Genomic DNA, 121,896 nt, shown 5'->3' with positions numbered 1-121,896 from the left:
GAAGAGACGTATTGGACGTAACTTCCGCTAATAGAAATAGGAACTGGTAGGTTGTCGTAATGTTGTTTAGTGTAAGTGTATACCTAACCTACCTATAATACTTTTATCACAAGCTAAAGATATCGGTTCTTATCTGTCTAGTCTCTAGTGTCTAATGTCTTGTAATTTGTACTACAGTTTAGTAGATCTCTGAGAGTAATAAATAAAAAAATAATTGACAAATTTGCATTACTCAAAGACAGAAGAATAGATTCCTTTAATTTATAAAACATAATATACAATTAATTTTTTTATTGTTTTAGTAAATGAGATTTATGTAATAAGTATTTTTTTTTTTTTAAGTTGACTTTATTCTGATATTTCAGATAATATTAAGTATATGGTTTATTATTTATATATTTTCAAAGGTTAATATTAAATATTAAATTGAAATATTTTAAAAGTTAATTTAAAACTCATTTTTATATAACCCCCCCCCCCCCCCAAAAAAAAAAAATAATAATAATAATAATAATAATAATAATATTTAAAACTGTGTAGTAAATAGCTAAATAGAGATTTAATAATAATAATAAATATATATATATATATAATTATCTGTGTTTAGTGATATATTGACATTTGTTTTGACGCACTCTACCGATGAATTTATTATTATAACAGAACCTTCAGGATTTTAATTTTTTTGGTGGGAAATATTATTTCCCATTGCCCTAAGGTGTGTTTACATTTTGAAAATAGCTGCCTCACCCATCATACGGTTCACGAGCCGCCACTGGGTAGACCGCTACTACATGAATACCCATAAAAAAAAAAAATATATATATATATATATATATAAATAAATAATATATAGTTTATTGTTTAATTTTGTTGAAATATTATCAACAGAATTAATAATAGCAAACAAATTCATAGAATACGGAATCGCGGTGAGGTACGTTATAATGTGTAACGTACACAAACTAATGACGTTCATTTACAATCACACACATACCCAGCTGTACTTGCAACATAATTTGCCTAGTTCCTACTCCTTAGAAAATGACCGACCGAGACTACCTTGAATGAGGTTAGTCTGTGTAAAATATATTAAAATTATTTATTTATTTAATCAATAATTAAAAACCAAAGTAAAAATATTTATACAACTGGTGTTCAGACTAGCATTGGTAGGATAGCTTTTGCCACAAATATGGCACAAATAATGTTTATATTTATGGTGGCTAATATTTTATACATCAATACACAAATAAAAATAAATATTAAGTAATGTTTTAACATAATATACAATATTTGAGTTTTTTTTATTAGATAAACATATTTGATATGTAGGGTAAAATAATCCTTAAATAAAAATGATTTACTGTGTACAAATTACAGACATTATAATAGTTTTTGTTATGTGCCAAATGTTAATTTATACTAATAGGTCATATTGTACTAGACATAATGAATTTTCTATACAACTCTCAAAATAATATAAACCACTAGAAGCAGCCTTAAAATATATTTAACATTTAAGCATATACCTAATAATAAATAAATAAATAATTGTAGTGCTTATATTCAGATATCTATTATCATTAGTAGTAGTAGTTAAAGTAAATTCTAAAAAAATTTCAGGTTGATTAATGAGTAAAAGATCAATTTAAACTTTAATAATAAATAAAATAGTTGTTAATAAGTTAATAGTTGATCACTTTCGGGTTATTATGAAGCATGCATTAAAAATAAAAGGTCTGATGCAAAACTCTCAGTCACATTTGTTTCAATTTTCAATCAATAGTAACAATTATAAATTAAGCCTTCTTTTTGTAACTTAATTTGATGTGACATAGAATAATGACTGAAGAGAAAGGCATAAATGAAAACAAAATGTATTTTTTTTACAAATTAAAAAAAAATATTATATATTGACGTAAGTAATTTCAATTTTAATATAATATATAAAACAAATTTTTAAACAAATAAAAGATGAATAATTAATTTTAGAATAAGAATTATTAATATTTGTTTCCAATTAAAAACAAAATAACAACACCTAATTAATCTTAAATATTAATAAGGTTAAGTTTACAAGTTTAGTATTTTTACCATAATATATCTTTAAACCAAGATAGTGGAGTGGTTGATTCTTCTAAAAAAAAAAAAAACATTAAAATGAAAAGTTAGGATTTTGTAATTCTAAATACATTACTAAAAATAAAGCACATGATAAGCATACACACTACACAGGTCTTTCAAAAATGTCATATACAATATGATAAAATGTTGATTTCGTTAAAAAAAATTACTTATAAAAGCAAAATGAAATGTGTGGTATGATACAATTTTATAACACTCTGCTGTTAATTACTACTAATTAATACTATATTAGTCACTGTAAAAGAAGTGTAAAATTTGAATTCAATTTATAAAGTTTTGGTATAAGAAATACGATTCTAGACAATATGATATTACTAATTATGAATAATGTTTTAATGCTGAAGAACAAAATCAGGCATTTATATTGCTTCAAAAGATGGCGACAGATAAAAAAAGGCGGGTAATTCGTGGATGTCGCTCTGCTGTACAGTAGGTTACAAGTGGGTTACTGTAATGGATGGAATTAAATTTGAATCCAATGATATTATATCATTGTATACGAAAAACGATTCTGATCGAAGACGGTTTATCTGTCTAGGATATATTATAGATTATTAAAAATTTTCAAATCTTAGATTTAAAAAGAAAATTTTTTATGAATTTCTAGTTAGAAATAATTTGCGAATTATCGTTATTTTCGTGATTTTTACATATGTTGTCAAAATATAAACTTTGAATGCTTGCAAATAAAAACTGTGACTACGCATTTCTTTTATTTTTCAATTGCTATTATAAAAATATTGTAGGATCTATGTATTAAATTTTCAAATCTTAGATATAAAACGAAAAATTTTTATGGATTTCTAGCATAAAATAATTTATGAATTTTCGTGATTTTTACGTATGTTGTCAAAATTCAAACTTTGAATCCTTGTAAAAAAAAATTGTGACCATGAATTTATTTTATTTTTCAACTGCTATTGTTAAAATGTGTTAGAAGCCTTATACTAAATTTTCAAGCTTTTCTACCGAACAAATAAATTTTTATCGATATTTATAGACAAAAAAAGTTGAAAAATTAAAATGTCATTAAACAGCTCAAAACAAATCCAAATATTTTGAAAATGTTATCAAATATAGTAAATGTCTATATAAACATTCAGTGAAAATTTCAAGTATCTGCGGTCATTTGTTTTAGACTTTTAGAGTTACACCAAAATAAGAAAATCACTAAATGTGAAATCCAGTGGAAATCCAATATTGTAAAAATTTAAATTCCAAATGCTCATAAAAATTTAATTTTAATTTCCGGTGGACTTTTTATTTTTGATAAAGATTGAAAAACTTGTAAGGAATCTTGTATTAAATTTTCAAATCTTAGATATAAAAGGAAAATTATTTATGAATTTCTAGCATAAAATAATTTACGAATTTTCGTGATTTTTACATAATATGTTGTCAAAATTCAAACTTTGAATGCTTATAAAAAAAAATTGTGACGATGTATTTCTTTTATTTTTCAACTGCAATTGTAAAAATATGTTAGGAGCTTTGTATTAAATTTTTAAACCTTAGACTTAAAAAGAAAATTTTTTATGAATTTCTAGCTTAAAATAATTTGTGAATTTTTGTGATTTTTACTTATTTTGTCAAAATTCAAACTTTGAATGCTTATAAAAAGAATTGTGATTATGAATTTATTTTATTTTTCATCTGCTATTGTAACAATATGTTAAGAGCCTTGTATTAAATTTTCAAGCTTTTCTGCCTAACAAATAAATTTTTAAAAAACTAATAATGATCGAAAATTTCAAATGCCTTTGAATAGTTCAACTTAAGTCAAAATTTTTTGAAAATTGCATGGTTAGAATATATATATAATATTATATAAACATTCGGTGAAAATTTCATGTATCTATGGTCATTCGTTTTAAAGTTACATCAAAAACCAAAATTGATTTTGTCGAATAATCAGCGTGCGTAAAATTTCCCTTTTTTCCCTTAATTTTTAGTTTGTTTTTCTCGATTATTTAGAAAAGTATTTAGAATTTTTCTTTTGACCCCCCCAAAGTACCAACTAGATTCACTTTCTGATCGAACGAGGTACTGAAGTCAAAAATCGAAGCATTTTTACTGCCCCAAAACGTGATGACAGACACAAAAAAAAAAAAAACACATCATGGTAAAATCAATACATTCATCGCTCCGCTCAGAATCTAAAATAATACATTAATCATAGTGAAATCAATACACTCATAGCTTTGCTCAAAATCCAAAGAAAAAAGTAAAGCTATGATGATATCATAAAATGTTAAGCAATGAAATAATAGTAAAATATAAACATTTTTTTATTATTATATTATATATTTATTAGTTTTATTACCAGTAGTATTAAGTGAATTTGCTCCTGGGGTTATTGAATTATCTTGACGATTTTGATGGAGTTGCATTTGAGACATATGTCTCTGTTCTTGATCACTAAACAATTCAGCATCTCTTCTATACTCTAAACTATGCAATTCTTCTAGTCTATAATTAACATTTGTAAGTAAATGATACAGTCCATAAAAAGAGAACAAGTAGGTGACCACTACTCTCCTGAACAGGCACACAGTAAGTGTTGTGTTTAGATACTTTGTTATCGAGGTATGTCTTAAATTTTAATAGAATAATAAATCATTGCTTAAGAATAAATGATTCTGAATGGTCTAGCTGCCTCTATTACTAAGATTATTGCAGTTGTTCAGTTGAGGCATAGACTTTAATGGGTTTTACCATAGATTATGATTACTAAAGTTAACTTTAATCAATTATTTATAAATAGGTATATTTCTACAATTAAATTTACTTATATCACTAAATATGGTTAATTCAAATAGTCATAAATGTTACATTTTATTTTTCAAACTTAATACTCTATTTAAATGTGTTAGCTACAACCTTTTGACTTATGAACTGAAACGTTTTACTTTGAAAAATCGTTTTTTAAAATAATTTGTGATATGTGTTATTTTGGGTTATTAGTAAGAAAAGTATTTTTTGGGCATTTAAATCTGTGTCCTAAACATATAAGTTATAATAATTTACAGGATATTATTGCATTGAGTATAAAGTATATAAATTATATTTAAAAAATCTAAAATACAGATAAAATAAATACAAATGTCTTTAAATTTTCCAGCAATATATAAAAAATGAAATTATTATTATATATATTATATATAACAAATAAAACTAACTGTTACATTTTAACATAAAAGTTAAGAATTGAATTTTCAGAGGAAAAGGTAAATTTATTAATTATAAATGGAGATTTTTTATAAGCTCTATTGATTATCACTAAATTTTAAAATAATTGAGAACTTTTAATAATTTTCTTATAAAAAACTTACTTGTCATTCATGGGTTTTAAATCAAATTTTTCCTCTATCAAATTTGATTCACCCAATGGTGGCTTATTATCAGACAAGAATTGAATTTGTCTGATAGAGTTCGATAGTTTCAGTTGCAGCATATCACGTTCTTCTAATAACTACAAAGTTATACATACACATTAAATAAAAATATAGAATTGGTACATGAATTAACTTTTAAATCATTTACCCGGGTTAATTCTAAAGTTAGTTCGTTACATCGAACATCTCTTTCGTGAACAGCTGTTAATGCTCTGTCAAGTTTCTCTTGTACTAATCTTATATCATCAACATTTCGATTTAAATTATCTAATTTTGATATTTTGACAGAAAGAAATTCAATTAATCGATCACGCTCAGCAATGGACCTCTGTAGTTGTTCATTTTCTACATTTTTTAATAAGGAAGATTGTATTGCTTCTTCACTTGAATTTACAGACTCATTTATTGATGATTTTTCAGGGGAAAATGAATTAGTATCTTGAACTGCATGATCTTGAGATAATTCTGTATGCATTTCATTGGTGGATTTATTATTTTTAAGAGATATTAATTCTAATAATGTTTCTGAGCACGATTTTAAGTCTGATATTAAATCAATTAGTACATTACTTGAAGAAACTTCAACACTGGATGCATTAGTTAAAATAGATGAAACTAATTCATGAATAGTTTGAACATAAGTTTGTAATTGTTTATCTTCCAAATCTCCTAACTTATAACCATCAATACTGTTACAAGACCTAGCATCAACTATTTGATCTAATTTTTTTGATTGAACAACTACCCAATCAGAATCATTTTCAATAGGTGGCCATTCAGAAAACACCCTTGAATAAGCTGAATCAATTAAACGTTGGATTTCATTCAATTTTCCTTTTAAAACTGTATTTTGTTCATTAATGTGAACATAAGTTGTATCTGTATCATTCAAAGGATTCTGGTCATCCAAATTACTTTTAAGTTGATCATAATCATTTTGCAATATTTCATGTTTTTCCTTAAGTGCTGTCAATTGACGGTAGGCTTCAAGTTTTTCACTCATGAGATTTTCAATTTCTGACTGACAATGGATTATATCTGCTTCATGAATTTCATTTTCATTGGAATATTGATCATTTAATTGCTTGAATTTGGAATTTGCACATTCCAAATCATTTGTCAAGTTGCAAATTGTTTTTTCTAAGTCAATGGTTTTAGCACGGCATTCTTTGAACCGAGTTTTCAAATTTTTATAGCGAACTTGTAATATCTTTGAATCACCATTTTCTGTGGAAGTGGACATTTTAAAATTATTCTTTAAACATATATCTTCAGACGCTTTTTTCTTATTTTCATCAGTTTGTTCAAAATTTTCTACAGTTTGAACCAATGCATTTTGTGTGCTTATATTTGAATATTTATTAGACTGCCAATCAGTAGATTGTTCCAAAGTTTTCAATGAAAGCAATCTTTGATTTTCATTTAACTGATTTTTTAACAGATTATTTTCATTTTTTATTTCCTGTACATGGAACTCAAGTGAATTTAAAATCTTAATTATCTCTCCATTATCTCTCTCATCAGTAATAACTAAACCCAAATCTTTTTGGATGTTTTTTAAAAATTGTTTAAATGTATCATTTTCATTTTTTATACTTTTTGCATCTATATATTCAAGAGATAGTAGACTGCTTACAGCAGGACCATTTAAATCTGTTAATACTTCTTTATTTTCTAAAGTACCAGAAGACATATTTAATTTTAATGCATAATTATCATTTTGTAAGTTTTCAATTACTTTTAGTAGTTCATTATTTTTTTTATGATATTCATGTTGTGTGGATAATTTAACTTTTTCTACAGCTTCAGATACAAATTTTTCAACTTCATTGCGGTCAATTAATTGTGCCTTTGAACGCTTATGAGAATCATTTAAATTTACAATATATTCTAAAATATAAATAGAACCAAAAACTATTTTTTTAATACAAATTTGCAGTTCATTATCATCTAAAATGGAATTATTGCAAATTGAATCGACTGCTTCAATTAAGTCAACATCAACCTCAAAACTAAAATTGTCAAAAGAAAATAATGATGCCAGACCAATCAAAACACAACGTAATATATGTATGTTGTGAGTTTGTAAATTTGATTTGACTACAATTGTATTTAATAATTCATAGCAGTTTTGAAGTTCTTCATCACAGTTTCGTATAATAGTACTTATTTGTTTGTTACTTTGAATAACATATGCTAATCTCTGATTCAAAACATTTATTTCTTTATTTAAGGAAGCTACTTGCTGCTGTAAAAGAGAACAATTACTTTCAGATTCTTTTAAAGCTTTGATTTTTACTTTTAGTAGTTGTTTTTGTTTTTGGTATCGATCTGATAATAATTTATTATCTTCCATTGTTACATTGGTTCCCTTTAATTTATCTGAAAGCATACTATTCTCTTTTTTAACAAATTCCAACTCATTAGTTAATTGAGTAGACAGAGTATGAAATTCTGTAATAGTATTTTTCAGTTTAAATAACTCTATATCTTTTTTACTAACACAATCACTAAACTCTAAACGTTCACATTTAAATAAATCATTTTCTTTTAAAACAATGTTTAATTGATTGGTTAATTCATTTACCGACGTAATACTCTCTTTAAGTTTGTTATTACAACTTGTAATTAAAACTTGATCATCTTCATGTTGTCGAATAAATTGTTTTTTATTTTGTTCATACTCATCTGAAGATTCTTTCATAGCTTTTTCGAATGTTTCACGCATATTTTCTATAACTGCCATCAAGTCAGAGATTTGTTCTTGGTACGAGTCATTTTCAGCTTTTAATAACTTAACATTTTCTACAGATTTTTCAATTTGCTCAGTTAATTTAACATTAGTCTCATTCAACTCATTGTTATTCATTTTTAATTCATCTATAACTTTTTCCAAAAGAGCCATGCGTTCTTTATCGTTGAGATATGCATCTTTTAACTGAATCCAACGATTTTCTGTCTGCTGAGCATCTGTTATTTGATTTTGAAGTTGTTGGTTTAATTTTTCGTTTTCAAGATTCAAACGTTGAATCTCTAATTCTTTTTCTACAAAAAACCAAAACAATTAGTTAAACAATTTTTTTAAATCTAAATTTCAATGAATATAATACTATATAAAATAAATAATATAACTCTGGGGAAGAGAAATAAATTATATACATGTAATTATGTAATAGAAATAAGTATGGTAAATCTATTTCATGGGAAGTTGGCTAGTTTTTATACATTAATTGTAAGGCTTATTGCTCTTATAGCAATAAAAATTTAATAAAATACTGGAAAACATATTCAAAAATTATAAGAATAGAGATTATTTTGCTAAAATAATTTTAAATTTGTATGTATGTAAATATGTATTCTTTTGTAATTGAAATATGTTCTTAGAAATTTCAAAATAATAAAACTCAGTAAAATATCATATGTAAATAAAGATAAAGAAAAAATTGTTCAGGTAGTAGTTTAGTTGTATACTTAAAAAATAAATATAATACTTACTGTCAAGTTCCATTAATAAATTATCATTCTCTTGCAAATGTACTGATTTGCTTTCCGTCATAGCTATTTGGTTAGATAATAAATCATTTTCTTGTTGTAAGCTCAGCAATTCTTTTTCCATATCTAACACATATATTTTATTTTTACAAACAACATGATTAATTAATAATTATAACACTACATCAAAATACAACTCACCACCGATAAGATGTTTTGAAGTTTCTTGATTGTGTTTAAGAATTAATTTTTTCTAAAAAAAGATTTTTTATTAGGTTAATAATTATTAATATTTTGTGATCTTTAAAATTTTTTTTTAACATATTAAGGTTTTTTTTTTAAATATTAAACTGTTATTTGATACTTAATAATAATATTTGATATGTTTAATTTTCTCTCTAGATAGAACTAAAAAATACCATACTTTTAATATACAGTGTCTCTAAATACCGAAGACTCTCGGTTAAAGGCTATTTCTTAAGTATAACATGACACTACTTTTCATATAATTTATGAATAAAAAAATATTAAATTAATAAAAATTTCATATATTTTTACTATCTTTATCACAAAATATTTTATCTTATCAAAAACGGAAGAAAATATTTAAGTTTCATAAAAGATGTATTCATTCTAATTTTTTAAGCTAACGGAGTAAAATTTGAACTGCTGAGCATAAAATTGTTATGTTACGTGTTTGTAAAACTGAGACAACAATACATATTTACTCACCTCGTTTTCATAACTTGTATGTAATTCTTCTATTTCCGATTTTAAACTTATTACCTTTTTTTTTAGTTCAGAATTTTCTTTATCAATTTTAATGTTTTTTTTTTTTAATTTATCACAAAGTCGGTGAACATCTTCTAAGCTAAATAAAAAATAAATGTAGTACGTAGTATGTAAATCAACTAATTAATTCTAAAGTTAATTTTTATTTTGTACTAACTTATTTTTTAATTCTTCTGATTCTTCTGCAATATGATTGACTTTTTGAGTACATCTTAAACGTTCTTCATTGATGACTTCAATGTTTTTTTTTTTTAATGCTTCCACAGTTTCTAAATGTGATTTTTTGGTTTGTGCTATAGCTTTGTTTAATGACTCAATTTTCTCAATTTTTAATTGCAATAACATATCTTTTTCAGTAATATTATTCTATTTTGATAAAAAAAAATTAAAAAGTAAGAAATAATTAACATTTTATAGTTATTAATTTACAGCAATACAACTTACACGGCAATTTTCAAGTTTTTCATTTAATTCAACAATTTGACTTTTTAAAGACTGTAGATTTTGTTCATGAAATTGTGCAGATATAATATCTTCCTGCAATATAAAAATGTTCTGTATTAAAATATTATATAATAATGAATGGAACACCATAAATTTGATATCTAGACACTATAAATTATGTAAGATTGCTAAGATCACTAGGTTTGTGTAAATCAACATGTTATTTTTTTGACTTTCTAAATAAGCTTTAGTTAGTTGAATTTATAATTTATATAGGTATATAAATGTAAATAGTACGACTTTTACTTTGAATATTCTACTAAAACAGCAGAACATTTATGTAATTAGCAATTGTAATAATTTAAATAAATAACTTTGATTATTTTGTTTATTGGTCAAAAGTTGATTAACATCAAAGTTGAAACACAGATAAATACTACTTTTAATATTTTTGTATTTGATTTTCACAAGATTAAAATAAGAATGTTGAATTTTTGATGTCCCTGTTGTTATATTCAACTATACTGTCATTTCTATGAAAGAAATTATTTCAATCAGAATAATGGCTTCATCGAAACAAAATTATAATCAAAAATATGTTGTTGTTTATTTAAAACAATTATTGTATTTATTGTACTTAAATTACCATCAAATATGACTAAGAATAATAATTTTAAAAAAAATGCTTATTTAACATGTTCTCATTGCATTCAAATTTAAATTACTAATTGATTATTGATTTAACATAATACAGGCAATTTAAACATAATTCATTATCAATTAGACATATTATAATAAGTAAAGAAAAATAGAGGAAAACCAGAAAAGCTTAATGAATTACTAGTTCTAATTATTACTTGAGTTTCTACTAAAACACTTAATTTAAATACTTTAAAATGGAACTTTAAATTCTAATTAATTAAAAATAAAACTAAAACTACTAAAATATATAGAAAACTTACATAATATGTATTGGGTTTTTCTTTTTCATTTAATAAATTACCAGCATTGACTAGATCATCAATATTATGTTTTTGCTCATCTATTTTACTACTCTCAACTAACTTTCTGCAATGAAAATTAATAAATGTTACTAAAGTATAATACTCATACATTTAAAAATCAAAATAAAGGAGGTCATTCTATTGTATAACAAATATTGTGTGTACAATGTATGTTGTATATTGAATTACATTTTGCAAATCTATCACATTTATTAAATTATAATATAATAAGTAGTTATTATAGTATTATATCATTTATTATTGATATTAACTTATAAGTCAATACAAACATAATGTAGAGTAGTATGAATAAATTAATTGTATAAATAGCTTAAATTATTCTTAATATTTTGAATAATTTATAGTATAAAAAATAAAAATCACAGATAATAATATATCAAATGGAAAAAATTGTCAAGACAAAATTATCCCGTCCCAAACAATCAACTCTAACATACAATTTGTATTTGACACTTTTTCTTATCATTATCAGGTTGATTTGATTAATTTGGATTTCTCAAGTCTTTAATAGAGTTAAATCATTAAGTATTACTAAACGTTGTATTACACACTGGCTTTTGTGACTATTATTAAGCTTTTACTTATCTATTAGAAATTAATTTGTAAAAAAATATGGAATTAAGATTTTGGGTCACAGAGTCCCTTTTGGACGTTAAGGGTGGGGGGGGGATCTCTTTCTCATGATCTTCTTATTATTTATCAACATCATAAAAGATATTAAAAATGAAATCAAATTTCTATTATTTCGTTGATGACTACATAAAAATTAACTTTATTGATGTTTTCAGTTGAATGATAACATTAATGCATTAGTACAATGAACTATTTGATTTGTCATTTAATATCAAAAAATGCAGATCTATGTGATTTATTTACTGTGCAAAGCTCAGAACCTTTTTTTTTTAATGGAAGATTTATAAAGCTTTACAATTAAATATTAATGTAAAATTCTAATTTAAAAAAATTAAAAGTTGAATATTGTGCATATTATATTATTTTTTGTAAATAACTTTTCTAACAATAGGGTGTTATACGCAATAACTATACAATGAAACACATTTACTTGAGATTATAATAATCCTGCCTATACTTTTTTCTTGTTTAATTAAATTTGTATTTATATGAAATAATTTAAATCTGTAATTAAATTAAATTAAGTATAATATTAAATAATTATTAATCATACCTGTCATTTTCTAAAAATTGTCGGAATAACAAAATTTTTTCACTCGTATCAGAAATAACACTGTTACTTTGTATAGACTCTATACTCTCTGCTGAAGTGAGTGGCAGAGGTGTATTACATCGACTAGAAGATGTATATCTACCGTGATATTTTTCGATGCGTTTAGCGATTTCCTAAAATTTAAACAATAATTTATTAGTTTAAGTACCTATGATAAACTACAATTATAAATAAAAATGTAAAATCATAAAATGTTGGATACAAACATAATTTTCATCTCATCACTGCTCCGCTGCACTATTACCTCCAAAACATTCACACCAATCATTTCTTTAGACTTACTAAGACATTTCTGTATTTCATAATATTAACATTTCCCAGTAACCGTACAACTTGCCCCATATTATTTTAAACATATATAATATTAGATTATACAGATATTAAAATTAAAATTTGAAAACAAAATAAAAATATTTTATTTTTGTAGCATACACAGGTTGCGGCTTAAATCACATACGATAGATATACCCGTTATGTTGTGTATTTGATTTGATGTCAAAATGAGTGAAAAGCTAGAGCCTTGGTTCTTACTGTGTAAGTGTAAATGATTGATAACCCAGGATATTACTAGAATAAACAATTTGAATAAATAGGGCAGCAAATTTTTTTACTTAAAATAAACAATGGTTTTAATATTAAATTTGCTATATTATGTACTTTTGAATGAGGATAAGAACATTTATTTTGCGTTATCTGAAATTTTGTAGCTTTTAAAGTTATAAATATAAACAATTTTTATGATATTTCAGATTTATTGGAGCATTTTTGAGTTTTTAGAAACAAAATATGAATTTGAAAATTCGTTAAAAGATTTTTATACAGGCTGATTCTTTTATCAAACAACACACATTATTTCAAAAACTATTGACTTCTTTCAATTTTTTTTTTTTCAACATTTAAGATCCATCTTGTTCTAGAACTATATATTTTTTTAAATATTTTCACCCTTATATTTATCAGGTAAACCATTATCAACTTTTGATTTTCAAATGACAACCTATACTTAAAATGTCATAAACTAAAAAGGCTATTTTTTCAATGAATTTTCACGTTTAAATTTTAAATTTTCGTTAATCCATTTACGAGATATAGCCTCCCAAAATTGGGTAGTTTTGGGTGGTGTTAGTGTGTTATAGGTGTATGTTAGGTGGTATTACACACGAACACCATATAAGTGTTGTTTGATAAAAGATTCACTCTGTATACCGACAAGGATTTTATATAAATGGATAAATAACAGATTATAAAGTAACTAGGTATTTATAATTTTATTATATTAATAGAAAATACTTAAAATGTCAAAATCTAAGGCATGAATAAGGTAAAATAAGTCCATGAAATCTAGCTATCTTAAAATGTATATTTATTATTTTAATTTATACTAATACTTCTAATACATATTAAAAAAAAAATACAAAAATACACTTGTTATAAATATATATTTTTTAAATAAATGTAGTTATATCTAAAGATTTTTAGGGAACTAAAATTCAAGCTCTATTTATAACTTACAATCTGAAGAACAAAAATAAATATGTAAGATGTTCAATGTAATCTTTAATCACCTATAATTAACTTTTTTTTCCCATGAATTTACCTCATAAAATTAAAAGGCAAGAATATTATCCAAGGCACCTTGGACTTATTATTATCTTTAAATAAGTTATTGTCGTTGTCAAATTAAATTTTTTAAAGTTAAAAAATGACAATGTTTTCAGAAATTTATAAAAAATGCATTTCGCATTCAAATCCATCCCCTATTCATGATCATAATCTATTAATTGATTGTATATATTGTTAAGTACCTTGATTAAGATTATTAAACGTGATTTAGCTTACTGTTACTTTATTAATAATTGTTATATTATTTCTGTATTTGAAATTGGATAATTTGTATGTAGATAAAATAAAATAATTATTTCAACCTTTTCTTATTATAATTAATAGAAAAATGTGGCAGACTGTATAATATGTTGTATAGAAACGTGCAGTAGACCACATACAAAAAGAATACAGCTAATATTTACTAATTTTTATTATATTGCCACCACCCGTTGAGTTCAATAAACGTAAACTATAACATTTATTAATTATATAACAATATAAGTAATGAAAAGTATTTTTACAATTTTTGAATTTTGTTTTAAAATTTGTTATTTCTATTTCAAATTATAAGGATCTGTAAAAGCCTAAAAGGAAATGGAAAAAAAATAACAAGAGACTGTAAAAAATAGAAATTGAGGAACTTTGAGAGAACATAAATCAAATAAAAATTATAAGAGAGCAAACAATAAATCCAAATTTTTGGAAATAAAATGTAAAGTTTACCTATAAGAATTAAAAATGGTGTAATGGTTAACATAATTACTTTTTATATTTTATGTTATGAAGTATTAATTAAGTATTAAGTATTAATTAAGTAAATACAATTGAACCATATAAATTTCTTTTAAATATTAAAAATACTGAAAAGAATATAAAAAACTATCAAGATTATTTTGTTTTTAACATAGAAACTCCATTTTTTTTTTTAGGAAACAGATTACAGTAAGTAACATACATTTAACATCCTATTGTATGAACAATGAGTAACAATGTCTACATATTTAATCCTAGTATTGAGAGAAGTGAGTTTTGGTAATACTACGACTTTCTGAAGGGATAATAACCTATTGTTATAACAATTTATGGAATAATTTAAATATTATGTATTTACTATATATATTATTAAATTATTATATTCAGTAGGTTAGTTTAGGTTATTCAAACCCAATTCTATTAATAGCTTGAAAATATTGGTTAGCATTATGTACAATACAAAAACTAGATTTTTATGATGAAACCTTGAAAAAATCTTCTAGTTCAAAAATAATGACTAAAGTAGATTTTTCTACTTGTAAATGTAATTACTCTTGTACATAACTATTAAGATTCCATTAAAAAAACCTTGATATTTAACGAATAATGTTAGGTTTTAAGAAAGGGTTGTATTAAACTGATGATTTTAATAACCAGGGGTTAATTTAGTTAATAAATGGCGTTGTGTTCATAATATACATGGACAATATTAAGATAATTAAATAAAACTAACTTGAGCCTTAAGTTTTATCTGCTTTGTTGTTAACTCCCCTTCATTATCATCACTATTATCTGAGCTTTTCTGATCCATATTGGTAAGGCTTCTTGATGTGTTGGTTTTCTGTTTCGTAATTTATTTCAAAATAAAATTTACTCTAAGACAGCTAAATGTAAAAAAACTACTACACTAAAACAAAAATGTAACAAATTGCTGTCAAAACTATAATGAAATTTTAATGGTAACAATTTGTGTGAATATAATGCAACAAAAAATGAAAAACGCCATGTTTTCAGAACATTACGACAATAAATGGGTAGGTAAAAGGTAACATAATTTATAAATTATAAGCTTAATTAATGATAGAGGCACGTCATAACACAACACAAGTACGAACTACGAATAACATGATTGTAAAAATGATAAGCCTCATAACACCACGAGATCATTTTTTTAAAATCGTTATTGATAACAATAAAATGATAATACACGGTAATCTACAACACGATAATGTTTATGATTGGTTGTTAATTATTTAATATTTACCAGTTCATATTTTCATAATATTATCGGTAAAATTGAAAAATATTGCGTAACAGCGTAACTTATTAACTAATTATTTTGAATCATTAGAAATCAGAATCATATTTGCTTCTTAGTACTTAGTCATGGTTTTCCCTGCACCTATAATAGCTACAGTTAACCTTAATCGAGTTAGTTTAGAGACACTCATTTACAAATGCTGAATAATAAAATTAAATAAAAGAGGTGCCTATATTGTAGTTGTCATCAAAATACGTATTACGATTACGTAATCTATGTTATTGATCTAATAATCTCAGGACAAACCGTTTTTTTTTTGTGATTTTTGTATAAAGATACATAATTAAATTTGTATTCGGTTAATAACATTCTACTGGATAAAATGGAAGAAATTGATGCGATAATATATTGTACTCTAAAAGATATTGGCTGGTGAGTTTATTTACCTAACTTAAATTTTAGACATGTTAAAATGAATTATATATTTATTATTGCTAATATATGGATAATATATATAGTATCATACATTACATTCTATATGGTGGAATACAAATTTAGTAGGTACTTGTTAGTGTTTAACACTGGTTGCAAGTCAACATTGTTTTCCATCAACTTTTTATTGTGAGTACCTATTCCTTAAGATGGCACAATATGTATTGTTCTCAAGTTTTACAAATGTATAACATAGCAAGTTGTATGTTCTAAATAATTCAATCAACTTTGTTGTGTCTAATATTAGAGTGAATTGACGTATTGTCAAATTCAGAAATTAGATTATCAACTAATTGATGGCATTATGATTTTTTTTATTAATTTCAGAGCAATTTAACATAAGTAATTAGAGTTAAATGAACTATAACATACAATTAAACAATTTGGTATGTTATGAATTTTTAGGGCAGACATAATATACTGGATATGACAAACTCGTAAAAAGTGAGGAAGTTGACATACTATTTTGTAGATATTAAATTTATTATTTTTATTAAAATATTTTTTTGAATGTAGTCACTAATTTTTACCTGACTAAAACTTAATTTTAACAAACTCAGTGTTAAGAATATTATATTTGGATGGCATCAATCATTTTGATTTTAATTTTATGGGCAAAAATGCACCTGTCCTACCCCCTCACGTTTTAAATTTTTTTCTGAAATGACTTATTTTTTTATGCTTGAAATGATGACACAACAAATTTTTACGGAAAATATTATTTTATAAGTTATAGTTTTGAAGTTTGTGATTTTACAACACTTGTTTGATTTAAGCCATAATGCTATATTAAGTTGTTTTGTAATTATGTTCAAGTAAACAACAGACTAATGATTACATTGTAACCCTTGCCTGTTAAATATAATGTAAGTATATTATGGTGGCTCCCTTCGTCTACTGACTCCTGTCGCCGAAAGACTTCAAGTGGAATATTGGCTCGGCTCCCCCCCCCCCCAGTGCTAAAATAGCAAACTACTCTTTTGGGGTCGCGGCTGAAAGAGTATTCTTGCTCTTTCAGGCAGGCGTAAAACCTCTTAACTTTGTTGGTTAAGGTAACAATTAAAATGGCTCCGTTTACCAAAATCGAAGGGACCAGATTTTACCTACAGGCCCGGTCATCATACTCAAGGTCCTCCAGACCTCTCGATAGATGTGTTCCACAAACCACTCCCCGTGGAAAAATATTGAATGAATAAGCCTACCTAAGCTTAATATACGGGTTACTACTCTGGCCGGCTTCAAATACATTATAAAAAAAAAAATTATTGTTTACACAGTTGTGTTGAGCCCATGGTTATAAACGTAAAATCGCGAACTTTGGAAAGCTATAACTTCTAAAATAATAAGTTCCAGTAGAAATTTATTGTTTACACCATTGTTTTAAGCAAAAAAAAAAAATTGGCATTTTAGCCAATTCCTGTCCAAATGAATATTTTATTTTTACATCATCAATTATTAGTTACAAATTTCAGTATTTTGATTAATTAACCTCTATAAGTAAAGCTTGTGGTGAGGTAAAATCTTAGTGGCAACTAAAACTTTAAAACTAAAACAAAAATGAATTTGAGTAGAGGTACCTAGGTATGCTATGTTTATGTATTTTAGTACCTACCTAATAAATATGTTTATTAAAAATACTATAAATTATTAAGAAAGTTATAGTAGGTTCATCTTTAAATCATTTTCTTTGTAAATTGATAGTGGTTAATTTGTCACTTGTTGAATATTTTTAATTTTTATTATTTTCAATGCAACTTAATCTACCATAACACTTTACTAATTTATCCACACATAAAAGGAAATAATGTTATTTTTGTAAGATTTAAAAAATGTAAGAACAATTTGATAATTTTATTATATTGTATTGCATTAAGAATATTTGTTTTTGACAACATTTTAACTTTTTGAGATTAGTAGTTATAAACTATCAAAATTATGTGGTTTATTAGAGATTGTAGGGATCTCAGTGTATAATATAGATATTATATTTTTAAGTACCTAATTTTAGGTTCTGAGGGGAGCGATGAATGTATTGATTTTACCATGATGTGTGTGTGTTTTTTTTTTTTTTTTTTTTTGTGTCTGTCATCACGTTTTGGGGTAGTAAAAGTGCTTCGATTTTTGACTTCAGTACCTCGTTCGATCAGAAAGTGAATCTTGTTGGTACTTTGGGGGGTCAAAAGTAAAAAATTCTTAATACTTTCCTGAATAATCGATAAAAATAAACTAAAAATTAAGGGAAAAACGGGAAATTTTACGCACACTCATTTTTCGACAAAATCGATTTTGGTTTTTGATGGAATTTTAAAACAAATGACCATAGATACATGCAATTTTCACCGAATGTTTATATAAGTATATTCTATCCACCATGCAATTTTCAAAAATTTTCGACTGAAGTTGAACTATTCATAGGCATTTGAAATTTTCGATCATTATTAGTTTATTTTAAATTAATATTGATAAAAATTTATTAGTTAAGCAGAAAAGCTTGAAAATTTAATACAAGGCTCTTAACATATTGTTACAATAGCAGTTGAAAAATAAAAGAAATTCACTGTCACAATTCTTTTTTATAAGCATTCAAAGTTTGAATTTTAACAAAATACGTAAAAATCACGAAAATTCACAAATTATTTTAAGCTAGAAATTCATAAAAAATTTTTTTTTTAAATCTAAGATTTAAAAATTTAATACAAGATTCCTTACAAGTTTTACAATCTTTATCACAAATAAAAATTCCACCGGAAATTCAAATTAAATTTTTATGAGCATTTGAAATTTAAATTTTTACAACATTGGATTTTCACTTTTAGCGATTTCCTTATTTTAGTGTAACTCTAAAAAAAATGACAGCAAATACTTGAAATTTTGACTGAATGTTTATATAGGCATTTATATATATTTGATAAAATTTTCAAAATATTTAGATTTGTTTTGAGCTGTTTACTGACATTTTAATTTTTCAACTTTTTTAGTTTTTTTTTCTATAAATATAGATAAAAATGTATTTGTTCGGTAGAAAAGCATGAAAATTTAATACAAGGCTTCTAACACATTTTAACAATAGCAGTTGAAAAATAAAAAAATTCATGGTCACAATTTTTTTTTTCACAAGGATTCAAAGTTTGAATTTTGACAACATATGTAAAAATTCGCAAATTATTTCAAACTAGAAATTCATAAAAAATTTTCTTTTTAAATCTAAGGTTTGAAAATTTTTAATAATCTATTATATATCCTAGACAGATAAACCGTCCTCAGAATCGTTTTTGGTAGACAATGATATAATATCATTGGATTCAAATTTAATTCCACCCATTACAGTAACCTACTTGTAACCTACTGTATAGCAGAGCGACATCCACGACTTACCCGCCTTTTTTTTTTTTTTTAGTGAATTCTCAGAAAGTGAAAATGCTTTTACAAATATAGCTCAAGAAAATTTAATAAAAGCTATAATAATGTGCTTACAAAAAATTCAGCCAACAATAAACTTATCTTTTACAATTCCTCGATCTATGTCTGCTAGATACCAATATGGTATCACTGTAGCAGAGGCTTGTAAGGTAAGAATACAATTTTTTTTAAATAAATATTTGTAAATCAATAGATATGCCTTTAATTGTGTGTTGTTTATTGTATACACTGTATACAGTATATCTGTAATATGCTGTATACACTACTTAACAGACTTTCTAAAATGTTGTATATATTTAAACTTGAACCACAAAGCTTCAGCATGACATTTATTTTATTTATTATTAATTAAATCAAATTTCTAACAACATCTGTATTATTCTCTTTTACATTTATTTTTTATGTGCATATTAAATTCACTAGTAAAAATATCATGATTGACAAACATTATCAATTAATAAACGATTGAGAGTAAAAATATATTATAATGCATGACGTCCAAAATAATTTGCTGGAAAATATTTGATAATTGGTAATGTTCACGGAAATTAATGTGTCCATCAATTCCATTATAATGTAGGTTGCGCGTTTTGACATGTTTTAATTTTTACACTATAAAAATATGTTCAGCGATTGTGTGTATTACTGCACTATTATACATACCAATACCATTCCGGTATGGACAACCATTCGGTCGTTTGGCTTTCAAAATAACCAATGCAATTATTATATTATATTCTGAATTTTTATACTTCCATTTCACACTTTTTGACCACTTGGGCATAATTTACAAGTTATACAATTTTGATTAAACAAACTATAACAATTTCAATTTTTTATTGCATCCATTTCTTCCAAATTCATTGTTCTAGACCTATAATCCTTAGCATCCAAAGTTAAATACCTCAAAAACTATTAAATTTTTATTTAAAAACATCAATACTTTGGAATCATGTTGTAATTGTATAATAGGCTATATTCAATGACAGAAATTCTATTTATTTTCAGCCATTTAAAACTACTTTTATCTAAATAATATATTTTTCCTCTATTTTAATGTGTCCAATGTTTTGAAATATGTCACTCAAACTGAATGTTATAGGTTATCCAAATAATAACAAAAATTGAAAGTATAATGTGTACCTAAATCCTAATTTTTTTATACGCTCTACTTAATCTGCTAATTATGTTAAATGTATATTTATTGTTTTAGAAAGTTGGTTACAAGTTTGACATTGGATATCAAACAATTTTATATGGAAATATAGTAGATATGAGAAGAATATTAATGTTTTTAATTGAAAAATTACCCAAAGAAATTGAAAATACCATAGAATTAAAAAGTATGTAATGTGTATTTATACTTAGTTGATTTTATTGTTTATTTATTTTTATTTTTTCATATATTTCTCTTTAATTCAAGGTTTTAAAAGTTTTGGAAATTACAACTACAGTAAAAAATTCATGTTAGAATTATTGATTAGTATTTTGGTTTTTTTCAATTTTTAATATTGCTCGAATGATAAAAAAATTGCATTTAATTATTTATTAATACAACAGCATGCTTCGTACAGTATTATTGAATTGAATCCTTAGATTTTGATTTAAAATATATTTATCTAGTTTTGAAAGACACTATACCTAGATATCTCATTAATACATTTTAAGTTTTACACTTTATAAACTATAAAGCTTTTATAATTTACTCAGTTATTTTAAAATTATATTTTATTGATATAACTGAAATAACTACTGATAAACATAGACATTATTATTTTAATAACCTTGTCTATATACATAGTTAATAAACTCATATTATATGGAAAGATTTTAGAATATAAAATAATTATTAAAAATTCTAAATTTTTTTAATAGTTACAAAATCAATATATATACGTATATAGTAAGGTAGGCAATAATTATATTATATTTACTATGTCATCAATTACTAGGTATATATATTTGTATGTATCACCCTAATTATATTCAATATTAATGATTTTATTTATATTATTTAGGTAAACGATGTACAATATCAAAAAAACTCAAAAAAAGCTTATCAACTAAAAGAAAATCATTAAACTTTTCATTATTTCCGAACTATTCATATGTCTCTGTACCATTAGAAACTGGTATAACTGTACCAGGACATAAAAGAAACTGTACTCCTGCTGGTAAGGTTGATAATTTGTAAATCATATTATGGTTTAAGATGTAAATTTATGAAGTTATAATTTTGTTACCCCAAAATATATAAAATTTTAAAATTAGACTGTGCAGAAGATTTATTTATTTTGTTAATAAATAAACAAAATGTTAATAGTTACTACTTATTATACTAATATTATTAGTTTTTTGTTCAGAGGCATGTATGAATAACTTAATTTCTGAGCTAATACAGAAGCATACAATATTCCATTAGTAAACAAGGGTCTTTGTTGTTGATTCCTGCTACTTTCATTGTCTATCCTTGTGCTTTAATGGCAAAACAAAGTTTGTTATAGAATTTTACCTGTTTGAACTTAAAAGGTTATTCATTTGTAATCATTGGTATTCTTGAAATGAACACAGTTTGACGACACTCTACACTAGTGAGAATTTTGGTTTCAATTATATTTTTAAAAATAAAACTCAATCTGGTTTCATCATACAATTTGGGAGCCTTTAAATTCTGTATAACAAAAAATAGTTGCACCAATTTTCAAATCAAGTTTATGTGGTGGTAGACCTGACAGATTTAAATAATTTAGTAATTCAGTAGAAATATCTACAGTTTGATATTGATCAGTAAGGGTATCAATAGAAATAAGGAATTTTCTAATAGCTTCTAACATAGAAATAATTTTTTCTTTCGTGATATTGACAGTGTCGTTTTTTTGAAGCTAGAATTGCATGTTCACAAAGCCATTCATTGGATTTATTAGAAATTAGAAGATTTTGGCTTATAAATTTATAACTTATGCCACTGCTACTAATCTGATTACGCTATTTGTTGATTTCAAGCACATTGTTCATTATTATACCATAATTTTTGATGAATTATTTAATTGTTAATCTACTTATAAAATTGAAATCAAGCTTAAAACCTGCTCCAAAATGTACTCTTTCATTTTAAAAAAGAATCAAGATAAACGGATAAGTGGTTTTCTGATAATATGCGTGGAAAAAATTTCCATTTTCCATTTATATATAATATATGTAGATGAGCATTTTATATTTAATGTATTATAATCATAAAATTAAGAAATTTGGTTCCAAGAGCAATAATTTATTATTTGGTTAAATATGTTTTTATGTTCATTGTCCAATGTCCAATAAAAAAATCAAGTTTTTGAGTAACTGAGACAGAATTATTTTAAATTACTTTTATTAATTGAAATTACAAATACATTTACTTCCACATGATCATTTTAATTTTATTTATACACAATTTTACTTATATTTACTCATTTTTTAATGTTGTTGATAAATGTAATATGTATGTATACTATTAGTATTAATTATTATTTGTAAACAATAAGAACATTGTTTAATTAATTATTTTTTGTTTTATAGAATGGCGAAATTTCTGTATTAATAGTTTAAAATATATTACTGAACAACCATTGGATTTGAAATATTTAATTCCTTCATTAATCACACATAACACTAAAAGATTGCTGAATATTTATGAGTTCGAACTGAGAACATCAGATGATTTATCAAAGGTATTTGTAATATAAATAAAATTTAGTTTTTAGGTGTATTATATAAATTCCATTGTAAAATATTATTGTATCCAATTACATTTTAAATAGTTTAAAAAAGTAGTTATTCTCAATTATTCTCTAAATAATAAATATTGAAAATTCATAGTAAAAACTATTAATGATGAATGTTGACCTCTATAAGTTTTTATTCTTGCCTTTTTTGTTATAAATATTTATTTTAATATTATTTTAAATCAAGGTTTTTGTTTTATAGTATCTTTATAAGTTTTTTAAATTATGTGTCAAACAAACATGATTTAATTATGAAATATCTGTCTCAATGTTACGGACAAAAGTCGAAATCTGGCAAACCTCAGAAATGTGGGGTCAAAACGTGAACTAATTTTTGGGCGAAATGTCATATTTCAGCTTTTGACCGGGCAAATCTAGTTATGACCAACCTCATTGGGGCAAAACTGTATACTGATTTTTATCGTAAGGGCAAAACCAAATAATCACAAATAATACAAATAATCATAAAATAAATATTATTGTACAAAATATATAATTGAATACACTTAAATAATAATAAAAAAATAATAATTTTGTTTATTTGTTGCTACACATAATAGACACATTTATAATCATAATAAAATCGTACAATAAAAATTACTATTTGTATTTAATATTAGCGAACGTATATTACTTATATAAAACACTACAGTTTTGCCCTTACGACAAAAGTCAGTATACAGTTTTACCCAAATGAGGTTGGTCATAACTAGGTTTGCGCGGTCGAAAACTGAAATATGACATTTGCCCAAGGATTGTGGGCAGTTCGCATTTTGACCGGACATTTCTGAGGTTTGCCAGATTTCGACTTTTGTCCGTAACATCAATATTCCAAATAAAAATGTTATCGATATATGTGACTTAGTAATCAAGAATAGGCATGTATCTTATAATTATTCATATTTTATATCTTAATACATTTGGTGTATCTTAAAAAAAATTTTCTGCATAAACTAAATAAAAATTAGGATACATTAATTTTTAAGGATTATAGTTTATTTAAATAAGATTTTAAATTTGACTTAAACCATTTCTATAAGTACCAGATGGTATCACAAAATTAGTTGCAATGATAAATAGAATACTTTGATGTTTCAGTAGTAAATATAGGTATAGATTAATATACAATTTAGTTATATGTAAATGTTCATGTTTTTAATATCTTTAAATAAAAAGCCTACACCTGAAACAAGTTGTTTAATTAATATACTTCATTATATTGTTTTGTTTCTTATTTTACAGAGTGTATCTTATGTCATTGCACTTATGATTTTTTATGATTAAGTCATGATAATATGGAATTTCAGAGAACTGAAAAAAGTAGCTTTATTTTTGACTGGCAATTTTTCATCAAAATTTCAAATTTGTTATGCATGCCAGTTGTATCAATATCGCTATATTTTCTATGACTATTTTTTCTGAATATTTTATTAAGATAAAAATAATAAACTACATTTGCCAACTATTTTGTTTACATTCGTCCCAAAATTGAAAACATTTTTTAGGCGGAGTTTCATTAGATAACTGATTTCAGTGTATCAAAGTTACAAAATTAAATTAAAAGATAATTTGATAAAATAAAGTACCTTTTGTAAATACAATTTACACCAATTATTTCAATTATAAGTATAAGGAATTCACTAAACTTTAGAGGATGTAGTTAATAAACTAGCAAACCAAAATTAATATTATTTGACTGAACATTTTCAGAAAAAAGATCAAAAATCCATTAAAAATATAGATGATAGTATTATTTGATAAAATAAAGCTGTTTTTGATGCAAACTTATACATTTTGAAATTGTAGTAGAAAAAAAGTGACAGTTTTAAATAAAAAAATATCTTTTTTTTTGAAATCCCATATTTTTGATCCATCATATTAAAAAAAACAACCTCAAATTTAACAACATAAGATACACTTTATAAATAATTAATAAGTAATAAACTATACTGAATTAGGTAAATAATATTGATGTACATGGTTACATGCTTTATATGTTTTTAAAAATGTATCTTGGTTTTTTTTTTTTAATGTCGACTGTATGTTGTACCTTGTATTTATAGTTAAAGCTAATATATTATTCAAGTTTATGCCCGTCCCTATAATTATATGTATTTATAAATATAATAATATATTTAATGTATATACATATTTGTTTGGCCTGTCTGGTATTAGATGTACTATATTGATAAATTTTATCATATACATAGGGTAATATTAGTTAAGTATTATTTCAAATGTAATTAGGTAAATCCTGTAGGTCAGCAGGTTCTCAAACCTTTTTTGTTTGTAGAGCCTTATTGTTTTACTCGAAAAATTCTACTGAGCCCCAACAATTAGGAATGCTTATAAAATTACATACCTCATGAAAAATTATGTGTGAATGATTTGCTTATTATTTTTTTTGCCCTTGGTTTATAATGTATCTAATCATAAACAATGAATACAATTTTTCATTCAACAAACTCTCATCTCATGTATGAAACAAAAAATTATACTGGTTATTATTAATAAAATTTAAGATAAACTGTTATTTTATTTTGATTCAATTCAGATATTATAGTCACAAAGCCTCAACATTACTCGTGGAGCCCTGAGGCTCCATGGAGCATAGTATAATAACTAGTGGCTTCAGGTATATAATTAATAAATAAATCTGTTTTAGAGTAGAACATTCCAAGGAGAAATCAAAAAAATCAATTTAAAACAAGCAAGTTACCTTAATACTGAGGTTAAAAAGGTATCTAAAGATCAAATTGAAAAAATATCAAAGGAATCTGAATCAACATATATTGAAGATCTAGTTTCCAAAAATAATGAACTTAAAAGTTTAACCCTAAATGTAAGTAATTTCTTTGTTTATAGTTAAAAATGTATTGTAAATATGTATCCTATGTGTATGTAGCAACATTCCACCAAAATAAATCTCATGTTGAAATTAGAAAAATTAGAAAAAGAAATAGCAGTTCAAGAAAAAAGTTTAAATATTATTGATAATCCTGAGGTTATTACTAAACTGAAAAATAAAGTTGATGCAGCACCAGATAAAATAAAAAGAATGGACAAGAAATGGAGTAAATATGAAACTGAACAGAATTTAATTTTATCAGAGCTAAATGATGAACTAAATAAAAAACGAGTGAGTAGTATTTCTGTAGTTTCTATTATTTATTTCATAGGTACATAAGTCATAAGTAGGGCTGTGATTTTAATGCCTAAAAAACCCCCAAAAAATACCTTTAAAAAAATGCTTTTATGACCTAAAAACTCTAAATAATACTTTAAAAACCCCAAAAAAATGTACTTAAAAAATTAACTAGAATAATAAAACGGACCACAAAACTCGTACTGAACGTCAAACGATATCATTGAACATCGATTTTACCAATTTAAGATTATTTAACAGGAAATGCGGGTAGTGGTTACTCAAACCTTGTCCAATAATATAATACGAATTACGAGTACCTACCTATTTATAATCAGTTATATTTATATAAAAACCATGTTGGTATAAAAATCTTAAAATTAAATTTCAAATTCTACTAAATTTCCAAAAACTCAAAAAATGCCCCAAAAACTCTAAAATGCCCTAAAAAACTATGAAAATTACCTAAAAACTAAAAAATTCCAAAATATGCAAAATAAACTTTCTTATTCTCATTCATAAGTATATAAAACAAATTTGTGACCAGACGAGCATCGCACAGTAAGCTTTGGAAAACAATGCAAAGTGCATCGAAATCCAAGCCTTAGTTATAAGTCATAAATTTTGAATTTGAATGTTTGTCAAGAGAAACTAATAGGAGATACATACTTAATGGTATATTATAAACAATAATTAATCAAATTAATTATTTTTATTGATTTCCTCAAATTATTGTTTATATTATATACTGCTAGTTAATATTATTTTACACAACTACTATATTTTTGTTAATTATTTATTTGTTATGTTTATTGTTTTTGACTGTAGGTACATAATGAAACATTTATTTTATTGTTATATGTTAAATATCATGTTTTACTAAAATAAATGTATGCAGTTATTATTTATGACAAGAAAAAATTTAACTAAATGTAGGTATTTTAATATATTATACTGTTTGATCACAACAAAAACACTCCGTGTAAAAAACAGCTAAGTAAAAAGTAAAACAGATTTTTAAGCACTATACAGATGTGATATCATAAACAAATGCTAAGTAAATTGAATTAAAGTAGGCTTAATTTGTTTCAATAAATTATTTACTCAATGAAAAATTAAATACTTTTTATGGTATAGCAAAAAAAATAGCGTGAACAAAATTAATGAAAGGCATTATAAGTTCATTATTATTTAAATATCATAATTTATAATTTTTAACAAAATAAATTCTCGCTAAGTAAATTAATAATTGAAACAACATAAGTGTACATTGATTTGATTTACTCAGCATTTATTTACTCGTTTTTTGTTGTGATGTCAGTTTATAACCAATTATTTTATTTTCTGTTTGCACACTTAAGTTGGCATATTATTTATAATTTAATATTACCAATGTAATATGGTACGCGAGGTGAGAACATAGTCATTAACTAATAACACACTAATACGCTAATACTAGAAATAATTACAATTCTACAAATTATTTAACTAATTATGGTGAAGTAGCATAATGAAATGTATCATAATATTCTTCCAAAGCCAAGTAATGGGTACACGGAATGAATTAGTGGACTCGGTCAACTTGACAACTTTGAGATATGGTTAGCGTGATTCCGGATTGTATTATAATATTTTATAATATTTCACTTTTCCCTTAAGAGGACGCTACACCCGCATATATTGTCTCCGTCTTACAAGTGCGTAACATAGCAAATTTTATGCTCAGCAGATCACGTTTAGCTCCGTTAGTTTAAAATTTAAAGTAAATTGACCTCTTACAATAATTAAAGGTAACATTATTATCGAGGGCATAACGTAGGCTTTTTATTATATTTTGATTTTAAAGTGAGTTATGTGTATTTTAAAATTGTAAATTGTTTGTAAATCTTAAAATACACATAACTCACTTTAAAATCAAAATATAATAAAAAGCTTACGTTATGCCCTCGATAATAATGTTACCTTTAATTATTGTAAGAGGTCAATTTACTCTAAATTTTAAACTAACGGAGCTAAACGTGATCTTCTGAGCATAAAATTTGCTATGTTACGCACTTGTAAGACGGAGACAACGTATGCGGGTGTAGCATCCTCTTAATAACTTAATTTCTAACTGTACGATTTCTATGATCAAAAAGATCATATCTGCATGATTTTTCTTATTTTAAATGATTAATTAGGTATTTATTGATTTAGTAGATAAATAATTAGGTTCGGTTAATAACACCAAAATCTACACAATGTGTAAGCGACGTTAGAAAGACGTAATTCAATCTTTATCATTATTCAGTAGAGCAATTAAAAGTTTTCTATGTTTAATTCTTATTCTACATTACAATTATTTAATATTTTTAGTTTTTAGTGTTGGATAGGAAATTTTATTTGTTTAAATATATAATATATATATCTTTTGGTAACTTACCTTAACAGGGGGCGTTTTACCCACATGTGATGTCTCCGCCTAACAAGTGCATAACAGTAACATAACAAATTTTACGCTCAGCAGATCACGTTTAGCTCCATGAGTTTAGTGAATTTAGTGAATTGACCTCTTATAAAAATTAAAGATAACTTTATTATCGAGGGCTTCTCGTAGACTTTTTATTATATTTTAATTTTAAAGCGAGTAATGAGTTTTTAAAATTTTAAATTGTTTGTATATCTTGAAATATTCATAACAAACTTTAAAATTAAAACATAATAAAAAGTCTATGAAAATCCCTCGATAATAACGTTACCTTAATTTTTATAAGAGGTCAATTCACTCTAAATTTTAAGTTCACGGAGCTAAACGTGATCTGCTCAGCGTAAAATTTTTTATGCTACGCATTTGTAAGTCGGAAACAACATTCAGTGATTGATTTATCAAACAATACTCATTATTTAAAAAAGTATTGACTTTTAAAAAAAAATTTTTTTACATAGTTTCAAGTTATTAAAAAACCAACCTTTTTATTAAAAAATTATATTTTTAAATACTTTTTATCCTTATCATTTTTTTAAGTTTTTTACTTTTTTGAATGACGACATAGAGTTTTAATTTCATATTCTAAAGCAGAATATTTTTCAAAGTATTTTAATTCATAAAAATTGAATTTAGGACGATTAGTTTATGAGTTATAAGTATTTAAAGTTTAGATTGGCAGAGTATAGTGGTACGGGGTTACCCCTAAAAATGATTGTCCACTACTCCGCTTGTCTAAACTTTAAATACTTATAACTCATAAACTACTCGTCCTAAATTCCATTTTTATGAATTAAAATACTTTAAAAAATATTCTGCTTTAGAATATGAAATTAAAACTCTATGTCGTCATTCTAAAAAGGAAAAAACTTAAAAAATTATAAGGATAAAAAGTATTTAAAAATATAATTTTTTAATAAAAACGTTGGTTTTTTAATAACTTGAAACTATGTAAAAAAATATTTTGAAAAAGTCGATATTTTTTTAAATAATGAGTTTTGTTTGATAAATCAATCACTCTGTATACTAGCATAACGTTCTCTTAAGCCATATTTTACTGTTTTATTTGACTAACGACTTTTTTTGACGAAAAAAAAATTAATTCTAGGGAAAGAAAAAATGTATAATTTTATAAACTAACCAGTTTTTTATTCATAATCTAAATCACATTGTGAAATTAATAAAAATAAATAAATCTTTTTCTATGACAAATAAAGAAACAAAATTCAAGTATTAATATTATAACCAGGGTTCAGGACTTATAACACTAAAAAGCACTAAAATATGACCCGATAAACTTAAGAATATGCACCAAAAATGAAAAAATAAGCACTTAAAAAATCATTAAAAACAAGATTAACTCATACAATTATTAAATATATAAAAAGGATTTGAATTTAAATTTAATCATTGATTAATACATTTAAAAAATTTAAAGCAAAATCTTTAAAAATTGGGTTTAAATGTTCCGGTTAGGTGAGCCTATAGATCTATGGGATAGTGCATAACTTTCTGATGTTTAAAAAATTTAGTTCATTAAATAGTTCTAGATATTATACCAAACAAGTGGACATTTTTTCTTCTTTATATCATATAACTCTTATCCCCTGTAGGGGTTGAATTTAAAAAAACTCTCTCTTAGGGTTTTTTTTAATCATAAATTGAACTTCATGACTAAGCTTCAGTGGTTCTAGGTCATTTTTTTTTTCATCTTTATCCCGTGCACTTCGTCGCCTGTTAAAAATACCAACTCTATATGATCGAACATTTTTGTTTGATTTGTCGTTTCTCTCATGGAACTTTCACTTCTTGCTATTATTACAATATCATCAGCATATGCGAACAAATTTGCTACGATTTATTAATAATACATCTAAATTTGATGTATATAGATGATGAATGTCATGCCTTATATTTCAAAAAGATAATAAGTAATTAATTAATTAAACAGCTGTGGATTTTTAAAAAACTGAAATTGAAATTACTTAAATCAACTGTTTAGAAAAAGCAACATTGAGAACTACATAAAATTATGTGTTAGAAAGAAACAGATGCTTTCGTCTCCAAAGTCAAAGTTCATTCTTTTTAAATAGAGATAGAAGATAGATATATTAGTATATTACAATATGTAATAAAACTAATTTAATATACTATATATACCTGGTGTATTGTTTACACTATTTCAATAAAATCAAAAGGTCGCTTTCTAAATGTTTTTTGATTGATTCAACTGTAATATAGTGGGAACCAACAATAGGAAAACTGTTAATATGTTGTGTTATATTCTCATTAACATTGTCGTCTTTAATAGCAAGTAGGCGATTAAGATTAAATACTCATATTTGCTATTCTGGTCTTTAGGTAAACTGGTTAATTATTTCTTTTCTTTTTTAAAATGTTGCTTATTACTTTTTCTAAAATAGCTAAAAAATCATAGATAGTAGAATCATTTTTTGGCACTCTTGAATCTTCTCTTTATGTAGTGATAAAAAAATATTTTCTGGATATATTTCTACGTGACCGAAATGGAATTACAGTGAGTTGTATTTTCTCTACAATTCTTACATATTTTGCTAAGAATTTACATTAATGTAAAATTACCTACTATAAAAACTAATTGTACATTTAAATACAGTTGTGATCTATTAAAAATATAAAACAGAAATTATATTATGTAAATGAATTTTGAATTTCAGGCCAAAAATATTAAACTAGAAACAGTGTATGTAAATCAAAAGTTGAAGTTACAAAATATTTTTGAAGATATACAAAAAAAAGAAGACATTATCAAAATATGTAGAAATGATTTAGACTCAAGGCCAAATTATAATTCAAGGTGTGTAAAATCTATTTAACTAAAAATCCACTGTAACTAATATAAGTATTGAAAATTGTCCAAAATAATAAATTAATGTTATTTAGATCAAGTTATACACAAAGAATATTAGAAATTATATCTAATATTGAAAAACAGAAAAAAGAAATTAATAAAAATTTGAATGATACCAGGCAGGTTCAAAAAGAAATAAATTCTTTAGATGGTAAAGTAGAACGATGTTTTATTTCAATTGATGAACTGATGTTTAAGGTATTTAAACTTTATTAATTGTATCCTAACTTTTAATTTTGTAATACTCATAAATGTTATGCAGGTAGCAAAAAAAGATGACACAATCCGAAAATGTTATAAACTATTAGCTGCCATTCATTCAAACAGTTCAAGCATTATAACATCTGTAAAACAGGCAGGTACAATTGGAAGAGAAATTAAAGAGTTGGAAGAACAGGTATATTATATGGTTCATTTGATTATAATTATTAATTATCATATATTTATTTTTGATTTATATTATTTATTATTTACTACATAACATTTTTTCAGATTGAAAATGAAAATCCTCATCAAGCCACAGCTAATGTACAAAAACTTAGAAAAGATATAGAGCTTGTTAAAAACGAGCAACAATTATTATTAAAAAAAATTGAAAATTAAAAAAAATAAGCTTTTGTAATTAATTATGTTAAGTAATATAGTGTTTAAGGGGATTGGAAGCGGTTATTTTCTGTCTTTGTCTAACATACATGGGACATACCATACGCCTGACAAAAATTAAGGTACTTCCAGTTGTTCGATTTAAAATATGTAAAGATGTGTTAAATTGATATACAAGTTTACTTTGCATCGGTCGAAGCACTTTTTCAATTGTAGCAATATTTTAATAAGAATAAATATTTAAAATTTTATAAATTTGTCAATTTTTTTTATTAAATATATTAAAAATATTAAAAATATGCTTCAACCGATGCAAAGTAAACTTGTATACCAATTCAAAAATCTTTACATATTTTAAATCGAGCAACTAGAAGTGCATTAATTTTTATCAGGCGTATTGTATGTTTCACGTGTGTTAGACAAAGACAGAAAATCACCGCTTCCAATCCCCTTAAGCAATATAATATATATTTTGTATCAAAAGTCAGATTTCAGAAATCAATATAATCAATTTGTTTACTCAATAATTATTATTGTTGGCCATTTTTATAAATATTTAAGGTAACTTTTACAACAAAAATTAATTTGTTTTATAAAACAAAAACATTTTAAGAATTTAAAAAATTAAATAACTTCAGCTATATATATAGCTTTATTAGAAGAGAAATTAAAGAGTTAGAAGAACAGGTATTATATGGTTTATTTGATTATAATTATTAAATAACATATCTATGTTTCTGATTTATATATAAATTTAATTGCCAAACCTTATTAATCCTAAATAAAATATTTTTCTTCTCATTTATAAAAAAATAATTTATATTTAAATTTTTAAATAAAATATATTTTTACTCAAAAGTTATTGAAGCAAATAGTTATATTAATTGTTTAAAATGTTGGCTATTATAACTATGAATAATATACATATCATTTAAACTAATTGTTTTATTAAAATATTTTTTTATAGGAAAACGTAAGATTACCATTTTTGTACTACATATTTTTTATAACTACCTTTATTATCGCTGATGCTGATGATACAGGTATTGAAAAGTTGAGGAATGTAAAGTTTCCTGAGCCGGATGTCTTTCCAAGTACATTTCTTTGCAATTTTACATCTTTTAACTTTTTTGTTTCTCTTCGACTGATCTAAATCAGATATTATTTAGATAAAGGCATATTCCCATCTTTTTGGAAGCTCAGGTTAGTCATTCCAATTATTTAATATCTTTAAATCAGATTATAAATCCAAAGTTCGGGAATGAGGGCCCAATTTCTATTTTAAGCCATATTGGAAAGTTTTTCGAAAAACTTGTGTTTCATGCCCTCCGGAAACTTGGTCCTTAATGGACTGGTGGGCTTAAAAATGTTGTTTAAGCTATTTATTTTGGCATAACTCCCTTAACAAGCCATTATTTATTTTGTCGATTAAAAAAAAAAAATGTTTACAATCAAGTCATTGTCATAATAAAAGTATAAAAATTTAATAAATATTATAAATAATTACGGTAATCGCGATTATAACATTACTAATGGATAAAAACTGATTGGAAACCACGATTAAAATTAAACGTTTTACTTTAAGAGCGTACATCCAAAACTGTACCTGCTGGTTTTCTTTGTTAAAAATTTACGCAAACGAGTCGCCTTAAATTCAAAAAATATATTATTATGTGCGCAAACGAGTCTCAGCCGTAAAAACACCTATGAACAAAATTAAAGAGGACATTAATTTCTGGGTTCTGCAAGAAGCTTGAATTTTGATTTTTTAAATTTTAATTCTTTAAATTAACTTGAAAAGGTAACAAAAAATACGATAAAACATGAAATAATACTCGTATAAAATTTTATTGATATCAAAAATCGGACTTCTACAGAATCAGATATGAATCTCCTCAACAGTGTTTTTACATTAAAACCACTCAGTAACCCATATTCTTTGAACTTGTAAAGTATGTTTTATAAGAAAGCCGTAGAAAATTACGGCCTGCCACGATGACGCTAATATGGCTAACAAAACTATCTCTTGAGTGGTGTATGACTTGTATGTCTACTCGTTTCCGTAAGACGTTTTCTTATTAATGAGTTATATGATTTTGAACTTTGTTGTTCTACTGTAATTAATTAATCAGTTCTAAATATTTTTTCCTTGAAGCTTTCAAAAATAAATGCCAATGTGATGTCCACAGATATTGACAATTGTTTCGATAGAGTTGACCACAGCGTCCTTGAATATCTTTTTAAATCTGGTATTAGTATTCCACTATTCACTTGGTCAAATTACGCTTAATTGGAAGACAACTGTCTAAAAATCGAAAGTCTCATAGCCTCTGGCTCACGGCGTCGACATTTATCTTCTAGTTCCGAACATTGTTTTACATTTCAATGAAAATGTAAGGATTGCGGAGTATTACGTGGCTGGTCTGATTAATGACTCAATAAGGGGTTTCTTTAAGGTTATCTATAGATACCAAAGATTCAAGAAATTATTGAGACTATAAAAGACTTTTGAACGGGTATAAACGATCAATTGTTTGAAAATCATTGTCGAAAGATACTGCCGGAAATTAGCGAAGACAAACTGTTTTGTATATTAAATTTAGTGATAATTTCCCCTTAATAATTTATAACAACTCTGTGCTATGGAAGTGCAAGAGCAGGTATATAGACAATTCATTAGGAATGATTGTTCATTAAAATTATTTATTGAACTCAAGTATGGAAAGTATGCAAGCTCTATCCAGCCATTAACCAAGCTAATTATTCTGTATTGAACGTTATAAATGACTAAGTTCAAAAGTCATACTACTGTTTATCGATAGACGTTATATGAGGTTTAATAAGAAAATATCAAATAGAACAAAGCATAACAAGGTGTTTTATCAGGTCATATTTTTTTATATGAAGTAGTGTTAAATATAAATAGTTATCAAGTGAGCCACATGGTACGTTTACCATTTTTAATGGTTGGTATAATAGCTTAAAAGGTGATCCGATACCACAGAAATCTATATGTGACTATTCTAAAGCATTGCTGGTCGTAATTTTTAAAGAATTTTATAATGGTATCACATTATACGATTATGTAGAGAAATGCATTAACATTTTGTACATCAAAACTAATACACATTACATCTGAATTGACATACCTCATTTAGTTAAACAAGTTTTTTGCTGGAAATATCTTATAGGAGCAAAAAATTACCGTTTGGAAGAATCTTATGTATGTTACATGTGTTATATATCATGAATTCGAACAAATTGTTATGGAGAATTTAAAAATAAATAAATTTTTGGATGGAGTAAAATCCAAGAATATTTCTTATTCATTAATGAAAGGTGATTGAATCAGTCTGTATTATTTATCGGAATTCACAAAAAAATTATTGAGAAAATGTACTATGCAAAAACTTTCCATTATGGTCAAATATTGTGTGATCGATTTTTAAATATTTTCCCACAAATGCATCTTAATATGCATCTGTAGAAAAGGATTTTGCATTAGGTACGTAAAAAATAATATACAAAAACACAAAACATCGCCCATGGCAGTTCATCATTTTCTTATAATATCTGGTAATATGAGCATCAAGATTTCGATGAAAATTATGTCATCTTACAGAATAAAAAACTAACAGTTTAAATGAAGTAAAGGAAACCAAAAGCATACATTTAAGGAATCCGGTAATATCGATAATATCACCAGCATGTTAATTTGGAAATCTGACTGCCAAAAATTTAACGACTTTGAGATGAAGTGCAATATTGAAATAACTCAATATGATTTCAGGGAAAATTTTTTTTTCAATTTTTAGATTGGTTCAATGACTTCGGTGGATCACCACTGGACTCTAGATCCATCACCACTACTTTTAATTCTTTGTACTTAGTTTTACCTATATCCTCTATGACTTGTTTCATAAATTATGTTCTAACAATACCTCTTCCGGTAGTATTTCTTTCAATTGGTTTTTGTGTCTATACCTCACTAATATATAATCTATTTGATATCTTACTATTTCTCCCAGCATGGTCCTTGAGTATATTATCTTCTATTTTGGTTGTTAGAACATTGTATTAGAATGATACAATTTTATTCTGTACAAAACTCACAGCATATCTTCCTTAAATTTCTTCTGCCAAAACCGAACGTACCTATTACACCATGTTCTTTTGTTTTTCCTATTACTACAATCCAGCTTTTCTCTTTTGAATAGTCATTTCTATCACCCCGCTTATTTGTTCATATATTTCTTTTATTTCTTTGGTTTTATGGACACTTGGTATGTACACTTGTAGAATGAATGTATCAACGGTGTTGTCTCTATTTTAATGGCAGTCATTTGATCACTATATTAAACAATTTCTACTACTTTTTTCCCATTTATTTGTTCGGTATGAAACCTGCTTTTGTTACTTTATGGTCATCTCCTCTGGATATAATCTTGTAGTCACCTGACCAAAAATCTTTTCTACCTTGGAATTTTATTTCACTCACTCTTGTTATATCTATTCTTTGTCATTCCAATCATTCCATTTCAATTTTGAGGTTCTCCAAATTACCACAGATTCTTAAAGATCTTACCTACCAAGTGGCTATTCTTCTTTTCTTTGCTTTGCTTTAGTTTTCTCTTTTGATGAATATTTGTTAGCATTAGTCTCTCTACCCAGTGACAGCAACAGTATGGATATAAATAAATGCAATAAGATGTAATAATCAACAATACTAAAGACTAAGTTAATCACCAACATATTTATTTGGCACTGATATAAATGATACTATACTAATCACAGTAGACGAAGAAAAAAGATGGAGATTCTATGAAACGATTATCACTGGTCCATTATACAACTCTAGAAATAATGATAAAAAATTTAAAATACAAAAAAGTACACAAAATCTATAGATCATTCGATTATTTATTTGAAATTAGCATTTGACTTACAGTCACAACAATGATAAAACGTTTCTGTAAGAAGTATTAAAAATATATATGTTTTATAAATAATTAAATATAATGTTTTAAATTGCAAACAATGTTACAAAGTTAAATGTGGCAACAACAGAAAAATAAAATGTTTCAACTTACATTTGTACAATTGTAACTAACAAAATTTAATTAAATTTATATTACTGGACGGATAATGTCTTATTGATTTTGATTATTTAGTGCACGTTAAAATCATAAAATTGACAAAATTATATACCAATACATAACATATTATGTATAAGTAAATTTATCATTATCTATTTATGTACAACTAGGTAAACAGTATAGAAATAATTAATACTATGTAGATATCTTAATTCAATGACATTTTAAACACAATATTAGAAATTTTTTTTAAATAAATATTGAAGTTTGTTAAATACATAATTGTATTACAATAATAACAACAGTAAAAAAATGATAAGATTTGAAAATTTGAATTTATATTACAAAACTTAGATAATAGTTATCCACTCTGTAGAATATATATCATGATTTTTTTTAAGTATTAAGGTATGTAAGCTCATAATATTTTACAATACAAACATATTTATAAACAATTCGTGCATTGCTTATGCTGTCACAAAAATTATATTAACATCAATGCGTCCAGATTTTTGTATGATTAGGAAAAAATTTTTTGGTAATAGTTGGTTTAAATGCAAAAAAACACATAATTGATTACATATGAATAAAAAGAAAATAATGTGAAATTATTGTAATGATAAAAGCATAAACAAAATTGTCCAATATAGAAAAATAAAACATTTTTGTTTTTGATAAAAAAAAATATAATATTTTACAATACATAAATATTAAGTACAAAAAAAAAAAAAAATAAAAATAAAATCAAACAGATATTTATCATAAAACTTAATATAGACTTTTGAATAAGTAACAAAGATTTTCCTATTTAGAAAAGAGTTTCATTTTGCTAATCATTAACACATATAGATTTAATAACAAATTAAATAAAATATAAAAAATTTTTAACAAATTAAATAATAATAATAATAAAACGTCTTAGTTTAAAAAATAACAAAAATCAATAATTAAGCTGATTATTTGGTAAAAAATAACCAAATGAATAGAGAGGTTGGTATATTTTATTTTACTATTACATACATAGAACATATATATATTATATATATACTATAATAAGTACAATATTTGCTTCAATGGCAATTATTTACATTGCCAATTATTATTTTTATAAAAAAGATTAAATATATTTTTTATTTAAATAACTCTTATACATCCAATTTAATTTGATCTAAATGAACATATTTAAATAAAAACGTATTAATGTTTATGTGTTCACTGTACTGTTACTAATTGACAAGAATAACTAGCGTAAAATGCATTTATACTGCGTACGATTTTGATTAATGTACTTGTAAAGTTTTCTGTAATTCTACATTGTTTAAAAATTTTAAATAAAATGATTTATGTAGTTTTACTGTAAGAGCCTCTAATTAAGTACTTAAATAAGTAATTATAAAAACTGAATTATTCAAATATATTTATTTTATAAATTTCTTAAAGTGAAATAATCAATTATATTATTTAAAACAGTTATGTATATTTTTTTACTAATACATATTCTACAGTGAATCATAAACCAAATAATCAGCTCTTGGAAAATTAAATGATATTTTGTAATGGCATACGAATAATAATTTCAAAAATAGCCATAAAATGTCATCAAAAATATATGTTAGTATAAATATTAAATTATATTATATTGATTTCTAACAAAAATGATTGTGATGTTTGATTAAAAAGTATTATTATATATTAAATATTAGTAAAATAAATATGATAGATGGTGATGAATTATATATATATAGAAATTAGTAAACAAAACAGAGTAATACCATCTCATTATTGTGTATATCAGTATGATGCTGTTGATGTGGTTGTTTGTTTATGAACTGCTATGTTTCCTTGCGCAATTTCTCCGCGTTGTATTGCTTGATATTTCAATAAAGCGTCATAGCCATAGGCAAACATTGCAGCAAATCCAAATAACTATATTAATAAAAAAAAATTTGTTAGTACTGCTTTATGATTATCATTTACAAATTCAATACTTCTCAAATAATTTATGTTTGTAGATAACCTTTTAAAGAAGAATAAATAATGAAGAAAGTTATATTAATAGATTGATAAGTACCTAACTAGACATTTTCAGAGTGAATTGGTATATAATAAAAAATAAAAACAATTATATGTGAATCGATAAAATATACATAAAACAATTTTTCATGAGCCAAAATAATAAAGTAATACAACAATTGAATTAAAAGTTGTTCGATTCAAAACAAGACTATAAGTTCTACAGTATGCTAAGAAACAGTATTATTTAGATTGTGATAATTTTGATGAAAAAAAATATTTTTAATAATTTAAAAAGTACAAGTTTTATAGAAAAAAATGAATGATTAACCAATTTTATCCTAATACCAATTATGATTATAGGCTAGCATTTTACTTGTTAAATAAATTAAGTTTTCATAAATACTAACACAGTTTATTTTTAATTGCTTATTTTAGGTTCTAGCGGAGCGAGGAATGTATTGATTTTACCCTGATATGTGTTTTGTATTAATTTTTTTTTTCGTCTTTCATCACGTTTTGGGGCAGTAAAAGTGCTTCGATTTTTGACTTCAGTACCTCTTTCGATCTGAAAGTGAATTTAGTTGGTACTTCGAATGGTCAAAATTAAAAAATTGCCAGTAATTGGGATAAACAAACTAAAAATTAATACATTTTTATACACAATCAATTTTTGACAAAATCGATTTTGATTTTTGATGTAACTTTAAAATGGCCATAGATACATGACATTTTCACCGAAAGCTTATATAAGTATATTCTATCCATCATGAAATTTTCAAAAAATGTCGATTAAAGTTGAACTATTTATAGGCATATGCAATTTACTTAAAAATTACGGTAATGTTCAAATTATCTTAGAAATTCATAAAAGATTTTCTCTTAAAATCTAAGATTTGAAAATTTAATACAAGGCTCCGAACATATTTTTACAATAGCAAAGCAAAGATAAAAGAAATACATAATCACAATTTTTTTTACAAGCATTCAAAGTTTGAATTTTGACAAAATGTGTAAAAATCATGAAAATTCGCAAATCATTTTCAGCTAGAAATTCATAAAAAAATTTCTTTTTAAATCTAAGATTTGAAAATTTTTAATAATCTATAATATATCCTAGACAGATAAACTGTCACCGCTCATAATCGTTTTTCGTATACAATGATATAATATCATTGGATTCAAATTTAATTCCATCCATTACAGTGACCCACTTATAAGCTACTGTAGAGCAGAGTGGCATCCACGACTTCCCGCTTTTTTTTTTTTTTGATAAAGGTAGACGAACATATTATAAGGAATCTTGTATTTAATTTTGTATCTTAGATTTAAAATGAAAAATTTCTATGAATTTCTAACTCAAAATTATTTGTAAAGTTTTGTGATTTTTGTATATTTTGTCAAAATTAAAAATTCACTCAGAAAAAATTATTGTTGATTTCACTCAATTTTATTTTTAATTCCCACTAACAACAACATTCTACCGTGCAAAAATTTTGTTATTGCCATTAATTCAATAAAAGACTAATAAATAATCGAAAATTTCATATGCCTTTAAATAAATATGAATCAAAATATTTAGAAAATGTTATGATGCATAAAAAATGTATAACCGTAAACACCAGAAATTTTCACCAAATGTTAGAATTACCTACTAATTTCCACACATGGTAAAATTTTTGACATTTTCAATGACTTATAGCTATGAAACATTTTAAAAAAATTGTAAATTATTTTTCAGTTAGAAATTCATAAACATTTTTTTTTTTTAAACTAACATTAGACATTTCAACAAAAGATTCCCCAGAAGTTTTTAAATTAAAATCTTAGTTCAAGTAAAAAATTTGAACAATGATATTATAGATAATTTATTTTTACTTACCAAACTTATCATGTAGCTAAAATGCAAACCAGTATAAGCAGCTGCAGAGGATGCCGACAAAATGTAAAGAATTGGCCAACAAACATTAAAAATCATCTCCTAAAATTATTAAATTATTCACCTATTTAAAAACTTCAATACATAATAAAACATTTGAAAAAAATTATTAGAATTTTATTAAGATATATTATATTGTTTGTAGTAATCATTTTCAGTTTGATAATACTTACAATTTTAAGCCACGGTATTTTATAAAAGCATTCTACCACATGAAATATATAGAATACCAACATGAATAACGAAAACCAAAATCCAAACATTGATATTGAAGTGACGGCACTATTTTGATACCACATACTGTATGTAGAAAATGACACTGCTATTAGACTTAATAAAACAAACACCTAAAGATAAATATAATTATATAAATTAATAATTTAATGACATCAGAAGGTAGATATTATGTTATCTATTGAAATGTTTGAATTCAAATTAAGATTATTAATGACTTTTAAAATTTAGAAGTATTATAATGTAACACAGTGTCGGTCTGGCATACTAAAGACTCATGGGTCAGATTTTAAGAGGCACCATTATAAACTGTCTCATTCTTTGTAAAGAATAATTGCACTTAAAAATGATGTACCTTTTAATATTTCAATAAATACTTTGCGCAGTACATACTCCCTATAAAGACAAAGAACACACCAAGCAGTTAAATATTTAACGAGACCCTTAAAAAACTGTAGAAGCCCTGGCTGTGTTTGTGGACCAGTAGCCATGGCAAAACCAACTTGCATATACAGTATAGCAGGTTCGGACTGGCCCAGACCACAGGTCCGCACTGGGCACCTGGCTAGTTTGGGCCCTTTGACTTCACATTCATATTTTAAATTAAATATATTATCATTGTTTTAGTAACTGACATTTACGTATATTTTACATTTACAAAAAGAAATTAGATCTAGAAGAGATAATGCTGATAGTATATTTATAAATCTTCATTCTAAAGTTAAACATTTTATTATAGAAATAAATAAAGAATTATAATTAAATAGTAGTAATTTCACTGTAAATATTGATTTTAATAATGGGAAATCTATAGGTAGAGAATCAAAAAAAAATATGGCCGGTGAAAAAGCAACAGATGAACGACCAAATATGTCATTAACTAATACATTTAAATTCAAAACTTTTAATTAAATCCATATGCAAATAGCTTGGATACACGATTTATTAGTAATTCAAAATTACTAATTGATTGCATTTGCTTGGATCCCAAAAACTTTGATTCTATAAAAAATTATGTACCAGCAAAATATGCATTACCTACTAGAACTTTCTATTTTAACATCTATCGATAGAAATACATCGGCATCTGAATTACAACAATTTGCTTTCCAGTTTTATTCTATCACTAAAACTTTTAAAGACACATTCATATTTTTATCTGAAGAGCCTCAATCTCCTATTTATGATAATGAACTAGATTTAGACCAAGACTAAGCATCATTTGTTGATTTGTCCAATAATTGTAAAACATGTAATAACCAGTGGTTGACTTGGGGGGGGGGACGCGGGGGGACTGAGTACCTCAACTAATTTTTTGGATACGCTAGCGTACCCCTACTTCTTAGGTTAGGTTATACTAGGGACTATGCTATAGGCTAGGGACGCTACATTCTAAAAGTAGCTAGAGTACCTCTACTACTTTATCTCCAAGTCAACCACTGGTAATAACTGTTTACGATGTGCATTCAATGTATTACATAATATAGTTCAACAATCAGGTTGTTTTAACAGTATAATATATTATGCATATAAATTTGTATTAACACTATCATGTACCCTGCAAGTTACTTGTGAGAGAACGTTTTCAAAATTAAAAATATCAAAACAAATTAATATCAGCTATTTCCCAAAAAACAATGGAAGCATTGTTATTGATGAATATTGAAAGGAATTTTTTAATTGATAAAGAAAGTGTAATTGATACTGTTGGAAAAAGTTCTAGTGAATTATCTAAACTGTTGTTTTAAATTTGAATAATGAAAAAACATATTAACTAGCTATTTATTTATGTTTTTTGTTTAATTATTTTCATTTAAATATTTATTATATTATGTAGGTATTGGTTTATGTTTGTCAAGGTCGAACAAATTGTTATACATTATTTTATTTATAAATTATTATTTTATTCTACCTATATGATGAATTATTTAAAGTATAATATTAAATATTAAAATGTTTCTATAATTTTCATTATTATAATATGTTTTTTCATTTTATTTAATTGTTATCCTAATTAAATACAAAAATGAACAAGTAAATAGTGGAGCTAATAATGTTTAGTATATCCTAAGGGCACATTGATCAGACTGCAGGCTGGGCCTTTTGACGCCAGACTGGCCCTGATACAGTAAACTAGGTATTTTAACTAAGATTAGTATATTATTTTGTTTTCTTGTTAAATCTTTAAATACTAAGAGTTCAAAATTTTAGAATCCGAAATAACAAATACGGGTAACAGATTCATTGGAACCAAAAAAATTATAAAATTCATATTTTAAGTAGCCAAAAATGTTTTTGTTTGTTTTTAATAATTTTGTCATTTTGGGATGGTAAAAACTGCAAGCAGAAATTAAATATTAAAACTTAATATGGTCGGTACTTTTAAATAGATAACATTTAAAAATGTTATAGTTGCTCTAAAAAATATAAAACATAACTACAAAACCTGAAGCTAAAATTTAGTTAGTGGCATTTATAATGGATAAAAATTGTTCAGAAAACAATTACTATTTAGTTTAAATCATTGACTATAAACCATTTTAGAATTTAAAATTATTCATAATTATTAATTTTTATCAAACATTTTTTTATAAAATCAAACAAAAATTATTTTAGCTAGTTCTATAAACTAGCATCTTACAATTTTAATATACTATTTAGTTTCATTTAACTCTTAAAAGGATGCCCATGGACACAATTATTAATAAAATCATAATCAGAAAAGTAAAACGATCATTTTTAAATCATTTTTTTCATAATTTGTGTATATAACGAAAAATGCTTTTTTTAAATTTCACACAATATATTATACTGTTATTTCTTGCCAATTCTTACTCATAAGATCAATGACATAACTAAAAGGGATCAGAAGATGCAGTTATACTTAGGCCGTTCACATAGAGGACTTAGGAACATAATGCAGTTTTATTTCTATTAAGAGGATGTAACATCCGTATTTCTGTCTCAGTCTTACAAACGCATAACTAGAGGTCGGATTTTTATGATTTTACATATTTGTTTCTAGTTTATGCAGTTAAGTGGGAGTGAGAAATCTTTACGATTCATGAAACACAGAATTCATAGGAAAAAATTTATTCTGCATAAAATAGCATATTTTATGGGTTAGAGAATATTTAACACGTTAGAGAATATTTGAGAATATTTTTGTAATGTCGGCATATAATGAATATATTTTACGTATATCAGCACTTTGATAGGTATAATGTTCACTAAATAATTCTGTTTATAAATAATTAATTTCTGGATTTTAATAAAAATTAATCTCCAGGTATTTCTTATCGATAGCACGTAAATTATTTCGTTAGCTAAAATAAATTTAAACGGAATTTTTTTTAATATTAAAAGAATATTTTGCATATTAAAGGACATAAAACATCATATATCTGGTATTTTAAAAGAATATTAAGAGAATATATTGCCTAATTTATGCGACATAAAAACATCATATTTTAAGGATTTTAAGAGAATATAAATCCGACCTCTACGCATAACATAGCAAATTTATGCTCAGTAGTTCACGTTTTTCTCCGTTAGCTTATTTAGAGTGAATAGACCTATTATGAAACTCAGTAGCAAGAACATTATCTGTGTTTTGTAGGAAGTATTTTTATAATAATTCAGTTTTTAAGTGAGTTATGTGCAAATTTATTTTACAATTTATTGTACGCTCATAACTCACATAAAAACTGAATTATCGTAAAAATACTTCCAATAAAACACAGATTATATTCTTACTATCGAATTTCATAAGAGGTCTATTCACTCTAATTTTTAAGCTAACGGAGTAAAACGTGAACTGCTGAGTGAAAATTTGCTTCGTTACGTGTTTGTAAGACTGAGACAACAAATATGGATGTTGCACCCTCTAAGAGAATGTTAGTGCACTAAATTGTTTTTTCTTATTAACCCATATGCAATGCAGCAAATCTGCATTCACTACAACCAATGTAATTAGGTTTAGTATTTGTATTAGAGTGAGTATGACCTATGATCAAACTTAAATTAAGCACATTAACTTTGTCCTCATGTTGGTTTTTTACGATATTTAAATTTTTTAACGAGTTATGAGATGTAAAATAGGTATATACATATAAAAATGCTTATAACTTGCATAAACATTGAAATATTTAAAAAAGGTAATTTATAATTTAAGAACACAAATAATTATTCTTAACTTAAAGTTTGATATTAGATCAATTCATTCTAATATTAAAGCTAACTATACAAAGTTGATTCAAATTAACGCAAATTTTCTATGTTGCATATGGGTCATCCTCTTAATATTAACATACCTAATATTTTAAAATTCTTTGAAAAGCATTTATTATATAGCATAATGTTTCTAAATTTAACTGTATAAACTGTAATATTATATAGTTACCAAATTATCAATATTTGGTTAATTGTACAGGTAATAGAATTAATTGGTATTATGTATTATTAAAATACTTGAAAAACTATTTAAACAAAAATTGAAACATATTGTTTTACTATGAATAAATAAAAAACATTAGCTGTAATAATTTTATATTAAGAGCTTTAAAAATAAAAAAAATAAAAAAATAAAAAACATTATGTATATTATAATTAAATATAATATGTAAATATAATTATATGTGTTAAATATTAAGTAGGTAAGTAGTACTCACTAGTACCTCAGGTTTAATAAAAAAAAAATATTTCAATGATTTATTAAATAAAATACAATTTACAATATTTATTGTTTAACTTGTTAAACAATTTATCGACTATTTCAGCAAATCCTGATTTCCTGGTTAATTCATTCACCTAATGAGATCCTGTTTCACTATAAATTGAATATGGTATATAATTTATTTTCTGAAAGACATAAAAACAACATTATGTGCATTATTTCTTATGATTGTTTTCAGCAAAAAAATGTTCAACCTTAAAATCATTTTTAATGTAACAGCTTATATTCTTATAAGTTAAAACTATTTTATCATATAACTTTATTTATTTAATAAAGAGTTTAATGATAAAATAGTTATAGTTTTATATCTTTCATTTTATGAGATTGCATTCCGATTCATTTGTCCTTCAAGATTACTTAATTTCACTATCAGTGTGGTGTAATTAAAATAAAATCATTAAATATTGGTAAGTGTAAAGTAATGTCTCCTACTAGGTGTCGCTCACCAATTATCAATAATTATAAAATAAATGATGATGTACAAAACACAATTATAAAATTTGAGATTTAGGTGTTGTTCATTCATTCAACTCTTTCCTTCAATAAGAATTATTTAAACATAATTTTTAAAAAAAACCGTCTAATACATTAGGATTCATAAATAGAACATATGAAATGTTTGCTAATTTTAAACTCTTTATTCATCTTTAAATTGTTCTACTCTAGAGAACAAATCAGTTATATAATCATTCTCTGGTGATGTTCACACAAAAAGTCTTGAAGCTATTCAAAATTAGTTTTTTGGATTTATTCAATACAAACGTGATATCCCTCATCAACCTAACTTCCAATATACACCATTAATAATCCAATTAAATATGATCACTTTTATTTTTTCAGTCTAGCTGAAGGAAGAAAACCCTATAAATAAATTAAATTATTTAATGAAGTCCAAGTCCATTTATTTAATTTTCTTACTTTTGATTGTTATTATCATTATATTACTTATTATACATATGTATATTTTTTTCTCATAGAAATATATTTTTGTTTTTCTTATAATCTTGATATTAATACTTTATTTTTAATTGTTTTATTGTTTTTAGATTAATTTTTACTGTTATTTAGTCTAATTAGATTTAAGTTTAAGATGTAATATCTATAAAAATTATTATTGGGTTTGTCTTACTGGAGATAATAATAAATAATTAAATACATAATTAAAAAAATAAATAATAGATATCTTTTTATAAATCAATTATCTTATTTGTTGGTTTTTAATGTAACTATTAAAAGTTAAACAAATCTGTATTTACTGTTTATTTTAATTGTGTCAATAATAAATAAATTTCTTTTAAAATATCAAATTTACAAAACCAGCTATAAACTTCTATACCAGTGTTTCCCAAAGGGTGTGCTGTGAAATTTGAAAGGTGTCCCGCGGCAACTTGTACTTTTTTTATTAAAAAAAAAACATTATAAAATGATTATATTTATATTTAGATAATACTTATTCAGTGTCCCATGACTTGACTTATAATATCTAGTAATAAGGTGCCATGATAGAAAAAAAGTTTGGAAACCACTGTGCTATATGAATTATTTTAATTTTAAAAGTTACAATAAGTTTATTAATACAAATTGCCTTATAATGATTAGCGGATAGCTTTAAAGTTGTAAAATGGGTAATTAATTTTCAAATTTTAAACTATAATGTCTATGATTTTATACTGTATGAATTTAAAACATTAGCATTTATTTTCTAGATACTTACAATTTGGGCAATTTTCAATTTTCCTTCAAGTGTGTATAGATATGCATTGTCATATCTCAGGTTTGAGATAATTTCAGTATTGGTGACTGTAGTAGTTGTGGTATGTTGACTTGGAAATCCAGGATCAGCCATTTCTTCAATTATTCAAACACTTTAAGTACATAAAAAAAATAAAGAAAGTAAAATTTGATTCAACAATTTTTTTGTATGAAATTCAATATTCTTCATAATGCAAAGTACCTAAATAATTTACAAAAGATATAGGTAGGTAAATTATTTTTTTTTTTTTAAACAGGTTGTTTAAGAAATTGGAAAAAATAAATTAAAAACTTATAAAGATTCATTTATTATTGTTGATATCTTATATAGAGTTATATATATACATTATAGTAACCTGGAAATTATGATGATTCATAAAATAACAAAATTTCTTAGAAAATTTCTAAAATGCCTTAAATGTATGGTTTATATCAACATTGCCAAAATATTTTAGGAATTATGTACCAATGTTATATAATACATTCTATGAATGTATATTTGTAATTTACTATTGTATAAGACGAGTCTGGACGCAAATGCTGCACACCTATGTTTAAACACATTTAAAAATCTGTTATCATCTTAACGACTCACACATGCCATATAAATTGGTTTGAACTTAACTCTATTTTAAGTAGTTACAACATTAAGAGATAACTATTCAGGAAAGAGTGAGTTTAGATAATATTACAGGGCTGTAGAGATTTAGAAAAATGTAATATCAAAAATAAGTAAAGTAAAATAAGTAAGACTAACAAGTACCTATCACTTTAATGATAAAATATGAGACTTAAAGTTCTATAGTAGTTAACCATGTGAAAATACATTTCAATGATAATTAATTTAGTTGTATAAATATATAAATTATAAAAAAAAAAAAAGCGGGTAAGTCGTGGATGTCGCTCTGCTGTACAGTAGTTAACTGTAATGGATGGGATTAAATTTGAATGCAATGATAGGTATCATTGTATACGAAAAACGAATCTGAACAGAGATGATTTGTCAGTCTAGGATATATTATATTTTATTATTGTCATATATTCTATTTTGAAATAAATATTTTATTTTTCAATTAAGTCGCATTTTGCAAAAGGAATAGTTAATCAATTAGTGTAGTTATCATAATTCATAATACCTGATATTATCATAGATATACGAATACCTAGTTTGAGGATAAATCGTTATCATTACGCGATTTCATGAAAATTTAAACTCAAACGCTCAAAACATTTTTCCTATAATGACACTTCAAATTTTCTCTATAGCTATTTGAAGCAAAACTTATGGAAAACATGGTGTTAAATTTTATAACCTTAGATATAAATACAACCAATATTATGAATTTTGAACTACAAAATAATTTGCAAATATTCATGGTTTTGACGAATTTTTGTCAATATTTGAAATTCAAATGCTAATAAAAATTTAATTTGAATTTCCGGTGGACATTTTTTTTGTGATAAAGATTGTAAGGAGCCTGGTATTAAATTTTCAAATCATAGGTATAAAAGGAAATTTTTTTATGAATTTCTAGAATAAAATAATTTACGAATTTTCGTGATTTTTACGTATGTTTTCAAAATTAAAATTTGAATGCATGTAAAAAAAAAATGTAGCTATATATTTATTTTATTTTTCAACTGCTATTGCAAAACTATATAATGAGCCTTGTATTAAATTCTCAAATCTTAGAATTAAAAAGAAAACGTTTTATGAATTTCGATCTAAGATGATATGAACATTGCCGTAATTTTTATGAATTGAGTCAAAATTTGAACTGTAAATGCTTATAAAAAAAATTGTGACTATATATTTCTTTTATTTTTCAAATACTATTATTACAATGTGTTAAAAGCCTTGTATTAAATTTTCAAGCTTTTCTACCGAACAAATAAATTTTTATAGATATTTATAGAAAAAAAAACTAAAAAAGTTGAAAAATTAAAATGTCAGTAAACAGCTCGAAACAACAAATCTAAATATTTTGAAAATTGTATCAAATATAGAAAATGTCTATTCAAATATTCAGTGAAAATTTCAAGTATCTGCGGTCATTTGTTTTAGTCTTTTAGAGTTACACCAATATAAGAAAATCACAAAATGTGAAATCCAGTGAAAATCCAATGTTGTAAAAATTTAAATTTCAAATGCTCATAAAAATTTAATTTGAACTTCCGGTGGACTTTTTATTAGTGATAAATATTTAAAAACTTGTAAGGAATCTCGTATTAAATTTTCAAATCTTAGGTATAAAAGGAAAATTTTTTATGAATTTCTAGGATAAAATAATTAACGAATTTTTGTGATTTTTACGTATGTTGTCAAAATTAAAATTTGAATACATGTAAAAAAAAAATTGCGGCTATTATTTTTTATTTTATTTTTCAACTGCTATTGTAAAAATATATTATGAGCCTTTTATTAAATTCTCAAATCTTAGAATTAAAAACAAAAACTTTTTTGAATTTCGATCTAAGATAATTTGAAAATTGCCGTAATTTTTACGTATTAAGTCAATATTTGAACTTCAAATACAAATAAAAAAAGAATAGTGCCTATGTATTCTTATAATTTTTTAATCACTTTAAGAATAACTTATGAGGAACTTTGTATTAAATTTTCAAGTATTTTGATAGGGCCAAAAAAATTTTATCGACACTTCAAAAAAAAATTTTCAGACAAATTGAAAATTTCAATCGTCTATAAATATCTCAAAAAAAGTCAAAATATTTTGAAAATTATATCATGTAAAGAAAATACCAATCCTAATACCTGGTAAAATTTTCAAGTATCTAGGACTTATACTTTTTGAATAATAACAAATATTTAAAATCGTTTCAGGATAAATCGTTATCGTTACGCTATTTCGTAAAAATTTAAAATTCAAACGTACTTAAAATTTTTTCTATAATGATGCTTCGAGTTTTCTCTATAGCTACTTGAAGGAAAACTTATGGAGAACTTAGTGTTGTATTTTTAATCCTTAGTTATAAACGCAAAAGATTTTATGATTTTAGATTCTAAGCGGAGCGATGAATGTATTGATTTTACCATGATGTGTTTTTTTTTTTTTTTTGTGTCTGTCATCACGTTTTGGGGCAAAAGTAAAAAATTCTTAATACTTTTCTAAATAATTGAGAAAAACAAACTAAAAATTAAGGGAAAAACGGGAAATTTTACGCACACTCATTTTTCGACAAAATCGATTTATATAAGTATATTCTATCCACCATGCAATTTTCAAAAAATTTCGACTTAAGTTGAACTATTCATAGGCATTTCAAATTTTCGATCATTATTAGTTTTTTTTTAATTAATATCGATAAAAATTTATTTGTTAGGCAGAAAAGCTTGAAAATTTAATACAAGGCTCTTAACATATTGTTACAATAGCAGTTGAAAAATAAAAGAAATTCATAGTCACAATTTTTTTTTATAAGCATTCAAAGTTTGAATTTTGACAAAATACGTAAAAATCACGAAAATTCACAAATTATTTTAAGCTAGAAATTCATAAAAAATTTTCTTTTTAAATCTAAGATTTAAAAATTTAATACAAGATTCCTTACAAGTTTTTCAATCTTTATCACAAATAAAAATTCCACCGGAAATTCAAATTAAATTTTTATGAGCATTTGAAATTTAAATTTTTACAACATTTGATTTTCACTTTTAGCGATTTCCTTATTTTGGTGCAACTCTAAAACAAATTACCACAGATACTTGAAATTTTGACTGAATGTTTATATAGGCGTTTTATATATTTGATAAAATTTTCAAAATATTTAGATTTGTTTTGAGCTGTTTACTGATATTTTAATGTTTCAACTTTTTTAGTTTTTTTTTCTATAAATATCGATAAAAATTTATTTGTTCGGTAGAAAAGCTTGAAAATTTAATACAAGGCTTCTAACACATTGTAACAATAGAAGTTAAAAAATATTAAAAATTCGTAGACACGATTTTTTTTTATAAGCATTTAAAGTTCAAATTTTGACTAAATACGTAAAAATTACGGCAATGTTCAAATTATCTTAGATAGAAATTCATAAAAGTTTTTCTTTTTAATTCTAAGATTTGAAAATTTAATACAAGGCTCCTAACATATTTTTACAATAGAAGTTGAATAATAAAAGAAATACATAGTCACAATTTTTTTTTATAAGCATTCAAAGTTTGAATTTTTACAACATATTATGTAAAAATCATGAAAATTCGTAAATTATTTTTAGCTAGAAATTCATAAAAAATTTTCTTTTTATATCTAAGATTTGAAAATTTAATACAAGGCTCATAATATATTTTTACAAAAGAAATGCGTAGTCACAATTTTTTTTTTACAAGCATTCAAAGTTTGAATTTTGACAACATAATAATATGTAAAAATTACGAAAATTTGCAAATTATTTCAAACTAGAAATTCATAAAAAATTTTCTTTTTAAATCTAAGATTTTAAAATTTTTAATAATCTATAATATATCCTAGACAGATAAACCGTCTTCGCTCAGAATCGTTTTTTGTATACAATGATATAATATCATTGGATTCAAATTTAATTCCATCCATTACAGTGACCCACTTGTAACCTACTGTACAGCAGAGCGACATACACGACTTAACGGCTTTTTTTTTTTCTCGATTTTTTTTAAAATTGTTGGAAAATGTTTACTTTTGACCTCTATAATGCACCAAGGATATTCACTTGTACATCGGAAACCACCCCCAAAGTTTGAAATTGAAGCATTATTTCGACTAGTTATGCTGTACACAGACACAAAAACAAACATAAAAAAAAAAAAACACATCATTGTAAAATCAATACATTCATCACTTCGTTCAGGATCTAAAATATAATAGGTATGAATTGAAGACCGCATTATTTTTAATACATATTGTAGTAATATATATATAAATATATAAGATAAGATAAGGTGTACGACTGTAGGCTATGCTATTAATATATCGTTGGGTTTTCCTCGTACCTTATACTTATAGTCGGCTTCAGCCTTCTGTCTTTTGTCAACAAGTGTAATAGTAGTGTTCATACAGTACGTGTGAGCACTGTGAGCTATATAGTGTGTGTCACGTACTGTAACAATAAGTGACAATCATTACCTAATATTATAACCGAATAGTGTTTTTCTTAATTATATAAAAATACGTTAGACCATTCAGTTTAATTAACCCCATCCTACAATATTAATATTTTTGATCTGCAGACTGCAATTAGAAAATTTAATTACTATTTCTTTATGTGTTTTTATATGCTTTACTTTGCATACAAATATATGAGGTAACTCAGAAAAACTGAAATCTAAAACAGATGATATTGATAGTACAACAAGTACAAAATATTAAGAGGACATGCATGTGTTGTCTCAATCTTACAAAGTGCATAACATAGCAAATTTTATTTAGATGACTACCTCGTTTTTCTTTTACTTTATTTTAATTTTGAAGCAAGTTAAAAGTTTTTTTTAATTTTAAAATTGTACATTTTTAATACATCTTAAAATATTTAAAGCTTGCTTAAAAATTAAAATATAATTAAAAAAACTCATGAGATTGTCTGAATAATAGTCTTGCTATAAAATTATATAGGAGGTCAATTCACTCAGATTTTTAAACTAACATAATTAAATATGATCTGTACGCATAAAAATTATGTAACAGTTTATTGGTTGAAAAAAAATTGTGTTGTTCTTTTTATGAATTCTGATATCGGCAAAACTTTTATTTTCCTATATTTATATTAATTTTTTTTTATTCCATTATTATTTTGTATTTGATATTTTATGCATTATCTATTAATAAGAATTTAACTAAAGTTTAGTAGTAAAATAATAAATGTTGTTTATTTAATTCATAATAATTAAGTTAATTAAATAAGAAAATAGTCTACTTAAAATTTAATTAGCACAATCAAAGAAACCAAAATAAACGTGAGAAGTTTTTTGTTGTATGCTGCTCTGCCGATTTAAGTATCAGTGTTCAAAAACCATAACCCTGTGTACAACTGTAGCCATACCACAAAATAGGTTAAAACCAATTTTCCTATTGCAACCAGACCACTCACTATTTATACATAATTCAATAGTCAATACGAAAACTATTGTTTCATAAAATCGATGTCATTTTTAATATTTCTTATATTATTATTCTGCTTACCGTATTAAACACAAATTAAAATTCTCACATCATGAAATAGAAATAAATTGTTTAAAAATTTACAATTGAATCAATACTATTTTTAACTTATAGAGAAATTGATACTATTTTTTTAATTTTTTTTTTATCTTGGGCAATAAAATATGAAATTTAAATTGGTATTACAAGAAAAATCTTAGGACAAATAAAGTGACTATTGAATCAATGTATAACATAATTCTATCATTTAAACAATAAATTACTTTTATCACCAATAATATAAATTATTTATATAAAGCAATCAAATTGTATTTATTTTTAATTAGTATGTCCTACATCTATTACAAATTATTTATTAATTAATTATATCTAAATGGGTTGAACCTAATTCTAAATAAGATAAAACTAATTACAGATGACACTAAAATACATTCAATTTTTTTTAATTGTTAGTTAAAAATTACATTTACAATCTATTTATACAATAAGTATGATATGATAAATTGTCAAATTGTATAAAATCATACAACTCTATATAAAATCTAAAGAAAATAAAATTATAATATTATAATAGTAGTAATAGTCATGATTATAAATAAAATTAGGTGTGGTCTATCATTGTGTACTAATTTTAATCAACATTTTAGAAGCAATTTTAATTTTTTTTCATTCAATACTTAAATAATTTAGCTGTTAATGTTTTTATATTTTCAAAAATATGTTGAGAATCTAAAATGTTATCTACTAACAGTCTCTTTCTGTTCTGGGGTTTACTTTATCTGGAAGTAAACATTCCATATAAAAACTGAAAATAAAAAACTTAATATGTTTATTCAATCACATTAAATCTAATTAACATACATTTTTAAAAAACTGATTGCTTTATTGTTACGTAGGAGTCTAGAAGGATCGCAGTAATGGATGGATTAGATTTAAATTCAATGATTTAAAACTAACCATTGTATAAAAAAATGACTAGACTATTATTAGGCATTGGTACTATAGAAACTAAACTATACTATATAACTATAATATACTAAATTAATGTTTGTCAAAAAATGTATTTAAAAATTTCATTATTCGTAAAATATATAAAATATATACATCCTATAGGTTAATTTATTTGAAAATTGAAAATTTACAATACACCTAAAAAAGTCTTAAAAATCCCCAGAATAGAAATAAGGACATTAAATTTGATTGCAATTTTCTATAATTTGTTATGATCATGAAATAATTTTCTATTTGGAATAGTAGATACCTATAGTTTTGATATCTATCTAAGTTATAAAAAGTATTGTATTTAGGTATGTCATATTTTTATGTGATAAGTACCATACATATTATAATAAATATTACATAAATTATATACATATTTAAATTAATCGCATGCAAGTACCATACATATTATAATAATAAGTATGACATAATATATTATATACATATTTAAATTAATCGCATGCATCAAGACTATTACTAACCATTAATGAATAAAAAAAACCTTAAATCTACACTGTGTTCACTATACATACAATGTGAAAATTATTGTATTATCACACATTCCTTTAATTTATTCAGATTTAAAAAACATTGTCCTTGCTCAGAGTTTAGACATATCAAACAAAAACACATACACTTCTACTTGGTATCAATAAAATATATACGAAGTAAAGCATTTATATGAATTAATTATTATAGAAAAATTCTATGGCAACAACAATGACAGCATTTTTTTGATTTTGACACTGTTTAAAAAAGAAATAACTGTTACAAGTACCTACAGCAACAATATTAGCATTGCACCCATTCCTGTGAATCATAATAGGCGAGATGTGTCGCAATATGACCAAATTTGGTAATTGGCAGGTGGACAAGGCAAAACAGATAAATTTATTACAATACTTATGCACACACACACAGTACAAGATAGTAAGTACTTACGCGGTATAGGACAATAGGACGAAAACGACAATATTTACGATGTAATCGAACGATGTGAGGGTGAGACAAACAATAACGTTGAAAATTCTACGGGAACTGTTGATGGTTAGGAGACTAATAATGCACTAACGCGAGTAACGCCACTAACTAATAATTACTTAATAGTAATAATTGTTTGGCATTCCCTACAAGCACACGTTTAACGTTGATGCGGTTTACAATAAAAAAAAATAAAAAAAAAACATTTATGACATCATAATAGCATTAAAGCACTGCTATCACTGGCGACTGTCGAAGATTGCCGATAAGGCTCGATGAACTCTGTCCGCAATGCTGTCGGACTCGGACGTTTACGTTTACTCACCGTCACACCGTTGGCGGGGCGAATAGTGTTCTGTATTCTCTATGGACTCTATGACACTGTTCCGACTTCCGTCCGTGAGCCAACGCTCCCGCAACGATGGGAGTGTTTCGAACCCCCTCCAACATCACGCTAATTAATAAACGAACACGACACCTAACGAGTGGCGTAGACATAATAATAATATGGTCTGCACGTGACCTGTTTTTTTTGTTCAAAAACATACCTTACAGGAACTCCTCTTACTCCTCGTACAGTGATCCGATTACGATCATTTTTTTATTTTTTGAAGAAAAAATATAAAAACATAACGGGTTCATTGGAAAACATTGAATTTCAAAATTCTATTCCTAAACCATCATATAATATAATTTTTACAAATTTTATTTATTTTTTTTATTTTTTTTTATTATTGTTGTTGCAACGTAATCATATATCGAAATCTAATGCACCCTGTAAAAAATGATCCTCTGATCCTTAAAATAATAAAATTAATTAAATCATTAATCAACGAGGATTGAGAGATTATTTGATTGCAAGGCGTAAATATTTCAAACAATAAATCACAGTTTCTATTTTTGATCGACGGTACTGTTCATAGGCGTAGCGTGATGATTTTTTTTTGTGGGGAGGGCTATAGTCTTTTTCGTGGTATCAATGACGATGCTGCGACTTCTTGCTAATTACTTCACATCATGATATAATAACTATAAGGCTATAATATGATTCAGGTACAGAGGTACAGAAGACAGAACATATATCCTACAAATATAACTATAAAAAAATGTGAAGGAACAAAATAAAAAAGGACTAAAGAATAGCACATTATCAAATAAAATATAAATAAATAATATACTATACATCTTATAATTATCAAATACATATTTTGTATTTGAATTAAATATCATGTAAAAAAAAAAACATTTTAGATAGGAAATGATAACTATTTAAGAGGTTTAAACGCCTGCTTTTTGGGCAAATATATTAAGAACATCTTCAGATTTAATATTATTAGCTAAGTCTCTTTCAACATGACTATAGATTTAGGATTAAAATGATTAACTTTTTGTTTTTAATTTTTCTAGTAATTTTCCAAAAAATTTTTGTTGTTTTTTAAGTTTAACAAGTGGTGCTATTAGTGTGTGATAAAACGAATCACTAGTTTAGGATTGGTAATTTTCTACCATTACTACTTATTTATAAATAGAATTACTCAACTATATATAATACTCTGTCCAGCGAGACTGACGATCGAGCTGGCGCCGAGCTCCCATTTCCCTCTCTTTCGGCGTCGTCGTCGAACACCTGCAGTCGATCGTTGGAGACGAGCCATCGGTCGGTGGGCCGTCGGGGTGGGTATTAATCTGATATAATATTATGTAAACGATTTGGATTTTTCAGAAAATTTGGAATTACAGAAACATTAGAAACTTCAGAATTATTATGATCTGCCACAATTCTGGTCAATATATATTCTAAAGATTTGGAAGCAACTTTAGGGAACGAACTACTGCAGTTTAATAGTTTGGTTAATTTACGTCAAAAAGATTGTAGAAAAGAAGAATCGTGGGAATTATTTTTGTTCAGGATTTTCAGGTAACCATTTTAAGTATCAAAAGTGATGTACTTAGGTCCTTGTACTTTGAAGATACCATCAAACAATTTTCTATTAAGAATTCAAGAAAAGTATGTTTATTATAAATAACTTGGTACATTATATTTCTTTAGTATTATATTTTTATATTTGTATGTTATAAAATAACGTTGTACCTTGAACTAACGGGCTAAATATTATTTAATGACTATGTATCAATTCTTTTGTTGAAAATAATCTGAAGGGTTTATTTTAGTTTTCATTAGTATCAAATATATTTTAATAATTACTTATTTAATGGTTCTTATGTACTAAATTAAAAAACTAAAAGAGATGGCTTTAAAGGTTACTTGTATTTACTTACTAATTATATTAACATTTTATAAACCTATATTAATTATGTTAAATGAGCAAAATTGATGTGATAAGAAATTAATAGCATGATGAGGGAATAACCCATCAGTAATATAATTTTAAAGTTTAAGTTTTAAAGCGTGTATGTACATCAACTAAAACTTCTTATATTTCAATCTTATGTGGCCGTGGGGCCCACACAACCTTAAATCCAGCCCTGCCTTTTAATATGGAGTATAACGATAGATTAAAAATCTGTCGTTAGTCAAAGAATTTCGTAGCCATGTTTTTATTCACCGCATTACTTAAAATTATCTCTCACATGTGGAGGTATAAAACAGTAAACTTTTACACAAGGAGCTAAATAAACTTCTGGGGCGGCTTAAGAGGACGTGTCACCAAAAATTTCTGGAGTGCTATAGCCCCCTTAGCACCCACCATTCTATGCCTATGGGGCTGTTAACAAGTTTAGTGTGTACTGTGTATCAGTAGGACTGTAGCACATGCGTAGATAGCCCGGTAGTCTGTAATATACTCATTAACAAATAATTATCATTATTACGACAACTACTGCAAAGAGTGCAAAGGCCAATAGGTGAGAGGTGACGGCAGCGAAATTGTGTATTGCCCAATTATTGTCCCTAACTAAAAAGATAGCCGTGCCTACGTGGTATGTAATATATGTATACTATGTATAGTATTCGTCCAACAAGCAAACGACAATAACGATACACCAAATTTGCGTTTAGTAGAACCCATTTTGTGTTGATAGCTTTAATAAAAATGAATGAATAAATGAATAAAAAAATATATAAACTAGAGCTTGGATGTTAATCAACAAAATTGTATTAAAATAACTATGAATTTAAAAATGTTAAAATATGCAATTAGGTATATGCCTTATTAGAGCATAATATTAAATATACCTACCTATTTTTTTCAACAAACACTTATATGCAAAAAACGTTAATATTAATTTAAAAAAATATTTTATCTGCTATTAAACGTGTATTTTTTTTTATTATTACTTTATTTTTATTTCCTCTGAATCTGTTACATAAATTTTGAACAATAAGTGAAATTGATGAATTTGATAGTTATGGCGTAAAGAACGGATTAAATATATCTTCCAGTGAAGGCACTTTTACACAAATGTGTATTTAAAATTACTTTATTACAAAATTGGAAGTATTCAAATATTAAATAGGAAGAAAAAATACCTATTAGTTAAAGTGGCCGATCCATTAAAGTTAAATTTTATATAGGTTAAGCACTTTAAGTTGGTAACTACAACTTATTACCAGCGATAAAGATTAGACTATATAATAATAATTTTGTTAATATTTTCAAAGTTGAAAAACCTCCGAGGCTTCGACGATCCTATTTTGTTTTTATAAATATCTAACCTTACAATTTTCTACGGGTCTTACTCATAAACCATAGGCGCAACTAGACCAATAATTTTAGGAGTGCACAAATAGTGAAAAGCTCACTGACCCGTAGGGGCAAAGCCCCCCCCCCACACCATTCATCCCATTAGTTTTCATATTACATTTATAAAAAAAAATAACTACTAATGTAAAATATCTATAACATACATACCTACTTTGTTTTAATAGTGGTACCTAATACAATTTATAGGTTAACAAAATTAAATGATCAGAATCAGAACTAAATATTTTAACATGATTTTGCTTGAATGAAAATTATATTTATTTTAAATTTGTTCACTTTTCAAACTATTTGTTATATACTACTCAATATTTAATATTGATGAATTAGTAAATCTTTGTTGCAGCCCTTGAAAGAATAGAGTGACACAAATCAAAATATAAAATATATTTTTCATGAGTATTCGAGTATTTATTCCAAATACTTTTCAAAAGTATTTTACACAAAATTGCATAGATATGTTAAACTATAAACTGTGTGGCTATGTCTACAGTTATAATATTATAGACAATGTTTTTATTAGATAAATAAAATTGGTAGATATATTAACCATTATAATAAAATATATCCACACATTTCACCATGTCCTCAAAAAACTTCCAGTCGATCCTATAGGTCCTGACGGTTTATTAATTTGAAAAAGTAAACATTTTTTTTATCAAACATTTGAATTTTTAAACGATTAGGTACTCCAAATAATTTAATATTTACTACGGGTTAATTAATAAATGTTAACTTTTTTCCATTAATAATAATAATTTTCACATTGCTTGTTTAATTGTGTATGTAGTATTGTAGTTTATATAACACTGAAATAGATTTAAAATTAAAAAAAGAGTAGGTCAGCATCGCCTCTTCGGTCCTCGGACAGGATAGTGTAATCTTACAGTATTCAATTTGAAAGCAATGATTACATTCATTAAAAAAACGATTCTGAGTGGACGAAAGAATATTTTTATTTTATTCGATATTTAAATATCATTCGTTTCTATGGTGACAAACAAAGCGTTTTTTGCAAAGCAAAATTGAAATCTCGTTCTTTCGTAATTTTTCAGTGTTTTTTTTATCGTGGCGTTAAATAAAAGAGGATCGAAAAATTACCTCCTTAAAGTACCACCTGGATCCAATTTGCTAAAAAAAGATACTACCTATATAATATGTGGAAATCGAAGCACTCCTTCTGGAAGACATTTTTTTAACAGGATAAAAAAAAACATTATTGTAATACCAAAATTAAGTCAAAATGTTGAAAAGTTTTGAAGATATAATATAAACAAATGAGCGATAGGTTAGTTTTGGTAAAAAAGTTAATTGCCTATAATTTAAAAATAAAAAAGTTAGACTAACTATTTAAAAGGGTATTTTTTCATCATTTTTGGTATACTTTCATATGACGTTGGCCAGTCATTTCCCCCTGGATGCCTGAACAGGCTGAACACATTGTATTTATTTGTATATTATACATTATACAATATCCCTACCTATATGTATAGTATATCTAATATAAGTTCATTTAAACATAATAGGCACCTAACTATTTTTCTCAATATAGATATCTACATATTATGGTACAAAATATTAAAGAAAAAGGCTTATATATTTTTTGGGAATGCAAATTTTAAACTTGGGGGTGCATAAGTCCCTTGTGCACCCCCCTAGTTGCGTCAATGTCATAAACACAATTTACTGTGAACATTGATAATATTAATATGGAATAATTATAATTAGCGATTTTTTTATGTTAATAAATCAAGACGTATCTACTACTACTATATAGATACTATCGAAAAGTAAATAAAACACACAGTTGTTAAAATTTTAGATATGTACCTAATACTTACGTGAGCTGTATGACAAATTATTTGCAGATATTCGTTTTAAGCAAATAAGTATATATAACTTGGAAATAGTTGAATCACTACATAATTTTGAAAATTATTTACATTTATACATGAAGTAAATAAACTTGTAATTTTAAGTGAAAAATTAAAGGTAAGAATATACAGTTTTGAATACTTACTAAAATAAAATAAATAAAAGTTATCAAAGTACACGTGCTCTGGAGTTAACGAATTTGAAGATATATCTACGACAACTTAAAAAGACGAAAATATATATTATATATATTAGGTCAAGTATATTGTCAAGAAGTTAATCAACTCAGGTCACAATTCGTGCTAACATTGTTTTAAGATAAATTTGGGACACATTTGAGAGTTGAGACACTGGTAGGTACCTACGAAATTCCTGTGAATTGCTAATATGACTAAATGTTTAGCAGATGACACAGTTACAGCCGTTACAGGTAACAAAAAAATCCGACGAGTGGCGGTAACGCTCAGCTTTATGTATACCTACATGATACATATGTACATTATACCTACATCATCGTCTGTAATGGATGTTATATTTGAATTCAATGATAGAATACGAAAAACAATTTTGAGCGGAGACAGACGTGTGTTAATGGTCTCCTAAATATTAACAGTTCCCGTAAGATTTTTGATTTTCAACATTATTATAGGCATTAGGCAATAGTGCAATAGGTTAGATGCATTTTTTACGAAACAATTGCATTTAATAATATCATTGTGTGTGTAAAATATAATAATATACCTACCTACTCTAAAAGTTCCAAATAGCCACGAATTAAAATATAACAACATAACCAAGATCGTTATTCTTGGTTAAGATAGGTATACCTTTGTAATTTCGTCCAAATGTTAACTTAAAATAACTAAAAAATAAACTGTACACAGCCAGAGTCAAAATATTTTGAAAATGTCAGGCATGGTGTATAGAAATTGCTAATATAAACATTCAGTGAAAAAATCATGTATCTCTACAATCTACATTTCAATCATATCTGCATATTTATTTAATCCAATTTTCTTCAGAAACTGAGTTTGCTGGTAGAATTGGATAAAATTCTGCAAAATGTCTTACTACCTATAAACCATTTTCTCCACATATTTCATTATTTTATTTCCATATAATATTATGTTTCCAGAAGTGAAGAAAATAATTACAAATACAAAATATGTTATTTATTGAATAGTATTTCGTGATTACAAACTTTAAAACATAGTACTTTTAGATTTATTCATATAAATATAAATGTATAGATATTATAAATTATTAAAATATAAATTAATATAATTATGAGACCTCTGTGTGCAATGCACCCCTGACACCCTGCTAGTTGCAACAATGTTGGTCCAGTGAAATGTCGAGTTTCATTTTTATATATATTTATTCATTTTTAACATTTTTACTACAACACTATTTATGCTGAGCAACCTTTGTGCTTTGTACGCTACATAAAATTAAAACATGTTTATATACATTTTGTTTTACACCATTATTCATACTTTGTTATTAGAGATATAATATAATTAGGTCCTTTAAACTTAAAATTTAAGCTAATAAGAAAACAATCAAATACTCATGCTTACAAAATAATTTTTGTGTTTATCTTTATTTGTTGAGTCAATATTTAATTCATTATGTATGTAGTTAAAAAAACACCATACTTTCATTTCTCTTTGTGTTCAGTTTAAGTATTACAGTAGAACCTCCATTATCCGTCCCCCATTAACCGTCTTTCTTGGTTAACCGTCAGGCCACTTATATAGATATAGCAGCCAAAAAAGCACGTAATATGTCAAAACCACAAATATTTTAATATTATAATATTGATTGTTAATTATGTATGTAATTGTAAATAATAAAACTTTTTAATAAATTTAAAAAAAATAATAATAATAATGTACCAATAGGCAATAAGTCATTACCTAGTTATATCAATATGTATGTCATAATTACTAAAGAAAAATAATAATTAATAATTTAGATTTTTGTTGCTCGCTTAACTGTCTTTTTGACCGCCAAACCTCTGGTCCCGAGACTGATGGTTAATCGAGGTTCTACTGTACTTATTAAAGATACATTTAGTAATTTAGATTTAATTTTATTAGTTTTGAATTGTTAATATCATAAATTTATTGAAAACTCATATTTTAAAAGTTATCAGATAGCTATAAGAAATTTTTATGATATTTTAATTGTGATTACAAATCTAAGTGTTACTTTTAAAAAGTGTAATAGGTAATAGGTATTAGGTAAATTCACTGTTAATTGTAATAATAATTGTTATTATATAAAATATGTCAGTTTAAATTCACATATTACATAACTCAAAGTGAACTCCTAAAAGGAATTTGTAATTTAACACTGTTTTAAGTCAAAAACAACATAGCAGTGTGGTGTTCCCTTGAGGGATGACGAATAATTAATAATTATAATTGTGTATTAACTATTTAGACACACAGGGGCGGACTGGCAGGGCGGGTAAGTGGCCATACCCACCCAGGCCCTCTAGACATTTTATGTTTGGGCCTCGAGCTATATTTATTATGTTTAATAATTTTCCAATTCCACGCAGTGATCATTACCACGAAAAGTCGAAAACGAAGACTACAATATTACAATAGGTACCTACTATTTACAAAAATGAAGTAACTGGAACAGTCAGACTGCAGCCGCGAAGGCTATGAAAATTATTTTAGATTAATTTTTGGAATATGTGTAATTTATTAATTTTTTAAAACAATAATAGCAATTATTAGTATTAAAAATAGTGTTTAAATTTAAAAAAAAAAAGCGGTTAAGTGGATGTCGCTCTGCTGTACATTAGGTGGTGCCGGTGGTGGGGTGGACCTCTGACTAGGGTAGGTTAGATTTGAATGCAAAGATAGGTATCATTGTATACGAAAAACGATTCTGAACGGAGATGATTAGTCAGTCTAGAATATATTATAGATTATTAAAAATTTTCAAATCTTAGATTTAAAAAGAAAATTTTGTATGAATTTCTAGCTTAAAATAATTTGCGAATTTTCGTGATTTTTACGTATGTTGTCAAAATTAAAATTTAAATGTATGTAAAAAAAAATGTGATTATGCATTTCTTTTATTTTTCAACTGCTATTGTAAAAATATATTATGAGCCTTGTATTAAATTCTCAAATCTTAGAATTAAAAAGAAAATCTTTTATGAATTTCTATCTAAGATAATTTGAACATTGCCGTAATTTTGATGTATTTAGTCAAAATTTAAACTGTAAATTCTTATAAAAAAAATTTGTGACTATGTATTTCTTTTATTTTTCAACTGCTATTGTAAAAATATGTTAGGAGCCTTGTATTAAATTTTCAAATCTTAGATATGAAAGGAAAATACTTTATGAATTTATAGTTTAAAATTATTTGCGAATTTTCGTGATTTTTATGTACTTTGTCAAAATTCAGACTTTGAATGCTTTAAAAAAAAAATTATTCATATATATTTCTTTTATTTTTCAACTTCTATTGTAAAAATATGATAGGAGCCTTGTATTAAATTTTCAAATCTTGTATTTAAAAAGAAAAACTTTTATGAATTGCTATCTAAGATAATTTGAACATTGCCGTAATTTTTACGTATTTAGTCAAAATTTGAATTTTAAATGCTTATAAAAAAAAGTTGAGACTATATATTTCTTTTATTTTTCAACTGCTATTGTAAAAATATGTTAGGAGCCTTGTACTAAATTTTAAAATCTTAGATCTAAAAAGAAAAATTTTTATGAATTTATATCTAAGATAATTTGAACATTGCCGTAATTTTTACGTATTAAGTCAATATTTGAACTTCAAATGCCAATAAAAAAAATTGTGCCTATGTATTTTTATAATTTTTTAATTACTATAAGAATAACTTATGAGATACTTACATTTTCAAGTATTTTGATAGGGGCAAAAAATTTTTATCGACACTTCAAAAAAAAAAAAATTTCTGAAAAATTGAAAATTTCAGTTGTCTATAAATATCTCAAAAAAGGTTAAAATATTTTGAAAATTTAACTGTAAATAGATATTACTAACATTAACATTTGGTGAAAATTTCAAGTATTTACAGTGATTAGTTTTTGAATTACAACCATATAAAAATATCGATTTGGTCGAAAACTGGTTTTGCGTAAGAATTCCCGTTTTTCTGTCATTTTAGATTCTGAGCGGAGCGATGAATGTATTGATTTTACCATGATGTGTGTTTTATTTTTTTGTGTGTGTCTGTCATCACGTTTTGGGGCAGTAAAAATGCTTCGATTTTTGACTTCAGTACCTCGTTCGTTCAGAAAGTGAATCTAGTTGGTACTTTGGGGGGTCAAAAGTAAAGAATTCTTAATACTTTTCTAAATTATTGAGAAAAACAAACCAAAAATTAAGGGAAAAATGGGAAATTATACGCACACTCATTTTTCGACAAAATCGATTTTGGTTTTTGATGTAACTTTAAAACAAATGACCATAGATATATATAATTTTCACCTAATGTTTATATAAGTATATTCTATCCACCATGCAATTTTCAAAAATTTTCGACTTAAATTGAACAATTCATAGGCATTTCAAAATTTCGATCATTATTAGTTTTTTTAAAATTAATATCGATAAAAATTTATTTGTTAGGCAGAAAAGCTTAAAAGTTTAATACAAGGCTCTTAACATATTGTTACAATAGCAGTTGAAAAGTAAAATAAATTCATGGTCACAATTTTTTTTATATAAGCATTCAAAGTTTGAATTTTGACAAAATACGTAAAAATCACGAAAATTCACAAATTATTTTAAGCTAGAAATTCATAAAAAATTTTCTTTTTAAATCTAAGATTTAAAAATTTAATACAAGATTCCTTACAAGTTTTTCAATCTTTATCACAAATAAAAATTCCACCGGAAATTCAAATTAAATTTTTATGAGCATTTGAAATTTAAATTTTTACAACATTGGATTTTCACTTTTAGCGATTTCCTTATTTTGGTGTAACTCTAAAACAAATTACCACAGATACTTGAAATTTTGACTGAATGTTTATATAGGCGTCTTATATATTTAATAAAATTTTCAAAATATTTAGATTTGTTATGAGCTGTTTACTGACATTTTAATTTTTCAACTTTTTTTTCTATAAATATCGATAAAAAATTTTTTGTTCGGTAGAAAAGCTTGAAAATTTAATACAAGGCTTCCAACACATTGTAACAATAGAAGTTAAAAAATATTAAAAATTCGTAGACACGATTTTTTTTTATAAGCATTTAAAGTTCAAATTTTGACTAAATACGTAAAAATTACGGCAATGTTCAAATTATCTTAGATAGAATTTGCATAAAAAATTTTCTTTTTAATTCTAAGATTTGAAAATTTAATACAAGGCTCCTAACATATTTTTACAATAGAAGTTGAAAAATAAATGAAATACATAGTCACAATTTTTTTTTATAAGCATTCAAAGTTTGAATTTTTACAACATATTATGTAAAAATCACGAAAATTCGTAAATTATTTTATGCTAGAAATTCATAAAAAATGTTCCTTTTATATCTAAGATTTGAAAATTTAATATCAGGCTCATAATATATTTTTACAATAGCAATTGAAAAATAAAAGAAGTATATAGTCACAATTTTTTTTTATAAGCATTTAAAGTTCAAATTTTGACTAAATACGTAAAAATTACGGCAATGTTCAAATTATCTTAGATAGAAATTCATAAAAGTTTTCCTTTTTAATTCTAAGATTTGAAAATTTAATACAAGGCTCCTAACATATTTTTACAATAGCAGTTGCAAAATAAAAGGAATACATAGTCACAATTTTTTTTTTAAGCATTCAAAATTTGAGTTTTGACAACATATTATGTAAAAATCACGAAAATACAGAAATTATTTTAAGCTAGAAATTCATAAAAAATTTTCTTTTTATATCTAAGATTTGAAAATTTAATACAAGGCTCATAATATATTTTTACAATAAAAATTGAAAAATAAAAAAAATGCGTAGTCACAATTTTTTTTTTACAACCATTCAAAGTTTGAATTTTGACAACATATGTAAAAATCACGAAAATTCGCAAATTATTTCAAACTAGAAATTCATAAAAAATTTTCTTTTTAAATCTAAGATTTTAAAATTTTTAATAATCTATAATATATCCTAGACAGATAAACCGTCTTCGCTCAGAATCGTTTTTTGTATACAATGATATAATATCATTGGATTCAAATTTAATTCCATCCATTACAGTAACCCACTTGTAACCTACTGTACAGCAGAGCGACATACACGACTTAACGGCTTTTTTTTTTTTCTCGATTTTTTTTAAAATTGTTGGAAAATGTTTACTTTTGACCTCTATAATGCACCAAGGATATTCACTTATACATCGGAAACCACCCCCAAAGTTTGAAATTGAAGCATTATTTCGACTAGTTATGCTGTACACAGACACAAAAACTAACATAAAAAAAAAAACACACACACACACACACATTGTAAAATCAATAAAATCTAAAATTTTAATATAGAAGTAATTTGTTTTATTTTACTATGTTAAATTTAGTTAAGTATAAACCTACAGAATTTTTTCATTTTGTTATAAGTTCCTTAAAAAGTTATTTTATTTAAAATAAACATTGTAACATGAGTCTCTTGTCTGGTAGTTTTAAAAGTTATGCCCACCTGGGCCTTCAGGGCCTCAGTTCGCCCCTGCTTTATGTGTCTTATTAATTATATAGAAATATTTGAATAAAAATCATAATATACAACATTTGTAGTCGGCACTCAATATCTATAACATACATAAAACATTCAATGATAAATTAAACAATGTACCAACATTTTTTATTATCTTAAAAATTCCAGTTAAATATTTGACTCATGTTTCCTTCATAATTTTAAATTTAAATAATTATTTAACAGTAAAACAGTGTTAAGTAAGAATTATTTTGTTATAACAGTATTACTATTATAGGTATAGTATTAAATTAATATATTTATTACATATAGATATAAAATTGTAATATATAATATTTATTTTTAATTTAATAGAATTGTTCATTTTGATTGTAGATCAATATTTAAAGGCATATTTTAGATTCCGAGATGAACTATTCTGAATTTATTAGTTTTGTGTTACTCACAAATAAAATTTATTAAATATATCTGTGGTGTTACTAATAACTTTTTCTAGCAAATCTCTTGATTATTAAACTTTGAGTACTAAATAAAAACTCCAAGGATTACACAGACAAATTGAAAGATTGTAAGAAGTATATCAACTAAATTGTGATAAACAAAAACAAAATTTTGTAAAATAACTTTTTTTTTTAAGTACTAAAATACATAGAACCACAATATAATTTAATTATTTATGTAAGCACTTATTATTTTTATAAATTATTACATATTATTATATATTAGCCGATCCGTGATTTTAAAAAAGCAGTTCAAACGTCTAATAGGTTGTTATTATTTATTCTTTTTACATAGTTAAATATATTAAATAATATTCTTACTTTTAAAATAATCAATTGTCGTTTTAATATGAAAAATAATAGGGTACCAATAGTAAATTATGCTAATTTTAAATATAGTATGTAAAGTATGTTACCTGTTAGTCAGGCGGTAACAATGAGGATAAGACATATTTTTTAAGTAGACATTGAGATACTGGCATAATTTTCTATTTTAAACATATTTCAAGAAAATATATTCAGTCTTAAGATTACCAAGCTAACTAGGTAAACAAAATAATAAATTAGTTAATTATTTATAAATGTTTGTATTATTCATTCAAAATCAGTGAAATGAAGTTAGTATTTACAAAGCATTTGAATATAAATCTAATTTAAAATACATTTTTTAATTTCATTATGACAACAAAATTACAAATTGAATCATTTTATTTTGAGCACAATGTTGCTGTTTTTAAAAGTATCAAATTCCTAGCTCGAATAATAACTCAAAATTATTACATCATCAAATAATAAGGCAACATAATATCTAATATGGTATCAAGTGTTTTCGTTTGGAATGTTCTTACATTTTATGATTTATATACTTTTTTTCGTATATTTTGATGTTAAAACAATAAGTATTTTGATAATCATACATTTTAAATACTTTCACAATTAAAATAAATATTTTTTGATTCAATTTTCAAAGCTCATTGGATGTTATTTGTTTCATAATTGTAGCATAAAATACTTCGATTTTCTTTACATTTTGTATATCTGAAGTTTTAAACTGCAAGCACTAAAACAAAAATACATATTATTAAATGTTAAGGAAATAATTTGTTTTATAAATATATATATAATTTTATGTATACATATTTATTTGATGGTATAAATTTATCAAACAAGATATATATAATATTTATTCTATAAAAATTAAATTAAAAAATACCAAGGAATATCATAAATATATTATTTATTATTAAAAAAATTTAAAATGAAGGCAGTCAAATTTAAACCTCAAGTATTTATTATAAATATAAAACATCATAATTTAATTGTTAATAATGTTAAGTATATAATATAATGTAGTTAGTTACCGAAATATCATCTGTAACTTTTAATTGGACAATTGCTTCAGTATGACAATATTTCATAGTGCATCTGACCTAAAAATAAAAATTGCAAGAATTAAATAACAAAAAAGTTAGTATATGAGTATATGTGTAATTTATAATAAGAATGGCTATTTTAACTAGTTTTAAAAATAAATTATTTCCAAGAGAATTGTCAAGATTATCATGATTATATATAATGGTTTTAGATCTATAAATCATAATTTTATTATTTTATTCAACATAGCTTATACCTGGAAGAGTAGAAATGTTTATGTTTACTCATAACTCATAAGTATTGTAAAAGTGATTTAGTAAAAATAATATTTGATAGGTACTTAATTAAAACAGATATAAATATATGTGGTGTTTAAAATAAAAAACCAAAATCAAATGAAAAAAGATAATGTGAAAAACATCAATAATTCTCCTCCATGGTCAATTAAAATGGAAATAATGAATATCAAATTAAGAAATTCAATATTCTTCTTTTACAAAACTAAAATTTATACCTAGTAATTATTGATTAGTCGCAGTAATAATCTTATCATGAAATAGTTTAAGTGATTCATTTAAATTTTAAGATAAAAGCATAGCAAGTGAAAACATTTAAATTTGTTGTAACTTAATTATGATATCATCAATAGTTTGAAAATTATTACAAACTGCAAGTCTGTAAGTTCAACATTAGCCAAAGGAAACACACCAACAATATAATAACCGAAAAACACATATCTAGCAGATAAATATTGATCATAATAACTAATCGCATGAAAAAAATATTTAATGATAATGAATATGAATAATAAACAAAAGTAAATTATATTGAAAATAAATTTTAAAAACGTAATTTACTGTTAAACAATAAAATTTCACTCAGTATTTTAAAATACAATAATACAGATGATACAAATGCAATTTTCAACATAGTAGAACTTATAAACAAACAAGATGGAAAGGTAATGAACTGTTTTATTTTTACCACCGGAAATATATATTTCCAAAGCAGGGCTATAGGCTAATGCTTAAACAGCAAAGCGCGCGGTAGAAGTGATAAACATTATGCTCCTAACAATATAATAAAACAACAATCACCCTGGTCGGATCTTTAAGGAGTAAATTGTATGAGGCGGTCTCAAATTCTTTCCATGTTTTTAGATACATGTTGATGTTTGAACAGTCTCTTCACTATGGAGGTCGCTGATAGAGAAAAAAGGTACAGCTGAAACGTCAACCGATGAAGATCCACATCGGCGTCTTTTTTCTAGAGTGTGTCAACGATGGAGAACACAAGGAACGGATAGTTGGATAACAAATTTAACAATCCGAATTAATGACAATCCGCTGCGATGACGCTTCAATGCTTGACGCTTGTCGATGTCATGCGGACAGACGGTGACGTCGTCCTTGATAATAATTTGATAACGACAGTGATAAGCTGATAACATTGACCATAAGCTGATAATGTCGATGATGACCTGATAAAATGCATTGATTGTCTGATTGACGAGATGTTCATTGTTTAACGATTGTTTAATATACCTGTTAATAACGTGTACATTGGAAAAACTACGGGTCACGGCTTGACCTAATACTAACTGGATAATCATAATATACTGACATAATAAAATTTAAAATTTAAATAAAAAAACTTATTTTTCTAATTAGATTTTTTTTCATATTTTTCATTTGGCCTGTCGCCTGTCCTAATACAATTTTCTAGTTTCGCCTATAATCGTGTTCATAAGATTATAGGCACAGACTATATGAAAATATATTCTGTGTTATAGCCTATAGGTAGTTACTTACATTTAACTTTCCAAAGTTATTTGTTTTGTTTCTGTACTGATACCTAATTTGATAAAAATTAATATTTAATATATTATATTTTTAAACATATTATTCATATTTAATTCTTGTACCAGAGAGATTTACAATTCTTTTTATGATTAAGAAAAGTGGAAACAATTATATGTACAGTAACAATTGTTGCTGAATAAAAAACCATGGTGATAACAACAAACTTTTGAAAATCAGCAAATTATTTCAATATAGAAATTATGGTATATTGGTCCATTATCTTGTGCTCTTTTAGAGGGATCCAGATAACAAGCTATATAGGTAATCTTAGACAAAAAAATATTCTTAATAATAAACCAGTTTTGAATAAATATTATGTATAGGGAAAGAAATCTTTACATTTTAAATTAATTAAATCTGGTTCACTTTTAGATATTTTAGAAATATTTTTTCAATAAATACTTGTTGAACGACGTGTTAACACTATAAACACTATAATACAGTAAATTATATTATAGGTACTTATTTGTGGTTAATGTGTTCAGCAGCCATCGAAAGAGGTATACATTATCATCAGATAAATAAAATTAGATACCTATAATACTGTTATTATTGTTATTTGTTTTCAATTGGCAATAATGTTAATTGTATAATATGGTTATTAGTGCTTATTACTTACCTACCAAATATCGACTTGAAGTTTCTCCAGATGTCGAGATAGATAATATAAAATTAATTGAATTATAATTTATTATGAACACACTTTAGAGCATTTTATGGAACATCAAATTTTGTTGTGTAGGATTTTTTTCCCTAAACAAATAAGCAAAGCTGAGTTTTTCTGAGAACGCAGCTGCACCGACAGGACGACAGCTCTTCATTTATAATCAACCATAAATACATATTATTTTATAGTAAATAAACATAAAGAATAAAAATATACCCACTGACCACTATTATCACTAGTCCATAGGCTCCATATAGTCCATATAGACTTCCAACTTTGTTGACTCACGAGTCACGGCATCCTAAAGAAAATGGTTAACGATTTTTGGTATATTTATTTGTAATATTTTAAATATATATATATTTATATGTTTATGTCATAATTATTTTTTTATAGTTTAATTTAATTTTATAGCTATTTTTAAATTGTATTTACCCAATTAATTGCCATCGACTATTGAGCATAATATAATTTAGACATATTTATTATTTATTCATAAAAACAGTCGTAAACGTGGACAACGATGCTTTAGTTCTGCGAATTTTTATGATACCTATAATATGGAAATCGGATGTTCCTATAATAAAAAGGTTTTACACGTTTATCATATTTTATGTTCAATATTTTGTTTAAAATGTTCATAACAATAATATAAATAATTTAACCATGATATATGCGTGTTCAACAAATATATTTTGAGTAATTATATTGGTTAATTGAAGATTACAGAAAATCAACTTCGACTTAAACGAAAAGATAATGATACTTAACTGTACTCGAAAATTATGAAGGGATAAAGAAAAAGCTATTTTAAATTTATATGAACATTGCATTAGCAATGAAACATTAATTTAATAAGAATAGGTATTTGAAAACACAAGAATGTAAATTTGTTCCAATTAAAGTATTTTTTTTTTAAATATTATTTGGATGAGCCACAACTACACAGATTATTGGCTTTACAGTTTACTTATTAAAAAAATAGGGTTAACGTGTTTTAAATTTAGTACATTTCATATGAGGTTATATAATTTGGTAGATTTTAAATATTTCAGAATTTTTTCAATATTGATTGGATCACGACCTACTGCTTCATGGAGGAGGTTAATTAAAGTATTATCTGCTACACATATCTACTTATTTTATCTTAATATATTATATTGTCTTATTTTAAAATACATTTAATTTTTGCTAAACTAATATTAAAATTATAAAATCCTATGTATATTGAATTATGTCTAAGATGATTTGTATAATAACATTTTATTTTTTATTTTTTATTGTTAATCAAATGTACCTATGAGGTTTTGAATTATTGACCTTCCAAATTTCCCTTTATAACAATAGAAAATAAATTTGTGCTGTATTAAACGGTGCACAATTTGCGGTTATGAATGATGAGTGTGTGGTTAAGTGGTTTTGAACGACGCCCAACTGTCGATTGATGTCTGTACCTAATCATTCTATTACAATTTAAAATGTTCAGTAACGAGTGATCTTTATATTGGTGCAGAATGGTGAAGAACCAAAGTGTATTAAATTTAACTAAATTAGTTATTTAAATCGATATTGAATTTTATTTTTGTGAGTTTATTACTTTATTTCATGTAGATACTATAGATACCATTGATATTTTATACCAGCTCAGTTATAATTTTATAATATAAATTAATATATTACCTACTATATAAGGTACAGTACGATGAAAGTCAAAATATTATGTTATAGAAACATATATATAGTCACATAGCACATAGGTACCTTGTACCTAATTATTCTAAACCTTACCATTAGAAAAAAATCGATCAATTTTTATTCATTATAATTTTTTTATGATTATCATTAGAACATTTTTTTAAATAAATATTATATAAACTATTTCCTAAGGGTTCCGCGATTCTAAAAGTTTGGGAACCGCTGCCCTAGTGTATGGTAAGAATAGGTATTATGACATTATGTGATAAAAGTACCCAAGTAGGTACCTACTTAAGTTATTTACATCAGTTCGTGATAACGTTAGGTAATAAGTTACCCAGTAACAAAACAACCTTTTTTTTATTATTATTTATTGAGGAGATCTCATAATTAAGAAATTATTATGATTTTCACGACTTCTAGTTAAATTTCTGAATTTGTTAGTCTCCATTTCATTTTTATCGTTTTAGATTTTGAGCGATTACCTAATGTATTGATTTTACAATGCATATGTGTTTTTTTTTGTGCCTGTCATCGACTCTGGGACAGTAAATTGCTTTAATTTTCTTTAACAACATTTTTCCTGATAGGTTAAATTTAAAAAAGGCGGGTAAGTCGTGGATGCCGCTCTGCTGTACAGTAGGTTACAAGTGGGTTACTGTAATGGATGGAATTAAATTTGAATCCAATGATATTATATTATTGTATATCAAAAACGATTCTGAGCGAAGACGGTTTATCTGTCTAGGATATATTATAGATTATTAAAAATTTTCAAATCTTAGATTTAAAAAGAACATTTTTTATGAATTTCTAGCATAAAATAATTTATGAATTTTCATGATTTTTACGTATGTTGTCAAAATTCAAACTTTTAATCCTTGTAAAAAAAATTGTGACCATGAATTTATTTTATTTTTCAACTGCTATTGTTAAAATGTGTTAGAAGCCTTGTACTAAATTTTAAAGCTTTTCTACCGAACAAATAAATTTTTATCGATATTTATAGAAAAAAAAAACTAAAAAAGTTGAAACATTAAAATGTCAGTAAACAGCTCAAAACAAATCTAAATATTTTGAAAATTTTATCAAATATAGAAAATGCCTATATAAACATTCAGTGAAAATTTCAAGTATGTGCGGTCATTTATTTTAGACTTTTAGAGTTACAACAAAATAAGAAAATCACTAAATTTGAAATCCAGTGAAAATCCAATGTTGTAAAAATTTAAATTTCAAATGCTCATAAAAATTTAATTTGAATTTCCGGTGGACTTTTTATTTGTGATAAAGATTGAAAAACTTATAAGGAATGTTGTATTAAATTTTCAAATCTTAGATTTAAAAAGAAAATTTTTTATGAATTTCTAGCATAAAATAATTTGTGAATTTTCGTGATTTTTACGTATTTTGTCAAAATTCAAACTTTGAATGCTTATAAAAAAAAAATTGTGACCATGAATTTCTTTTATTTTTCAACTGCTATTGTAACAATATGTTAAGAGCCTTGTTTTAAACTTTCAAGCTTTTCTGCCTAACAAATAAATTTTTACCAATATTAATCTAAAAAAAACTAATAATGAAAATTTCAAATGCCTATGAATAGTTAAGTCGAAAATTTTTGAAAATTGCATGGTGGATAGAATATACTTATATAAACATTAGGTGAAAATTTCATGTATCCATGTTCATTTTTTTAAAATTACATCAAAAACCAAAATCGATTTTCTCGAAAAATGAGTGTGCGTAAAATTTCCCGTTTTTCCCTTAATTTTTAGTTTATTTTTCTCGATTATTCAGAAAAGTATTAAGAATTACTATGAATATATATACTATGAAGCATTGAAGCAGTAAAATTAACAAATTCAGTGTTCAGTCCGAAATTTTACAAATAATAGAGCCTGCTTTAATCACAATAATATATTAATATCTTAAAATATAATTATTAATAGGCTGACAGATAGTTTTCACTTAGAATCGTTTTTCCGGTACAATAATTATTAGATTCAAATTTAAGTTATAGTGCATTTATTAGAATGAATATTTATATAATTAAAGCACAGCAACAGTAGATAGTTGCCCACTTAGGTACCGTTTTTTTGCTAACTCGAGAATTCAAGTACCTTCTTGAGTTATTAAATTTTAAATGATTGCATTCACGATTATTGAATAATAATAAAATTCGATTAAACATATATTAAATTTATAATGAATGCATAAGATAAATAAACATTTTTCACTATAAGCTTATTCTGTATTTGTGTATATACTCTTTGTATAGTTAATCATGGATAGTTTTAAGTTTGAACTCATTTTTTAGGCAGAACAAGATGACTTCTATAAGTGACTAACAATAAAGATAAGATAATGTTTTCTTGAAAAATACGAGTGTCAAGATATATACTTCAGTTTATATTCTTTCCTATATTGTACATTTTACCTAAAAATTCAATCTTTTTTTTGTTTCATAATGTCATTAGTTACTAATTATAATATTACAATTAATTGCAACTTATATAAACTGTTAATATTTAAATATAAAATTGCTTTTTTATTGTTAAATTAGAAATGTTAAACTGGAGGACAAAAAAGCCATCTCAAAATGTACACCCCAAGTACTCCGGTAAGAAAATTTTTTGACTATCAAATATTTTGTATTCAAATACATAAAACATACAAAATTAATAATAATTTAATGTAAAAGTATTTGATAATAAAGTAACATTTTACTAATTTCAAATGTTATTTGCACATTACAATATTAAACATATTACCTATGTGTATTGATACATTTATTATTTTAACATAAATTTGAAATTTGACCCATTTTTATTTTTTTTTATATCATTATGGTGTACTCTTCCATTTACAACGAAATTACTAACATTCATAAAATCGTTATTCTTCTTTTCTATTTCTTTTTTTTCTTAATCTAATTCAAATTTTAACATAAAACTATGTTTATATATATTTTTAGTTACGATATAACCTACTTAAGAGAACTCATGTAAATCTTCAATCCTTAGCAAAAAAAATTGAATATTTTATGTAATTTGAAAATTTTTGCAATATTGACTAATATTGTCAAAATTTAAATAAGCCGCAAGCTTTTTAAAAAAAGATTATGCCAAGTATATCTTTCTTACTAGATTCTGAGCGTATTTTAGATTCTGAGCAGAGCGATGAATGTATTGATTTCAAAATGCTGTATTCCTGTGTTTTTTTATTTTTATGTGTCTGTGTACACGAATACACAATAAGTTGTCAAAATAATGCTTCGATTTTCAACCTAAGTTGCTTTTCCGGTTGGAAAGTCTAGTTGGTGCATTAGGGAGATTAAATTTTGAAATTCCCTATTTTTACTTAAAATCATTTTTAGAAAGTCGATTTTAGATATTGGTGTTACTCTAAAACAAATCATCGTAGTTACCTACATGAAATTTTCACTGAATGTTTATACTGACATTTTCTATACATGATAAAATTTTCAAAATATTACAAATCTTTCTAAGTTATTTATAGACATTTGAAATTTTCAATCTTTTTAGTTTTATTTTCTTATAAATGATAATAAAATCTTAATCGTTGAATAAAAAAGCTTAAAAATTAAAAAAAAGGCTCCTAATATTTTGTCACAATGGTAGTTAAAAAATATTAAAAATATATACAGTCACCATTTTTTTTTTAACAAGCATTTAAAGTTCACATTTTGACAACATACGTAAAAATAACGAAAATTTGCAATTTATTTTGAGTTTTAAATTCATAAAAATGTATTTTTTTTTAAATATATAAGGTGTGAAAATCAATACAAGATTCTTAATTTGTTTGTCTACTTTTATCAAATAAAAATTTCTACCGGGAAATGGAACATTAAATAAAATTTTTATGAGCATTTGAATTATATAACATTGGATATTCACTCAATTTCTCTTGTACCAATATTCTTATTTTGTTGTTATTCAAAAAAGAATAAGTGTAAACATTTTAAATTTACACTAAATGTTTATTTAATCAATTCCTAAAGGTACATAATAAAATTTTCAAAATATTTCAACTATATGACAAAATTTACTAATTTAAAATTTACAAGTTCTTTGGTTATTAAAAATGTATAAAACGTTTAACTTTTATAGCTAAGGTTTGATAATTAATTACAAAGTTCCTTGTAAGTAGTTAATTTCTGCGGGAAAAAAATTTAAAAATTACATACGCAATTTTTTTTTATAGTTATTTTAAGTTAAAATTTGGATGAAATTAAATTACCAAAAATAATAATTTTAGCTCTATTGTTGTAATTTAGTATTTAGAAAAATTATAATTCGAGTAATTTAAATTGTATATTATACAATAATATATATATATATATATATATATTTTTAAATTAATATAGTATAAAACTATAAAATATTCTTGACAGGCGAACCGTTTCCACTCAGAATCATTTTTCGTGTACAAATTGTACAATGATAATAATATATCATTGAATTCAAATTTAATACGATCCATTACAGTAACCCACTTGTTAACTACTTTATAGCAGAGCGATATCTACCTACTTACCTGTTTTTTTTTTTTAATTACTTTTGAAATAAAATTTTTCAGTAAGGAAAAATTATTTTGAAAATAATGGTCCTCATAAAACACTTTAATATAGTATAGTTAAAAAATATTAAAATTACAAAGCCATGATTATTTTTGATAGGTGTGCGTTGAAATTTCAAATTTTGAAAAAACTTAGAAACATTTTTTAATAGAATGAATTTCTCAACTAGTTTTTCTACCTTTAACTTAATTATTATAGTTTACTAGATAGTAGAATTATTTTTTATTTGGACGTTTGAATTGACAATCGTAATGGTATTTGTTATTCAGCGGTAAATCAAGAAATTTCTACTACCTATAGTGAATTTTGATGTTTTGTTATGATTCAAAAATAAATAACAGTATAAATATTTGATATTTTTATCAAATATTAATCTATCATTGTTCATACAATGAAATTTAAATGTAAATGTATCAATATATTTTGACAATTTTTGAGCTATTTATATCCTTGATTTTTTTTTAAATGCTTTTTAATTTTTACTTCTCATGGTAGATATATATGTATTAACTATTTAACTATATCCAAGACTAAAAAACACCATCAAAGTGAAATTTTGATGCATTTTCGCTCCAAAATAAGGAATACAAAATTTTAAAAATGTATAAATACAGCATTGTAATATTAATATACAGTCATTGATAGGATTGCTTCGCTCAAAATTTTAAACTGATCTGAATTAAGATAATACTCAAAAGTTTGTAAGTCAATAATATGATATACTACGGAATCTTATAGATATCATATTAGTATACCTACCTATTTGTTTTTTTTATTATTTACCTACCAGAAATTTAATAATCATTACCTATATGGCTATATGTACCTATATGTATTTATTAAACCCACAACATTTAACATTCTGCATTGTTCGTAAATATTGTATTACAATTATTCCCTTTAAGTAATTAATAACTACATACACGATACACAATTAAAAAAAAAAGCTTTACAATTTGTGTATAAAGAAAAATCTTAGTCATTATATTATATGTGAGGGTTATGCTCATTCAGATGAAATCGTCTATGCCACCTCTTACTGAGGCTAGGTTATAACAAAATCATATCTATGTGATGCTATAATAATAGACCATTAGAAAGAAGACAACTCTAGATTAGGTGGCGCGGAGAGATATGGTCCTAAATTTACCATTACCACTTACTTTACAAATGAAAATATTGCATAAATGTTTTTATTATACTGAAGTCGTGTGTTATAGATTTCCACGGAGATCATGAAAATAGACAAATGTACAGAGTCATACGATTTAATGATAAAGAACAATTTAAGAAAAAATCAAATCATGTCATAACTGCCCACTACGGAATTTTATCATTTGTACCATTATTTACCATCGAACAATTACTAAAATTTTCCAACCAGTATTTTTTATTTATATCTATACTGCAGGTTAGTACACAATATATACTATATAGGTAATTTATAAGTCTTTAAGAATAGTACTTAATACTTATTGTAACATTGTGTAATAATATTTAGGTAGGTAAATTAATGAATTATAGGATCATATGATACCTATTTTATTGAGTTACAATTAGGTGCCTCAGGTGCCTGTATATATAAACCTGTAGTTGAAAATAACTTACACTCTTTAAGACTAGATGTAGATGTTATTATGCACTAATTACCCATGTTTTTTAAGCTTATATGTAAAAAGTATGAATTAATATTTCTGTAAATCTAATTTTTATAATGGATTGATAATTCTTTCAAACTAAATGTTCTTAACAGTTTTCTAGTTGAATGGTTGGAATCTTCATGATTATGACTTCATTATTAGAGATTTCTTCAATTTAAGTTTCTTCTGTGTTATTTTATTCAATAATTTTCTTATTTGGTCAAAGATAAATTAAGTTTCCTTTGATAGATTCACCAAATATATGGCCAAGGACAAAATACAAATTAGGCCATATATACATATGTAATATATAAATTGGACCATATGTAATATAATATTACATAGTCTGTTAGTCACCGATGGGCCCCTTAGCCATGTGTGCCCAGGACAAATTTATATTTTGTCCGTGTATAAATATGGCCCTGGCGCTTCACCACCTTCTGTCTTCATAACATAATATCTAAGACAATCTGCTGCTATCACTTATTTTGTCTTTTCTTTTTAGGTTTTCTTCTATGTTTAATATTCTTTTAATTTTGAGTGTTAATCTCAATATACTAAATGCATATAATACTATTACTATTTGCTAAATATTTTCTCTCAGTTTTAATTTAACTTTAATAAACATCTTCAGTTTATTTTGGTTTTAACAATTTTTTTTATGTATTATTGATATTCACAACATTCATTGGTCTATCAACCATTGGATTAGTTATTCTGATTTTGTAGTATGTATGGTGTGTTTCTATAGTAAAAATACATATTTTTATTATCTTAATATCTGCAAACAAAGTTAATTAAAATATTTTTAGTTATACTAGCTACAAAATATATTAATTCTTGATTAAATCTAAAGTATATTATGATATTAGGAATTTCATTTATGTTTTTTGGCATTCTAATATTATCTTCTTTTAGCAAATCATTTTTTTGTATCTTTCATCCTCCTTCAGTCTTTATCCTTACTTAAAGTATCAGCCATATGTTTCGTATAAATTATTCTAGGTTTGTATTGCTAAGCTTTGAGAAAATTCACTTTATTTTTAGTTGGATATATTTATGTTTAAGTTTGTTGAAAATCAACTTCAGAAGTTTCGTCTACTTCAAATACTATCTTCTTACTATATGTGCAAAAACAAAACATAACTTATATCAACTGATAATTTAACATTCCTATTAAAATTCTTTCTCACTTTGTTTAAATGTTTGAAGTTCTTTAGAACACTGATTTGGATTTTTTCAGCATCAAGCAACTTAATTTTAATTTTATTATTATAGAGAGTACAAACTAAAGACAATCATATCTGTTAGATATAATTAGAATAGTCAACTCAGTATAATCACATTTTTTTTTATAATTAATTGTCTGATGTTTTATATTGAATCTTTTACATTTTCATTTCTTTCTGCATTTTTTTTATTATAAAATTATCTATCATACCTACTTTACATTTGTTTTTGTCATGAATTCAGTTTCAAATGTCACTTGCAAACTTTAAGGTAACATTTCCTTCAGCAATCAATGTAAATGCATTTTTATATTTTTTATCATTTATGTTTCTCTGTATTTCATAAGATCAGCAACTTGTATCACTTATGACTTTTTACAAACATTTATGGTGAACGTATAAAACTCAAACTTAGTTATTTTTAAGCCTTTGTTCTAATACCTTGATAAAACAACTTAAAAGTACATCAATAATGTGAGGAATACACTTATATCATTGATTATAGATTTTAACAATAGTCTATTATAAAAATACTCAATATGTATCAACCTTTGTAAAGATAATTTAGATGAAGGGTACTTTTTATTTAAAAAAAAAAAAATTAAGACAAATTTAAGTTGCGAATACATACAAATGAAGTGAAACTTCTTTACAGAGGGCACAAATAAAAACTTCATGGTTGGCATCAAGGTACAATTTTAGGTTGTATTAGATTAAAATAATATTAAGAACAATTTTCAATTTTCAATTAACTTTTTGATACTACGGAACAAAGATAAAATTATGATTATTATTTATTATTTATTATCATAGAATCATAGTGTCAGAAGATAATAATTTTATTTTTTATTTTTCGCTTCTTCACTAAACATAATTCACTTCAAAAACATGAATGTTTAATACCAATTTAGACATATGTCAGTTATTGGCTTATTTCCTATTTATGTATGTATATTTTTTTAGCAAATACCTGATGCATCTCCAGTTGGCAGATTTACAACAATATTACCTTTAACTATTAAGCTTGGATTCTCGGCGATTAAATCAATTATTAAGGACTTAGTAATTATGCAATTTTTTTTAATATACGTTGTTGTCCACACATCAAAATATGAATTTTCATTTTTCTTATAGGTCAAAAAGTCTTGATATTTATTATCCAATTTATTTAGGGATCCCATACGTCTTATATTTGAATGAAGTGGCCTGATGTCCCGATACAAGTTTTGTTAATTGCCAACATAAATCCCCATACCCCCCTGACCAAATTAACACCAATGTAAATTAAAATTAAAAGTATGTTTTAAAATGTCATGTATTTAAAAAATAAATAAATCTGGGATCCCTATATTTATTTTTTAGCTGCTTAATATTTTATAAAATATGAAACAGTTAAATATTATATAAATATATATTAACTTTATAAATTAAAATAAATACATGTAAGAATCAAAAAAATAGAATAATAAACTAGGTACTTTAACAGTTTTATTTTTATTCTGAAATCTTTAGTAATTTAAATACTTAAAGTGTATTATTTTAATATTAGGTGTCTACACTTACTTATATTTTCTTAAACATGTTATACAAATTTTAAATTATAATTTATAAAGTAAGTATATATTTAAAAAGGGTTAGAAGAAAAAACTTTAGATTTCAGTTTAAGGTTAGTAGAAAAATCTGCATACTTTATTGGTTTAAACATACCAAAATTTCGCACACTTAGTATGAGTTATATAAATCTACAGACCATAATATGTATTTTACACGCTAAAACTTTGACCAAGTTTACCAAGAGATTTTGAAAAACTTTAAATCATGATATTCTTGTCACCAAAACTTACTTTTGTTCATAAAGGAGATGCTATTTTTGATGTAACAAGTAAAATACTTAATTATTATGAAATTATTGTGATCAGTAACTATTGGCTGATGGTATTTATTTTATATTTTTTTTATACCTATAAATAATAATTATATACTTACAATTTTAAAATATAAGCATATATTTTTAATGAAATCATAAATTCATTAGAAAGTGAGTAGTTTTTGGATACAACAATCTAAAAAATTTTGTAGTTTTAACCGATATTTTATCTAAAATGCATGTGTGGTTTTTACTCAGCGAATAAAAAGTAAATAACTAATTTAAAAATAACTGATCTATATAATATTTCAAAGTTGATAGAAATATAATGTTATACTTTTATATAATTTTAATAGATTAGACGTATCAGAGATTATAAAGTTAATCATAAATGTGTGGAAGTATTAAGAAATGGTGTTTTAGTTCAAAAGAGATGGAGTGAAATTGGTATTGGTGATATTATTAAAGTCACAAATAATAATATCTTCCCAGCAGATCTTGTACTACTTTCATCTAGGTATTTAAACAACATCAGTAATTTATTTATTGTTATAACAAGATCATTTTTAGCGAACTGTATGGAACTTGTCACATTGAAACTACACATTTAGATGGCGAAGTAAATTTAAAAATTAGACAATGTGTCAAAGAAACATCTTATTGTAAAGAATTAAAAGATTTGATTGGTTTAAAGGGAATAATTGAATGTGAATTGCCAAATAAGTTACTTTATAATTTTTTAGGAAGACTGACAATTATGAATAATATGTGAGAAATATTTATATTTTTATTAAACCACATGATATATGTATTATTATTAAATACATCTACTTTTATAGTCGTATACCTTTAGATAATAAACAATTTTTATTAAGAGGATCAGTTCTGCGGAATTCAAAATGGATTTATGGAATTGTGGTTTACTGCGGTCATGAAACAAAAATTATGCTTAATCAATCTTTACGCTCTTCAAAAGAATCAGCAATGAAAACAATTCAAAACTCATTACTGAAAACTGTTTTTGTACTAATTTTTTTTTTTAGTCTTATATGCGCATTATTCTCTATGTGGTGGATTAAACACAATATTAATAAACATTGGTACCTTGAACAAAGAGGTAACACAATATAAGTATTTAAATAATTATTTGTATATGAAAAATACATATTTAAATATGTTTCAAAAGTACAATTAAGTTAAACAAAGTTTAATTATAACTCTAATTAATTTAGTTGTACATTTTTTACGAGAAATTAAATTATATTTCTAATACAAAATGTGTAGTAATATTAAAATATATTTCTTATAGTACATATAGCCATAGACAGTAAACAATTTATACTTACATATTTTATAATTTTATAATTAAATAATATAACTTAAATAGTTTTGATAATTTATGATATTCAATATACCTAATATAATGTATTTATAAAGCTTTAGCTATTTATAATTAAAAATAAATTAGTAGGTAAATATCTATAATTTATCATATAAAAATGTTTAATGTAAATAAATGAATTTAAAATCTATACTTAAATAATTTATTTTTTTTTTTAATTAATAGATGTCAATGCGTACACATTTCTTTTACAATCAATCAGTTTTTTCATTATATTTCACTATACAATCCCTGTATCATTTCTATATATTGAAGTAGTACGTTTCTTACAGGTAAAATTACTATTCATTTTTATTATTAAATACATAATTACTAATATAACTAAAAAAAAATTTAATAATAAATAGGTAGGCAATGTAAAATAATCAAATAATACATGTATCTATTTATTTGATATATGTATATTAACTATTTAAGAATAATATTTCAATAGATTTTTTTTTTTCATAAGTGCTTTAAAACTTTGAAAATTGAACATTTATCTCTAAAGTTAACACATTTTATAATTCCCATCATCCATATTTAATTTTATTAGGTAAATATCAAAACTTGTAAGTAGCTATGTACACTAAAATAAAATATACTTATTCAACACATTTTTATGATGTGAGCTTTACTACTAATTTTATCAATTAGATATCATATTATCATTACTTTTAAATGCTCAGTGGTAACATAGGTTTAAAAGTAGGGAATCTGATATCTTTATAGTATACATATATATATATATATATATAGTATATGTTAGGTTTGATATTTGCATCTTTTGTTCATTTATTTATTGTCAAAAGCAACGTTAGACCACACTGTCATTTTTAACTTTAAACTATCTTGTTCTTGAGTAGCTTCAAATTAAAAAAACAATCATGTTTTGAGGAATTTTAAAACCATAAACACTTAATATATAAAACTCTTATATAATTGGTAAATATATTACCTATATGTATTGTTTGTTACCTACTACTTATATATATATATATATAGTTATTTTGAGTTTGTAACCAATTTTAGTTTTTAGTAGGTATAAGATACCTATACTAACTTTTAGATTTTATTTAGCTTTTTTAAGAATTTTTTTCATGGTAACTGCAATTACTCAATATTTATTGTTTCTACAGGATTGGTTTATAAATAATGACATTGATATGTACCAAGAAGAAAGCAACATACCTGCTAGGGTTAGATCACATAATCTTAGTGTTGAGTTGGCCAAGGTATTTATTTATTAATTACATATTTTTATTTTGTTATAAGATAACATACACATTAGTTCATGACACAATTATTGCTATAGTAAATTACTCTTTATATGTTCATATTTCATTCTATTTTATTTTATAATCTTAATAAATATGCACCAAACTGTATCAAATATATTATTTTTAGTATAAAATACCTAGTATGACTAATTTATTTTATCATATTAATAAAACATACATTTATTACTATTTTTATAATATTTTTAATCATAACTTATAAGCTTAATAACCCAATCCTATTATTATCTATAGAATACATATTATTCAACATTTCAACAATATAATAATAATTAATAAATATACGTAGTTAAAAATGTAATTTATTTCAGGTAAAATATATTTTTTCCGATAAAACTGGAACTTTAACTAACAATGTCATGATATTAAAACATTGTTCAATTGCTGGAGAACTTTATCCAGAAGGATCACAAAACAAAATGATACATGTAAGTTATCTATATATTTTCATAGTCAAATCTAAACCATTTTTAAACAGAATAGATTTTATTTTATTTTTCTACAATTCAATAGACAGAAATTATTGATACTTAATATTTTGACTAAATATTAATATTAAAATTTTCTAGACTTTATAAGATTAAAAATATCTTGGATATTTATTTGTCAAACATTTAAAATATTTATCTTTTTTTATGTATTTATGTTTAAAAAAATGTGAATTGAAATATTTGAATACTTAATACAACGCTCCTTATAAGTTCTCACATCAATTTAAAAATATTCAAAATACAGTAAACTTCTGTCTCCATATTTTGACTAAGTATCTAAGTGTTGAGTTGTAGGTATAATTATTATTTCAATTATATTACGCTTTATTTAGTAGGTTTATTTTCTTGAAAAAAATAATTATCTAATAAAAATTTGATATTTATATTTCAATGTACTAAAAAAAAAAAAACTATTAAAAATAAGATGAGAATTATTAATTGAAAATGAAAAATTTATTTTATAAATTAGATACCTACTTATTTATTATTATTCTAAATTCAAACTGACCAGATACAACATTTGGAAAAATAAAATAAGTGAAATATAGAATTAAATAGATACCTACTGGGTTTCAATAAATAGTATGATATATAGGTTTCATACACCTATTAATTATAACACAAACTTTAAGCCAAACTCGTAACTAATAAATAAATTATAAATATTTAAACCTATTAATTAATTTTAATTATTTACTTTTTTATTATTAAAGATACCTACTTTTTATAGCTTATAATTTATAGAACTTAACCAATCACCCGACCAAAAATTACATCGTGAATTTTTTGAGAATAATGTCTGTCTGCCATACAGTTATTCCAGAGAAGTCAAAACTGACAGATGAAATAGTTTACAATGCTTCGTCTCCTGGTAAATACAAATTATTTATATTAACAATTATATATATTATATTATAATAAATGGGCTATGATATTATATTAAGGGTGTTCCTTTTGATTATTATTATGTTTTTTTTTGTTAAGGCATACATTTTATTCCTATAGAACAGAGGTGGCTAACTGACGGCACGCGTGCCAAAAGTGGCAAGTTTGTCAAATTTCAATGTCACGCGAAAAATTATGATATTCATAAAATTTTGTTTGTAAAAAATTCAAAGAAACAAATTATATACACTTTAAAAATTACAAAATTCCTATTTTGTTACTATATTATTAGTATATTTATTAAGTTCTGTTAAGTGTTTCTAAACCTTGAGCACTTAAAAAATTATATATGATATAATATTTTTTTCTCTGTATTTGTTCATTGAAGCAACCTTAAGGCCTCTGTTAATGAGTATCATGAGTGGGTAGTAGAGTGAGCATGTGATTTATTTATATATATATAATATATATACATGATACTACCCCCTTCTCCAATAGGAGCATGTGCGGTCTTCACTCCTAATGGAGTGGGACTTATTTGGAAACTGAATGATTCCATCGGACGACAGCATGAGAAATTGGTGATCACGAAAAACCATACAATTTTTTTTGCACTTTGCTATGAATCGAACCGATGTCTGTGTGAGTCACAATCAACTTCGCCACTCCGGCCCTCTGAATTTATAAAATATATCATGTATTTTATAAATTATATCTTATTTACATTTTAATATTGATAATTCTTCATCTTCAAAATAAATGTAATTTTTATAAATATTATAGTAGTTTGTTTTCCCAATTTAAATTCATAAAATATATTGGGATATAATAAATTCCCTCGAGGGAAGGAAAATACATCTTAGTTTTTACATCTTGCAGGCATAACTAGCCATTAAATTTTATTTTTACAAATAAGAATATTGTATGCATAATAATGGATTGATTTATGTATAATGTACTGTACATATATGCTATACCTACCAATGAATGTGACAAGTTGTATTGACTTTAGATAGGCATTGTATATTTATTGTAAATATATATATATAACAATATATACCTACTCAATGATCACACATTTATACTTATCTTTTATTTATATTTTAATTGTTGTATAATTATTATATTTTGATATAATATAAGTATTTATAATTTTTCAAAAATCATATAGTTAGGTTAATTTTAGTTTACTGTTTGACAATTATTAATCTACGTTTTTTTATGCATAACATTAGATGAACAAGCATTAGTGATTGGATCACAACAATTTGGATTTACATTTCACACTCGTTGTCCAACATCAGTGACTATTACTACATTTAACGGAGAAGAGACTTATGAAATTTTAAATGTAATAGAGTTTACAAATTATAGGAAACGAATGTCAGTTATTGTTCGAATGCCTGATGGTCAAATAAAATTATTTTGCAAAGTATTATAATAATAATAAATATTGATAAGTTTATTACTTTAAATAACTTTTCTACCCACTTTAATGTTTCTAGGGTGCAGATACCAGCATTATTAAACGCCTATCAAAATCTGGGGAAAAGTATAAACACCAAACCCTAATGCACTTAAATGATTTTGCCTGTTCGGGTTATCGAACATTATGTTTTGCATATAAGAATGTTTCTGAAAGCTTTTATAACAGCTGGAAAGATGAATATCGCAATGCATCAACTGTGTTATTAAACCGAGAAAGCGCCAAAAATAAAGTTGCTGAAAAAATAGAAAATAAACTGACTTTGATTGGAGTGACTGCAATTGAAAATAAATTACAAGACAATGTTGGTTAATAATTATACTTTTATCATTTATCAATAAGATTGCATTTATATATTATCATAACTTATAAAATACCTAACAAATAATAACTAATAGCTAGTTAGCTTATTGCCAAGTATCATAAATCACACTACATTTAATGAATAAATTGTGAATTAATGGTTTATTAAACATGAATTGGTGGTCCATAAATAGTTAATTAAAATTTAACTGGATCATTAAATTCATCAATGTTTTGTGCAACCGGCAATCGTAGTTTTTGGATTTTATTTAAAGGGGGTCTTTTGTATTATTTCATGATAAAAAAATATTTATTCATTAAACGTTTAATCATTTATTAATTTTATTTAACTTAAAAAGAAAAAATGTGTACAAGAGGGTACCATTCTGTTGTACAGTATTTGTTGAGAATGTCATTTATGGACGATGTATTTGAATTCAATGATAAATCATTGGCCAATGCATACTTAGAAAAAACAATTCTGAACTCTGAAGGGAGACAATCTGTGAGATTATATAATATTACTAAGTGGATATATTTATGATATTAATTTACCTAACTGTATTTTAAGAATTAGTACTATAGTAGGTTAAAAAGATTTAATTTTGAAATATCATTGTGTGTGTGTATAAAATAAAATAATATACTACTTTAAAAGTTCCAAATACCCACGAATAATATATTTAAATTACAACAAAATAACTAATATCTAGGGTTCGGAAGTTATAAAAGTTGCACCGTCGAGTTATAGCAAACCAAGCTATAAATCCAAACTACACAATGTTGAGTTTAAAAATTGAAAATTAAAAATGCATATTTGGTCAATTTTTCATTGATTTTGGCATATTTGTATGCATATTTAATATTTTCTACAAAAATTATTTTGTTTTCATTCTTAACCAATTTATTTTAAATAATATTACATTTTTTCAGTTCAATAAAATCTCAAACGCCAACCGATAATGCGCCAAATTTTTTTTTATATATAAAAGATTTAAACAATACAATATTTTTAAATATATAGTTTTAGAATTTTTTTACGTGAATATTTATAAATAAATAACACACTTTTAATAAATAAATACATTTTTTCATGCATATTTTATAATTTTTTCCTGCATATTTTGCCTTTTTTTGCTCCTATAACTTCTGAACCCTACTAATATTGTTACTTTTTGGCCACAGAACCTCTTCTCAAGTGGAACCTCGTTTTAAATTTTCAATCCTGAATTATAGAAATTCAACAAATTTATTCAATTTTGGCTAGAAAATATTTACCATGTATTTTTAATATTTTTAAACTATATTGTAAAAATGTGTAAGGGGCTTTGTGATAAATTTTAAGTTGTGGCCTAAAAAATACAATTCTATTGATATTTATATAAAAATAAACTAAAAAAAAATTTTAAATGTCCATAATCAGTTTAAAACTATTCAAAATGTTTTGATAATTTTATTAAGTATAGAGATAAACTAACATTTGGTATAAATTTCTAAGTACATATATACATATGTTCGTTATTAATTAGAACAAAATAAGAAAATCGCTTATATTTATAAATTATAATGCACATACAATATTTATATTTCATTTTCATTATTTATTATTTTTAACCACCATGTGAAGACATGTTTTGATTGACGTGAGTAGAAACTGTGAATTTATGTATTGAACACATTTTCTAATAAATATTTGATAAAATTGTTTATAATTTATACCTACTTCAATTTCAATGTGTAACGTTCAAATTAGTGAAAATACTTTACCCACATGAATACCATATGAATCTGCATGGAAAAAACAGTAAATGTGAAGTGGTTCATGGGTTTTTGGTTTAAATATGTAATTTTCTTCAAATATGAACTTAAAATTAAAGTCTACCTATAAAATTAATAAGTATTTTTTATGACACACATTATGTATCAAATATGGAAAATAGTCTTTTTAATATTTGCTGAAAATTTGAGATGGTTTTAGGTATTCTTTTTTATTATAACAAAATATCAAAAAAATCTATGAATAGAATGCTCATTAATTTACCGGTGAAAATATAGTTATTTTAAGTTCAAATTAATGACAAAATTTGATATTTTAATGAAGAATAAGTTATTATTCAAAAATATTTTATATGCAGTGATATTTTTAAATGCAATTTTTTTGACAAAAATTAATTTAACCTACTGTATTAATAATTTTTATGATATAGTAAAATAAATTATTTTAACCACAATTTTATCCTAAAATATACCTACTTAGTACTATAATAATCTTACGGACCATCTTCGTCTTATACCTAACTATATACTATATTAAATCGTTATATTGTTGTGTATTTGTGTAATTATTTCATAAACCTATAAATTACATTTTTATTTTTAACACCTCATATTTTAATGAATATTTATTGTTGCAGGTACCAAAAACTATCCAAGCATTAATGTGTGCATCAATCAAAATATGGATACTAACTGGAGATAAAAAAGAAACAGCATTAAATCTTGGGTTGTCTACAACACTCATTACACAAGATAGCTCAATAATTATGTTTAATGAAACTAATTTAACAGTAAATTTATAAAATATTAATATAAAATATGTATTTATAATTAATATTTAAAACATTTTTTAATGATGACTTACTAGAAAAATAATTTTTGATGTGGAATTCTTGATGTAAATTTTTCCTTATAAATATAATGTTAAAGATTTTAAGTGAGGTGATAAATAATTTAGTTAGTTACCAATGGTTTTAGTAGGTCTGTAGGTAGACAGTTTTTATTAGAAGATATTATTAATACCAGTACCTAGTGAGTACTTTGATATTTTCATAAATTTTAGCTTACTTAATGTATTGTCTGGCAATCAAACATACTATACTACTTCAGCCTTAAAGCATTCTCAAGAATGATGATTTAGTATATCTACTATCTAATAAAAAACATGCAAAATATTAAAATATATTTTTTAAATTTCTTATAAAGATTTTATCAGGAATTGGTAAAAAAAATATAGAAATTTTCATTATATAGATTGATATTTATAGATTTGTTATAAAAAATAGCGAGGAAAGTATTTTAACTCTTAACTTCTAAAGGAATTTCTCAGTAGATAATTATATATTAGAGGTTTTATCATTCTTAGAAACACAATAAATGATAATTATGACAACTGATTTACTGATTAAAAATATTTCCTACCAATATTATTATAGTTTTAAGTAAAATGATTTTAAAATTATAGATATATATTTATCTAATTAAAAAAACTTTTAAGGATCTCAAGCATTCTGTAAATCAAAAAATATACCGTCTGGGCACTACAGTTGAAACAATGAATTATACGTTGATAATAAGTGGACGATTGATGAAGCATGCATTGTCAAGCGACCTTAAAATGATATTCCTCAAGTTGTGCTTAGACTGTAAGTCAGTCATCTGTTACAGAATATCACCTTCACAAAAATGTGAGGTAGGTGTTTAACTTATTTAAACTATTTATGATTTATGAGATATGACACATAAAAATTCAAAATAGTGTATACCTATACAAGAAAAATTTAGTTAAAAGTTAAAAATAAAAGATGTCCAAGACATAAATAGGTACCAGTATAATTGACAGTATAATCATTAATAATAAAAATTTTATGCTTAGCTCACATTTTCAAATTAAAATACATATTATATATCAGGGGTGGCCAACTTGTGGCTCGTGTCTTATTAAAAAAAAAACAAATATTTACTTCTTTAACAATAAAATATGATAAAATTATAAAATGTATCTATTAATATTATAGCCCTTTATATCATAATATTTATCCATGTGGCTCGTTGATGTCCATGTGGGCCACTCCTGATATATATCATTTTTTTTTAAAATTAAACTTTGACGACTAAGGCCATTAGCTATAGGTTGGTTAGTTGCTTAGATCATATAGTATATGATCTAAGGTTGGTTGATACTTTTGGGTTTTTGAGACTGTAGGTTTTTGAAACACTTGTGTATTTGGCAGCATTTCTAGTTAGCACCCGTAGGTTTCTATCATGCCTGGGTGAGACCACCATAGCCTCTCTCCAGACAATGTGACTGCCCTTGAATCTAAATAACCATGGGAATTGTTCATTATTTACAATAGAAAATATAGAAATACACGAGTTCTTTCAAATAATAGTATAAAATAATTTGAATTTAAAAATTGAGTAGTGTGTAAATGTTTCAAAGCCATAAGTGGTACTATAAAATATTAACATAGCTTTAAGAACAATAACTGTATTAAAATTTTTGAAATTAATGTAACAGATTGTTGATATTGTAACAAAATACACAAATGAAGTAACCCTGGCTATAAGTGATGGAATTAATGATGTGCCTATGCTCCATAAAGCTAGTATTGGAGTGGGTGTAGTTGGATTAGATGGATTACAGGCGTATAATGCTTCAGACTATTCAATTGCTCAAGTAAATAATGTAAACCTAAATTATTTTAATTTTAAGTTAAAAAATTATAATTTGGGAAGTTTAAATTAATTTTTTTTTCAGTTTGATTATTTATTAAAATTATTGTTTGTGCACGGGGCATGGAATTATGAAAAGATTGCCAAAATGATTTACTTTTATCACTATAAAACCGTTGTTTTCAATTCATTACAATTATGGTTTGCCATTTATTCTGGGTGGTCTGCTGAAGTATTATTCGATAGATGGAATATTTTCATGTATAAATCTGTAAGTATCCTGTTAAAATAATTATGAGTTAGTCATTCTGAATCAGCCATAGATATACAAGATACTTATGTGAGCACATTTTAAAACTCTTAGTTTTTAGCCATATAAGTATACTGCTTGTGAATCTTTGAAAGCTATTCAAGATTCTTAAATTAAAACTAATAATCAGAGCAAATGGCTTTTTTTGTGTTTGTTTAGCTATTTACAGTTTCTCTACCAATCGTAATGGGACTATTTCTAACAACATGCTCAACGGAAAAGAGATTAAAATGTCCACAGTTGTACTATCAAACCCAAAAAGTGTTTAATTTTAAAATGTTTTGGATATGGATAGTTAACGCTCTATTTCACTCAATACTCTTATTTTGGTTATGCTTATTTATTATGAAGCATGAAGTTATATGGACTGAAGGGAGAGTAGGCGATTATTCATTATTTGGAAACGTCATATACACTGTAATACAAATAACATAATGATCTACAATTATACCTAAGTCATATTTTATGTGCATTATTCATTTTAATAATATTATTTGTTATTATTTATTTAGTGTATGTTGGTCATTGTGTGTTTCAAGGCCGGCTTACATATTCAATCATGGTCTTTAATCGTACACTTAGCTATATGGCTATCAATTCTATCATGGATCTCATTCATAATAGTTTATAAGTAATAAACTTATTTAATTAATTATTTACACTATTAAGTATTGTACAATCCTCTGCGTTAGAAAAGAACATTACCATGACCCGATCAAAACACATCCAAATATTCAATTCCATGCATCCCCCACATAACCACAATGGCACATTCAGTCGACGCTGTAATGTACCTAAACAATATATAGGTAAAAATCTTTACCATCATGGCGCAAAGTGAGAGAATTGAGGTTTTAGAATAATCGCTACCGTAAGTCTGCATGCTAAAAAAGGTACCTAATATTCTCTCCTGGCCTGAGTATTGTTAAAACTTTAAAAAACGGTATACCCACCTTTGTGGTCTCCATCTTACTAAAGCATAACATGGAAATTTATATGTTTAAAAAAATATGTTTTACCCAGATATTTTTAATATTGAAATGAATTGACCTATTATAAAATTTAAAGGAAAGAATAGTATTAAGGTACCTACCTCAAAAGGTAATTTTTACATCATAATTTTGAAGCAAGTTTTTAGAACTTTAAAACTGCACATATGAAACATACATGTAGGTATAACATCCTTTTAAGTTACACACAATGAATATAATGTTATTTTGTGAAATCTCAATAACTCATTTTTATGTATGGTAATTGATACAAAAACTTTCAAGTTTTGACAGATATTAAGGTAATTGTTATGTTGACTTCTCAATAGGTAACTACGTACACAGCTACAGCTTAAGTTATTGCCCTATAAAAAAACATCCACACATCACCAATTAACTGTAAAAAACCCCTAAAAATAGTAATTATAAATATAAAATAAATTGTGAATAGTGACAATGTTATAAACATTATATATTTATATTTATATTTATTATTAAAATAATGATGAAAAAACAATTACACAAACTGATTATAATTTACTAAATTCAATACATTAAATTTCATCTGAAATGTTTAACAGCGCTAAATGGACTTAATTAGCAAGAGCCAAGTACAAGAAAAAGATTAAATATAGAAATATCTAAACATAATCATAGCATATTTAAAGTGACAGTTAATATCTCTCAGGAATCAATGTTGAATAAATAATGTTATTTACTATACATATTATGTATACCGTAAAGTCGATCACCTAATTTATCTATGAGATATTATAGTAAATTTTTTAGATGGGTGGCCCACCGTAAGATTCTGCATCTAAACTATACATTTAAATATCTGATAGTTAAATTATAAAAATAGGAAGGTGAGTGGGCCCCTGATGTACAATGTTATACTATATTTTATACACTTTGGTGCCACTGTATGTATATGTATATATATATATATTTAGTGTGTTGTATAATGTGATTTGAAACAGACTAGACAGAGATTAACATGCTAAGGCTAGATTCAATTAGCTACCAGGTGAGAGTATAAAACGAAAGGATGGACATTTTGGAGTTAACCTATGCATAAATATATTATCTGTTGCCGCCTTTGTCTAATATCTCTGTATAACAATTTAGCTTGCAATATTGTTTTCAATAATTTCATGATTATTAATAGGTGTTCATTTTTTTGTAAAAATGATTTATTTATAATTTATATATTTTCTGTGTTATTTTATTATTTAGTGAATTAAAGAAGATTTTAATGCATTTTACTGTGTTCATCAATGTAAATGAAATCATATTTAGATCATCAATATTTTGGATTACAGTAATATTCACAGCAAGTGTAGTTCTATTACTTGATATTGTAGTTATAACGTTAGTATATTAAAGTATAATTTAACATATTGTATACCTCTCTATATTTTCAATATTTTTGTTTCAGAATTCACCGGACTCTAAGTAATGTTAAAATTATTAAGAAAAATGGAAATTTAGAAAAATAGTGTCATCAAATTATTACATAAAATTTCATAAGTGTATTCAAATATAACTACTTATTTGTAACTATCTATTTTAACCTAATGTAAATTTACGATTATGTATGTATAGTAAACTGTAAATATAAATGCAATTTAGGTGCTAATGTTTAAGAATTGTTGTAAGTATAATTTATATGACTCAAGTCCCTCACAATTCCATGCTCAATGTATCTGTATATTCTGTTTATTAATTAATTAATTAATTAATTAACGCCAATCGGCAATTACATAGCTGTCAATATAATAAATACAAGCTATTGAAATTATAACATAAATGTGAAAAATGTGATGAATAAACTAAAATAAAGAAAAAGTGTTTATAATAAGAAATAATAGTTTTAGTTGGTGTTAAGGAGGTGAAGCATTTTACGTAGGTATAGGATGGTTGTGATTGTAGTTCGTACAATGAGGAGGGATGTAATATTAGAAATAGTTTCTAGTCGGATAGAAAGGAATACAAAAATAAGTAGAAGAATGATCAGGAGCATCAATAGGTTAGGAGCCATTTAGTAAAGATGAGATCAAGTGGATGTCTGCTTTAAGACGACGAGAGGAAAGAGTAGGAACATTTAAGAATGAACTAATAGAAGTGTAGTCGTAAAGAGGGTGAGACGTATTTAAGGATGTAAAAAGCATAATATGGATGGATGCCACACAACTGTGCCATGTTCTAGAATAGAGCTAACTAAAGAAAAGTAGAGGGATTGAAGGCAAGGGATGGACGTAAATAGTCTAGCATTACGTTTTATAAAACCAAGTACCTGCTTTTAAAGCTCTATCAATAGTTGTGTTAATATAGCTATCGAAAGAAAAAGTAAAAGTAATGTAAAACCCAAAATCTTTAACACCGAATACGCGTTTAAGTTTAGAACCATTTAAAGAGTATTGATGGATAAGAGAAACATGCTTCCTACTAAATCTCATAAAGTGGCATTTATTAAGATTTAGTGTTAGACCAACACGTTGGGTGGTTGGGTCCACTTGCTGAAGGAGTCAAGATCAGATTGTAGTAGGTATCAATCAGAGAGAGAGAAGAGATTTTAAGATACATTTTGATATTATCAGCGAACTAAAGGACCTTAGAGGTGGAAAGATAATTATTGATAGTGTTGTGAAGGTAATGAATAGAAATGGATTTAGATTCTTTAGTCTCCCTTGTGGGGAACTCTTAAGGAAATAGTTGAAAAATCGGGCGCAACACGATTTACCTTTTTACCTAAAAAAACACAACTCGATTGCACACTTTTACCTTTTTATGTTTGAGCAAACACAACTAGATTGCGAAAACAGATATTTTATATTATAGGATTTAAAGAAAATAACAATAATAATTTAATATGTTTACCAAATAGGAAATATTGTTACTTATAGTCACACAAAAACATAAATTATAAATTCATAATTTAAGTTTATACAATTATAAAAATATGCCAACATTTTAGATTCTGAACGAAGTGATGAATGTATTGATTTTACAATGATGTGTTTTTTTTTTTTTTTTGTGTCTGTGTACAGCATAACTAGTCGAAATAATGCTTCGATTTCAAACTTTGGGGGTGGTTTCCGATGTAAAATTAAAGATCCTTGGTGCATTATAGAAGTCAAAAGTAAACATTTTCCAACAGTTTTCAAAAAAATCGAGAAAAACAAAAAAAAAATGACAGAAAAACGGGAATTTTTACGCAAAATCAGTTTTCGACCAAATCGATTTTTTTATATGGTTGTAATTCAAAAAATAATCACTTGAAATACTTAAAATTTTCACCAAATGTTTATGTTAGTGTTCTCTATATACAGTTTAATTTTCAAAAATTTTTGACTTTTTTTGAGTTATTTATAGACCACTGAAATTTACACTTTTTTTGAGAATTTTTTTTTGAAGTGTCGGTAAAAAAATGTTGGACGACCAAAAAAACTTGAAAATTTAATACAAGGTTCCTTATGAGTTTTTCTTATTGTAGCTAAAAAAAATTAAAAATCGTAAGTCACAATTTTTTTTAATAAGCTTTTATAGTTCAAAATTTTACGAAATCTGTCGAAAACGCGAAAACTTGCAAGTAATTTTGAAGTTGAAAAATCATAAAATTTTTTGCGTTTATAACTAAGGATTAAAAATACAACACTAAGTTTCCATAAGCTTTCCTTCAAGTAGCTATTGAGAAATCTCGAAGCGTCATTATAGGAAAAATTTTAAGTGCGTTTGAATTTTAAATTTTTACGAAATAGCGTAACGATAACGATTTATCCTGAAACGATTTTAAATATTGTTATTATTCAAAAAGTATAAGTCCTAGATACTTGAAAATTTTACCAGTTATTAGGATTGGTATTTTCTTTACATGATTAAATTTTCAAAATATTTTGACTTTTTTTGAGATATTTATAGACGACTGAACTTTTCAATTTGTCTGAAAATTTTTTTTTGAAGTGTCGATAAAATTTTTTTGGCCCTATCAAAATACTTGAAAATTTAATACAAAGTTCCTCATAAGTTATTCTTAAAGTGATTAAAAAATTATAAGAATACATAGGCACAATTTTTTTTTATAAGCGTTTATAGTTCAAATTTTTTCGTATACAATGATACCTATCATTGCATTCAAATCTAACCTACCCTAGTCAGAGGTCCACCCCACCACCTAATGTACAGCAGAGTGACATCCACTTACCCGCTTTTTTATAATGTAATACGTATAAACAAAAATAAATAATCATAATATTATACATCACAATAACAAAAGTCTTATAACTTTTTAGCACAAATACGTGGTACCAATATCAGAAAATAATTATTTAACAATATCTCATTATTTTTATATTTTTCCACGTATTAATTAGAAATATAATATTTTCTTCTTGTTCTTTACGAGGCTTGTTAATGTTTTGTTGTTTTAAATAAGTTTCGCTTTGAATATCTAAAATAATTTGGTATAACTTGGTGAATATCGGTGCACACGAATTGCGTACCAAAACAGGTAGACAAACCTTTTTGAACGAATTGCGTCCCGGACGCAATTCGTGTTAACTTTTCATCACTTAACATTTTTTGAGGTTTACTCCAGTGGTTTTCAAATTTATTTTTAATTTTGATATTTTTAAATTTTTAACAAAATAATAATAATTAAATATTTATCATTAATATAACATTATTATATGAAAACTTATTTTTGGTGGTTTGTACTTTTAGGCCGGAGCTATACACGGCGTATTAGCCGCGTTTCGAACGCAGCGTATTTCGCGGGATTTTCTATCGAATTAAAAATAAACCAAAGCATTTTTAGTTCGATGGACAAGCGACGGTATACTGCAAGTCATAATTTTGGAGTTTGGGAAAAAATATGTCTAACAATATTGTGAGCACTTTTTTTCGAAATCAAATGAAAATTTTAATGCTCTTATGAACTGTGTATATCTATGTCAACCAATTTTAAATATAAATTAATGGTACACCATCACTTCATCGTGGCTATTTCATCGCGATCCTATTCGTTTTGCATCACTTCATCGCTGACTGCTCATCGCTTTACCTCCGCACACCTTCGCCAAAATTGTATCGTGTAACAGCTCATCGAATACATTTCATCCTATGGCATATCATTGTGCATGACACATCAACGCAATTCTCTGGATGTTAGGTACATTTTCTGGAGCTCAAGTCGATCGCGTGCTGCACTTGGGTAGTACATATTTTGAATCTTTTTTGAATGCCCTTTCGATTAAAAATGATTTGAAAAACATATTTTTTGGTGATCATACCGAAAAAGCCTTCCAAAATACACCGTGCAGCCGATTCGTCCGTAAACTCATAAATATCATATAGTTTACATCGTATTATTTTTCTGGTGCCCAAGTCCACTTCGTGCCGCACTCAAAATATACAATTTTCGTATCTACATTTGTCCCCCTTTCGATTTAAAATGGTTTGGAAAACATATTTTTTGGTGTTCAGGTCGAATAAGCCATCCAAAGTACACCGCGCAGCCGATTCGTCCCAAAAATAAAAATAATAAATATAGTTTATATCGTATTATTTTTCTGAAGCTCAAGTCCACCACGTGCCGCACTTGGGTAGAACATATTTTGAATCTTTTTTGAATGCCCTTTCAAATAAAAATGGTTTTGAAAATTATTTTTGGTGATCATACCGAAAAAGCCTTCCAAAATACACCACGCAGCCGATTCGTCCGTAAACTCATAAATATCATATAGTTTATATCGAATTATTTTTCTTTTGCCCAAGTCCACTTCGTGCCACACTCAAAATATACAATTTTTGAATCTAAATTTGTTGCCCTTTCGAATAAAAATGGTTTGGAAAACATAATTTTTGGTGTTCATTTTGAAAAAACGTTCTAAATTCACCGTGCACTAGCCCGACCGGTAATACCGTAAAATTTCATATTCTTTATATCATATTATGTTGTTAGTGCTCAATTCCACTTCATGCCACACATGGGTAGTAAATATTTTTTAGCTCCATTATATGCCCTTTCGATTAAAAATATTTTGGAGAATATAAATATAGGTGTCAGCCTCATAAGCGTGCGTAGGTATTCTTGGCAGGGGAGGCAATACTTTAGCTAAGGAGGTCCAGACTCCAATCCCCCCACCCGATTTTCACCAATTGGTAGATATAATATAATATTTTGGTGTAGAGGAAAATCTCGTAGGGGAGGCAACCGCCTCCCCTGCCTCCCCCGTGCGCACGCTTATGGTCAGCCTCATATATAGGTACACTGCTCACCATTTTCTCGCTGATATCACATAATATTATGAAACCTACTCATATTATTTGAAGTGTTCAATTAGAAGGGTTCTAATTTCTAATATAACTATGGAGCGTTATCGCCTATTTTTATTGACCGTAGTTCATTGATATAATTAACAAGTAATTATATATATAATATATTTATTATAAACTTATGCTGGCAATATAGCCTAATCCAGTGGTATTTCAAATTATTTGTTTTTGCGTAGTTCCAATGGACATTTCTAATGTAATTTTTTAAGGTTCACCATTATAATTTTTATTGAATTACTATCTATGTTAGAACTTTATGTTTCTTCAGACTATGGAGGTATACTAAAAATTTGATCTTCATATCTTTTTAGGGTCGTATAATTTTATTAGAATGATCTAGATGTTTTTAATAATTTATGAGCATAATGCGAGGTCTTTAACATATTAAATAGAATCAAGTTTATTGTTCTTTTTATTATAACTAAGTTTTATTGGGTTCTGTATTTAATCGAATGACACTTAAATATCTTTACTCTTTCTACACCCCCGTTTAACCAAAATGCCATGTTAATTTTGTAGAATATCATACAATTGTTGATGGGTTGTTGCCGAATTGTATAAACTTTGCCTTCTTAGCTTAATATTATCAACTGTTTCTAATTCATCCGCTGAAGATTTAGATACATTTTTTAATAATTATATATAGGGAATAATATTTTACTTTTGTTATATCATTTTTAAATATCATATTTTTACAATGGTTTAATCGCTTCGTTTTTATAGCACACTATTGATACTAAAATGTATTACCTACCTATTAACATTATACCTCTTGTAATGATATTGCCTTTTTAGTTTTTATGCATGCATTATAACGCTATAATGGTTATATTTCTCAAAAATAAAAAATAGTTAAGAGTAAATCCAACATTGGTTTGTATAATAATAGGTGATGTTTTGTAAACTTGTATTTTTTTATAGCTAGTATAATGTAGTTAATTTTTTATGTTACCATATTGTTACTAGTTCAAAATATTTAAATACTTTAAAATGTTTCATTATGTTATATTTTATAATTATGATTAATTGATAACTATTAATTAATTATATAAATGAAAACTATTTTTTAAATTAGGTAGGTACATAATGTGCATTATAGATTTTATTGCTTTAATGTAATAATAATAATCATTCGTCCATCGACCACCTTGAATTCTGAATTCTATATGAAAAATAAATATTTTTATTATAACCCCTTGTAAGACATGAATAGGCAATAGAGTATGCCGGAATGCGGTTACCTACCTTATCAGAGTTGATAAGCGCTCAACGTCCGGGAGCTAACTTCACAGACATGTTGGTTTGCCTTTTACAGTTAGTACTTGGCAGTAAAAATCGTTGTCATAGACCTATAAATAAAATAATATGTCTATGATCGTTGTGTTCTTCAGCGGATTAAGTATTAGAGATAACTAGATATATTAGAGTCTAATGATGACTAAACACACTACTCAATAACTTGGAAATCTGACCATTTTGTGATTGTTAGGTAAATAAAATTACCGAAAATTAAATGACAAGCTTATGATTATTATAGTTAATAGCTATTACCTAGTTTGTTTTGATACAAACAATTATTAAGAATAAATTATTGATTACCTATCTCTAGTTCTTAATGCAGTTAATCACCTACTTGAAAGATACTAGCACGTAATTGCTTAGCTAATCGTTATTGCTGTTAATTGTGAGAAGAATCATTAGAGATTGCCACAGTTGTCAAATGTTAATCAAACGATTATATTCGATTTTTAAAAATACATTTTCTGACATGGATAATCTTATTGCTGTTTGTCAAATTACATCAACTGCGAATAAAGAAAAAAACTTTCAAGCGTGCAAGGCACTAATTACTAATGCCCATAAATGTGGAGCTAAAGTAAGTATGAATAGTTTGATACCATGTTAGATAGTTATCTGATTATTGTTATTAATTTATTATTCCCAGATGATTTTTTTGCCAGAGTCATTTGATTACATTGAAGAAAATAAAGCTAAATCATTAGAGATGGCCGAATCTTTAGATGGATCTCTTATCAATAATTATAAATCATTAGCCAAGTCATTAGATATTTGGCTGTCTTTAGGTGGATTTCATGAAAAGGTACTAATAACTTAATTTTTTAAATTGTAATTTTTTTTATTAGTATACTAAAAGTAGAAATTTATTTTTAATGCAATTAATAATATGTTAAAGTATATATAAAATACTGACAACTATGTTCATTAATAAAATTGTTATACTTAGTTGATTTATTTTTAGTTAAATTTAAAGAATAAAAATTTAAAAAACAGCAATAAGTCTACACTACTTTTGTAGAATCTTAAAATGTTATGCTTATTTCAGACACATCTCACATCTTAATATAATACAAATAAATGTGTTTTTGTAGGATTTAGACCTAATTAATCAACAAAATATGAGAATTTATTTATACACAGTTAATATTAAATATATATGACCATAACACAGCTCTATTTAATATATATTCACTGTTGAACTGTGCAATGAAATCATATTTCATGACTAAAAATTTTAATTTTTTTATTGTTTTTATTGTGTTGCTTTATAACATTAGGAAAATATACAAAGTTTTACTTATTTATCTTTTTAGCTTTATGTTCATTAATTCAACTTATTAGATATAGTTTTAGAGCCTACACATAATGTTATTAGTGCTTGATTGGAGCGTATCTCTTCTATTTTTTTAAAAAGGAACTCTGGGAACTCAATATTTACTAGTGAATTAGTAAACTGTCTTTCTGATGAAAAATATAATATAATTACAATTTTTATTGCCTAATATTTATTATAATATTACTTATTTATTATACCTAACCTAACCTAACCTTAGTCATGAAAAAAAAATTAACGTTGAAATTCCTAATATAACTATAAAATATGGTGATTATAAATTTTATCATGCTTAATAGTTCATATACTATCATTTATAGACCTTATTCAATGCATAGTTTATTAATAAACGACTAATTTTATAGTAAAAATAATAAAAAGTGTTAATTCTTTTTTTATGTATATTTATATTAGTTGAACAAATTTTATAATGTTTTGGTGTGATTGTTGCTGGAGGAGGTTTGGGGACAAAGCCTTTACGGTAATGTTACAGTTAATTTTGTGTGGATTGCTTTCTCATCCAATATCCATTTAGTCCTCCTAATTTTTTTCCAAACACAGAATTTATTCTTGGGCATCACTAACAATTATAGGTATGATAATTTAAATCAAAAATCTCATCAACTGTCATAACCATAATCAGAGGCGGTTTGAGTATACTGGTTTTGGTGCACTGCACCGCCAATGTTAGGGGGGTGGGTGGTCTTGGTTGAGCATGTGCTGACCGCAATGTTTAATTTTAATGTTCAATAAATGAAAAAAGTAATAAAGTACCTAATCAATGACATATGATAATCGTGGCTGAAACTATTGAAAGCGTCTAGTTAAGAATATAAGGGCCTTATAATTGTTAACTATAAACTTATTAAAAAATATTTATTTGTAATTTCTATTATGATGGTGGTGGGGGGGGGGTGTCTATATTTTGTCTTGTACCACTAAGTATAATACATTCAAACAGCCTCTGAGTCCATAATACCTTTAATTAGTGAAATACTTATAGACATTGTTGTAAAGAATACTTTAAAAAAAAGTATTCAAGATACTACTCAAATGGTTTTGGTTTTTTTTTAAGAAGGATTATAATTAACATAATATTATAGTCACACAGTTTAGTAGGTTTATAATCTTTTTTATTTAATTAATTAATTAAATTAATATTAATTGCATTTTAAAAATATTATGTTTTCAAAATTTGTATCACTCATGTTTTTTTTTAATACTAATTAAAACTTATAAAACTATTATTAATTTAATATTTTGTTATACACTATAAGTATTTTATAGTTTCAACATAGATTTTACATTATTTTCAAGTCTCAACACTATAAATTTAGTTATTGCTTTTATAGTTTTTATTTTATTTTTCTTGTTTGTCAAATTAAATTAAGTTGTTCTTATTTCTAAAAAAATATTTATGTTAAGTTTCAAATATTTAAATATTAAATAATCATCTATAATATAGATGGTTATTAAAAATATAGATTCTATATTATTACTATCCACAAATGTCTAAAATATAGTATAATATAAGAACCCCTCTCGTCCAACCATAGTATTATCGATATGAATAACTTAAAAATACATACAAAAATTAAACTTCAACACCTATAGATATTTTGTAGATCAAGAAATGGAAGAATATTGCAGCTAAGTCTAGAATGTCATTTACTAAACAAAAATGTATAATTGACTTTTTTCTAAGTAATGTCAAATATAATATATTTCTAATAAAATCTAAGTATGTGATATGCAAATAAAAATGTTCTGTATATTCTGATAATCCGACATTTTTTGCGTTTCGACCACACCTCCAGTCACGAAGGTGATGGTTTAGAGAGGTTGTTCTGTGTTAATTTTATTTTTAAAATATGGTCGAAGCTATACAGAAATCCAATATCTCTCAACTATTTATTAGTTTAATTGGTTCCTATTTTCTTACTTAATTTATAATGTATTGAATTAACAAGTTTTCAGAAACTAAACTAAGGAACACACATTTGGTTATCAATAATAAAGGAGAAATAGCTGAAACTTATCATAAAATACATTTATATGATGTATCAATACCTTCAAAAAACATCCAAGCATTTGAATCAAGTTTAATTGAATCTGGTACTGAAATCTCACCACCAGTTAAAACTCCAATTGGGAATGTTGGTTTAGCAATTGTATCCTTTTCTTTTGTTTTTATTTAATAATTTAGTTAGAATAAATTATACCCATTAATTTATGAAATCGAATTATATTTATAAAAATTTTTTCCATTGAACAATAAAGTGTACAATAAAATTGGTGATTATAATTTTTAAAAACAGTAATTTACACAATTATTTTATAATAAATATTCATTAAATTTAATTTGAAATTATTGACTAATACCATTATTGTTGCATCTGTTCAAAAATATCCTACTAAAATATACCTAGTTATTTTGCATTTATCTAATATGAACCAACCATATATTGGTTCAATAAAATAATAACTGCTTGACAATATACTATTGCTTTAGTTTACTTAACATTAACATTAAAGATCAAATTTTTTAAAACATTTAAAATAATTATATTAATAGTCATTAATTATTTATGCATATGACAATATTTCTTTATACAAAAGTTTAGTGTTATGATATGAGATTTTCTCAAATGGCTATAGCATTAGCTGAAAATGGTGCAGACATATTAACTTATCCATCAGCATTTTTCTTCGGAACAGGTGCCTATCATTGGGAAATATTATTGCGAGCCAGAGCCATTGAAACACAAAGTTATGTAATTGCTGCTGCACAAACGGGTAGTCATAGTTCAACTAGAAAATCTTGGGGTCACTCACTGGTTTGTTTGATTACTATTTAATTTGTAAATAGATTTATATTGAACATTGTATAGGTAGTTGATCCACTAGGAACAGTAATAGCACAGTGCTCTGAAGAACCTGGTTTTGTTTTGGCACCAATTGATTTATCATTAATTAAAAGTATTCGCCAGTCAATGCCTTTGGAATGTCATAGACGATATGATATTTACCCAAAAATGATTTCAAATACTTTATGTAGGACTAAGACTATTGAAGATTCCAATGAATTTAAATTTGGTTCATCTATAGTTAAAGGTTTACAAGTATTTTACAAAACGCTATCATGCTTAGCATTTACCAACATTAAATGTGTCTTACCAGGACGTATCCTTTTAAAATTTATTAAAACTATAATTACTTTTAATTTTTTTGTAATATTTTCATTAAGTATCAATAACTAGATGTTTTAGTGGCTCCTCTTAGATCTGTGGAAAAATTGACAGACTTATCTACTAGTGAAGTTATGGATCTATTCCTTGCAGTCCAAAAAGTTCAAAAAACCATTGAACAAGTACACAATACTAATTCATCATCTATTGTTATTCAAGACGGACAACATGCTGGGCAAACCATTAAAGTATGTAATATTAATTTTATTTTAATATATTAGATTATGTGGTTAAATTCTTAGGTATCCCAACACTTCTTGGTTTCTAGTATTAAGTACAAAGTTCTATAAAAAATAGAAAATGTTGTTATCAGATCTGCAGGAATTGTGACCAAAAACTGTTAGTCTACTAAAATATATAGTTTATAAATGTTACCTATTATTATTTTTATTTTCATATCAAAACTAGTTACTTAATTATTTATTTATTATCTTTTAAAATGCTCTTTATACACAAAATTAACATTTAATTTTGGCTATGATCATCATAACACAGAAGCTTAAAAAAAAAAATATTAAAAATTGAATAATATTTGAATCAAAATCCAATTTATTTAGATCCTAAAAATATTAACTATTCAATATTTATTTATTGAAAAATAATTAATTTTAAAAATAAAAATATTTTTAGTATAAAACTGTTATTTTAAAAGATATTGAATTATTAAAATGAGGCCAAGTACAAAAGTATTAATTTAATTGAAACGTTTTATGTTATGGCCATGATCATCAGACATCACAATGTTTTATAAATGTTTATTTTTATTATTAGCATGTTCATGTTCATATTATTCCAAGAAAATCTGGAGATTTTTTGGTCAATGATGATATATACAGAAAATTACAAAATGAAAAAAACTGCATTGATCCAAAGAGAAGCGATGATGAGATGGCACAAGAAGCTAAATTATTAAGATCATTTTTTTAAGCAATTTGATTTAAAAAAATATTGTCATTAGTTGTTTAAATTAAATTATTGCCTTTTACCAACAAACTGTAATACACATATATAAACTTATTTCATAATAAATTGTAATTCATATTTTTTCTCACTTTATTCTTAAACTATTAGGTAATGTATAATGTAATTAAGTCTTTTGTAATGGATACAATAAAAAAAAGTTATAACTAATTTCCTTCAAATAAAAAAAAGGTTTTCCGCAAAAAAATTAAACTATTACCAATTCTTAGAAATATGAAAACATTGAACACGGTTATCATAATTAAATAAAATTTTTTATTGTTACATTTTTTTTTAGGGCGGTACATTAATTATTATAGCTATGATCAACTATTACTTCAAAAAATTATTATAGTTTAATATTTGGTATGTAACAACACACAATTTAAAGCACACTGATTTTTCAATAAGAAAATTTAATGTTTTCATTTTTGCTTAGATTATTAGGAGATTTTATTCTTTTGAAGAGAAATTCCATAATTTTTATGTATGAAGGAAATGACTTGCTCACATAATAATATTAGGTGTTATGAAGTTAATTTTAAATGGTAACTGTGAAGAATTAATACAAAATAGTGTTAAAACAAATAAATAATATGTTATATAGAATAGGGATGTGATATATATTTAATATAAATTGGTTTTCTTCATAATTTGAAGAAATTCTTCTTGACTGACTTCACCATCACCATCTTTATCTGCTTCATCTATCATTTCCTACAAACATTATATCACAATCAAAAATATATCAAACAAGTCTTATACTGTTACTTAATAATATAGTTGTATCTAATAATGTAAAATTTGTACTTTAAAGTTTTTTCTAATAAGTTAATTGTACAAAATAATTTTCATTTTTATCAAGCTCTTGCAGTTGTAAGATAATAGTTCGTGGGTACAAATCAAAAGTGGGTTATGATTATATTTATGATGAGTCGCGTTAATTTTTGAAATATTGTTTTATTTTTTTATAGTATAAATACGATTAAAAATTTAAACAAATATGATACAATAATTTATGAGAAACTAAATAATGTATTGACTTCAAATTTAGTTTTATCATTAAACATTATCTATTAGTGACATGTTTCCATAATGCAGTCAAACTAAAAGTTATCGCATAGATAGCAATAAAAAAAGGTGATTACCATGTTCTGGAATGCCAACATTTGAATATTTTTCAAAATGAGTCATATTATAAAAAAATTGGGAACTATTAGTATAAATTGTTGTGTACTTGTGTTTTTTTACTTCTGCATATTGGTGGGGAGAAAGTTTTACTTTGGACAACTACTAGGTAGGAACCTATGATAAGAGACTGCCTATGACTAGATTAAAATCAATGAGTTATTTCATTAATCCACTACATCCCCTTGATAAAACAATTAAAATACGTAAATTAAAAGTAGTAAATAATACATTTTTGATTACAACAATTTATATTAACCTGAAGTTCTTCGTCCGCAATATTCTCCCCTAATTCTTGGGCAATACGTTTCAAATTGGAGAATGTTATTTTTCCTGTACAATTATCATCAAACAGTTTAAATGCTTTAATAATTTCTTCTCTTGAATCTTTATCTGCCATTTTTATGGACATCAAAGTGACAAATTCATCATATGTTATGACACCTAAATAATGTTTAAACTTTTATTATTGTTGTTTTAAATTTATCATAATTACTTTAAGGTAGTATTTATAACCTTAAAATTTGATCATTAAAAATATGACTTACCAGTGTGTTGTTTATTTAAGCTAAGCAACATGCGTTTGATTTCTTCTTTTTTTGGTTCAAATCCTAAGGCCCTCATGGCTACCTAAAATATTGATTAATTTAATCATATAAGAATTATAATTTTATGGTAAAAATAATTTCTAACCTACATCTCCACCATACTACCATGCTATGTAACTTCACTGATATCATATAATGACCATAATTAACTATAAAACAGAAAGGATAGCCTTAACCTAAATAAATGTAATTTATTGATGCATCTAAATACCTTTAGCTCTTTGGTTTCGATTGATCCAGATCCATCTACGTTAAACAATTCAAACGCTTCTTTTATATCAGCCATCTGTTTTTCACTGAACTCAAATTTGTTGCCTCCAGACTTTTTCCGGTTTGTGGAAGGCATAGTTATACCAACTTATGTGCTACCAATAATAACAATAACAATCTAAACAAAAAATATATATCATGTTGTTTGTTGTATAGATCTATACACAATCAATGTCTCAACTGTCCCACTGCTAAATTTTAAGAAATTTTATTTTTAAATCTCCCAAAAGTTAATGGACCGACAACAAAATTAATTAAAACCAGCGTGCCTAGTAGTACGTGCAATTCTGTGTGTATTATTAACAGTGAATTGTGTTCAATATGAAATATGGGAAAAATTCAATAGGATTCCCGGTAGAAATCATGAAACTGACGAGGTGAGGACTCGATCATTCGAAGAGCATACATAAATCTAACGAGGTAATGGTTGGTGTATGAGTACAAGTCCGATAGGGTCGGTAATGACTGAGTTCACGAGTTACAAGTCACAACTCTGTTCCTCGTGTGGATTTCGGTTTTGTTGCCCTGCTTTTATATCTTTTGAATTACGCGGAAAAAACATTTTCCGTGACTGAAATGAGCGGAACGTTAATTGTATACATCATATCATACGAGTGCGACGTGTGTAAGACAGAGACATTGGACGCGTTTGTAGTGTACAATGGGCCGTGCACACAAACCTAAAGCCGGAGCGGTGGTCGTTAAATCGATAGCGAAAGCCAACGGGTATCGGATGGACACAGTATGGACTGTACGGCGTACTCTACTGCGGCCGAAAACCAAGGACGTCAAATGCTGCTGGCAAATTTTTCTTTTCCAGTTATACTGACGTGAACGATCACTAGGATATCAGCTCTAACTGGATCAATGGCGAGTGATTGGGACGAAGCGGCGCAGCTAGCGGCGCGGTAATCAATATCACACGGCTGATGATCGTAGGGAGCCGACGTTTTCTCGTCGTGTAAACAAATTGTTTATACGTTGGCGACTGGACCGTACCTAGGCAACGCGACGTCGATTGAGAGGTAAAATAAATAGAAACGAAAACGATAGGCGCAAAAGACCGCCCCAAGCCCACAGTCGCTAATGAACAACATTCATTGGGTTCGGTGGAGATCGATTTTATACGTACGGGGGTGGCGGCCTACCGCTGTTGGTAGCCGGGTGGGCTGACGACGAGCGATATCCAGGGAACCTTTTAGTCGTTCCTTACACTGACATTCACCAAATACTATAGATAGTAGTATTTGGATTCACATGACGATGTTCGCCACGACACGTCCTGCACTCAACGGGCCTCGATATTGAATACCGCGATTACTGATTAGCCGACAGTTAACCATTTACACACGGAAGATATTATAATGTTATATTTATCTTAGTCCGTGGTTGATCACGATAAATACGAATTACACTGCCACACTGGCGATTGGCATGGACCAGCGGCGTCTGAGCAGCCCTGCTTAGTGCTTACTAGTCATCACGGACTTAAGATATTATCTCGAGTCGTGCCACGGATTAATATATATTAATATATTAATTATATTAATCCGTGAGTCGTGGATAATAAAGATTTAATTATCTATGTTACTATTATAGTAGTTTAACAAGGTCTACGTCATATTTCATGGTCGGTGATCTCGTGGTTAGCAATAACAACAATGATATCGTTATCTGTGCAAGTCGGCACATTGATAACTCCGGAGTACGATCGTTCAGCGCGGCACTCTTGGTACAACAGAATATTACGGACGAGCGAGTTCGTTACGCGATGACATTATGACAATCGCAGTTTGCACTTGCTCAGCATTTCATCCACCGCCGCCGTGACACACTTTTCGTACGTTTCCCTTGCGGCCGATTCGTCGCCTTTTGTTTTCCACCTCTGTGGTCTTCGCGTCGGCACGTCGACCGGTGTGGTGTTTGATTGACGCGGAGTCTTTGAGCACAGCCGCAACCATGAATAGACAGTTGGATCAGCTCACCGACGTGTTCATATCGGACGAGGTGTTGTTGATGTGCCATAATTTGGCGTTGCTCACCGAGAAGGAAGAGGTTGCCGCGCTGCTCATCGGCCAGGTAATATCGTGCTGATGCCAGCATTTGTGTCATCACCTAACTTAGATATGTCCGCTAAATCGGTTTTTTTTGTTTTGTGTTTTTAGAAAATAATACATGAGCGTGGGACTACTGTGTCTGTGTCGGCGTTATCGATACCGCCACGGGGAGAGATCAAAAAAGATCGTGTGGAAATCATGTCTGAAGATTTGGTAAACGCTATGGAAGATGCCAAAAACTTCTCCCGCCTCAAAGGAGCCAACTTGAACGTCATTGGCTGGTATCATTCACATCCTCACATCACTGTGTGGCCATCTAATGTCGGCGAGTATTTTATAATTTTAATTCATGTAGTATATATTAGTAGTACCTATATATCTTGTTGGAAAAAATTTATGCTGGTTCATACTTAGTTAATTTATTAAATTAAATAAGTCAGGATATTGAAAAGGTACAGTTATGAAATGACCAAAGTACAATCTAACAACCATCTTTAGGGATTGTTCCATATTAATAATAATACCTATTATATCTAGCTAATTTTTGGACAGCCCAGTGTTAGGGCTTCTTGTGTTTTTATTATTAATATAAGAATAAATTAACCCTACAGCTAAGAATACATATTTTCTGTGTTAGTGTGTTGTATTTTTATGATATTTCAATATTTTTCAGATATATATAAGCATTTACAAAACAATAAAATATATTATATTGTTATTAGACTATGTAGAAGAACTTAAAATTAAAATAGGTGCATAATAAGTTATAACACTACTGTAGTTATTGAATTAAGTACTTAAATTTTAAAAATGTATCAAATTGTTCTAATGCACATACTATAATATGATAAAACTTATTACAATGGCATATTATTTATTTATTACGAACAAATTAAAGCAACATTTAATTTAAATTTTTATAATTTTTCAGATTTGCAAACTCAACTGAACTTACAAAATATGGATTCATGTTTTATCGGAATAATTTGTTCCTCGTATAATACAGATACTACAACAATGGTAAGAAAATAAATTACAAAATTACTTACTTGCATGAATGGCATTTTTTTCACTGGGTTCTGACAAATTGTACACAATAGAAAATAATATTATGATATTTTATTTTAAGTTAGGTATATGGTTGCATTAGTTTGATAAAATCTTAAAATACCTTTTTGTTGTAAATGTGCCATTTGGTAAGATTGTAATATTACATTGTACATTTTTGTTTTAGATGAAAGAAATGAAAACAGTATGCTTTCAAGCAAAACAAATAAGTGGTATGGTGCACAGAATAGATGTTAAATTTCAAGTTGCACCTACAACTTGTACCAGCCAATTGTCATTTGGAGTAATTATTTTTCTATAATTTTATATTTAGTCTGCTAAAATGCATTGATTATACACTAATGATATAAATATAACTTATTCGTGTTTCTGCCATTAGGTAATTGTAAAGCACATAGAAACATTGTATGACGAACTCATAAAAAATTACAATGAAGCAAATGAAGGTGATATAAGTCCAATGGCTCAGCTTCATAACGATTCAGGTAAATGATACCACAAAAATTATAATTTAAGAAATGTATTCTTTCAAAAATATTGTTAACATGTTGTTATGAATTCGACCACTTATGCTTCCATCTAATAAATCACTAAAAAACCCCCCTTTCATATTATTTTGTTCTCCCAATTTTAAATTATATCACAATATTTCCATACATTATTTAATAATTTATATTCTAAAGTTCTTTTACTTTTATTAATTTTGTAGTGAAACTACTAAGTAGTTATTAATGTTTATAGATAAGCATCCTTCCATTTATTTTGACGCCATAATAGAGTTGTTTTCTTATTATACTTACATAATAAATAAATGGAAATTACAGAATGTTTTTAATAATTTGATTTCTAGTATACACATTGTCTGGAATACATATGCTGGAAACAGTGGCTAAGCCTATGCTGCAAATGTTAGAAACACAGCGAGAAAGTTCAACTAAAAGAATTCAAAGCCTTCAAATAAAATTAGAACAACTATCATTAGGTATTAATGATGAACATTATTGTGACGGTACCAATAAAACTTATGATAATCAAGAAAATAGCGATGATTCCGACAACAGCTTGAGTACATCTGTACCAACAATTGATCATTCTAAAGAAACAAAAAAAGGGAAGAACTCTAGTATGGTATCCTCTCCAGTGTAAACTCGTTAATAATAAGTAGCTTAAATAGAATCCTACTTAATGAATTTAATAACTATTTTATCATTACCTGTTATTTTGTTTAAAAATATATAATATGTATTGTACATAAAGTATGTATTTTTATTGCCTTTAGTCCTCAATTTCCACTTACTACGATCCTTAGCATCCTCCTCACAAATACCAGTTATTCTCAAATTGCACTTTATAACTTCAAACTATCTCTTCTGTATCTTAATTCAATGAATTTGGATTTTTCAAATGTACAAATAAATAATATCAGGGTTGTAAATTAAATTCACTATTAACAATGCTATATAAATCAATATAGAGACATAATTAGTACATTACATTTATAAAACGACAAAATGTATATATTTTTAATCAATAATAAAAAGTTTAGTAAGGGACAAATGTACTTTGTCAATAACTAGATCACTAATAGTGTAATGGATGTATAAGATGTGTTGAACTTGAATTCATTGATAGATACTGATTGATGGTCTGTTTGCCTATGTAACTAAGTATATTTTATCACATATTTTCATTGTTATTTGTGTTATTTATTTTGCTATAAGTAATATAGCCATAAATATGCAGTAGCTTAAAAAAATGTGTATATATTGAAAATGTCATTGCTTACAATAAAATATAATAATATAAGTAAAAATTAACATAAATATATTTTTGAATTAAGACAAAAATATAAAAACTGTTGATTTTTAAGAGGACGTTATATCCTCATGTGTTGTCTCCTTCTTATAAGGGAGATCATGGCAAATTTTAAGCTCAACAGATTACTTTTAGAGTATTATATTATAATTTTTATTATTTATTGACATATTATAATTTTACTTTAACTATAGGTTTCTGAATCTACTTACCTTTTTACAATATTTTCATTTTCTCAGAATTAATAATCATTGAATTTGTTATATCTAGGTGCTAGGTCACAGATTTTCACAAGAATATATAATTTTATTGAATTCAAATTTCTCAAATCTGATTTAAGATAAGCACGTTTCATTACATCCTGAATGATAAGAGACTTTATTTTACAAATGTTCACATATTTCATACCTAGGTATACGGTTTTTATTTGTATTAAACATTTTATATTGGAATATGGAAATATTATTCAATTGGCTTCTATTAATATATGGAGTTGTAATAAATTAGAGGTAACTTATAAAGCTCGTTAGTGCAAGATTACAATTTGTGATGTCACCATATCGGGTAAACAGTGATGACAGTGTAGTATCTAGTAGAAATCTCTTAATTATACACTATATGTACAATTCTATTTTAAGACCTAACCGCTATAGTGCTACACATTCAAATTTAAAATCAACAAATGTACATTGTATCCAATTGTTTCAAAAAAGACAACAACGAAGACAATTAGATGAACTAAATTAAATTAATAAATGTAGGTAAACTATCGATTTTTTTCTAAATTTGATTTTTGTTTTTTTAAATATTTCACGTTTTATAATGCATATTTTTCCAAAAATAAGAACAAATAGTAAAATTTTGACTTTTTTATTACATAAAAATCCTCGGCCTATTCATATCTATTTCAGACTTTTGCAAATAAACTTAATAAACTTTATTTCAAAATTTGATCATAAAGTCTAGAGGCCCAAATTAATACCAAGAGTCCTGATTTGCTACATGGTCCAACCCTGACTTACAGTCTATCCCTCAAATGTCCAACCAACAAGGTTTATATGGCGTCTGACCATTGCATTTTTTAATTTAAATCATTAAAAGGACATAAGAAATATAATTTATCTCTTACAAAGTATTTAATACAATATACTTGACATATTATATTTAGACATTAAATTAAGAACACCAACAATTAATACATACTGTCAGGTAGTTTAATTTGGTAATAAAATGATTTACAACACCGAATTTAACACCAATATTATATACATATTTAAGTATATAATATAATATAAATTTAAAATTAACACGATCCTTAATTGTATTACTTATAATTAAATAAATCATACATGAAGATATTTTACTTAATTTTGAACACAATATTATAGAGAAGAGTTCATTATAATTTTGTTTAAAGACATATTTATTTAATCAATTAACAATACATACCAAAATGTCTCAGACACAGGAGTTTCCAGTCAGCCAGCTCAAGTATACCTCTACTTTAAACTAACTACAGTACATAATGATTTGTGTAAAAACCAGTTGAACAATTTACACCAACTTGTAGCATAAAAATTAAATATTATGCAATTAAGTAATTAATTAATTACAGTAAACCAATTAAATATACAAAGACTATGTGTTAAAACTACCAACCAAGTAATTAGAAAAATGTAACATTAGATGGGGTCGGATAACAATACAAGGAGGGTTACTAGGGTATTTCAGCATATCCGAGACATTTGGACAGCATATTATTATCATAAATAATTTATTGTTAACAGTTCTTAATTTAAAAACATAATGCAATAATAAAATAATATGATGAAATGTTTAATAGTACTTTTTAGACAAATAAACAAAATTGCACGTGAACTTTCTCATCTCAATCTAAATAACATTCATTTTTTTACTGTAAGATAACAATTAGAATTCAACAATCGACATTCTTTATTTAACTAATATTATTATTATCAGGCGATTGCCAATTCAACTTTGATCATTTTGGAATTTATAAATCATCTTATGTCTTCAATAAACAGTGCATTGTATCTAATATTTAATATTTATTTAAATTGAGATTTTACAAAAGAAAATTTATAAAATACTTGTACATTATATAATGTACATATGTATTCTAAAAATACCATTAAACTTTCCAGATAACTATTAATAATATATACCACAGATAAACAAATAACTATGAAATGTATAATATAAATAATAATAATAATAATAAATAATAATTATATTAATTAAACAACATACAAAATAATAGTATAATTTTACAACATTGTTTTCTTACAAAATCTATATTGAAACATTAAATCTTAGTGGGAATGTATATGGGACAAGAAACAAATTAATTTCAATATAAATACAAATTCAATAACATTTTGATTTAAAAAATAAAAATCATACAATAGTTATTAATATATCGTTATAATTAAAAAAGTGCCACTTTTAGATAAAATGTTACATTATATTTATAAAAATAATAACTAAATATGAAATGACAATATTTATCTTTAAATCAATTTGTAAAAATAATTTATAGAAGATGAAATTCTTTCAAAATTTCTATGGTTTGTTACATACATTTAATTGATCGCTTAAATTTGGCTATCCATTTTTTGTTTTCTTTTATATGATATATTTTAAGTTCTTTTTATAATGCTAAATAGATATTTTTTTAGCAAATGATGAAAAAATTCTAACCGAGATTTTCACAATTGCCAGTTTGTAATATGGCTTTTTTAAATTATTATTTATCGGGATCAGTATACTCGTGTATAATATTTATATTATTATATACAATATTTGAAAATTATTGATATTAACAGTAAAGAACCTATATTTTTTTTTCAAAAAATTGCCTTGCATAACTTAGAAAATTAAAGTATACAAAATCAGAAAAAATATTCAACTTTGTAGTTTTCTTTAAGAGGACGCCACACCCGCATGTGTTGTCTGCATCATACAAATGAGTAACATGGCAAATTTTATGATCAGCAGTTCCAATTTATCTCTGTTAATTTAAAATTTTGAGTGAATTGACCTCATATTAACCATCAATTTTTATAAGAGGTCAATTCACACTAAATTTTATCTAACGTAGATGAACTACTGAGCATAAATTTTGTTATGTTACGCACTTGTAAGACGGAGACAACACATGCGAACGTGGCATCCTCTTAAGTAAACAAGAATACAAAATTTCAATAATCGTATACCGCAAACAAATAGCAATTTCACTCAATAAACCAATATGGTTTGGTTTACATTAATAAACAACTCCAATAGTTTGTTACTAAATTTGACAAGTAAGAATTGAAATATTTTATGATTTAACATTTAATAATAAATATAAGACTTTGCTAGTCATTAAAAATATAACAATCAAATGTTGCCAATTAAACAACTATTACAATACATTAGACACTATGAAATACGGTAATTTTTTTTTTAACTAATCACAATTTGTAATAAATTAATAAACATAAAATATAAATATATCGAGATTTCATAAAGAAAATATTGGGTTCGCCAATTGGAATTAGTTAAAAAAAACATGAATTAAAATTTTACAACTAAATGGCAAAATTATAAACAAATAAAATGAATTTATATTTGATGTAAATTATTATATAAGTATGTAATAATTACAGTAGTAGTTATTATTATGTAAGCATTAGCTTACATTAAGCTGTAATCATTTATTATACGTAATTAAATTACAAAAAAATAATACATTCATAATATTTATTTTTTAATTCATTAAAACATGAATTTAAAAATATTAATAAATTTATATTCTGTAATATTGAACAGAAATAATTATCAAAATAAAACACAGTTATTCTAAATGTAGAAGTCCCAAAAAACATAACAAAAACATTTTAAACAAAATGTTAGTGCTCTTGAAAAATAATAGTTTAACCTCAGTCATTATCGATATGGGTGCATAGTTGTTGAATAGATAGAGAGAATACCTATTTTAATGACATAACCTTTATGTTGTATCTGGTTTAAAATTTTTCCTAAAATATACATGCAATAATACCATACATTTTAATTATATCATAATATATTGAATAACCTCATATTCATATTAGTTGTATAAATATAAATATTTAGATTTTATTGTTTGGGAACCATGAAATTTCAAAAAAATGACAGAAAAAATATGTATTTTATTGCACAGATTTTTATGAAAATCTCAAGCTATCATAATAATTTTTACTATTGGATGTAATTATCCGATTGGTCACAATCCTTTTCAAAACGTTTGGCTCCCTCTTGCATACTTTCGTTTATTTTCAATATTGCAGCGAATTCAGTCTGATCCTAAATATCGCATCAAAATAAATGTTAGGTACTTTGAGATATAAAAATGTACCCTTAATGAAATGTAAACGGTCACCGTTTTACAACATTGATAACTATAAGAACACAAGTAATAATACCAGAATTAAGGAATAGTGATGATTAGGGTCCGGATTTATATGCAATAAAAATCTATAAAATATTTAGATTCATATCATTAATATGCGAAAAAATATGAAAAATTAATTTTTTTCAAATAATCAAACTAGACGGTTATGTGTAAAAATATTACACAATCTAAATATATGTATAATGAGTTAATAAAAAATAAAAAATGCAAAATATAAATGTTTAACGACATGTGCAGAATGTCTACATATACTGTTATCTAATGTAGTCACGCAATTAAAAATTTACCACTAGAAAATCTGATATTTTTTGTTATTTGTCGATAACTTATCAATGTACATTATCATGGGTTATTTACGATTAACAATAGGTATTTGTATTTTGTACAAACCAAAAAGGTTGAGAAACATTGAACTAAAAAATAGGTAATGGATTTAAATAATATCTGTTTAGATTTACAAATCTGAATAAAAATGTTAAAGAAAATAATATAATACCCAGACCATAATAATACCATGTAATTGTAAACAGATGTACGTATTAACTCTATAAACAACCAATTAAAATTCAGGCACATTACACTGACGCGGTTTATAGCATTTTTAAAAGTTATTTCATGTCTTTAATACTTTTTTGGGAATCTACAATATGCATAACTCAAAGAGATTTTAATATACACTTAAATTATGACAAACTATTGATTATAAATTTAGAAAAATTGGACAAGACAAATAATAATCTGATAACGGTGAGATAAAAAAAATGGTGAACAATACTTAAGGTTTCAGAAAAAATTTAAATGCATTTTAGTACTAAATTAATAAAAAAAAGTTAAATTCTACATTTTGTTTTTATAAATGTAAATTGTAATATTATTTTCAACTTAATATTTCTTAGTCACCATACAGTTATCATCACACCTTAATCAGTATGTAGTTCATCGACTGTCTTCAATGTCCATAAACTAATATATATCCAGGCCAATTACATTTTCTCCCGCTCCTCCAAATCCTGACAAATTATAATCGCCCATGCCACTCCCACTATCTTCTCTTGGTGTCCCTGGGCCACCTGGTGCAGGTGA

General features: G+C 25.4%; 9 protein-coding genes and 1 long non-coding RNA gene across 23 annotated transcripts in view; 4 read left to right on the top strand and 6 right to left on the bottom strand.

Moving 5' to 3' along the window:
- Positions 1-1,083: 1,083 nt before the first annotated feature.
- LOC107167178 (uncharacterized) lies at positions 1,084-16,016 on the bottom strand. Its single transcript, XM_089217964.1, has 12 exons — positions 15,634-16,016; positions 12,483-12,655; positions 11,234-11,339; positions 10,272-10,364; positions 9,985-10,193; positions 9,768-9,906; positions 9,237-9,288; positions 9,039-9,161; positions 5,692-8,588; positions 5,481-5,620; positions 4,472-4,617; positions 1,084-2,140 (listed from the first exon to the last, which is right to left on the bottom strand). Exons 1-12 carry the CDS (start codon positions 15,709-15,711, stop codon positions 2,094-2,096), a joined length of 4,203 nt encoding a protein of 1,400 aa, XP_089074090.1. The 5' UTR covers positions 15,712-16,016; the 3' UTR covers positions 1,084-2,093.
- Positions 16,017-16,159: 143 nt separating this feature from the next.
- Positions 16,160-33,463, top strand: LOC107167185 (coiled-coil domain-containing protein 22). Of its 2 annotated transcripts, XM_089217958.1 has the most exons (12): positions 16,161-16,593; positions 16,981-17,097; positions 20,051-20,222; positions 21,287-21,416; positions 22,092-22,247; positions 23,629-23,780; positions 26,500-26,676; positions 26,740-26,973; positions 32,140-32,279; positions 32,366-32,531; positions 32,596-32,730; positions 32,826-33,463. In XM_089217958.1, exons 3-12 carry the CDS (start codon positions 20,118-20,120, stop codon positions 32,934-32,936), a joined length of 1,506 nt encoding a protein of 501 aa, XP_089074084.1. In that variant the 5' UTR covers positions 16,161-16,593; positions 16,981-17,097; positions 20,051-20,117; the 3' UTR covers positions 32,937-33,463. The 2 variants fall into 2 exon arrangements, with proteins under 2 accessions (XP_015371600.1, XP_089074084.1); XM_015516114.2 differs by lacking the exon at positions 16,981-17,097 and having other exon boundaries at positions 16,160-16,593.
- A 4,885-nt stretch (positions 33,464-38,348) lies between these two features.
- On the bottom strand, positions 38,349-57,296 carry LOC107167194 (uncharacterized). Of its 5 annotated transcripts, XM_089217960.1 has the most exons (6): positions 56,796-57,153; positions 53,690-53,796; positions 48,668-48,818; positions 42,158-42,331; positions 41,928-42,026; positions 40,452-40,613 (listed from the first exon to the last, which is right to left on the bottom strand). In XM_089217960.1, the coding sequence occupies exons 3-6, from the start codon at positions 48,797-48,799 to the stop codon at positions 40,467-40,469; spliced, it is 552 nt and encodes a 183-aa protein (XP_089074086.1). In that variant the 5' UTR covers positions 48,800-48,818; positions 53,690-53,796; positions 56,796-57,153; the 3' UTR covers positions 40,452-40,466. The 5 variants fall into 5 exon arrangements, with proteins under 5 accessions (XP_015371614.1, XP_089074086.1, XP_089074087.1 ...); XM_015516128.2 differs by lacking the exons at positions 40,452-40,613; positions 53,690-53,796 and adding an exon at positions 38,349-39,958; XM_089217961.1 differs by lacking the exons at positions 53,690-53,796; positions 56,796-57,153 and adding an exon at positions 57,160-57,296.
- A 12,600-nt stretch (positions 57,297-69,896) lies between these two features.
- On the bottom strand, positions 69,897-72,394 carry Srp9 (signal recognition particle 9). Its single transcript, XM_015516117.2, has 3 exons — positions 72,109-72,394; positions 70,999-71,067; positions 69,897-70,697 (listed from the first exon to the last, which is right to left on the bottom strand). Exons 1-3 carry the CDS (start codon positions 72,175-72,177, stop codon positions 70,602-70,604), a joined length of 234 nt encoding a protein of 77 aa, XP_015371603.1. The 5' UTR covers positions 72,178-72,394; the 3' UTR covers positions 69,897-70,601.
- On the bottom strand, positions 72,371-72,680 carry LOC149061133 (uncharacterized). Its single transcript, XR_016189834.1, has 2 exons — positions 72,556-72,680; positions 72,371-72,491 (listed from the first exon to the last, which is right to left on the bottom strand). It is a non-coding gene; the product is annotated as an uncharacterized LOC149061133 (long non-coding RNA).
- A 2,387-nt stretch (positions 72,681-75,067) lies between these two features.
- On the top strand, positions 75,068-97,821 carry LOC107167179 (putative phospholipid-transporting ATPase IA). 5 transcript variants are annotated; one of them, XM_089217082.1, is made up of 21 exons: positions 75,068-75,124; positions 77,802-77,858; positions 81,062-81,252; positions 83,674-83,772; positions 84,934-85,094; positions 85,148-85,345; positions 85,417-85,694; positions 86,145-86,251; positions 87,098-87,193; positions 87,568-87,684; positions 88,492-88,618; positions 89,868-90,064; positions 90,138-90,422; positions 92,836-92,988; positions 93,696-93,890; positions 94,719-94,886; positions 94,959-95,144; positions 95,343-95,600; positions 95,696-95,814; positions 97,409-97,543; positions 97,611-97,821. In XM_089217082.1, exons 2-21 carry the CDS (start codon positions 77,804-77,806, stop codon positions 97,669-97,671), a joined length of 3,186 nt encoding a protein of 1,061 aa, XP_089073208.1. In that variant the 5' UTR covers positions 75,068-75,124; positions 77,802-77,803; the 3' UTR covers positions 97,672-97,821. The 5 variants fall into 5 exon arrangements, with proteins under 5 accessions (XP_089073208.1, XP_089073207.1, XP_089073205.1 ...); XM_089217081.1 differs by lacking the exon at positions 75,068-75,124 and adding an exon at positions 75,171-75,232; XM_089217079.1 differs by lacking the exon at positions 75,068-75,124 and having other exon boundaries at positions 77,651-77,858.
- A 5,960-nt stretch (positions 97,822-103,781) lies between these two features.
- Positions 103,782-109,429, top strand: NitFhit (ntrilase and fragile histidine triad fusion protein NitFhit). Its single transcript, XM_015516120.2, has 8 exons — positions 103,782-103,997; positions 104,118-104,384; positions 104,454-104,609; positions 107,111-107,311; positions 107,765-107,977; positions 108,032-108,323; positions 108,401-108,576; positions 109,160-109,429. Exons 2-8 carry the CDS (start codon positions 104,229-104,231, stop codon positions 109,313-109,315), a joined length of 1,350 nt encoding a protein of 449 aa, XP_015371606.2. The 5' UTR covers positions 103,782-103,997; positions 104,118-104,228; the 3' UTR covers positions 109,316-109,429.
- Positions 109,430-109,607: 178 nt separating this feature from the next.
- Positions 109,608-112,912, bottom strand: LOC107167191 (uncharacterized). Of its 2 annotated transcripts, XM_015516124.2 has the most exons (6): positions 112,547-112,912; positions 112,095-112,413; positions 111,356-111,532; positions 111,085-111,166; positions 110,796-110,980; positions 109,608-110,065 (listed from the first exon to the last, which is right to left on the bottom strand). In XM_015516124.2, exons 3-6 carry the CDS (start codon positions 111,488-111,490, stop codon positions 109,976-109,978), a joined length of 492 nt encoding a protein of 163 aa, XP_015371610.1. In that variant the 5' UTR covers positions 111,491-111,532; positions 112,095-112,413; positions 112,547-112,912; the 3' UTR covers positions 109,608-109,975. The 2 variants fall into 2 exon arrangements, with proteins under 2 accessions (XP_015371610.1, XP_015371608.1); XM_015516122.2 differs by lacking the exon at positions 112,095-112,413 and having other exon boundaries at positions 112,547-112,908.
- Positions 112,913-113,132: 220 nt separating this feature from the next.
- Positions 113,133-115,795, top strand: LOC107167190 (lys-63-specific deubiquitinase BRCC36-like). The gene is made up of 6 exons (XM_015516121.2): positions 113,133-113,493; positions 113,580-113,796; positions 114,403-114,491; positions 114,706-114,822; positions 114,919-115,024; positions 115,390-115,795. Exons 1-6 carry the CDS (start codon positions 113,374-113,376, stop codon positions 115,683-115,685), a joined length of 945 nt encoding a protein of 314 aa, XP_015371607.2. The 5' UTR covers positions 113,133-113,373; the 3' UTR covers positions 115,686-115,795.
- Positions 115,796-117,546: 1,751 nt separating this feature from the next.
- Positions 117,547-121,896, bottom strand: part of LOC107167193 (single-stranded DNA-binding protein-like) — a 15,256-nt gene continuing 10,906 nt past the window's right edge. For 3 of the 4 annotated variants that reach the window (XM_089215741.1, XM_015516125.2, XM_015516126.2), the window contains one exon: positions 117,547-121,896. This exon is cut by the window's right edge and continues 105 nt beyond it. In XM_089215741.1, coding sequence (XP_089071867.1) covers positions 121,777-121,896 — 120 coding nt within the window. In that variant the 3' untranslated portion in view covers positions 117,547-121,776. The other variant, XM_015516127.2, reaches the window with a different exon arrangement.

The sequence above is a fragment of the Diuraphis noxia genome, unplaced genomic scaffold, assembly GCF_037042655.1.
Source record: "Diuraphis noxia isolate RWA-SAM2 unplaced genomic scaffold, SU_Dnox_SAM2 contig0001, whole genome shotgun sequence".
Taxonomy (NCBI): domain Eukaryota; kingdom Metazoa; phylum Arthropoda; class Insecta; order Hemiptera; family Aphididae; genus Diuraphis; species Diuraphis noxia.
Note: the sequence above shows the minus strand (reverse complement) of the source record. Positions and strands in the feature narration are given on the sequence as shown.

What these genes read in the sequence shown, in the direction of transcription:
- LOC107167178 (XM_089217964.1), bottom strand. Translation starts at nt 15,711, where the DNA reads ATGGATCAGAAAAGCTCAGATAATAGTGATGATAATGAAGGGGAGTTA. An exon ending in TTCAAAACATCTTATCGGTG is followed by an intron (nt 9,162 to 9,236) that starts GTGAGTTGTATT and finishes TATATGTGTTAG; the next exon opens with ATATGGAAAAAGAATTGCTG. An exon ending in TAACTTTAGAATTAACCCGG is followed by an intron (nt 5,621 to 5,691) that starts GTAAATGATTTA and finishes ATAACTTTGTAG; the next exon opens with TTATTAGAAGAACGTGATAT.
- LOC107167185 (XM_015516114.2), top strand. Translation starts at nt 16,544, where the DNA reads ATGGAAGAAATTGATGCGATAATATATTGTACTCTAAAAGATATTGGC. An exon ending in ATGAACTAAATAAAAAACGA is followed by an intron (nt 26,974 to 32,139) that starts GTGAGTAGTATT and finishes TTTGAATTTCAG; the next exon opens with GCCAAAAATATTAAACTAGA. An exon ending in TTGATGAACTGATGTTTAAG is followed by an intron (nt 32,532 to 32,595) that starts GTATTTAAACTT and finishes AATGTTATGCAG; the next exon opens with GTAGCAAAAAAAGATGACAC.
- LOC107167194 (XM_089217961.1), bottom strand. Translation starts at nt 48,799, where the DNA reads ATGGCTGATCCTGGATTTCCAAGTCAACATACCACAACTACTACAGTC. An exon ending in AATTGAAAATTGCCCAAATT is followed by an intron (nt 42,332 to 48,667) that starts GTAAGTATCTAG and finishes ATTTATCTTTAG; the next exon opens with GTGTTTGTTTTATTAAGTCT. An exon ending in AAATACCGTGGCTTAAAATT is followed by an intron (nt 42,027 to 42,157) that starts GTAAGTATTATC and finishes TAATAATTTTAG; the next exon opens with GAGATGATTTTTAATGTTTG.
- Srp9 (XM_015516117.2), bottom strand. Translation starts at nt 72,177, where the DNA reads ATGTATCTAAAAACATGGAAAGAATTTGAGACCGCCTCATACAATTTA. An exon ending in TCCTTAAAGATCCGACCAGG is followed by an intron (nt 71,068 to 72,108) that starts GTGATTGTTGTT and finishes TTTTATTTTTAG; the next exon opens with GTCAGATGCACTATGAAATA. An exon ending in AAGTTACAGATGATATTTCG is followed by an intron (nt 70,698 to 70,998) that starts GTAACTAACTAC and finishes TTTTTGTTTTAG; the next exon opens with TGCTTGCAGTTTAAAACTTC.
- LOC107167179 (XM_089217082.1), top strand. Translation starts at nt 77,804, where the DNA reads ATGTTAAACTGGAGGACAAAAAAGCCATCTCAAAATGTACACCCCAAG. An exon ending in TTGGTACCTTGAACAAAGAG is followed by an intron (nt 85,695 to 86,144) that starts GTAACACAATAT and finishes TTTAATTAATAG; the next exon opens with ATGTCAATGCGTACACATTT. An exon ending in TTAATGAAACTAATTTAACA is followed by an intron (nt 92,989 to 93,695) that starts GTAAATTTATAA and finishes AAAACTTTTAAG; the next exon opens with GATCTCAAGCATTCTGTAAA.
- NitFhit (XM_015516120.2), top strand. Translation starts at nt 104,229, where the DNA reads ATGTTAATCAAACGATTATATTCGATTTTTAAAAATACATTTTCTGAC. An exon ending in TAAATGTGTCTTACCAGGAC is followed by an intron (nt 108,324 to 108,400) that starts GTATCCTTTTAA and finishes ATCAATAACTAG; the next exon opens with ATGTTTTAGTGGCTCCTCTT. An exon ending in ATGCTGGGCAAACCATTAAA is followed by an intron (nt 108,577 to 109,159) that starts GTATGTAATATT and finishes TTTTATTATTAG; the next exon opens with CATGTTCATGTTCATATTAT.
- LOC107167191 (XM_015516124.2), bottom strand. Translation starts at nt 111,490, where the DNA reads ATGCCTTCCACAAACCGGAAAAAGTCTGGAGGCAACAAATTTGAGTTC. An exon ending in TCGAAACCAAAGAGCTAAAG is followed by an intron (nt 111,167 to 111,355) that starts GTATTTAGATGC and finishes TCAATATTTTAG; the next exon opens with GTAGCCATGAGGGCCTTAGG. An exon ending in TTGCGGACGAAGAACTTCAG is followed by an intron (nt 110,066 to 110,795) that starts GTTAATATAAAT and finishes TAATGTTTGTAG; the next exon opens with GAAATGATAGATGAAGCAGA.
- LOC107167190 (XM_015516121.2), top strand. Translation starts at nt 113,374, where the DNA reads ATGAATAGACAGTTGGATCAGCTCACCGACGTGTTCATATCGGACGAG. An exon ending in TGTGTGGCCATCTAATGTCG is followed by an intron (nt 113,797 to 114,402) that starts GCGAGTATTTTA and finishes ATAATTTTTCAG; the next exon opens with ATTTGCAAACTCAACTGAAC. An exon ending in CCAGCCAATTGTCATTTGGA is followed by an intron (nt 114,823 to 114,918) that starts GTAATTATTTTT and finishes TTCTGCCATTAG; the next exon opens with GTAATTGTAAAGCACATAGA.